The sequence below is a fragment of the Chelonia mydas genome, chromosome 5, assembly GCF_015237465.2.
Source record: "Chelonia mydas isolate rCheMyd1 chromosome 5, rCheMyd1.pri.v2, whole genome shotgun sequence".
NCBI lineage: Eukaryota > Metazoa > Chordata > Testudines > Cheloniidae > Chelonia > Chelonia mydas.
Window position 1 is genome coordinate 118,515,759 of NC_051245.2, and position 144,179 is coordinate 118,659,937.

The 144,179-nt window shown below is 42.8% G+C and overlaps 2 protein-coding genes and 1 long non-coding RNA gene across 20 annotated transcripts in view; 1 reads left to right on the forward strand and 2 right to left on the reverse strand.

Annotated features, from left to right (window-relative positions):
* The first annotated feature begins 866 nt into the window (after positions 1 to 866).
* On the forward strand, positions 867 to 119,010 carry KIAA1958 (KIAA1958 ortholog). Of its 11 annotated transcripts, XM_007062312.4 has the most exons (8): positions 3,722 to 4,408; positions 9,364 to 9,408; positions 16,151 to 16,284; positions 49,761 to 50,958; positions 81,247 to 81,321; positions 93,817 to 93,825; positions 108,437 to 108,609; positions 110,691 to 114,969. In XM_007062312.4, the coding sequence occupies exons 4-8, from the start codon at positions 49,785 to 49,787 to the stop codon at positions 111,501 to 111,503; spliced, it is 2,244 nt and encodes a 747-aa protein (XP_007062374.2). In that variant the 5' UTR covers positions 3,722 to 4,408; positions 9,364 to 9,408; positions 16,151 to 16,284; positions 49,761 to 49,784; the 3' UTR covers positions 111,504 to 114,969. The 11 variants fall into 11 exon arrangements, with proteins under 11 accessions (XP_043402646.1, XP_043402642.1, XP_043402640.1 ...); XM_043546710.1 differs by lacking the exons at positions 3,722 to 4,408; positions 81,247 to 81,321; positions 93,817 to 93,825 and adding an exon at positions 906 to 1,181; XM_043546711.1 differs by lacking the exons at positions 3,722 to 4,408; positions 9,364 to 9,408; positions 81,247 to 81,321; positions 93,817 to 93,825 and adding an exon at positions 867 to 1,181.
* A 12,644-nt stretch (positions 119,011 to 131,654) lies between these two features.
* LOC122465923 lies at positions 131,655 to 134,833 on the reverse strand. Its single transcript, XR_006291066.1, has 2 exons — positions 134,075 to 134,833; positions 131,655 to 133,594 (listed from the first exon to the last, which is right to left on the reverse strand). It is a non-coding gene; the product is annotated as an uncharacterized LOC122465923 (long non-coding RNA).
* Positions 134,834 to 142,381: 7,548 nt separating this feature from the next.
* LOC102938547 (INTS3 and NABP interacting protein) overlaps positions 142,382 to 144,179 on the reverse strand; it is a 17,206-nt gene continuing 15,408 nt past the window's right edge. For all 8 annotated transcript variants that reach the window (XM_027824729.3, XM_007062311.4, XM_027824727.3 and 5 more), the window contains one exon: positions 142,382 to 143,372. In XM_027824729.3, coding sequence (XP_027680530.1) covers positions 143,277 to 143,372 — 96 coding nt within the window. In that variant the 3' untranslated portion in view covers positions 142,382 to 143,276. The remainder of the gene's footprint in view (positions 143,373 to 144,179) is intronic.

A 144,179-nucleotide genomic window follows, 5' to 3' on the forward strand; every position in this document is an offset into this window, starting at 1 on the left:
TAAATTAGGGACACATATCGCATGATTCAATATTTACAATATAAATCTAAAATAACATTAAATGGTAGCTCATTGGGGATGGGGGTTGGAGTTCCTACCTGGACCCTGTGCACGGTGTCTGGCTCCGACTGAGGGGTGGGGGATTTTTGCATTTCAGTGAAATTCACAATTTCGGAGAGCGCGTCTTAAAATCTCCTTCAGACCAATTGTCCTATACAAACTGTGTGTGTGTGTCCTAAACCGTGCGTGTGTGTGTAATATAAAATCTGTGTCGATATACACGTACACACAGACGCTACATGAGTGTGTACACTATATATTTATGTGTGTGTGTGTGTGTGTATAGGTGGTATATAACACATTGTGTGTCTAGATCCTGGATATGCGTATCTATACACACATACTATATGTGCGTTTAGTGTGGGGGTCTATACACGCTGTTATACAATGCAGAAGGTGTTATATTATGTGCAGGATACATATGTGTGTCTATAAACACACTTCTAAGATCTATGCGTGTATGCCCACGTACAGTGTGTCTACACTGCGTATACACAGTGACACATGCAATAGGGTGTGCACTGTAATCTACAGTGCGCACAGGTGGGCTGTCTGGGGGCCATAGCGGCATCCAATGCGGATTTCTAGCTCGCACCTTTCTGGATGGTCAGCCCCCCAGGAGCTGTAGATACACAGACTATTATACTGCTGAGGCTTTCCTGTTATCCACCCCACCCCCTTCTGCAGGCAGAGTCCGGGCTGGCAGCTGGGGGGGGGGGGGAGGGCGAGGGCAGGGCTGTGTGTGTGTGAGTGTGTGTGTGTGTGTTATTGCACACTTCCTGTGGTATATTTATGACCAGGGCTTCGATTTCCGGTAGCTGATACGAGCTCTCTCTGTGTCTCAGTGTCTCTCTCCCTGAGCATTGAATATCAGCGGGCGGAGGCGGGGGGGGGGGGGCCTGGCGCGCGCGCGCACGCACAGACAGACACACAGACACAGACCCACACAGTGTGTGGGGGGTGGCGGAGGACAGAGGGAGAAGCCAGTGACCGGGGGATGGGAGACACCTTCCCCTCCCCACTGCCACCCCCTCACCATATCCTCCTGCCAGCCCCAGCCAATACAGGGGATAGACCACAGCCTCCCCCCCGCCCGCATTCCTATGGACAGACACCTGCAGGTAGGTGGCTGCTGGAGGGGGGGGGGGGGGACAGCAGGGTGTGGGACACTCAGTGTCTCTCTTTGTGTGCAGGGGAAGGGGGGCGCTTCTGAAACCGGCGTGGCTCTGTACTCAGTGTCCCTCTCTTTGTGTAGGGGGCAGTTAGGAAGTGTGTGTGTGTGTGTGTGATGGAGATCCGTGCGTGCGCGTATGCACACAGAGTGTCTCTCTTGCGTTTGAGGGCGAGGGGGGCGATAGGATGGTTATTGAATGGCGGAGAGAGGTTTAGGTGAGAGAAGTTATGTACAGTGTGTGTGTGTGTCTGTGTGTGTCTGTGTTGGGGGTAAGTGGAGGAGGGTCAGGAGAGCATCAACCAAACGATTCAAATAAGCCAACACTAGACAACTTATTAGCTATCAGTTCTTCCTCTTCGCTTTTTTTTTTTTTTTTTTACAAAGTTTTTAGGGCATAAATCAATCAGCTGACCCCACCTTTTCTCTTCTTATCCCCTAGTTCTTGTGCCCCTGTTTGGATGGCAGTGTGTTATGTGGGGGGAGCTCTTGGGCTGTGAGGTGTGTATTGGGAGGGGGTTGGCTGTGTACAGAGGTGTGTGTATGTCTTGGGGAGGAACGGTCGAGTGGAAAGGGGGGTGTGTTGAGAGGGTGGTATGGGGTTGTGAGGAGAAGAGACTGTATTGGGGAGGGTGGTTGGGTGTGTGTCTGTGGTATGGCTTGTGGGGGAAAAGGACTATATTGGGGAGGAATGGTTGTGTGGAGAGAGGTGTGTGTGCGTTAGGGAGGAATGGTTGTGTGGAGAGGGGTGGTGTGTGTCGGGGAGGAATGGTTGTGTGGAGAGAGGGGTGTGTGTGTGTCGGGGAGGAATGGTTGTGTGGAGAGAGGGGTGTGTGTGTGTCGGGGAGGAATGGTTGTGTGGAGAGAGGGGTGTGTGTGTGTGTATTGGGGAGGAATGGTTGTGTGGAGGGATGTGTATGGGGGAGAAATGGTTGTGTGGAGGGATGTGTATGGGGAAGAATGGTTGTGTGGAGAGGGGTGGTGTGTGTCGGGGAGGAATGGTTGTGTGGAGAGGGGTGGTGTGTGTGTGTGTGTTGGGGAGGAATGGTTGTGTGGAGGGATGTGTATGGGGGAGGAGTGGTTGTGTGGAGAGGGGTCGTGTGTGTCGGAGAGGAATGGTTGTGTGGAGAGAAGGGTGTGTGTGTGTGTGTGTTGGGGAGGAATGGTTGTGTGGAGGGATGTGTATGGGGGAGGAATGGTTGTGTGGAGAGAGGGGTGCGTGTGTGTGTGTGTGTTGGGGAGGAATGGTTGTGTGGAGGGATGTGTATGTGGGAGGAATGATTGTGGGGAGAGAGGGGTGCGTGTGTGTGTGTTGGGGAGGAATGGTTGTGTGGAGGGATGTGTACGGGGGAGGAATGGTTGTGTGGAGAGAGGGGTGTGTGTGTGTGTGTGTGTGTTGGGGAGGAATGGTTGTGTGGAGGGATGTGTACGGGGGAGGAATGGTTGTGTGGAGAGAGGGGTGGTGTGTGTCGGGGAGGAATGGTTGTGTGGAGAGAGGGGTGTGTGTGTGTCGGGGAGGAATGGTTGTGTGGAGAGAGGGGTGTGTGTGTGTGTATTGGGGAGGAATGGTTGTGTGGAGGGATGTGTATGGGGGAGAAATGGTTGTGTGGAGGGATGTGTATGGGGAAGAATGGTTGTGTGGAGAGGGGTGGTGTGTGTCGGGGAGGAATGGTTGTGTGGAGAGGGGTGGTGTGTGTGTGTGTGTTGGGGAGGAATGGTTGTGTGGAGGGATGTGTATGGGGGAGGAGTGGTTGTGTGGAGAGGGGTCGTGTGTGTCGGAGAGGAATGGTTGTGTGGAGAGAAGGGTGTGTGTGTGTGTGTGTTGGGGAGGAATGGTTGTGTGGAGGGATGTGTATGGGGGAGGAATGGTTGTGTGGAGAGAGGGGTGCGTGTGTGTGTGTGTGTTGGGGAGGAATGGTTGTGTGGAGGGATGTGTATGTGGGAGGAATGATTGTGGGGAGAGAGGGGTGCGTGTGTGTGTGTTGGGGAGGAATGGTTGTGTGGAGGGATGTGTACGGGGGAGGAATGGTTGTGTGGAGAGAGGGGTGTGTGTGTGTGTGTGTGTGTTGGGGAGGAATGGTTGTGTGGAGGGATGTGTACGGGGAGGAATGGTTGTGTGGAGAGAGGGGTGTGTGTGTGTGTGTGTTGGGGAGGAATGGTTGTGTGGAGGGATTTGTATGGGGAAGGAATGGTTGTGTGGAGAGGGGTGGTGTGTGTCGGGGAGGAATGGTTGTGTGGAGAGAGGGGTGTGTGTGTGTGTGTGTTGGGGAGGAATGGTTGTGTGGAGAGAGGGGTGTGTGTGTGTGTGTGTGTTGGGGAGGAATGGTTGTGTGGAGGGATGTGTATGGGGGAGGAATGGTTGTGTGGAGAGAGGGGTGTGTGTGTGTGTGTTGGGGAGGAATGGTTGTGTAGTGGGGGGACAGACACTCTCTGTGTGAGAGATCAGGTCATGCAGAGGGAGAGAATGGGCTGATTTCCCTTTTTACTTCTACTTCTTCCTGCAGAGACGAACCGCTCTCTTTGACCCCCGGCCCCCATCGAGGCGAGGGGGAGAGTCACCCCCCAGCTCCGAGTTTCCCACGTCCCCAGTGGCGCGTGCTGCAGGGCAGAGCCGGGCGCTGGGGAAGGGGCCCGCTCGCTCTTCCTCCTCTTCGCTGCGCGCTGGCCGGCTCCCCGCGCGGTGTGTTATTTATTGTTTCTAACGGGGGAGGAGGAGGAGGTGTCTCTGTCTGCGAGGCTGCGCACAGGGGCTGGTGTTTGGTGTCAAGGAAGAAACCCACCCAGGGGTGGGTTTGGCTGGGAGAACTGGCGAGAGGCTGCAGGAGTTGAGCTGTGTAGGTTATTTCAGAGCTCAGATTCCAGAGGAGGGGGGAGGTGGCTTTGCTTTTGGATGGCTTGGATCGATTTTATTTCTTTGTATTTGACGCGCTCCTTCTGGAAGCAAAAGTTCTGCATTTTTTTTTTTTTTGCCATTGCTTTTAGGATTTGGGATGTAAAATAACCCCCCTCTCCCCACCTGACACCTTTACACAAGTGGCTTATTGAAGCGAAAGTTTAGCGAAGTGTTGTCTGTACATCTTTAGAGACAGAGGCTGAGGTATCTGCGTAGGAGGGAAACGTCTGGACGTGTTTTTATAGGGCAAACAGAGTTTCTCTCTAGAGATGTAGTGCGTTTAGGTAAACAGCTTGATACTGATTGTGGTACCTTGAACATATGCAGAAACGATTAGAGGATGAACTGGATTTAGCTGTTGTTTTGCAGACGCTGATCAACCCTCCATCCCCTTTTAGTATAGCTTTGTGGTTGCAAGTATGGTTGTGTGGACGCAACCTTTAAATAGCTTGATTTCCCCCTCCCCCCCTTATTGAGAAGCAGAATCTTTTATAATCAATGCTCTTTTTGTAGTAAGTCTTGTATATCAAACGTTGGAAGCGTCTCTTGTGAATGATTGCAATGGCGTTGTTGCAGGAAATGCAAAAGATCCAATTGTTGGTAGTGAACAAGCTGTAGAAGCGTTTAAAACCATAACCCATCTTGAACCTGGCTTGTCAGAAAGACAAATCAGGAGTGACAGAGGAAACCAGAGTATTGTAAAGCAAGTACAGAAAGACACTCAAGCAAAGGAAAACAAAGAAACATTTTGTAGTGGAAAGATATATGGAGCCTTCTATGGTTTAATTTCGGCAGTTAAAAAAAGCAGAATCTCTTTCCATCAGAAAGGACTAGTTAGTATATGTTAAAACTCACCTTCCTCCCTGGTGTTAGTGGTTATAAATATCACTTGTACTCAGCTGGATATTAAATAACACTAAATGAAAATTAATATTATTTCCTAAAAAAATCAAGCTGAGTTATTAGTGACAATAGGCAATTCAATGGGTAAAAATATAGGTTGGATTTCAATAGTAGAATTTTTATTATAGATGCTTGCTTCTCTTCCTCCCCTCCCCCCAGTTATATTATCAGCATTAGTTGTGCTGTAGAATTGTAAAAACAAGAGGAGGACTTGTGGCACCTTAGAGACTAACAAATTTATTAGAGCATAAGCTTTCATGAGCTACAGCCCACTTCATCGGATGCACTGATAAAGTGAGCTGTAGCTCATGAAAGCTTATGCTCTAATAAATTTGTTAGTCTCTAAGGTGCCACAAGTCCTCCTGTTGTTTTTGCAGATACAGACTAACACGGCTGCTACTCTGAAACCAGTTAGAATTGTAGATAGTCAGGGTTTGAGCTTGCATCATTAAGCTTAATTGGATTTTTTCTATTGATCTTAATGGGAGCAGGAGCAAGCCCTTAGAGTGTACTTGCTAATATATACAAGAATGTGCAAAAATAATTGCGTCCCTTTGACATTCATTGTGCTTAGAGGTTTTTTTTTATATTTAAAACAAAAATATCTTGAAAATGTTGACTGGGTGTAAGATCTGTTGGTTTTTTTTTTTTGGTTTTTTTTTAAATATATAATAATCTAAATCCTTCTTTTTCCTAACTTTACAGTTACTCTAAAGCCAAAAGTACAACTATTCTTATGACTTCCTCAGGCCCCTACAATGAATCTGCCACTCATCTTGGATTAAAACCCAGAGCATTGGCCTGCTAAACCCAGGGTTGTGAGTTCAATCCTTGAGGGGCCATTTAGGGATCTGGGGCAAAAATTGGGGATTGGTCCTGCTTTGAGCAGGGGATGGGACTAGATGACCTCCTGAGGTCCCTTCCAACCCTGATATTCTATGACTGCCTCTTTCTTATTTTTGACTTTAAGCAAAATATATTTTTCAATATTGTGCTAAAGTTTATCAGCCCTTTGAAGTATTATAAAAAGTAAACTAACAAATTGAGTTAGTTGTTTACATACTTTACACCCTGCCACCAATAGAGATAAGACTTAACAAAGAGATATTGTATAAACTAAATATTAATGGAAAGTGTTCAGGTGGATAATGGATTGTGCTAAATTATGTGCAGTTTAAGGCTCTTCTGAGATATGTAGTGTAGTTCTTCTTTGTAACAGTGACAGAAAACCAGTTCTCAGCTAAACAGCATTACATAGACGTTGTTTTCTGTTTAGAATAGCTGAATTTCTGCAAGTTAAACAAAATTTTGTTGAAAAACAGTAACACCTTTCTAGCATCTTTAACATTTTTTGTTTGGTTACTATTGATAGGCTGATTTTTACTGAGCAGATATATAGATAACGGTCTCTCTTTTAATCTTCTCCTGTATGCTCTTACAATTAATGCATTCTACGTTAGTACTGTAACTTCCAATGTGCATACACTAAGAAGTTCCCTGTATTTGAGTTCTTGGGAGGATATACTGTATATATGATGTATACTTTTTTGTACAGTTGCAAAATAATGGCTCACTGTGGCTGCGTTTGCAGAGCGCTAAAATTCAGTTTACTTTGTTAGCCTTTCACATTTGACAGTTATCAAATATACTGTACCTTCATTAAAGTGTGCCTTAAATCTCATCTTGATGTTAGTTTAGTTGAATGTTTTAAATGAGTAGTGTTGTGACTAATTTTAGCTGAATGGAAAACCAGAGAGTTTCAGCAATATGATTGTCTGGCATGTCCAATATACCTCTTAACCTTGCAGCATGCTCATTAGCTTTGCTCTAGATTGTTGTCTGTGGTCTGATGCTTTGAACACACCAAGGGGAACCAGGAAGATTCTAATACAGTTTTGGCACTGATTCTCTTTTACCCTTTGGGCGAGTCACTCAGTTTCCTGCATCTGTGAAATGGGGATAATAATACTTATTTACCCAATTCACAAGGGCGTTGTGAAGATTAACTAGTGTTTGTAAAATACTTCAAAGAAATATATATGGAAATTAATCCTCTCTAGGATTATTATACATCTGATAATTCAAGTGATAATTCAAGATGAGTGCAAGGCTTTGCTTTCAAATGCTATCACTTAGAGATGTTTTTTGCAAAACAAAGTAGAGGGAGGTGAATATGGAAGAAAAGGTAAATGAGCATGAATTCTAAACAGTTTTACACAGTTCACGTTTGTAATGAAAAATATTTTAAATAAAACAAAAACTGAAGTTAAATGTTTTCTTAATGTATCTGCATAGTAGCCCAAAGCAACTTGAAAGAGTTCTGTCTTTTTAAAAGACCCATGGAGAATGACTGCTTCATCTTAAATTATTTGACCTTGGTGCTGATTGGTTGATTTATGAACTTTATTTACCCACAGGACTGGAGAATTCTGTTGCAAGACAGAAATTACAGTGTACCAGTGCTCTAGTTCGTTTCCTAGGTAACAAATATACGGCACAGATTCCATAATGACGCCCTTGGTTGGCTAGTTATTGTGTACATTTCTTGTTTAGTAAATCTGAGTCCTGAAATAAATAAAAAAGTCTTGTTTATAAGACTGTTCCAAACACAAAGTATCAAAAGCAAAATGGAAATGGAAGGCTTCTACGCTGTGGGAATTTATTCCATTCTATCTAAAGTAATACATAGATATAAAGGAAAGTTTCAATATAAATGAATGTTACAGTTATACACTGGTCCTATTTGAAAAGTCTTTGGTGAAAAGAATAAATCTAAAAACTGTACTGCATTTTACTCAAGCTTGTATACCTCTCTCAAGTCTGACATTACATTTGCAAGGCAATAAGTTATTTAGTATCTTCACTGTGCTGTACTCATTGGCTATAGTAAATGGTTCCTCATTTCCCAGTCCACCAGTTATCAAAATTCCATGCTGTTCGCATTGCTGAACAGTTCCTTCCTTTATCCAGTCCCCTTTTCTGTTACTTTTCCCTCAGTCTGTTGTCTGGTGCCTTTCCAGTGGAAACCTTTTAATGAGCAAAGGTTCTCATGTGAATAAGAATTTGCAGGATTGGGGCCAACAATATTTTAGGTTTCATTCTGTGATCTTTCCCAATAGGAAATATTCACTCATTCCTTTTTCTTTCCTATGATATGAACTGAAGAGTTATTATCATCTTAAAAATCACACTGTCTGATATTTATAACAGTAGGTAAAAAAACACCGCCTAAAATAACTGAAAGAAATTAGAGGGGGGGAAAACAGTCTCTCTCCCTCTCTCTCTCTCTCTCTGCTACCTCCTCCCCCACAGTTAGTTTATGTCCTGCATTTGTCAGCTCTTTTTATGTACTCAGTTCATTGTTTCCCCTTTCTTATAGCAACAGGTGAGAGAAAAATATTTTTAAAAATAGGAACAATTGACTGTAAATCCACAAAAATGGGCAAGTCTAGTACCTGAAACCACTTTACAACTCCTCTTTTAAAACTGACTAGATCTCAAGTTGATGATATCCTCTTCAATGATCAATACCATATATCAAAAGCCTTAATTATTTTCTACTCTCCCACTTTCCAGGTCCAACTTTAACCAGTAACTTCTTAGCAAAAGGCTGGGGCAACAGAAATCTACCAAAAAACTGACTTTTGTGGTGGTCTGATTCAAAATCTATGGAATTTCTGCAGCAATTTTTGTTGATTTTTATTTTACTTGGATATGTTCTTATACTCTAATGCCAAGGAGAAGTAGAGTCAATGAGAAAATATTTATTAGTCAACTAAACTGAAATGCTTTCTCTGCTGCTGTACACCACCTGTTCCAAGAGCAGTTTTGAATTAGAGCTGATGTGATTAACTGAATATTTTCAGTGTTGGATTAAAATGGTAGGGCAATTAAAAAGAAAAAGCAACAACTTTGATCATGTAACAAATTTAAAAATCTAAGATGGCATCACAACTAAAAATGAAAAAGTAATAAAAAAACCTGTTTCAATTTGTAGCTCCATAATGACTTCCACCTTCATCTTAAACTTGGTATCATTTTAAAGCACCAATCCCACATGGTTTAGGGCTTGTTGGCATGTAAACAAACAGTAGTAATTTTTAAAAAAAGATGATTATAATGTCAGGTACTGTAAATTTGACCATAGATTTAGGATGTTATTCTTTAAAAGGTCTGCAAATGCTAAAATTCATAGGCTGACCACATAGGCTACCACAACTGACCACCGCTTGGCTAAGAATTGTACATGCTGCTAGTCAGTGCAACAAATATAATACAATATTTCAGTACAATCTTCCAACTTTTCTCTCCCACCTCTTTTTGTTTTGTTTTTCAGGCCCTGATTCTGCTAAGACCTATGCACATGCTTAACTTTATGAACGTGAGTAATCCCAATAATTTCAATATGGCTATTCACATGTGTAAAATTAAGCATGGATGTTAATCTTTGCAAGATCAGGGACTTCGATTGTAAGCTCTTTTGAGTAGCATTTGTCATTTATTATATATAGGTATATAGTGTGTATATATACATATATATATGGCCCATCCTGGTTGATGCCTCCAGGAACTACTGTAAATAATAACAAATATTGTCAGGAAATGGATTTTTTAAATGTCCATAACCATTTTAAAAAGCTTTGTTTTATGATACATAAGGAAAAGATTTTGTCACTGAGGTCACAGAAGTCATGGATTCCATGACTGTCAGAGACCTCTGTGACATTTTCTATATCTTCAGCCCTGAGCCGGGAGTGGTGGGGTCCCTGGAGCTCCAATTTGCCATGGGTGATGGGGGCCTTGGAGCTCTGAGCTTCCACAGGGGGCTGTAGCGCTGTCATTCTCTCCTTCCTACTCCCTTTCAGCCCTTCTTTATTTTTAGTAAAAGTCACAGACAGATCACGGGCTTCTGTGAATTTTTGTTTATTGCCCGCGACCTGTCTGTGACTTTTACTAAAAATAATGGAGACAAAATCTTAACCTTAATGATGTACTTTTATGGATTTAAACATGCTCGTGCACTGTCTGAAACCCAAATACTTGTATCTGAGGCCTGGTCTACACTGGGAGGGGGGGGGGGGGATCGATCTAAGTTACGCAACTTCAGCTATGTGAATGATGTAGCTGAAGTCGATGTACATAGACCTACTCACCGCAGTGTCTTCACTGCGGTGAGTCGACTGCTGCTGCTCCCCCGTTGACTCTGCCTGTGGCTCTTGCGCTGGAGTCGATGGGAGAGCGCTCGGGGGTCGATTTATCGCGTCTACACTAGATGCGATAAATCGACCCCCCCACTGGATCGATCGCTGCCCGCCGATCCGACGGGTCGTATAGACATTCCCTTAGACTCTTGCTAATACATGAGAAATAGCATTGAAACTGACTAGATACAGTGTGAAAAAGCCAACCTGATTACTCAATTTTGTCCAAACTGAGTCAAAGAAACGAAGTATTCAAGCAGCATAAATAGTGAAAATTAAATAGTTATTAAAAGTAGGAGAATTTTAAATGATCTCAGGAATTGTATTTCCAGAGGAGTGTGATTTAGTGGGTAGAGTAGCTAACTATGGCTCAAGAGTCTGAATTGTATAAGTGATTTTGCCACTGACTCGCGTGTGACCTTGGACAAGACACTGAATGTATGTCCTCAGTGGAGAGTAATCTCTAGTTACCTACACTCAAGTTGCTCCTCGCAAGTTAGCCTAGCTCATGTGAGAGGGGCTACACTGAAAAATAACACTCAAGTTGCTGTATCTATGGCTTGCACTGTATGCTTTCATGTGTGTTACTAAGGGTACAACTACACTTTGAGCTCAGGTGTGATTGCCAGCTGGAGGAGACATACTCGGGTGAGCTCAGACCAAGCTAGCGTGCTAAAAATAGATGAGTAGCCACGGGGGTGCACATGGCGGAGGGGCTAGCTGCCCAAGTACGTACCTAGGGTCTCCGAGGGAACCCTCCTCTGGGCAGTTAGCTCCTCCTCCTGCTCATGCCACAGTGGCTAGACCTCTATTTTTATTGCACTAGCTCACTCAAATCGAGCACAGGTATGTCTCCTTGAGCTGGAAATTACATCTCCAGCTCAAAGTGTAGGTGTACCCTAAGGCTTTTGGGGTTGCATTGCAGTAAGCTGAGCTGCTCTATGAATACTTTCCCTTTCTGGGCACATGGAGGAAATTGTGAGACAGCGTTGGAGGACTAGCAGCACCTGAGTGGAGCTAGTCTGTATCCACACTGCAGGGTTGGTAACAGCTTATGAGATGTGCTAACTCCAGTTTTAACCTATATCAGGGTAATCAATTGTTTTTTGCCAAGGTCCAAATTTCTTGGTCAGGGTATAGTCAAGGTCCAGACTCCAGAGAAAATTAATACAAAAATAATAATAAGGATACTAATAAGTAAAAGATGTCATGGTCTGTTCAAAAGCATCTGGTGGTCTGGATTTGGCCTCAGTTCACCTGTTGACTGCCCTGGTATATCCTTTGACAGGCCAGCCAACTTGAATTAAAAGCACCAATGCACTTGGGTTAAGACCGTTTGTATAGGACAGGACCCAACTTAAAGGCAAACTCTAGTTAGCGTTGCAGGGATGACAAGCTCCAACTATCTGACCCTAGCTGTAAAACAGAATAGCCCTTGTCTATTTCTCAGGGATATTGTGAGGAGTAATCCATTAATGTCTGTAAAGTGCTTGGAGTTCTGTGGAAGAGCAGTGCTATAGAAGTGCAGAGGAAATTAATTTTTATAATGTAACTTCTGTTAACCTAACTATGTCCCTTTAATAAATGGAAACAGAGGTGCTGGGCTGGGAAGCCAAAAGTGGCTGTAAAAGTTATGGGAAAGCACAACATTATTTTGCTGAAAATTATTTATACTCCTGTTCTTTAAATCCTTTGCTATTGCAACAGATATATAAATAGCATGTCTGCATTTGTGTTCTCTGCCTGCTCTCTCATTGGTGGCCTGGGTTGTTTTTTCTTGGACATGTCTTCAGCTTTATCCTTCTCATATATACCACTGATACTAGCCCCCCTCCAAAGATGGTCTCCGGGGGCCAATTCAGGAAAGTATGTAGGCAGTGGTTAAGTCCATCCTTATTCAGAACAGTACTTAAGCACATGTTTAAAGCTAACCACATGTGCAAAGTTAACCATGCTAAAGTGATGTCTACGGGACTTAAGAATGTGCTTAAGTGCTGTTCTGAATAGGGAGGTTTAGATGAAATGACTATAAGCTAGGTGCATAGATAGTCTCACTCTTGGACCAAAGGTGAGACTAAGTGTGGCAAATTTCAGCCCAAAAGGCAAATGTTTTGGGATGAAATGTGAAAAAAGTGAAATTTTGGGATGAAATGTGAAATTGGTACTCTTTTATAACCTTACCTATAGCAGTTGTAGCCTGTACCTGCTTTACATCTTGGCATCTTTTCCCCATAAATCTTCCAAGTTTTCACTGGATTTAATTTATTTGCACTAACAGTTTGAAGGGACACTATTTAACTCTTTGTTCTAATTTCATATTGTCCCAGTATAAAATGCACTTGCACGCCGTGTGCTTCCTCATGCTGGTCTGAAATTTAACATACAGACTGGATTAGAAAAATTCCACTTGAACTTGTGCAGTTTTAGAGACAGCTATGAGGTGTCCATGACATGGAATGATTCTGTGCTGTAGCCAGACATTTTTCTGTAGACTTCCTTTACGCTCACTTTGCTGAAATGGGTAATGTCACTGTAACTGGACAGGAATTTGAATTGGACTTATTATAGGGTAAAATGGAAGGTGAGCCAGCTTTTCCCCATAGAGCCAAACCCTGGGTCTGCCTATGCTAGAGTGGGAAGGTGTAAATTCCAGCTTGAGGAGACATGTCAGCACTAGCTCTGATTGAGCGAGTGCACTAAAAATAGAAATGTAGCCATAGAGGCAGGGATTAGCTGCCCTGAGTATGATCCCATCTGAGTATGGCTAGCTGTCCTAACTATGATCCCCTCCTGCCACTTGTGCTCTCATGGCTACACTTCTATTTTAATGCGCTAGCTTGATCTGAGCTAGTGTGGGTGAGTCTCCTCCATCTGGAATTTACACCTTCCATGTAGACATGTCTGATGTCAGTGTAGACATGTCTGATGGAGCTAGAGACTGCCACAAGTTGCTTCCCTACCAATGGTTGGCTACCTGAAATGAAGCTGGCTCCATTCATTGGCATCTAATGTAATCTTTTGCCACAAGGAGAGACAGCTCAATAGCATGAGAAGCATCAGTGCCTAGTGGACTGAGCACAAGGGGCTCTTCTGTTTTAATTCCAGCTCTGACACTTACTTCCTTTGTGGCATTGGTCAAATCACTTATGTTTTGTGACTTAATTTCCTTATCTGTAAAATGGAGGAGATGATGATGATGATGATTATAATGCACACTTATTATACCCACCCAACAGGGATTTTGTGTTGGTGAATCAGATAACGTTTCCAAAATGCAATATAAAAATTAGTTTTGCCAACACATGAAGACTGGGGAAGACATAGGAGAGAGATGTGAAAACAAAAGTGGCAGAAAAATGGCACTCTGGAGCAAAGAACACGTAAAATAGAAGGGGGATAGACAATGTAATTGGTACACTTTTTCTTCCAAGAGACCTGCATGCAAGTTTGTCCCAGGATGGTAGAGAAATATGTTAGTGAAAATTAGCTGACACACCTCTAATCAGGAACTTTTCATAGTTGTTACATGCAGTGTGTTTTTTTGGATCCAGGACTGACTATTGAGCATTCTATACCTCAGACCTGTATGTTTTGGGGGCAGTGGAATTCTAAATTTGGTGGTGGAAGGCAAGAAGCAAAATGGGGGAGAAAACATTTCTTTGCACACTTATATTACATAGTTCTGATTGATTGCTGTTGAACTTGCTTGAATGCAAGTAATTTTACCAGGTGACCTGTATTCAGCGTAGGGAAATACGGTCACCCTAAATACAGCAGAATCTCCTCAGGTTTCTCTTATCTGCATAGGGCATGAATGTCTTTAACGTCTTCTTTTGACTCTATATGGCAGCTTTACATGAACAAAATCTCCCATTTGAAACTTTTGAGGTTTATCCTCTGGCTTACAATCTGCATCCTGTTTGTATTTCTCTTGTTTGTTCTTAACACATTCATGAATAGTTTCATTGGAAGGTTTGGTTGAAAAAGGAGAACATGTAAGCCCTTGACAGGTAGTAAGTTGTGCATTGGCCTTGCATCCTCTTACACAGTTCAGAGGATGATACTCTTGTTGTTGAGTGTGTAGTGGTCCTGTAAGCAAACGGTGTTTTGCGTAAAGCTTTCTATGGTTTGTTCATTCTCTTGACTAGACCATTGGCTCTCAATGGTATAAAGAAATGGTTTGTGCTCGATACCATTGCTATTGAGGTAGTGTTGCTTTTCAGCAAAGGTCAATTGCATTCCATTGTCCGATACCAATTCCTTGGGAAATCCTTCTTGAGTGAAGACCAATGACAGGAACTTTATCATTAATTCAGTGGTAACCTTTACAGTGAATGTAACTTCCTACCACTTTGAATGATCATCTACCATTACTATGACAAACCTTTGCATAACAGACTGATCTTCTTCAAATGATCCCATTATATTGAGAACCGTTTTCTTTCATGGACAATTGGGATTGTCAACTGGTGTGAGAGGGATACTGAAGGTTTTCCGTGACTTATAACTACTTGCACAAGCCATGCAATTCTTTATTATTTCCTCAACCTGCTTGTCCATCCCTGGCCATTAGAAGTCTTGTCACAGTTGTCTTTCAGTTAGACTCCTCCTGAGATGTCCTTCTTGTGCCAGGTGGATCAATCATTCTCTCAGACGTGTAGGCACAACAAAATGGCCAATTCTCAAAATGCATTCATTTACAAGGGACAGTTCTTGTGATACGTGTCTATATGGTTGCAAGTGTTCTGGCATCCTCATCTTATAAGGCCACCCATCGACTATATAAGGCTTTAGGTCCTGAAGTACCTTGTCTTCTCTCATGGCTGTTGCTCGCTCTGATTCTGTGATCACTCCTTGAGTTGCAGCAGAGATTTGTGCAAAGACAGTGTCTTCATCATTGTTCACAATTGCACCCTCATGATAAGATATGGGCAGGCCAAGCAGACAATCATCAGTGGTGTTCTTGGCACCTGCAAGATACTGTCTGGAAATCTAAGTCCATTACTTTGGTGGCCCATTTGGCAACTCTTGGTGCTGCTAATCCAGAGCCTTGTGTGGTAAAGAAAACTGAAAGAGGTTTGTGATCAGATCTTAAGATAAATCTCCTATCCCACGGGTAGGTTCTGAACGTTCTTACTGCCCAGAAACATGCCAGAGCTTCTTTCTCAATGACAGAATAGGAATTTTCTGGATGAGTCAGGGTTCTGGAGGCAAATGCAATAGTGACTTCTTGTCCATTTTTTAGCTGAGTCAAGACAGCAGCATACTCTCAAGCATCTGTTGTGACAATTGTGTGCTTCTCAGAATCAAAAGGGCTAAGAGCTGGGCTGGTGGAAATTGCATGTTTTATCTCATTAAAGCTGTTCTTGCACACTTCATCTCATTCAATCCTCACATCCTTTTTAGGTGATGACTCAAAGGAACTACTTTTATAGTAAATTGCTGTAAAAACATAGAATAGCGTTCACACAATCCCAAGAAGGATTGAAATTAGTCCTTGTTGTCAGGCTCTGGTGAATCATGAATGGCTTTCACTAGGTCTTCTTTTGGTTGTATGCTATTCTGAGAGAATGTGTGTACTAGATGTGTCAGATTGCACAGAATTGCCATTTCTTGTTGCTGTTGGTAAGTCCTTGTGGCCAAAGCCTTTCTAGAACCTATTTTAGGATGACATCATGTTTGGATACATCTTTGTCATACACTAGAATGACAAGGTGGCTGAGGTAATATCCAGCTTTTCTTTTCTTGGTCTGAGGAAGCTCGAAAGCTTGTCTCTTGCACCAACAGAAGTTGGACCAATAACAGATATTACCTCACCCACCTTGTCTCTCTAATATCCTGGGACCAACAGAGCTACAGCAACACTGCATATAAACTAGAATGTCATCTTGAAAGTAAGTAACGCCCCTTGTCTCTCCAAAGATCCCATGCATCATTCTCTGGAATACGGATGCTGCAGAGACTAACCCAAATGGCATCCACTTGAATTGGAACAAACCTTCTGGAGTGATGAAAGCTGTGTACTTGCGGGATTCTTCCATTAAGGTGATCTGGAGGTAAGCGGTGGATCAATCAAGGGTGGTAAAGACTCTTGCCTCCTTCAAGGTGAGCAGCATTTTGTTGATGTTGGGTAGAGGATGACAATCCACAACACGTTGGAGTTTAGCACGCTCAAGTACACACACATGCAGACAGCACGATTAGCCTTCCTGGCAACAATGTCAAGAGAAACCCATTCTGATTAATCAACTGGTTCAATGATCTCTGCTTTGCACAGTTTCAGAATCTCCTCTTTGAGTGGTTGTCTCAATGCAATTGGTATGTTTCGCACTTTATGTTATACAGGCACCACTTTGTTTTTTAGCTGGATCTTGTGCTTTGAACTTTTTTGTAACACCTGTGGTATCGGTGAAAACTTCTGGAAAGCTGGAGACAATTCCTGTTTATAGCCTATCCTCAGTTTGCAGGACAGGTTCTGTACTATTCAGATCTAATATCTGAAGATCCCTTTGATTCTTTCCTAAACTAGAAATTGCCTTTTGGACTACATAGATTTCCCCTCGGGTATTATGGCTTTTGTACTTGAGAGCAGCTGCAAAAAAGACCATTGGTGGGGTTGGGAGATACCCAGGGTATGGTGTTCTTGTCTGGAGGATACAACTCAGTTGGGAGCTGGAAAATAGCACAGTTTAGAGGTGGCTGGGAATTATAGTGTAAGCAGAACCAGAATCCACTAATGTCCTCCTCTCAGGGCCATTGACTCACACTTGGTGGTGTGGTGATCTCCTCTCACATTCCAAACACCATCAGGATTCAGTTCACCATCATCCTCATGAGTGAAGACTCCAGATACAACACTGCTGGCAGACTTACAGACTTTTGCAAAATATCCTTTTTTGTTGCAGTTCTTCCATACTGATTTCTTGGCAGGGCATCCTTGAAAGTCTGCCTTATGACCTGTGCACTGCATCTGTAGCTTTGGTAGCAATGTGGTGTGTGGGAGGCAATGTGGATGTAGACTTGGGAACATTGCAGGTTGCAGTCTTGTACTGGACTGCATTAACCTCTGCAGGCTGGAAGACATCTGGTGTCATGGAAAGTGACTTAGAACAATGGATGGTACTTTCCATTCATCAGGTGGTTTCTCCAAGGTAAGTCCTTTTGTCATGAGGAGTCATTCACAAATCTGAAAACTGGTCGTCCTCATGACAATTTGATTTCTGATCATTTCATCTGGGAAACTGGCAAATTCACAGATTGCACTCAGCACACATAATATAGCTACGTAGTGATTGATGGCATCTGTGCATCGGAATAGAATTTGGAGTGTTTGGCAACAGCATTTAATAGAGAAATAAAATAACTATCCGGGCTCGGAAAGCAGCACCATACAGATCTTGCCATATCTTATGGCAAGTCAGTAATGGGAGGCAGATGCTTGAAGATTCACTGCCCTTCAGGACCAAGGCAATGGAACAGTAAGGCTTTCCACTTTTCTGGAGTGTAAGTAGAAGGTTCTATAGCAAGCGTACAGTTGCTGACGTAACACTTCTGTGGGAAGTTGTTCCCGTGGGAGTAGAGCAGTGGTGGGCAAACTTTTTTGGCCTGAGGGCTGCATCGGATTTCTGAAATTGAATGGAGAGCCGGTTAGGGGAGGCTGTGCCTCCCCAAACAGCCAGGCATGGCCCGTCCCCCGCCCCCTACCTGACACCCCCTGCTTCTCACCCCCTGACAGCCCCCCGGGGACCCCTGCCCCATCCCACACCCTGCTGCTCTGGGTCCCCTGACCGCCCCCGGACCTCCCACCCCTAACTGCCCCCCCTGCTGCCCCATCCAACCCCCGCTCTGTCCTGACTGCCCTCTGGGACCCCTGCCCCATCCAACCACCCCTTCTCCCTGACCGCCCCTGGACCCCTCGCCCCTAACTGCCCCCCCAGCCCATCCAACCCTCCCTTCTCCTTCCTGACTGCCCCCTCCGGGACCCCTGCCCCCTGTTCCCCACCTCTGACTGCCCCGACCCCTATCCACGCCCCTGACCACCCCCCAAACTCCCCTGCCCTCACTGCCTGGAGCACCGGAGGCTGGCAGCGCGGCTGCCCAGGACAGGCAGCTGCGCCACACAGAGCACAGGGACAGGCCAGGCTCTGCAGCCCCGCCGCCCAGAGCATTGCGCTGGCAGCGAGGTGAAACTGCGGGGGAGAGGGGACAGCAGGGGAGGGGCCAGGGTCTAGCCTCCCGGGCCAGGAGCTCAGGGGCCAGGCAGGGTGGGCCAGGCAGGGTGGTTCTGCGGGCTGGATGTGGCCCATGGGCCGTAGTTTGCCCACCTCTGGAGTAGAGGATCACCTGGAGCAGGCATGAAGAACAGTGAAGGCGGAACTTCTGCCATAGTAATAAGTGTGGAAGCAAGTTGGGGTACTCAGAACTGCAGAGGAATGTGCTGGCTGGGAAAAGGGAGCCCTATATAGGCACGGCCCCTTTAAATTTCTCTTCTCAGCAAGCACTATTTGCAGATAGCAGCAGCTTTAGACCTGTGGAGTTTTCCTGGGCGCAGCAACAGGAGATCACAGCAACAGGAGATCACAGCAACAGGAATCATGAGGCACTTGGTTAAGTTGGATTTCTGTTTCTCTGTGGTTCTTTTGTGCTTGTTGCCAGTTAGTTCTGTACCTGAACCCCTTTTGAGGAAGACTTGGGAAGCTTTGTAATAGCAAAGGGCAAAGTTTATTCTCCCCTCACTCTTTCACAGAGCTCATATTCTTTCTTTCCTTCTCCTCTCTCTCCTCCTCCTTCCCCAGTGCATCCTGGGAATTCTTCTGTCGACCTAGCTACCACCTCTTAGCCCTGGTCTACACTGTGTGTGGGCGTGGGTGGGATCGATCTAAGTTACGCAACTTCAGCTACGTGAATAACGTCGCTGAAGTTGACGTACTTCGACGGACTTTCCGTGGTGTCTTCACTGCGGTGAGTCAACTGCTGCTGCTCCCCTGCTGACTCTGCCTGCGCCTCTTGCGGTGCTGGAGTACAGGAGTCGACGGGAGAGCGCTCGGGGGTCGATTTATCGTGTCTAGACTAGACGTGATAAATCGACCCCCGCTGGATCGATCGCTGCCCGCCGATCCGGCGGGTAGTGTAGACGTACCCTGGGTGAGGTGAATTACTTTCATCAACAGGAAAATGCCTCCCTTGGGCATAGGTAGTGTCTACTGAAGCTGCAGCACTGCAGCTGTACTGTTTGTCGTGGTTTAAGTGTGGACATGCTCTACGTTGCTGGATGAATTCTTCCATCAGCCTGGCTGCTTCCTCTCGAGGGAGTGAATTTACTTCAGTGACGGAAGAACCTCTTCTATCCCAGTAGCAAGTGTCTACACTATAGCCTTACAGCTGCATAGCTGCAGTGCCACCGCTGTGCCATTGTAGTGCTTGTAGTGTAGACAGACCCTAACTCTCCATGTAGACACCGTTATGGCGTGCCGAAAGTCGCAGAGTGCAGCAAGCTAGTGTGCTGTAGATTCACTTGGCTCGCCACACACTAACTCGCTGCACAGCCAAGCCTTCAGTGTCAATTAACTTAATACAGGCTCTGGTGACAAATTCAACTCTAAGACTGACAGACACAAATTCAAACATGCTAGAACCTCATGCAGCTCTCTCATTTAATTGTATAAAAATATTGGTAATTTTTTATTCTGCCAGACCCCCCCATTCACACAACTTCCCTTCATGGAGTAATAGTCCTAAGAATTTTATTAATGGTACATTTTCAGATTTTACTACCTTTTGAAATTTATACTATGCATTTAATAACATATATATATATATGGTGTTGGATATATTTTGGGGATATCGATTTAACAACCAAACAGGGTGGTTAAAGTTTTGTTGAACGGGTTGTGTAAATCTATTGGGATGATAATGACAGACTAAAGATTATATGCCTGTGAGGAATTGGCTGGATACCTTAGCTTTATGAATATTGACATTCTTGATTTCCAGTGTAAAAGCACTTCTTAGATGTATTCTGTATATTCTTTTGTTTTCCCTCCCATCTCTACCCCATAAATCAGTTTCACTGACTTGGCTATCTGTCAGTGCACTATGGGTTCAATCCTACATTGTGCTGAGCACGCTGGCTCCAATCCAGCAAAGCACTTAAGGACATGCTTAACTTTAAGTGTGTGAGTAGTCCTACTGAAGTCAGTAGTGTGTATGTGGTAGAACTGGTCAAACAATATTAGTGAACAATGTTACCAGGGAATTATTTTTCCTGTCAATTGCCAAATAATCTGGGAATATATACACTTTTATTCATTTTTCTCTTTACTCCTGTGTCTATCTAATCTGTTCTGAAATGCAGAGCGCTCTGATCATGCTCTGGGGGAGTCAGGCAGGCCTTGGGAGTGGTGCAGTCACAAAAAGCTATCGGACACACACAGAATAGACTTGACTTTACAGTTCTTTTGAAATGCGGGAATATTCATTACATTGAGCCTTGCAATGAAGCTGCTATACATGATAGTAGAGCATTGTTGGAATATAGAAACAGACAATTTTGTATGGAAGATGGTTATTCAACGGGGCATTAATTTACAAGAAACATTCCACACTTTAATTGAGCACTTTTAAATACACTGCATCTGCTTTAATAGACTGCTCTCACTGTATGCATATGTACAATCTCATAAAGATGGATAAAAATTGTTTCAGTCTATCTGGAAACCAAGGAGAAATAGCAGCTTAGAGCCATATAGCTATGCATTATTAAACATTGGAAATTTTTGTTTTTGTGTAAACATCCAATACTTCCCTGTTGGCTAGTTAACCCCATAAAGCTAAGTGACCTGGTTTTCAATCAGACACTGAAAACTATTTTTCTCGTGTATACTGTCCTCCTAGCTACTAATTAAATTGTGCTGCTTAGTTAGATTAGCTCTTGGTTTTTACAGGCCATTTAACTCTTGAAAAAGTATTTAAATAGGGTATTACAATGAGGATTAAAATGAGAGAAATAAAAACAAGGTATGATTGCTGATTGTTTGCTGATTGATTGTTACAGATTCTACCAGAATTCTTTGCTTTCTATTTATTTAAAAAATGTAAAATGTTTTATAAGGACACAGAACTTGTCCTACTGGATCAGCCAATTTATTCATCTACTCACGCTCCCTGCCTGAAGCAGAAGCCAACACCCAATGCTTCAGTGGAAGCTTCTCTCCTCACTCTAGTATTTTGCTTATGGCCAAATCCCGATGCTAGTTCCCTGCCCATGTATCCGAACTGGGCACTGGGTAGATGTACAGGGCAAGCCGACTTATTATTTAGATTTGTGGAGGTTTGGCTATGGATTTTATTATGTTAGTATTAATTATTGTTATTGCCGTGCCTTTATGTGCATTAAAAAGTTGCAAAGGTGAATACAGCACTTATACAAGAAAAATCTAGCTGCACCATGTCTTTGAGTAGCCTGTAAAATGTGTAATTTCCGCAGGTTGACAGTATTGTACACTGCTTATAGCAGGGTTTTCTTTTATTTGTTCTGAATGTGCTAAACTCTTGTTCTTGTGTTGTGGGGCAGAGTGAGTTGCAGGGCTGATGTATTTTCACTGTTCTGTTTAACACTTTTTGACCACTTTAGTCAAATCCTCTCTAAATCTTCTAGGCTAAATAGCCATAGGGTTTTGCCATTCCTCTAACCATCTTTGTTCCTGCCCTTTGGGTCTCTTTAGTTTCCTAGGTATTTCTTTAAAGCAAATATTGTGGGTTTTTTTTCTGTTTTTGTTTTTTAAGTAAAACTTTCCATTCTCATGACGTGAGATGCATCTTGGCTCAATTTAATATGATTATATTTCCTACCTCTTTCTTTTAGTGCCTTTTCTTAACTTCTGATGTGCACTGAGCAGACGGCTTCACTGAGCCTATCTAAGTTAGCCCTCCAGACTTTTTCTGTAGAGGATCCTGCATGTTGAGATGACCAACTTGCATTCCTCTTCCAAGTCGTTAATCAGTATGGAGCCAATCATATGATGAGAGCATGAAGGGGGCCATTTACTAGTGAGTCACGTGCCTCCTGTGCGGAAAGGGGCGTCAGCTCTCTCTGCAGCAGAGTTCCTCTTTGTCCCTAGGCCTATTGAGGAGGGAAGGGGCTTGTGGCACATGCACCATCCTAACTCCAATGCTATAGAGAATTTCCCCATACAGGGAATACAGTCCTAGCCTGTATTAACTTTCTGTGCCCTTCCCCACTCCCAGTAAGGGAGTGACCTCTGAGGAGAGTGCCTGGGGCAGCCTCGAGATGTGTGGGGAAGCCCTGGCAATACAGAGAGCACAGGGCTTCCATGTGGATGAAACTGGCTTCCTGCTGTTCCTCCAGAATTTGTGGAAATTATGGGCCAGCCCTATGGTAGTGGGGATGTGGGTGGGGGAGGAGGAAACTCTGCTCCATGATACAATGGTTGGGGAGAAATCTTTTGAGAGAGACCTTGTGAGATGAGCGCTTGGGGCCTAAATACCCAATACCATCCAGGGACTTTCTACTATTAACGTGCACATGTCTCCCAGTGCTGAGGAGGAGTTGTTCACCTTTACCCTTTGGGTCTGTCTGTGATAACCACACCATAAAACCATGCACTAGGAGCTTCCACATTCTTACATGGCTCTTTATCTGCTACTGTTATGGATGGGAAAACATGGTTGTGGAACTGCGTTTTAGCCTAGGTTAAGCTCGGGTCTGTAATGTACTTCTAGAAATGTTTTCTCCATGCACCCTGGACATAAGAGAAGAGTTAGAACTCACTCACTCCTAACTAGTGGAGAGCATCATATGCTAGCGTTGTCCTTCTTATAATGTGGACAGGTCCTCTGTTCCCATCACTTAAATAATTTTAATTCATAAAGTTGAACCTTTTCTGTATGGTTATTTATTTTCCTTCATAATATTTTATAAGGTATCTTATTAAAAGCTAAAAGACCAAGTGGCTAACCCGCATCCATTTTATCCACCTTTAGCTACGTTTATTAACTGTTTCTAAGAACTCATTAGAGACTAACAACTTTCCCTTTCACAAGCCACACAGGTTTGACCTTATCAGGTTATATTTGTTCAAGTGTTCCACTATTCTGTCCTTAATTACCCTCTCAGTCAGTGGAATAATATACCGCATATTTGAAAGCTAATATGTGTATATCACTTTCTCTGTGTTTACAGTTATACTGTAAGGAGTTTAGTAGGATGTCAGCGTAAGATTTCTGCTGATATGACATCTTATTTGAACAACGACGACTTGTTTTGGTAGGTTTCTGGGGACTGACAAAAGAAAACAACCTTACAATTTTTCACATGGCTTGACCCACTCGGTTGTTTAGTGGAAAGTATTTGAGTAGGCGGCAAATGAAATTGCTTTTACATTTTCAAGACACATAAGATAGAAAATAGAAAAGACAGCACTAGATAAACATGCTGCATATATAATAATATTACTGCCAAGGAAATTTAATTCAGTCTTCAGTGATGGGTTTGGGCAGATGTGTTGCACTGAGTTAGAGATAAGGTAATGCATGTGGTGCGGTCTCAAGTAACTAGGAACGGAATGAAATTGATATTTTGCATTAGTCGTGTATTATTTATTGTATCTGATATAAGCGTACAGCAGATACCTGATACTGCCACCATCTGCATGATATCAGATACTCCCTGTCTATATGGCAGGGAGGAATGGGGGCTATTTTAACTTCCTGCAATAGCTGATGCAGATAAAATTAAATTGACTTAAAAACTTCTACTGTTGGGTTAGTGCATGTTTGGATCAGCTATTGTTTCGCTGAGAAATGCTATAATTTAAAATCAGCGTTTCTACTTGGAGTTAAAAAGTTAGTCCCTAGTAAACACAGTGCTGTCCTTCAGGGGTTGGTGGTATTAAAAAAATCAGCAATTATGATTAACCCTACAATAACAAACCAGAATTCATGTACTAAGAAAGGAGGAAAATATCTGCAAGAAGATGTTTCAATTTCAGGCTATTTTTGAAGTTATGATAAACTGGGAAGGGGGAGAGATTTTAACAGTTAAGATATATACTTTGACTGTATCCTATGAATCGATAAATGTCAATCATATCCTTAGAGGGATGATGAGAGAAGACAGAAATCGTAACTCATGAAACAGCAGGGAAGTTCTCAAACTCTTCAGGAGACAATAAGTTAATGTTAGAGGTTGTGACTTAGTAAAGACATCCTTACAGGCACATGCTTCCCGGCTTTATCTAATGGTGGTGTGGGCCTAAAATTCCAGAGAGCATACCTCAAAAGCACAAACAGAAGTGGGCATTTGAAGAAAGAGCTACTGCACCTGGACTTAAATCTCTCTTGTGCCCAAAAAAAAAAAAAAAAAAAAAAATTGAAGCAGATTCTCATAGTCAAAATACTAGCATTTCCTGCTAAATTATTTAAGGCATAATTATCTAACTAGGTTCTTACATGTCTTCCATCATTTATAGTATAGGCATGCATCACATATATTAATGTGTTTGTCCTCACAATACTCTTTGTGGCACAGAAATATTTCCCCTATTTTATAGATGGGGACCAGAGGCACAGAGAGACAAAGTGACTTGCCCAAAGTCAAACATGGCAGAGTGGGGAATTGGATCCTGGTTTCGCAACTGCAAGGCAAGCGCTGTAACCAAGAGACTGCCCTTCCTTTCTACCTGTCAGATGATAAGTACTATAGGATAACAGAAGGAATCTAGGTGGTTCTGTAACATGGTTTTCTAGACCTGTGCAATCCCTTCCAAGTTCACACATTCTGAAATGTGAAAATGTTTGCATTTTAATAAATGTTTTTCCTGTGGCCGAGTCTCACTGTTGAATGCAAAGGCAAAGCCTGGGTTTGACTTGCTAGTTTTCTGATTCACTGATGGAACAGAACTCTGATTCAAGGAAAAGAGATTTCCCCTTGTAAAACTGGGCTAGAATTATTACATGAACCAAAATATAAATTAATAATGAGATGGTTCCCTATAAATGGGGAATTGCAGAAGGGGCAATGTTATAGGCCAGTCAGACAGACATGAAGGTGAGAGAAAATGAGTTTCCTCTAGCTCTTCCACCTGGATCAGAGAGCACAACTAAATTGCATCTGATCTCTGTAATTACCAGAAAATGACTTCTGAAGAGCTAGGCTGACACTCCCAATCACGTGGGATAGGCCCAGCCAATGACAGACACAGGAAAAATATATGTGACTTGTCCCATGTGATCTATTGCAGTCAGCCAGGCTCAAATTCAAAATGCATGACATACTGTAGCCCTGCTGAAACCTGTGCATCTCCAGATGGAGCAAAAAAGTTTGGAAAAAACTTCTACAAACGGTTCAGGCTGATTTTCAGGTCAAGCCTGTCAATCCATCATGAGGGAGGCTCCAGTGACAACAAAAAATGGTGAGAAACCTTAAACCAACTGCCAAGAACCAAGCGGTACAAAAATATAACAAAAACATTTTATGTGAACAACTGAACGGCGGTGCCCTGGCTGTCTAGTGGCAACTTGTCATGTGTGAATCCACACTCCTTCCCTGGTGCTTAGGAAAGCTAGGAGTGTTGTGGAAGCAGAACACACAGCAGACAGGACAAAGAGAGTAACCTCATTAGCGACTCTTTCTGGTGAAAGTATGGAGCAGCATTCACAGACTCCTGGGGGCCGTGCACAGCTGTTTCTTTGGAGAAGAGGTCTCTAGGAAGCTACACCTTTAAGACGAAGGGGTATGTGTGGTGGTTTTGGGGCAAAACCAGAGGAAACATGACACATCAAGTTGGAGAGAAGGAAGAGAAAGGGATTAATTTTAAATGCATGGGACACGCTCGTATATTACATTGAGGCAGACCATACAGTAACCCTGCCTTTGTGAAGGAAGGAAAATGGTTAAATTAGATTACGCGCCCTATTTTACCCTTACTTGCCTAGCATGTCCATCAGGGACTCTACTGAACAAGTAGGGGATGAAGTGGGCTGAGAGAATGTTGCAGGCAGTTGTGGGTTGACAGGTTCTCAGGATGTGGAACTGGCTGCTAGGAGTGAAAATCCAGACCCTGTCGTGGTGCCAGATTATTCCCCATAGTTAAGGCTACGTTTATGTCACGGAGATCATGGAAGTCACAGAATCCATGGCTTCCAGAGACCTCCGTGACCTTCTCTGCTTCAGCCCCAGGGGCTGCAGGACTCTGGAGCTGACAGCCAGTGGGGCCCTGGCAGGGTTCCAGTGAGAGGCAAGAGCAGCGACAGGGGGCCCCCTGCAAAATTCCAGCGACAGGTGACAGATTCCTGAGGGGGCTCTCCTCAGGGGTCCAGCGACGGGCAACAGCCTCGTGCAGGGATGGGGACGCCTCGGGCGAGCGGCTGGGGGAGTCCCATTTTCTCTTTTTGGGAAATATGGTCACCCTGCAGCTCCCAGCCGCCGTGGGCAGAGGGGGAACCCCACAGCTCCCAGCCAAGTCGGTGGCGGGAGAAACCATGGAGCCACAACAGCAAAAGTCACAGACAGGTAACGGCTTCCGGGAATTTTTGTTTATTGCCCGTGACCTGTCCATGACTTACTAAAAATAACGATGACAAAATCTTAACCTTACCCATAGTGAATGGAGAAATTCAGCTAGAAACTATCATAAAGGGTAATCCTTATTTTGTGTGATAAGGCATCTATGATAAATTCTGCAAGCATTACAAAGGTCGTCCTAAGTATGTCTGTGTGCACACAGCTCACATTCTACTGTATGAAGTGAGTAGTACTGGCAAGTCCAGTTCATGTTTTGAGCCAAATTCTATCCTGACTTACAGTCTGTGCCATCATTCAAATGATGTGATGTGCAGAATTGGTTATGATGGGCTATAAATTAACACAGAATTTGGCCCAGTGTGTAGTAGGTGTTGCAAGGGCTCTCATTGCCAGGGAAGCAAGTGTGACTAAATAAGCAAATCTATTGTACGCCACTCAAAAATGTTACATCTGTATGCTCACATGGGAGCTTCCACTGATGTGAGGCTCACTTGTGCCATGCATGGCATGAAACTAAGCGACTGAGCTGCAGATCTCCGTGGACCACCAGTTACTCTCGTAAGGAGAAATCCTGTCTCTCTTCCTCCATGGGTGTGGAGGAACCTTTGGCAGTGGAATCAATATGGTTCTGCTGTGATTGTGTGGGGCTTGAGTTGTGTACCACCTGTGTGTCATGAGACCCCATCTGCAGGACTTTGAGTGACCTTACACTGGGAGAACTGGAGGAGGGGCCAAGTTTCCACTAACCTCCCTCCTCCCTTCACCCCGGGGGACTGTTAGAACCAGAGCAGCCTCAGCACAGTGGCTCCAGTCTCACTATGGTCTGTGATGGACAGTTCCTTCCTTTTTGCGCCTTTAACCACCCCCAGGTTAGAGTAAAGGACTCTACGATTGTTTTACAAAAAGAAGGACGGGTGACCTTGTGATTAAAGCATTGGACTGGGACAGAGGCGATCTGGTTTCATTCCTGCCTCTGCCACAGGTCTTTTGTGTCATCTTGGGCGAGTCGCTTAATCTCTCCGTGCCTTCCCCATCCATGAGTAGGAATGATAAAATCAATAATACTTTGAAGCACTCAGATACTGTGGGGAAGGGGGCCATAGAGGTACTTAGAAATTCTTAGTAGGCATGAGCATCACTAAAAGCTGATTAATGAGTTTTCACGTTAAAGAGGATTCTGATTTTTGTCAGTGTGCTAATTGTTGAAATGTTCTCTAACTTTTTTCCATATGCTTCATATATATATTTAGTCATATATAGAGTGTGCAAAGAAAAATCTTACAATTAAGACAAATGATCCCATCCTCTGTCTTCATTGAAAAGAGCTGAGCACATGGCATCAATGTTGTTTTCTCGATTGATGTAATTTATTAAATTTGGGGCCTTTTTGCTAACATTCCTTCCTTAATTTTGATTTGCCTGACGTTTTTTCAGTTTGTAGTACAGCCTTAATTTGTGACTTCAGTTTCTACAGGTTGAACCTCTCTAGTCCGACACCCTCGGGACCTGACCGGTGCCAAACCAGAGAATTTGCCGAACCACAGGAGGTCAATGCAGAGTGCCAGCAGGTCCCAATAGGCGTGGAAAGTAGGGGTGCAGGGGATGCTCCAGCACCCCCAGGCTTTGTGCCCAGCGCAGGCTCCGATGCCTGCCCCAGGTCCCAGCCACCGGCCCCTCGCATGGGGTCCCAGCCGCCGGCCCCAGGTTCTCCCCTTCCCTCCCGGGGCTTAAAAGCCGCGAATCAGCTGTTCGCAGCGCTCTGGAAGCGCTGGGAGGGAGGAGGAAGAGTTGGTAAGTGCAGGGCCGCTGGTGCAAGAGAGGCGTGGGGGGCAGAGGGGAGAGCTTGGTGCCAGTGGATACTCCGCACCCGCTAATTTTTCCCCGTGGGTGCTCCAGTGCCTATGCCTGACCACGGATGTTCCTGGACCAGGGAGTGCCGGATTACAGAGGTTCAACCTGTATTAAATTCCTTGGCAAGAGGAAACAATCGGATTGGTATTTAAGCATGTAAATTGCACAGTAATAAAAAAACCAAATTGACACGCTCGTTTAGCCCAGCACCTAAAGCTGCACATCTGAGATGTGACTGTGATTTGTGGTTGCATAGCTTTCCTTTGGCAGGCAGGCAGGTTCTGTGTTTGTTCTGAATTACGTGGGCAAGGAAGACAAGGTGGGTCCTTCTAAATTGGTTCAATAAAAGATATTACCTCACCCACCTTGTTTCTCTAATTTTCTGGGACCGACACAGCTTCAACAACACTGCACACATCAGTTAAGGAAGTCCATTTTAAAAGTCACCATGTGATTGGAACCGGATAGCAGTTTGTCAACATGATACTCCACTCTGTGAATGTGAAACTGGGTGTCCATATGACTTGATAGCATCTCATTCCACCAGGTTGACCTAAAAAACAACAACAAAAAAACCTTGGTGGGATTAAATTAGGGATTAGCAAAACTTGCTTTTCCTGCTGTAACCTTATCTCGTGCTTTTGGATCCGGACTCCGTCTGTTAAATTACAGCTCCAACCTCTGGCCAGCAGTAGCTCTGACTGTGCTGGACTCACGAACAATGGGCCAAATTTTCTGCTGGTGTAAATGGGTGCTGCTCCACTAATTTCAGTGGAGTCCAGGAGTTCCAGGGGAAGGCAGATGAGAGTGGTCTTTGAGACTGTGAGATTCGATCGCATCCTCACCTTTGGGACAATGTCCAAAATAATGCTGTTTGCCAGAAAATGTTTGCCCCAAACACTCCTTTTACCTCCCCCCATTTATTTGTTTTGCATATTGAAGACACTGAAAACCAACATCTAGACGTCTTGCCTGTGTTTTTGTTTGTTGAGCATGCTGTTCTTAGCGATGAAGTTTTTAACTTGCACAGCTGTGTGGCAGAGAGAGGGTCTTTCTAACTGTCATTATTGCTATCTAGCATCTTTTAAAAGTAATCAGACAAGAGTTTTTAATTTGTTGCCTTTTTGGTTTTGGCAGAATTAATCTTCAGCTCAACAGTTATTCTAAACACAAGCCTTATAAAATGCTCTACGTGGCTTTATTTTCGTATGTGTCCATTTTAGAACTATTTCTCAGACAGTGTGTTCCAATCTGGCACCTATTAAGCAGGCTAAATTTTCATTGACTTCAGTGGGAGGGGTGCTTGCTTTGCAGACTTCAGAATGAGGCTCCAGCGAAGTATGTCATGGCCAAGGTGTTGGTCTAAATCAGATTTTTAACATGGTTTGCTTCACCATGTTAGGCCAAACTAAAGTGGGTCATAACCTGGACCACAACAGAATTTAAGCCCAGCAAACCTCATAGTCTAAGAAACTATGCTGGGGACAGAATGGTCTAACTACTTGTTGGGGAGTGTGAAATGAAAGTACCCTCCAACAGAGTATGAATGATCAATTGCAAGATATTCAGAGAATTGTTTGACCCTGAAATATGTAGAAAGGGCCACATGGGCAGTGAGACGGTTGATCTGATTCTAATTTCCCTTACAGACATGTAAATCAGGAGAAGCTTCATGGAAATCAGTGGAGTTTTACTGCAGGAAAACAAGTGAGAGTGATACTGAAGAGAGATCCACTTTCTTCATATTGGGAATGCAGAACACTGCATGGCTGAGTTAGCTCATCATGGTTTGCCGAAAGCTCTGAGTTTTACAGGGATCTATCTGGTGGATGGTAAAAACCTCTCCCTACATTTGTGTCATTTTAGCAAGAGTGATTGAGAATGGTTTTTTCAACAGTGTAAGAATAAGACACAGAAACAGCTCTCAGAGATCAGATTCCACTTTGGGACCAAAAACCAGGACCCAAACTGTCTGAGGAAAAAATAGTTTGAATGCAAAATGAATATCTACCGGAGATCAATCAATATGCAAAATCAATATCTACCAGAGATAGAAAATCCAGCATGGGAGTGATTACTCCTCCGTACCAAAAACACACTGGGGTTAACACTGGCCAAAAACTGAGCAGCAATGGCTGGGAAAGGGACAAGGCCTCTTATTCCCACTTCAGCCTGCATTAGCACGGCTCTATAGGAACCCCCAACAGGACTTCAGTTTGTTTTCTCCCTCCCCAACCTTTTTGGAAGCCCTGAGAGGGGCAAGTGGGGTACTAAGAAGTGCCCTTCTTTAGTAGAATGCCCCCTGAAGTGCAATAGGCCGGACTGGCACATAGAAATGTGCCATGTATGTCCCTGTGCCAGCATTAGTGAGTCTGGCCCCTTGTTTGAACACTTCTACAGAAAGAATTTTAATAATTTTAGGCATAATCTATTTTATCCCTTAATTTAAAGTTTAGGACTTTCAAGGCTGATGATGAGCTTAGTGCTTTCTCTATGAGGGAAATAAGTAAAGAGTTATTAATGGAATATAAAAGACAGTGGCATGGTGTGATTTAAAAGTATTTTTTATCCATTAGGCCTTGATTACAGTATGTTACCCAATATTTCTAACTGGCTTTAAATTTGGATGCAAATTTTTTCATATCCTGGCTCATCTCTAGGAGAGCTTTCATGTTACTATTTTTTCATATAACTTCAAAGTCTTGTCTAGGAACTATTTTAGGGACTTAACTGCATATGATCTATTATGCAAAGTTGCATACCAGCCTGTTCAAAGATTAGTCTTCTGTCTATTTCTCGTATTTTTGCAAGTCTGTACTCTTTTGCAATTTTTAAAGAATCTTTTCCAGCTTGGCATTTGAAAGAGAGAGCCTTGTATGTAAACTAGAGAGCATGACCTGCATGGTTCTGCTAGTATTCTAAAATTCCTGACCATTATTCATAATCTGCAAGGTTGCAAGGTTTAAAAGACAGCTTAGAATGTCACTTTTATTGAGAACTGAGTCTTTACAAATTCTCTTGCTCGGCTCAAAATCATCTGTGAATAAAAGTATAACAATAGCTATTTAAAAAAATCTAAATTCTAGTGTAGAGCAGTTTCCTCTTCATGCAGAAAAGTTGTGAGTTCCTGCAATAGTTTTCATTTTCTGTAAAAGATTAACTCTATATTTAGTGTAATAGCTGCTAAATTGCAGTCTGTGACCATTCTGATGACACTTAAGCTGAGCCAGCGGTGTAGCCCGGACGGGACACTTGGATGGGCCCTGATTTCAGGTGGGTGGTCAATGCTGGGGAGGGGGAGGCAAGAGGGATGGGGAAAGAGGGATCAGGGCTAGCTGGACAGGGTGAGGTGAGGCAGCCTTGCAGGAGGCGATGGACACTCTAGTCAAGACCGCCTCCGGCCCCAGGCGCGCAGCCAGGGAGTGGGGTCAGGGACTCATCCTTCTCCGCCCACCCGGCTCTCCAGATGGGGAGCAGGGTTGGGGCACAGGGGTTTACCCCACTCCACCTGCCCGGCATTCCAGCTGGGGAGTGGGCAAGCCCCCGTGCCCCGACCCTGCTCCCTGGCAGGAGCATGGGGCCTGCAGAGCAGGGCAAGTGCTAGGGCTGGAGTAGAGCCTGGGCTGGGGGTGTGGGCCTGGATGCTAAGTGCGTGGGCTGCGGCCCACCTGTGCCTATGCCCCTGAGCTGAACATTTGTCTATATTAAGAAAATTTACACTGGTTACCCTTGTGCCAATTTCCTTATTGTAGACAATTGCATTGTAGTCAGAGAAATCCTACAGTCAAAAAGACAAACCAACACTGAAAAAGTAAAATTTCTCTGGACGAAATGGTGCTCTCACTTATGCATGAGCGACTGCACTGGCTTTGCATACTTCAGATAGCCTAGTAAAAGAACTAACAGCATCAGCGTTCCATAGTATTTTGTGTGTATATCGATAATATTCTTTTACATTTTCACAGACTAAGTATGGACTTTCTCTTTAGAGGCAAATGTTCTGGAAAAAAGAAAGAGAAGAGAAACATCTCACTTTCAGGCTCTGAATTTGATCCCTCTTATTACATTCACATGAAACTAGAGATGACATACACTGATGATTGTGGACTCAGAAAATTATAAAATTTTAAAATCTTTCAAGTCTGTCACATTTTCATCATTTGGGGATGGCCATTAAGCACAGGCTATGGCAAACTTTGACAGTTTTGATACAGTAAACAGATAATATGTGACTTTATGTTCAGATCACACTGAAAAATTGTATAAAAAAGAGACCATTCAGGAGCAGATTAAAAAGAAAGGTTTGGTCCACAAAACCCCTTTTTGCTAGTTACATTTTTTTAGAATGTTTAAGATATTAAATTTATTTGCAACATACTGTTCAGTGATGATTTTACAGATCACATTATCTTCATCTAAAATGCCCATAGGGTGAACTTGGAACTAATGAAAATGAAAGATTAATAGGAATGATTTGAGGTTACCACAGAGTTTTTTACCCACCTTGGCAACATGCCTCCATGCTGACATACAACACCATTGCTATTTCAGTCCTGACACTCCCTTGCCTGTGACTGTCAGCTGCATTATACTATACGTTGGTTTCTCCATTGTATTTGCAAAAACCCAAGCTATTTTATGCAGGGTTGATAACCATCTGTCAGAGATGATGCTGGCCTTGAACCGGCTGACTGAGTCCCATCAACGAAACCTGTAAGATTATTATACAGAGGTTTTATCCAAACATTCACTCGGCTGCCTTTGATATGTCTGATAGAGTTGCCAGATCTTTAGCATCCGGAGTGCTGTTAGAGTATGTCTACACAGCAGCTGGGAGGGTGTTTCCCAGCCTGGGTAGAAAGATACACGCTAGCTCCGCTTGAGTTAGTGCACTAAAAATAGCAGTGCAGTCATCACAGCACAAACTTCCTGGCTTTTCGTTCTCTGCATGTGTCATGACAAGCTCCCATGCTCTGGTAATGCTTGCACGTCTCAAACTCATAGACTTTAAGGCCAGAAGGGACCATCACGATCATCTAATCTGACCTCCTGCACGTTGCAGGCCACAGAACCTCTCCCACCACTCCCACTGCCTAACCTCTGGCTGAGTTACTGAAGTCCTCAAATCATGACTTAAAGACTTCAAGTTACAGAGAATCCACCATTTACACTAGTTTAAACCTGCAAGTGATCTTTGCCCCATGCTGCAGAGGAAGGCGAAACACCTTCTTCCCCCTGGGTGTCTGCCAATCTGGCCCAGGGGGAAATTTCTTCCCGACTCTGAATATGGCAATTAGTTAGACCCTGTGCATGTAGGCGAGACCCACCAGCCATACACCTGGGAAGGAATTCTCTGTAGTAACTCAGAGCCCTCCCCATCTAGGGTCCTATCACTGGCCATTGGAGATATTTGCTGCTAGCAGTCACAGGTTGGCTAACATGCCATTGTAGGCAGTCTTCTCATATAATCCCCTCCATAAATTTTTCATGCTCAGTCTTGAAGCCAGTTAGGTATTTTTGCCCCCACTGCTCCCCTTGGAAGGCTATTGCAGAACTTCACTCTGATGGTTAGAAACCTTCACCTAAATGCAAGCCTGAACTTGTTGATGGCCAATTTATATCCATTTGTTCTTGTGTCCACATTGACACTTAACTTAAATAATTCCTCTCCCTCTCTGGTATTTATCCCTCTGATGTATTTATAGAGGGCAATCATATCTCTACTCAGCCTTCTTTTGGTTAAGCTAAACAAGCCAAGCTCTTTGAGTCTCCTCTCATAAGGCAGGTTTTCCATTTCTCGGATCATCCTAGTAGCCCTTCTCTGCACCTGTTCCAGTTTGAATTCATCTTCCTTAAACATGGGATACCAGAATTGCACACAGTATTCTAAATGAGGTCTCACCAGTGCCTTGTATAATGGTACTAACACTTCCCTGTCTCTACTGGAAATACCTCTCCTGTTGCATCACACAACTGCATTAGTCTTTTTCACAGTCACATCATTGGAGTTCATAGTCCTCCTGTGATCAGCCAATACACCCAGGTCTTTCTCCTGCTCTGTCACTTCCAATTGATGTCCCCAGTGTACAGCAAAGATTCTTGTTGTTGGTCCCTAAATGCATGACCTTGTGCTTTGCTCTATTAAATTTCATCACATTTCTATTACTCCAGTTTTCAAGGTCATCCAGATCTTCTAGTATGCTATTCCAGTCCTCCTCCATATTGGCAATACCTCCCAATTTTGTGTCATCTGCAAATTTTATTAGCACGCTTTTTCTGCATGGACCATTAATAAAAATGTTAAATAAGATTGGTCCCAAGACCGATCCCTGAGGAACTCCACTAGTAACCTCTCTCAAGCCTGACAGCTCACCTTTCTGCTTGACCTGTTGTAGTTTCCCCTTTGACCAGTTCCTTATGCACCTTTCAATTCTCAGATTAATCCCCATCTTCTCCAATTCAACTAATAATTTCCCATTTGGAACTGTATCAAATGCCTTACTGTAGTCCAGCTAGATTAGATCTACTGCATTTCTTTTGTCTAAAAAATCAGTTATTTTCTCTTTCAATTGGTCAGTTCTTTCCTTGATCTTTCTCTAGTGCTGACAGTATTTTCTTCCCCACCACCCTGCCATCTTTTTTACATCACACACATCTTGGACAGGTTTTGCACTGTTTTTAAAAGTGGCCAAGATCAGTTTTTCCCTTTGTATAGCAAAGCCCAGGTGTCCCGTTGCAAATGAGACACCAGATGCTCTAACAACGTCTACCCCACTTTCTGGGATTCCATATTTATTTTAGACTCTTACAGAACAAAATATGAAAAAAGCAAGCAAGCAAACAAACCAAAACCCCCAAATTCCAAAACACCCTTCCTTGGGTGCTCTACCTCATCTCTGAGGTCAGATGCTTCTGTTATAGTCTTTAACAGCAGCAGTTTTAAGACACCCCCTCCAAAAATGTAGATAATCCAAAGTATAGAATTATCACTTCTCACAATTATCTGAGCTAGGATCCTTATTGTGAGCTCAGTGGTTGGTCTGTGAGCTCACAGGCCCTCTTCCCAAGGAAGATAAATGTTTCCTGGCAGGTTAATTGGCAGCATTATGAGGGTCTCCTGCCAAACAAGCCAACTTGTTGAACCCCTTGTTGGCCCTAGATAACCCCCTGCAATAGAGCCTGAAGCAGTGGGATTTCTTTCCAGGGAGTTTCTTCTAGTTTAGAATGGGTTTTTTTTCTGCCCAGAAGGGTCGTTTTCTTGCACCATGACACGCCCCTAAAGCTAGTCTCACCAGACTGCATTTTCACAGACTGCTTAGAAAGCTCTGAAAAGGTTTGAAATGTGAAGAAAAGGTGACAGCCGTATCTAGCGAACAGACACCATTTTTCAGAGTGGTGTTATATGCACATGCTAAATTCTTCAGTAAAGTGTAATTGAAGATGGACCTCAATAAACCATCAGTGTGTTTCTCCTATTCTTGTCTAGACTTTGGGGCAAACAGGTTCCGCTTCCTACATGGAATGGATGAATTCCTTTAGAAATATCATTATTTATTTATTATTGTGGGTGACCCCCCAAGAAGTCACTGTGTTTCCTTGAAAACTATGCCAGGGCGGGTATTTAAATGAATATTTTCTGGTCTATCAAAGAACGTGGCTAAAGTTCATTCAATCGGACAAGTTACAGGAGCAGACAGCAGTAATCAGCCTGGCCCCAGTACATAGGTTGAGATTTGTGAGTTAGCCATTTGGGGCCTGATCCAAAAAGACCAGTAATGGAAAGACTCCTGTTGTCCTCAGTGGGCTTTGGATCAGGGCCCAGATGCAAAGTAGGAGCCTAACTACCTTTGGGCATCTGGGCCCAGGAACCTTAGAGATTATGCCAGTGAACTTTACTTCTGGTAATTCAGCTAGGTCCCAACAGCTGTTTGTAACTGACTATCTAATTACCACCCTTTCAGTCTGTAGAGTGAATATTTAACACAAAAGGCTCTACTCTATCTCACAAAGACTGAGCCATGCTGAAGGAGACATTCAAAAACAAACAGATTAGACTGCAGTAGCTGGGGGCACTTGGCCTCATTCTGACTGATCTCACAGCACCACGAAACTCCATTGACTTCAGTGGAATGAGAACTGGTTTACAAAGGATCAGATTAATCTGTTTTGTAATGACATTGGCTTCCATGGACTTACACAAGGGATGGATTTTGTCCCTTCCCTTCAGAGACACTAGCAGGAGCAAGATGAACAGCTACACCTCTGCTGGTTCTCACACATATACAGGGAGAGTGGTGCCATGGCAAAGGGGGAGCCAGTCATATGGGCTGTCCTTGTTCTGGTTTGGTTTCAGATTGTATGGGAAGGCTGGGAGGGGAAAGTAATTTAAAGTGAATAGCTGGCAAATTAATATTCCTTTCAGAACTATGGAGCTTACGTTGTTTTGATGGCTAAACGCAGAAGTTCAAGTCTCAACTGTTTTAGTGGAAACACAAAACTCTGAAGACAGTGGATTGTAAGTGGAGGAAGAAATTATTTCCATAATAGGTCCCTCTTCCTCCTCTCATCTTTGCCTGTGCATCATAGTTACACAAAGGGGTCACCTGGCCCCTTCTGGTAACAGTCCCTTAGGCAGAACATCTTGAATAGAGGGCCATTAGCTCTGGAAAGCAGCTGGTAGTCATCAGGGCTTGGTGCAAAGTCCATCTCTGTTCTGAAGATTGCAGTGGGAAATGTCTATCTTGAGGAAGCCCATTATGTTATGTAAATGCACCTAGAGGATGCTTGATGGGCACATTCAATAAATATAATGTGAAATAATGAGCAATTTTGGGTTTGCTTTAAAATTCATTTGGTTATATTTTCCAGTCTACACTTATGTTTTGTTAATGATTTGAGAGTTCAGTGTTTTAAAAAATTAATCTTAAAATCTTGCAGTTTTACTCTAAACATTCCTTATAATTCAAAAATTAGCATTAGCTTTTATACTATCGCCTGGATCTTGCCAGCCTTTACGTCATGCGCCACAAGGAGCACAAAGGTTTTGTGCCTTAGCATGAGGCATCAGGGAGGGCACATGTAGGTGACAGTATAGCTAAGCACTGTGGGTTTGATTTCTAGAGAATCTCCAGACATTGAAATCAATAGGAGCTGTGGGTGCTCAGCAGCTCGGTGAATCAGTTCATAATTACAGTCTCCCAAACTGAGCAGTAGAAAGTCCAAAGATCCTTTCATGTCTGGTCCCTTGGGGCAGATTCTGCCACCATTACAGTAAGTAGTTACTGAGCATTCCTGCTCATTTCAATAGCCCTGCTTGAGGAGAGAGGTCATGCTCAGCATGAGGAAGGGTGTCAGAATCTGATCTACACTGCTGGGAACACAATGGAAGGAACTGGCCTATACTCTTGGGTTGGGAACACAAAAGCAAAGGTGAGCAGGGCATATGTGGAGAATGGGCGTGTGTGAGGAGTCGTGGGCTTATGTGTGAACCTTGACAGACAAATAAGGGAGGAGTCCTTGTGGCATCTTAGAGACTAACAAATTTATTTGGGCATAAGCTTTTGTGGGCGAAAACCCACTTCATCAGATGCATTGGAGAATGCCTTCTTGTTATTTTTGCTGATACAGACTAACACGGCTACCACTCTGAAATAAGGGAGGGATTCTCTCACCTAGTAGGGTCCAGCTGGGGAAGAATTCCCCTGAGGCAGCCTTTGTGAGGGACAGCTGTTCACTACGCTAGTCAGGACCCCTTGCAAACCCTTACTTGAAACCAAGTTAGTTCCCCTTCACCTTGCACTGAGCCTTTCAATGCCATGCCTCTGGAAGACGTAGCATACAATGTCAGCCAAGGTGTTTAGCTTATGCTCCCCCTTGGCCTCAATTCCACTCCTAGGTGGGAGTAAATTATCATCTCCACAGCATTGTTCTCATTCGTGCCGGCTTGGTTCCTCTGCACTTCCTGAACTGCTCACTCTCTCTTTTTACCTTGCACTTACAACACAACACACTGCTGCAATCTTGCCGCTGCACCGAGCAGGTTCAAGGCCTACGTAGCTGACATTTGTTTCAGTGTGAACAGAGTAAAGTGATGATAGCCACTTAGAAATAAATACAAGCAGTAACAACATTGTTGTTAATTGGGGGGGAATTCTCCAGGCAGTTAGTGGTTTGTAGAGGGTTTAATTTTGTGAAAAATACCAAATGCTTTTGGGCTAATAACCTGATGCTATTCTTTAAAGTCAAAATAAATCATCTTCTTCCTCAGCTGGCTAAAGGAATCTCCTCAGCCAAACTGTTTGCTGCCTGTTAAGCACTTGTTGTGCTGGCAGCGGTAGTTGAAACCATGCCATACTTGGCAGTGAAAGAATCTTCCCTGAAGACATGCCATCAGCTGAGGATTAGCTCTAGGCCAATGGAAAGGGTGTGGCAGAGTGCCATGATATTTTAATGAATGGAAAACTATATTGTCCATTAAGATGTTCCACGTTCTGGAAAAGAAGAATTCTTAGCACATTTATTATATCAGATACTGGTATTATTTTTTTGTTATGGGTGAAATTCTGATCCCACTGGAGTCAACTCCCATTGACTTCAGTGGGGCGAGGATTTTATCCTATATGTTTAGACACATGTAAAAATGAAAACACTTGCTACCCAAAGTGATTTGATAGACACACACAATCGGGCCCACTTGGAAATGGTTTTTTTCTTTTTTTTTTTAATCATTGTGTGCTTCTAAATAACTTCTTGTGGCACTGTTTAAAAACATTAACAAATAATATAGGATCCCAAAATGTGTAGCTGCTATACGGGTTGATTATGGAGAGTTGCCACTTTCTATTTCTAGGCTGCTGGTTGGAATCCACACCAGGCTGCTAGGGAATACTGACTAATTATTAGGGTTGAGGGAATCTCTTGTAGTTCCAGGGCTCAGAAACTTGTCAAACTATTTTTGAGATTTGCAAAACTAGCTGAATCTGTGATCCCTTTCCCTGTACTTTATATCTTTTATTTCCCCAAGAGATAGTTACTTTAAAAATGTTTTTTGGGTTGAAAAGAATCATTGCTATTTATTAGGGGTGGGAAATTGCCGTTTACTCACCCAGTAGCATGGCACAATTGGGTGTCTTACACATGGTCTATTATAGTGCAACTATTTTAAAAAAGTTTTTCTCTCTCCTTTCTGCGCCTCTCTTCATAGTCTCTCTCTTAAGCAGAATGTAAATGCAATAATATTTGAGTCTGAATTCAACTTTCAAACCCCTAATGTCTGAGTGGGTTTGAAATTAGAGAAAATTAGTTCACCCAACCCTAGTCATTACTATCTGATGACTGACTGGTGGCCTGTGTGAAATGACTGAATCGTTGTCAATCTCGGTCCTAAGGGTTCATATCACAAGTGACAACTCTGTGGCAACTTCAGCAAAGAGGTCAAAAATTGGTGGGCCAGAGACTGAACTCTCACTGCTAGTGGTGGTTGCTTCAGGATGTGGGCTGAGACAGCAGCAGGACGCTGTGGGGAAGTTTGCACAGCTGCTGCCCTATTTGCAGATAAACAGAAGAGGGCTTGTCAATTTCTGTAGTTCTACAAGCATTACACATTTCACTTAAGAAAATAAACAAGCTGGTAAAATAATATATAATTGCCCAATGGCCAAAACTTTTAATCAGCTACAAGTTTATATAACATCAATAAAACTGCTAGTGTAAAAGTTGTGAGCCTTGTGGGTTAAGGGCTCAGATTTCTCTCTTTATAAGTATAAAAATAAAGAAACTTGCAAATGAAACTTCCTCTTCCCTTCTCGTTGGTGATGGAATAACATCCCAGTGGCAGCCACAGCGTTTGCTCATATGGAGGAGTCGTATTAAGGAAGTATGTATGTATTTCAAGCTGCTGCTTAGTGTGATTTAGCAGCTGGAAATGAGGAGTGCCAGCACGATGTGACCAACCAACAAGTGGTCAGCAGTGGTTTGAGACCCACTGGTGTAGGAGTTAATACCAAATTGCCAGTCCCAGTGTTAAAAAAAATCACGAGTCAGGCCCCAAATATCATGAGATTGGCTTAAAAATCAAGAACTTTTTTGAAAAACAAGAAATTTGAGGGGTCTTCTCATTTGCCTTCTGGTGTTGGAGCCATTAGGGTTCACATTTTCAAGCTTTTTACTGCAACCAGGAGGGTTAGAAATTTACTTTGTTTATTTTAATGAAAGCTTGGTTTTTGAGTAATAACATGGTTCCAGGAACTTGGACTTTAAGCAAAACACTAAATATCGTAAGTCTCATGATAAATTTGTGTGAGATGGGAACAGTGTTGATAGAAATGGGTCATACTGTTTGCTTTGGCGCAAATCCATGGCAGAAGGCACTGTAGTCCAAAAAGATATGCCAGCAGTGCTAACGAATGCTGTTGTGACGTACAGGCTGTTCAGCATGCCATCAAAGGAAATCCATTCTTATCTTATGTGGCTTTGTGAGGGCAAAGTGTTGCATACTTCTGCAGTTTCCTATCTCTTTGGAACCATTTCCCCAGGTCATGCTTCAGGCATATACATGGTGTGGAGGGCACTGGTGGTGCTGTATGGCATAATACCACATAGCTGCACTTCACCTCATATATTCACAGATCTGTCCAGTTCTGTGTATAGTCCCTGGGCCTCTTTACTGCCTCCTGTTCCTTGCCAGCATGTCTCCAATGGAGCCGGGACCCTCGGTTTCCTTGCTGCCTGCAGAACCCATTCATGGGGTGATTTCAGAGCAAGGAAGGGGAACCTTGCCTAAGCCAACACTGACCTAGTCAGCATTACTAGAGACAGAAAAAAGTCAGATGTTGCTGGTCCCCCATCACTATCCTCTCCACTCTGGCCGACTCACTCCTCACTTGTCAACCCATCACTGGGAGAGCTTATAGAGAGCCAAGAGGAAGGGGAAACGATGCAATGTAGGTGGCGCCCTCTCTTCCCCTCCCCTCTCTTTACCACTCCCTTTCTGAGGTATTCCATTCTTCCATCTATGCAAGCAGCCAGAGGAGACACCTTGGTATATGGCTGTCACCTTTGTCAAATTCATTCCATGGTGTAGGTTAGTGAGGGAGGAATTCAAGTCAGACTGGTTACTGATACTGGGGCTTGGTAATGGACAGTGTTTACGCTGGTGTATCATCTAGGAGAGAGCACTTTGGGGCTGCTTCCTGCCATCCTTTGGGCTGTCAGAACTCACCAGGAGTTTCACTTGCGTGAGGTGGCCTGACATGCTCCTGTGTTATAATGGGAAAGAGGGATTATAAGAGATCCCTCTGCTATTATTTAAAATAGTTTGGTCATTAAATATGTACCATGAAAAGAGAAGTTCTGGGTTACAGCCAATCAAAGGATGACTTATTGAATGTCCTCCTTTGCCTTGAGGGAAGGGGGTTGCAACCTTAAGACAGGCTAGTGGAGGCTTGTGGTGTGTACTAAAATGAAAGTTTGCAGTAATCACCATAGCAGCTGGTAGTAAATGAGGTTAAAAAACTAAATATGTCAAGGCATGCTGAGATCAAGTCTGATTCTTAATTTAGGGTCCAGATTACTGTATTGAATTTTCAGCACCTATAGATGATTCACACAGGATTAGACATTGCTGGGCTCTAACCAGCAGAAAATCCCTCTAGAATAATAAGGCTTTGCGGTTTTTAATGCAGTTAAAATACCAGCATTATTCACATTGGAGACTTAGCTCAGTTTTGCCAGCTACTGTATGATTTCCGAGTACTCATGTAAGTAGGCTGTAAAGCATGAGTCATCTTATTGAATCCTGCCAGTTAGATAGAAAGACTTAAACAACCTTCACGATGTGATTTAGCAAGTAAGACTGGACTGCCAGCCAGCAAAGAGCGTTTGAATGAATGGAAAAACTACCCCTTTGGGAGGCCAATTCTTTTTACCTTTTTTTTTCTGACAACTGAATATAATTTTCCCCCTCTTCTATGAAGTTTCCAAAATAAGCTTCTAGGGTCAAATCATTTCCCTTTGCTAAGAGAGGGGTTTGGCACAGGGTGGTAGGGGAAGCAATTTCTCTTTACACTACTGCAATGTCAGGATTGCAATAGTCCCTATTGCTTCTGCACCTTCGGTTTGCAGGAGGCTGTGGCCAGTGGGTCTGAAACCTGGTGGTTTCACCGGATTCATCCTTAATCTTTTCTAGTGTGGTTCTACTCTGCAAAAGTGGCATTATGGGGTCCCATGTTTATTTTCCCTGTAATAACTTCTGTATCAAATGTACTCCATTTACGAGTAAAAAGATGTTGTTTTCTTCAGACTTCCAGCCCTTCAGACTCAACCTGAGCTCCCAGGGTCAAGCTGGGTTCTTTCCATCTTCTGCATTGTCACTCGCAATAAAGGTTCTGCCAGCCAAAATGGGCCTCCAACCGCATCTGTGCAACAGCACTGCCCTCCAGTTATGCCCATAGCTACACCTGTGGAAGCCCGGGCTTGTCCGAGGATCTGCATAGGTGTAGCTGATTGGAACGTAGTGAACAGTCCTCCTGATGACGTACAAACAGAATCCGCAGCTCATTCCGCCTTCCCTGTCCGCAGTGCTAACAGGAGCCAAAGGTAGCATCTGCTCATTTCTATCAATGAAGTGAGCAGACAGAATTCTGAGAATGGTTGAGTAAGAAGGTGCCACGTTTACAGAATTGCTTTTCAAACAACACTATATGGGGAAGAGCAGGGAGCCCTTGTGGGACTGGTCTCCCCCGTATGCAGCTGTGGTGAAGCACTGGTTCCACTGCACCTGGGGACCTCAGGAACCAGGGAGGTGGGCACAGGTCCTGTTTGCTGGTGTGAAAAAAGGGAGGAGAGAGTCGGAAGAGCAATCTAGAATGGGCCTGTCTGACGTCCTGAACTGTACTTTTACTAGGCTGTCTTTGCCCCTTTTTAGATACATTTTAATTCAACTTTCTCCAGAAGACCATTTTCTGCTACTGTGCCAGTGAAACGTAGCTGACCTGAAATGTCAAGAACGTGCATGTACACTCTAATGGAAATACCAAAAACTTCACCTTTAAAAAAAAAAAAAAAGCACAGATGTGAAATGTATGTTACAAATTCTTAGTCCTGAGCATGGGATTTACTAGCTTGAATAGTGCCACTGAAAACAATGAGGTTACTCAATAAATTTGTTAGTCTCTAAGGTGCCACAAGTACTCCTTTTCTTTTTGCGGATACAGACTAACACGGCTGCTACTCTGAAACCTGTCAAGTGAATATGCCCGGCAGGTTTTTCATGATCAGGCCTTTAATTGTATTTGTTATTCTGTATGTAGGTCCCAATCCTGCAATGACCTCTGGGTAGGCACTGGGAAGCAGGTTTAAAACAAAAGGAAGTATTTTTTCACACAACACACAGTCAACCTGTGGAACTCCTTGCTAGAGGATGTTATGAAGACTAAAACTATAACAGCGTTCAAAAAAGAACTAGATAAGTTCATGGGAGGATAGGTCCATCAATGGTTATTAGCCAGGATGGGCAGGGATGGTGTCCCTAGCCTCTGTTTGCCAGAAGCTGGGAATGGGCGACAGGGAATGGATCACTTGATGATTACCTGCTCTGTTCATTCCCTCTGAACTTGGCATTGGCCACGGTTGGAAGACAGGATACTGGGCTAGAAGAACCTTTGGTCTGACCTCATATGGCCGTTCTTATGTTCTTTATATGCACAAAGCTCATTGTGGCATCAGGGCCACAGTTTGCAAAGCGTGTTGGGAATAAAAGATGCTGTATTATAAAAATGGGATTCTCTATGGTATGGTTTGAGCTGTTAAATTGGAGCCAGCCTTTTCCTAATGATAAAACGTACTTGACATTTACATCATGTTTTAGTTATTTTTTTAGCTTTGAGACACACACAGAGTAGCCAAGTATTCACCTGTTGATGTTACCAGGTTAAATGTCTGTTGGATGCATTATCAAGGGAAGATCAGTAACAATATACTTGTCTTTGAGCAATATTATTATTATTTTTGCCTCTAAAATATTTGTGTGGGGATGGGTGGAGGTATGGGACATGAGGTGCGAGTGAGCTCCGTATCAAATTGGTTTTAGGAAACTACATAGGGCCTGATTTTCAAACATGCAAAACACCCATACGCCAACTAAAGTCAGCAGGTGCTCAGCATCTCTCAGAAGTCAGGTCCATAGGGTTCAGAAATCACCATAAGGAAAAAGTAAGGGCATGCCTCCCTGCCAGTCTGTAAAGACTGAGCCCATCAGAGGGACCTGGTTATATTTAATTGGCCCAGGAAGTCAACGGAGTTACACCAGGTGTAAATGAGAAGCAAAATCAGGCCCCATATATCTCTTCTTCTATAGTGTCATAATTTCATGGGTATATTCTGATTAAGTGACCTGTGGGGAGGTAGCGGATGGCAAGTCAGAGAATACAGTGATATACTCCGGAGAACATAAACTGAATCTCTGTTACCTTAGAAGAAGAAGAAGAACTGCCTGTTAGTTTGACATCTGTAGTATGCAAGGTCTTGGAAAAAATTTTGAAGGAGAAGGTAGTTAAGGACATTGAAGTCAATGGTAAATGGGACAAAATACAACATGGTTTTACAAAAGGTAGATCGTGCCAAACCAACCTGATCTCCTTCTTTGAGAAAGTAACAGATTTTTTAGATAAAGGAAACGCAGTGGATCTAATTTACTTAGATTTTAGTAAGGCGTTTGATACAGTGCCACATGGGGAATTATTAGTTAAATTGGATAAGATGGGCATCAATAGGAATATTGAAAGGTGGGTAGGGAATTGGTTAAAGGGGAGACTACAACGGGTCCTACTGAAAGGTGAACTGTCAAGTTGGAGGGAGGTTACCAGTGGAGTTCCTCAGGGATCGGTTTTGGGACCAATCTTATTTAATCTTTTTATTACTGACCTGGGCACAAAAAGTGGGAGTGTGCTAATAAAGTTTGCAGATGATACAAAGCTGGGAGGTATTGCTAATTTAGAGAAGGACAGGGATACCCTACAGGAGGATCTGGATGACCTTGTAAACTGGAGTAATAGGAATAGGATGAAATTTAATAGTGAGAAGTGTAAGGTCATGCATTTAGGGATTAATAACAAGAATTTTAGTTATAAGCTAGGGACGCATCAACTAGAAGTAACGGAGGAGGAAAAGGACCTTGGAGTATTGGTTGATCATAGGATGACTATGAGCTGCCAATGTGATATGGCTGTGAAAAAAGCTAATGTCATCTTGGGATGCATCAGGAGAGGTATTTCCAGTAGGGATAAGGAGGTTTTAGTACCGTTATATAAGGCACTGGTGAGACCTCACTTGGAGTACTGTGTGCAGTTCTGGTCTCCCATGTTTAAGAAGGATGAATTCAAACTGGAACAGGTACAGAGAAGGGCTACTAGGATGATCCGAGGAATGGAAAACTTGTCTTATGAAAGGAGACTCAGGGAGCTTGGCTTGTTTAGCCTAACTAAAAGAAGGCTGAGGGGAGATATGATTGCTCTCTATAAATATATCAGAGGGATAAATACCAGAGAGGGAGAGGAATTATTTAAACTCAGTACCAATGTGGACACAAGAACAAATGGATATAAACTGGCCACTAGGAAATTTAGATTAGAAATTAGACGAAGGTTTCTAACCATCAGAGGAGTGAAGTTTTGGAATAGCCTTCCGAGGGAAGTAGTGGGGGCAAAAGATCTATCTTGCTTTAAGATTAAACTCGATAAGTTTATGGAGGAGATGGTATGATGGGATAACATGGTTTTGGTAATTAAATATTCATGGTAAATAGGCCCAATGGCCTGTGATGGGTTTTAGATGGGGTAAGATCCAAGTTACCTGGGAAAGAATTTTCTGTAGTATCTGGCTGATGAATCTTGCCCATATGCTCAGGGTTTAGCTGATCGCCATATTTGGGGTCGGGAAGGAATTTTCCTCCAGGGCAGATTGGAAGAGGCCCTGGAGGTTTTTCGCCTTCCTCTGTAGCATGGGGCACGGGTCACTTGCTGGAGGATTCTCTGCTCCTTGAGGTCTTTAAACTACAATTTGAGGACTTCAATAGCACAGATATAGGTGTGAGGTTTTTTTGTAGGAGTGGTGGGTGAAATTCTGTGGCCTGCGTTGTGCAGGAGGTCAGACTAGATGATCATAATGGTCCCTTCTGACCTAAATATCTATGAATCTATGAATCTATGAACTGAGGACATTTAAATTCAATGTTGTGCCAAATAAAGGTGAAATTTCAAGTTATGTGCATTCCTTCTTCGTAAACCTTTCTTGCAATTGAAATAGCCTTTAGTAAAAAGACTGTAAAAAGGGATACTGTCAAGTGAGCGTTTTAAGGATTTAAATTTTTTAGAAAGTGTTTTCAAACTTACATACTTCTTTTCAGAGTTTTTGCTTCAGAGAATGTTCTAAGTATCCCCGCGGTTTGGCTAGATTTGCCATATGACTGCCCTTATTAAAGAGGCATTGTGGTAGCCGTGTCAGTCCCAAGATATGAGAGAGAGAAGGTGGGTGAGATCCAGGGCTTTGGAGCTGTGCTCCAGCTCCACTCCCGCTGCACGCAAAAACCTGCAGCTCCACTGCTCCGGAGCTGCTCCACGCTCCAGCGCCAGGCTCTGATCCAAAGCCCTGGATTGGTCCAATAAAAGATATCACCTCACCCATCGTGTCACTCTAATACTTAAGGCAGGGCAATGGGAAAAAGGCTCCTTGGTTCCTATAACTCTTGCTGTTTGGAGTCGAAAAACTGCCGTGCTAAAAGAGCTGACGTACTCATTATTTTCCATCTGGTTAAAACGATAGGCTGGGACAGCAGAGTTCTGAGTTCAATTCCTGGCTCTGCTCTAGATTTCTGGTGTGAATTTAGGCAAGTCACTTAAGGTGAAATCCTGACCATAATTGAGGTCAAAGGGAGTTTTGCCACTGACTTAACTGAGATGAGGATTTCACCCACAGTCTCGCTGAAACTGAGATGGGAATAATAGTACTTTCCCACCTCATAGACGTAGTACGAGGCTAAATATATTAACAATTATGATGGGCTCAGATATTACAGTAGGTAGATGAGTTCATTTGACTCTATCTAGGTTCTCATATAGATTCTATCTTGAAATGACAGCTGTTGGTTTTTTATTTGGGGTTTTTTTTGTCATTAATCTAGAGTTGTATTGAACATTTTACTAACTGGACCTTATTTCCATCTCTGGCCAAAGGAGATTTTTGTTGCTTAATTAAAAGTGAAAAGATTTGCATAGCAAGATAATGAACATTGACTATAGATTATACAGTCCAAAATAGTGTTCACAAACACTGCAACTACCACAACAAATGACTTTTCATTTTTATTTTTGAGTGAATTTGCTTTCAGTGTTTTTGCTAATTGTAAACATTCTGGTGAACAAGTTTACTGGCAAAAATGCAAAGGTGTTTTCTGGAACAGTAAACTTTATGCCAACATTGGATGCTAGCTGGAAATGCATATTTTGAATTAGTAAAAATGAGCATTCACATTGAAATCTTGATTCTAAATATTATATTAATCCAGCCAGAGAACAGAAACATACTATACCATATCTAATTGTATAATGAAAAACAAACTCCTGGAGCTTCAGTATCAAAATACTTTCAACAAACTGCTCAGAAAAATATCTACAGTACAAAAACTATATATAGAAATTACTTGTGAACAATTTCTATGCTTCTAACTCAGTTATGTTCCATTTCTTTGCTTTTCTTTAACATATCTATGCCAGCATTGTATGGCTCTGGATTTTCCCACTCCCTTATTGAATCTTTCTGTTTGCTTAAGTGAATGAAGCATCTATCCCATCTCAGATTGTCTCTTTTATGGCTGCACGTGATTGAAGGGGCTGAGAAACCATTATAAAATCTATTAGATAGTTTAATGCTCACTTGGCCAGGTGTAAACTTGCTGCACTCCTCAGCAGTCAATTGGGCTTGATCCTTAAAGGTGCTTAGCAGCCTCGATTCCCGCTGAAATCAATTGGAGTTGAAGGTTCTCACCAGTGGGATGAGATTTTGTCTTCAGGCTAACTTTATTTGAAAGATGGAACATGAGCAGGACATGCAATCTGGGGCAAGTAAAAGATTGAAAATTCAACAATTTCTTGTCCTCTGTGTGGAGTGCCAGAAATGATATTTTTCCAGTATTTATTAACTTGGCCCGAGATTTCAGTGCCTCTTGTTATGGGTTCCTAGATAGACATTTTTGAGAAGGGAACAAATGCTGTGTTTTGCTATTGATGCCAATGGAATCAAAATTTGGCTCTATGAACTTGGAAGGTTTGATAAAGCAACAGAAGTTTTAATTGTCAATATTCAGTAGAATCACTCTTCTAGACAAGCTTGAAGCTAGTAGAAAGCAGGAATTTCTCTTAGCCACTGGACACTTAGCCGTTACAATAGCCAGGTGGAAGATAACAAAGAACCAATCACACAGTTACTTTGGTTTTAATTCAAGGAAAGATTATCAGTTTTAGGCCCTCAAGTGGGTTTCTTTGCATTTCCTTTAAAAAGGAAGATGCATTTCAAATAGTTCAAGAATTACATTAAATCTGATCAATGCGTGCGGAAGATTGAACTCAGTGCCTGTAATGCTAGTTTCAGATTCAGGCTAAAAATTATAGTTAGCGTTTTTTTTATTTTTTTTATTAAGTCTATCAGATATAAAGATTTGTACATGCACTTGTTTTAGATTTGAGTGTCAACAGGTCGAATTAGATTGTCAATAGTAGCGAACTTGCCTGTTTAAAAAGCTGTTTTATCTCAATGTAGATTTGAGGTGCATAGAGAGCTTTTTTTTTGCCCTATTGTTTAAGACAGCATTTTATAGATAGAGTGAGAAGAGAGAAGGTGCTTAAAAATTAATGCTATGTTGACAAGCGTCTTTTAGAGCCTATTATATGATAACAAGATGGTTTACCTATAATTTGTGTATGGTTATTTGCCTTTGTAAACATTTTTGTATAAGGAATATATAGAAGTAGGTCTCCACTCCTTTGTTTGCAGAAAAAGAATATGTGTTATGTTTTTATTTAACAGTACACAGTTACAACTGTTGAAAACATGTAACCTAAAAATTGCCTTTAATTTTCTTTTCTTTAGGAAAGGAGTTATTGATCCTATAACATGGAGGATTGCCTTCATACCTCTTCTGAAAACCTTTCCAAACTGGTCAGTTGGGCCCACAGCCATGGGACCATCTGCAGCCTCATTCCAAATCTAAAGCACTTGCTTTCTGAAGGTTCCCATGGCAACCTGACAGCTATGTGGGGCTGTAGCGCAGGCCATGCGTATCATTGGCCACTGACTGCTACCTGCAGGGCTGGGTCCCAGGAAAGAGTATGTTTCCAGGACAACAGAAGCTTCAACTCGGACAGTCCCAGCATCATAGGTGTGCCCTCGGAGACACAGACTAGCCCAGTAGAGAGGTACCCTGGGAGACCAGTGAAAGCAAAGTTGGATTGTAACAGAACCAGGGACTCCTGTGATTTCTCTTACTGCAGTGAGCCTTCAGAGCTAGATGAAGCCGTGGAAGAATACGAAGATGAGGCTACCCTCTTTGACATGGTTTGCGAGTCCTCAGTGACAGATGAGGATAGTGACTTTGAACCTCATACCCAAAGATCTCAAACCATTTCCCGCAAAAGGCCTGGTGCGGGCCAATCCTCATCATCTCTTTCAGGCTCCCAGTCTCAGGTCATTGATGAAAGCTGTAACAATGTGATCGTCAAAAAGATTAAGCAAGAAATCCCTGAAGATTATTATATTGTGGCTAATGCAGAACTTACCGGGGGCATTGATGGACCTGCATTATCGCTGACGCAGATGTCAAAGCCCAAGCCTCAGACTCATGCTGGACCTTCCTGTGTTGGCCCCTCTAAGCCCACCCCCGCTGTAGCGCCTTCTCTCAGTGCTGAGTTAGACTTACAAAACGTGTCTGTTTCTCCCCCTGTCATATCGAGGCCTGCGGTTCAGAAGCCGGCAAGAGTAACTCTGGCTTCCCCAAACAGAGGACCAGCTAGCACCCCTACAGCCAACCAACAGGTCACGCTCCAGATGCCAGTCAGTACTTCCAATACCAGCAAACAGATTAGCATTCCTTTATCAGCCCTGCAGCTCCCTGGACAAGAAGAGCAAGCTGCTTCAGAAGACCTTCTCCAACCCGTGCCAAATCAGGGTCCAGCCGGCGAAGTAGCATTATCTCCTTCAATTAGCGCAGAGCCGGAAGTCAGCTCTAGTCAGCAACAACCTAACACTGCGCCTATCATCACCGCTGAGGCAACAGTACAGTCAATACCAGGTATGAAACTATGGGAAGCTCATACTGTCATGCAGGGAATTCAGTGTCGTTCTAAAGGACACATTTCTAAAACAAGAATTGCAGTTGAGAAAGTGAAATATTGATCATGGTCACCATGGGTTACAGGAAGGTATTACTAGATAAATCAGTAGCTAAGCACCCTCCATTGGAAGGGTGTTTGGAAAGCTTTCATTTAATAGAGCCCATAAGCACTTGATGTAGGATCATGTTAATCCAGGGATACTTCATAAAGGAACCAGCAGACTTTTTCTCTAAAACAGATAGATCTCAAAGTAGGTTACATTTGACAGCCACATAGTTCTGTAGTGCAATATCTATATGGGACGGTATGCAGCTGTCTAGTTATACAAAGGAGTTTTGAGACAGAAAAGCAGACTGTTCGATTCATTTGCTACATCAGAAAGATAAAATCTTAGTAAAAGCAATCTACAGTAGTGGTCAGTGCTTTCCTCTCCTTTCCTTATTCCTATCAAGAGAGCTGACATTTGAAATGCAGAAGCAGGGGAGAGGTGTAACAGTAATGGCTGGAGAGAAGTTTGTCCTATTATAAATCTTTATTACATTTTTTCACCAATTCATAAATCACAGCAGCCTGGAGAGAATGGAGAGAGAGGCATATACCTTTAAACCTTAAAGTAAGAGTGCTTATGCTTTAAATGAAGCAAAAGAGATCCTTTCCCATTTTTAGTGAACATTTTCTTTTCAGCGTATCCTTGTATTTCTTTGTGCCTCCCCCTGCCCTCAATGCAATGATGATAAGTCTAACCAAATAAGTATTATGAAAACATAAATTTCTCAAAACAACACATTTCTGTTGATTAATCTTTTCATGCCAGCAATTCTGGAGGGAAATCAAATGCTTTGCATGGGGAAATCTGGTTCTCGGCACCAGGTTATTGAACAGTTAGATACTACCTGTTACACTGTGATCTTTACTGTTGTTGTCAAACAAAATGTTAGCTGTATGTAAAATTTCCAATGTTATTCAATAAAACCCAGCAAAGCACCATAAGATAGAAAATGCAGAAGTTAGTGTTTTTCATTTTGCAACTAATGACTCTCATTTCTATCCATTAGACACTTCCTCACAGCAGTCCTGTCAGGTGTAAATTATTTGATGGGGATCCTTCTATAAAACCCCAGCTAAATTCAGATCTGATTCTGTAGGTTAAGTCCTAGGGAGATGGATTGGTGGGCAGAGGTCAGATGTGGTAGTCAAAGGTTCATGGAAAATTCGTTTATCACATAGTTCTTTAATTCCTCAAATAGCTATCACCTTCACATATGTTAGCAAGCCAGGTTCTGCAGTCAGTGATATCTGTGGAATTTCAACTTGCTGAGTCACAAACTTCAGTGGGTGCACTGGTATAACCCAGGGCAGAATTGTACTCTGATAAGTGTTATCTCTGAGATTCCTTTGATTTCTACAGGGTAGTAAAAATAATTTCAGTCTGCTGTAGCCAGCACTTAACAGAGGAATGACCTGCAGCTGTACATTGGCAATGTTTTCATCAGCTCTTAGAAACTAAGCAACGTCAGGCCTGGTTATTACTTGGAATGGAGACTGCTAATGAAAATCTGAATGCTGCCCCTGAAGTGGTGCTGGTTAGGTTGACCTCTTCCTTGTGAATCAGTTCTCAACTAGTGTCCTAGGGAGATAGAGGTTTTCTCTAAGATAAGATGCAAAATCAAGGCTTTCACTAAAGATGTCACAGCACTTTTTCCAAAGGCAGTGATGTTTTCTTAGCTTCCTAGTAGTTTTAGCTAACTAAAGTATTGTATACTTCCTGTCTTAACTCTTATGTAGTATTCCTTTATGCTGTTAAGCAGCTTCCGTGTTCCACCCCAGAGATTACTGCATTTCAGCAAAGGGTAAAGGGATTGCTGTGTAGGTAAGGCTTGATCCTGCAGTCTTTAGTCATGCCATAAACACATTGAATTCAATGGGGACTTCTCATGTGGGAAAGGAATAACTGAACTAATAAATGTTTGTTTGAACCACAAATTTGTATTAATAAGTGTTTGTAACAAAAACCCCCCCACAATTCTGCAAAGATGATCGAGCTGCTAAAATGTGAGACATGATTTTAAAACCGAGTGGGGTTAATTGAAAAGTGAAAGAGATTCCGCACCTATCATAAATTTTTTAGGCTGTCTCCGGGCTGGATTTCTTATCAGACAGTAATTCACTACAAGTGGTGAATGATTTCACATGGAATTTGAATTCCACTAAATCGTGAGAGGAGGATTGTCCATCCTACATGACACTTTTCTATCTGAGCTCCCTATAAACCAGGAGCAATATAACTTTTTACTCAGTAGGGAGAATGAACTGGATTTGAAAACAGGAACCTTTGCCATTGGTTTATAGACTCAGTTATAGTGATCGTTTCTTAACAAAAATACTACTGAAAATAAACATGGAGTTTAAATTCTGTCTTTTCCCCAACAACTGCTTTCTTATTTCCAAAGTAACACCTAAGGCCCTGATCCTGCTAAGATTGGTGCACATGCTTAACTTTGTGCACTGCTGATGTCAGTGGGGCTAACTCAGTGTGTAAAGCAAAACACATGGGTGGATCTTTGCAGGATCAGGGTCCACACTGGTTAGTTGTGATTACTAGCTGCAGCCACCACAGTGAAGACATATTGTTTAACATATTCCTGTAACAGGGGATGCACTCTTGAGCAATTTTTTCCAAAGATTATAGTACATGCTTTGCAATGTAAAAAGGTTGATAATGGTATGTTTGGTATTGGACTGGATTCGGATCAGGCTCCAAAATGCGTGGTCATACTGTTTTTACAATTCTTCCTCTCTATACCATCCATCCAGCCTGACTGCCTGCTTCAGACCTGTGAAAGGGCAGAGGATTGAAGAAATTTATACTTGTACAAGATTCTTGTCCATTGCACTTCCCTGCTTGCTCATAAAAAGCTGGGTAGACAGAGTAGGGGGGCCTGTAAAAATGCAAACTTGGCCAGGAATCACAATAAAAAACCTTTTCCGGCTCCCACTGAATTCAATGATAAAACTCCCATTGATTTTATTGGTATCAGGGTACTGCTTGTGTCTTGTAGATGGAGTGATGCAACTGGGATTCAACTCTTAGGTCTTGAAAGCCCTCAAACTTGTCTCTGCTTTAACTAAGGTTGTGTTTTTGAACAGATTTAGTTAAATCAGCTCAACCCCGGGTCGTGAACTCTTATATCAGTTTTAAACTGGCTTAAATCAATTTAGCTTAATTCAGTAAGAGATCGGCTTAAGTTGCATCGATATAAGCCATCTTGAAATCAGTTTGAATGTCCACACTGGGGTTTTGCACTGGTTTAACTTAATCTAATTTTAAAGTGATTTTAGTTAAACTGGTATAACTTTGTATATAGACAGAGGACCAGATTTACAAAGATATTTAGGCCCCGAAAAATGCAATTAGACAGTTACTGGGATTTATAAAAGCACTAGGTGCTAACTTGGAATGAGTTCAGGGCTCAGTCTGAGGATGGTGGCTTATGTTGAATTAATTTCTTAAATTGTATAGTTTATTTTTCGAGCATAACAAATAGGAACTCCTCTGTGTTTACAAGTTGATTACTGTACAAGTTGAAAAACTGATTACTGTAACCTGCTATACTAATTAACTCTGGACAATTCCCCATCTCATGCCATGCAAGAAATGGCTAATATCTAGGCTTTTTGTGTGGAGCGACTGAGGGAGCTGTGTCCGAGAAGCCTGTGCTCCCAGAAAGATCTTTGTCACCTTTCCTGTTGCCAATTCCTGACGAGTCCTTCAGGCCAGGAATCGGCAAGGGGAAGGTCTGTTGCACTGCTGAAGCTGTAATGTGAACAGGAAGCATCAGGCTTTCAGAGGCCAAGGTGTGACTGGGCGGGAAGCCCTCTGAGACGGTATCGTTACATGTGGAAAAGACCTTGTTTACTTGCTGGAGGGCAGGGAGGGAGCTGTAGCTCTGAGGGAGATGTAGGGAGGTAGCATTGCTAAAGTACTTAAGAGGAATGACTAGTCTTCAGCACTGTGTTGCAGAACGCTGAGGGTGGGTGTGTCCTAGGAGTCCACAATGTCGTAATTTATCTCTTTGGTCAGACACTGTCCCAGCAACATGAACACAGCAGAAGAGGGTTCCCTTAGGATCCATTGAGAGGGTTTCACATTCAAATATACTAACTGGGAAAAGGACACCAAGAATTACTGGATGAGGTTCTCTGGCCTGTGTTATGCAGTATGTCAGACTAGCAGCTGCTCATAGAGGTCCCACCTGGCCTTGCGATCTTCGAAATGTGAAACATATGTAATAGAGTAAAACCTCTGAACGGTAAGTGTGATCATGAGATTTGTCAGCTCCATGGCAAATCCTATCCATCCTTCACCAGCATGATGGTGGTTACAAAGTTGGGTGCTGCTTTTCCATGAAGGTAGAGTCAGGACAAGAAACGGGACCCCTTTAGCCACCATCCCTCCCTCCCTCCCTCTGGCAGAAGCCTCAAACATCCTTCCTCCCCACGTGGTTACCAGAAATTAGCTATACACTAAACATGAGGCCAGATTATGCGAGGGCCTATGCTGGATCTGTGCACAGCTGCACTGGCCCTTAGGGAGCTTTGGGAGGCATCATGCAAGGGGCGTTGGCATGCTGCACCATCCTTTAAAAGGATGAAGGATGCTGCTTGTTGTGCATTTGGCTAATCTTGCTGTCCCGTGTGGGTGTACCACCTTCTCCTCATCCCAGGGGGTGCTAGCCGGGATTCCTGGATTCTGTATAGGCTCTTTATATCCTTCCCTTGCCGTGCACAGCTTATGCTGTTAGGTCCCCCCCAAAATCATGAGATTTATAAGAATATAATACATTTTTGGTTCTTTTTATTTGCCTTCTGTTTTTTTGAGCTTTTCAGGGACACATTTTCAAATTTTTCACTGCAACCAGAAGGACTAGAAACATCCTTTTTATATTAAATGAAAGCACATAATCATATGACTCCTGGATCTGGAACTTTCAGAGAAACACGAAATTATTACAAGACTTATGATAAAATCACAGGAGCTGGCAACAATATGACAAGGTCTAGCCGCAGACTGGCACTAAACTAAATCATAGGTTCCCCTTACACTGTAAGTACTATTTTATCAGGCTATTTTAAGGATATTCTCCTAATAAGCAGAGAAGCCTCCTCCTTGCATGGGTAAGTATATATGCATATGTATAGCTCTTTGGAAGACAGAGGGTCAAATTCATCCGTGATGTAACTCAGCTGAAGTTAGTGGAATTATGCCAGCGGTACATGTAGCACAGAGTGATCAATCATGTGAAAGTTACAAAACCCAATTTAAAATCTTTCCTAAATACTAAAAAAAAACCCTGCTAATAGATCCCTGTAATTATAATTTTACATGGCAGAATTGATGACTTTTGGCTAAATCAGTTGCTGAAGGCTGCCTCTGGGGTCATATATTGCTGAAAGTGGTCAAATGAACAATTAAACCACTGTTGTAGATGTGTGAGACAGTTTTTCTCTTAGCCTTAGAGTAAAGAGATCAGAGGCCACTGGCAACTCATTCAACATCATAATTTATTTTGATTCTAGCTCCATAGCTGAACTAAAAATAACTTGAGCAGAGATAAATCATATAAAAATATATGCCCCTATGTTTGTAAAAGCTGCAAAGACCTTGCTTACATGGAAGAATAAAATGAAATAATTATCCTTGAATCATCAGAAAATCCAATAAGTTAAATTAACCTCTCCTATATTACTACTGGCCTCTGATCTACCAACATTGGTTTCACTGCTTGAGTCCCACCCATAGCAAGAATACACCTATGAAGATTACATATAATATTGCTCAGCAGAATATCAGGCTCCGTATTTTTATAAGCACCCCCTATGTTTATGTCCCAAAGCAGTCAAATGATAAATTAATGTTTTGGGGCCTTAAATCTGGAAGCTCTGCTTCTCAGGCTAACATTTGAATTTGTCAGATATTGTGAAGGGAGGACCAATCTGAAAACCAAACAGGAACATATTAAAGAAAATGTATTTCACCCTTGAATAGTTGTACTGATATATTGTTTATGTTCACAGTATCTACAACATAGCAATGGAAGTTTAATAATAATAATAGTAGTAGTAACAATAATACAAAATTATGCATTATTATGTGCTTCCTGCTGTAGGTTTTTATGACGTCATCAATGTTTGCAAGAGAATCCTGAACTCCGCTCTCAGCAAGCATTATGAAATCTTTTAGTTTACTTTATAAATGTATGTATTTCAATTTTTAAGGTTCCATACGTATTTTCTTTGGTCAAAATTCACCCCAGGTATGGAAGGCTCATATAAAACCCTCTGCAATGCTGACAATCAGCCGTGGGGTGCCCATGCAAAGGGTGTCATGAATGATACATGGAATCACAGCATACCTTAAACAGGAAGCATTTATTAAAAAAAAGCAACTGCAAACTACAGATGCAAAAAATAGGTTTCTACACTGCTTGAGTTCTGCCTTTGTCTCCTTTGTTTACCATAGGCCACACCCTGTCTGGAACTCTGAACAGCAGAGACATCTAGTGGCTATATAATATTTTGCAACATATAAACAGAGTGGTGTCTTCACACCCTGCTCAGAACTCGAGTAGGCTGGCATGTAAGCAAGGGGAAACAGCAGCTTGGAGATGTGCTGGGACCACGGAATCTGCAATTACACAGAACCAGAGGCCAAGAATTCTGATGTAATATCAGCAGCTACTATTATAGCTTATGAGGGTTCTCTGCCTGGAAGGGGGAAGGGAGTTGAATCTGTGCCCCTACACCCTCATAGAATTCCCTGCATTATGTGTGGTCTTCAGCAGTTTTTGCATTTATTTTCTTAAAATATATTTTCAGTTCAACTTCAAAATGGTGACTGTCTGCTGGGGAATGGTTCTTTGGGTTCTAAGGAGAATTGTTTTAAACACAGATCATACTGCTGAGAATCTTTTAAATGAATTTTTAAATAGAGGTTTTCAGATGAAAAAACAACAGTACAAAATATCAAATGAGACGGTGTGAGAATGTATGAAAGAAAAATGGACCATTTCAATAAATTTTTTAGCAATGCCACCTAATGTAAACTCAAAAAATACCCCCTCTCCTGCACAAATGAAAAAAGAAAGGGAATAAAAGTGGAGAAGAGGTGTAGTAGAAAACAACCATTTCTGCAGAACCCATATAAACCAATTTGTGCACTCTCTCTCTCTCTCACTCTGCCAGCTCTGCAAAAGGTTATCTAACAAATGTTATTGCTAGGAACATGCCAAGTCTTTAACGATACTGATACACGCAGGAAGACAAGACTCATATAAATTCCAGCTCCATTGAAAACACAGGAGAAAACACGGGCAAGAGCCAGCATGTCTGGGCTGGACATTTATTTATTTGTTTTGTGGGGTGAGAGGTCACTTTCTCTTCAATGTGATGCTCTTGGATAGCGCTCAGTGTTTGCTGTTGTTCCACTTAATACTGGGGCTACCCTGGTCTTATAAATTGTGGTGCCCAAAGCTAGAGAGAGGATGGGAGGGATCTGGTTGTGAGGTTCGCGGTCAGTGGAGCAGATGGGGTGGACAAGACAAGTGAGGCAACAAGACTGTTTAGTAGTCACTTGCTTTCCTGGTCTACTTAAGGCTGGCCCCATCTGCCTTGAAATAGGAACTGCAAATAGGGCCTGACCCAAAGCCCATTAACATCAATGGAAGGACTCGCACTGATGTCTGTGGGTTTTGGATCAGGCCCATACTTTGGTAAAGGTGAGTATCAGAGAGTTGTCTGGTTTTGTTGAATCCTAACACTTTCAACAGCAACGGTGTCCCAGGAGGCTATGAGTCCACCTATCTGCGTGACGAGAGAATGCCACTTTTACAAGGGCTGTTCTACAAAGCCAGGGCATGGTGACCTTCAAGTACTTCGGTTTCCCTTTTATATTCATTACTTCGCTTGTTAGGAAGCTTGCTCTATCTCGTCTCCCTGTTTGTGCCCTTGCAATGTGCCCTGTTTGTGCCCTTGCAAAATCCACGTATAAAATAAAATGGAATTCTACCCATTGCCAAGAGTACATTGTTTTCTAGTTGTAGATACTAACAAGAGAGAGATTTGCTGAAGAGAGAAAATATGTTTTTAAAATTAGTTTGGGAACACACAACCCGCCCCAGAAACCTGGTAGCAGATTTCTTTTATCACCTCTGGTGCAATCCAGTGTATTGTTTATTGAGGCCCCAATTCAGCAAAGCATTTAAGCACATGCGTAAGTCCATCCTTGTTCAACAAAGCATGCGTAATGTTAAGCACGTGCTTAAGAGTATTTCTGAATAGAGATGAGCTGTTGTCTGGAGCATTACAGGTGAGCTGCAAGGCAGAAACAAATTGAAGTGTTTGTTTCCTTAATTGCGCCATTATAAAATCAGACTTGTGAACTCTTTTCACCAAATCTTTTGGTTTCTCCTGCTTGTTCTGTCAGATGCCACCTCTTTTCTCCTTTATGAGGAGGGAGAGCTGCAGCTCAGGTTATGGCCTTGTGACATCCCTATTCAGGTCCCCAAAAGATCTTGCCGAGACCCTTCAGAAAAGAGCAAGATGTGAGAACCTGACCATTCAAATGAACAAAACCAAGCAGAAAATAGGTATGAAGATGCTTACAAACATCACAATGGGTCAGTAAAAGGGCAAAACCAATTTCTTTTTGTTGTTGCTTTGCAGTTCATCTGTACGTTGAGAGACATGGGTAGCTGAGATAGCCTCATAAATAAGCATTAACATCCGCCTGTTTTACAGTATGATGTCTTGAAATGTTAAGATTAAGTGTAAAATCCTGACCATATTGAACTCAGTGGCAAATTTACTATTGACTTCAGTGCAGCTAGGATTTCACCTGCCACTGAAGGTGTATTATTTTTTAGCTTGGGTAGATGTACATGCACTAGCTTTGATTGAGCTATCGCATTAAAAATAGCAATGTAGCCACAGCACCATGGGCAGCCACTCAGGCTAGGCAACCAAGCACGATTTCTTCCAAAATCCTGAGTACACTAGTGTTCTGTTCACCAGAAATTAACCTTTGTGGCTGATGGCTCATGGAAACTCCATTAGTTTGTTAGTTACAGAGGTGGTTCCCTTTTTATTTCAAGGGGTAGGGGTTAAGAACATAAGAACGGCCGCACTGGGTCAGACCAAAGGTCCATCTAGCCCAGTATCCTGTGTTCTGACAGTGGCCAATGCCAGGTGCCCCAGAGGGAATGAACAGAACAGGTTATCATCAGGTGATCCATCCCCTGTCGCCCATTCCCAGCTTCTGGCAAACAGAGGCGAGGGACACCATCCCTGCCCATCCTGGCTACTAGCCATTGATTTTCCTATCCTCCATGAACGTATCTAGTTATTTCTGCAACAGTAGTGGCTGCCTAGTGCCTAAATTGACATGACATGGATAACTAGCACTACTTCCTTTCAGGACATGAAATTTGCCATGTGTTTATAAAAATTGGCTCAAAAAGTGATCTCACATTGATTACAGTCAGTTTGTCCCCTCCTGGAGAAAGGAGTCTTCCCTGATTTTTAAAAAGTTAGGTATGTAATTGTACATGCACAACTTAGCAAATAATTGTGCACCTGCTATGCACATGCAAGATTGCACCAATGTCCCATAATATTAAATGGGATTTACATGACACAGCTCATTTGCTTTTAACATTTATCTTGAAATATTTGCTGTCTTCTCTAATGAATATCACAAAAACATTATGTTCAAATATTCTTTCTATTCTTGAAAAGAACAGACACTGTTTTCTTATTTCCTTTGTGTGGCTACTGGAGTCTCAAATGCCATATGTAAAATTACTCTGGTACCTTACATTAATTAGTAGCAATTTTCTAAGATACGATTCTATCATATCTTTTGGCCTACTTACAGAAAGTAGCATCTCCGTACCCATTAGGGTTATTACTTTCTCGATAGATGGTAATGAATGTTAAGCTTTGCATGTAGGGCCTAATTTATTAGCGTGTATGTCTCCATTTCTTTGCAATGTATCATGTGTTCATTTTTATATCTTACATCTTTGTTTGGAAGCTGCCCTTGATTGGTAAGAGTTGCCGCACAATGCCATTCAAGCCACAGAGGAGAGTATGTATATTTATTAGAGGACACTGTCAATTTAAAGCCACAGGGGGAAATAATCAAATTAGACCATGCAGGTGAGATCCTTCCTCTGGCCTCTTTATGCTGGATAATAGGACTATAGCTGCAGAAAGGGGCAATAAAAGCCCTATTTCTGGCCAGGGGAGGGATTCTTCCAGTGCAGACACTGCAGAGAAGACAACCATATGGCTATCCTTTGTATACACCCACCCTGCGACAAGCCAGAGGCAAGACTGGTGTCCGGAGAGGTGTGTCAGAGCAGGGATCCAGCCCCAGGGCTGTCTAAGTTATACTGGGGGCCTCTCCAGCCCCTGAAACTGCCAGCAATAGAGCAAATGCAAAGGTGGCTTATAGCTTTTCTCCTGGGCTGCAAGTGAGAGGCCCAGCACAGAATCTCACCTTGCATCTCCCATAGGAAGGTATGGGACAGTAGTTAGTCGCCTTAGAGTGACAGTATTTTATCTTCATGTTTTGATAAATAAGATACCCATTTTACGTCAAATCCTGGTCCAATTGAAATCAGCGGGTGTTTTGCCATTGGCTTTGGAAAGACCAAGATTTGGCTATTTATATTTAACCCTGGTAGGTCACCAACCTCCTAGTTCAGGAAAGCACTTAAATACATGCTTAAATCCACCCTGTTTAGGAAGGAATGGATCTTAAATACATGCTTAAAGTTGAACATGTGCTCAAGTGCTTTCCTGTATAGGGATGCTCACCTGAATCTGGGACTAAGGGTTTGTCTATGCTTGAAATGTTACAATGGCATAAAAAGTTGGATCCAAAGTGGCATGGTTTAAATCTAAATGCAAAGCACATTTTGAGTAACATATTCTTATTGCGACAGTTTTGTTGAACATTTACTCTCTTTTTTTCTATTTGTTCCAATTTTACAGAAATGGTTGAAGTAAAAATTATTTTCCCTACAAACTACACTATGACCATATTGAAATATTTTAATCATTCTAGATTTTTAAAATTAACTATATTGTAATAGAACATTCTATTCATTTTTGAGGAAAATATACAGCAAACCTTTCAAAATTACATGATGCTATTTACACAGGATATATAATAGAGATAATTACCAGTGAAAATTTAACTCAAAAGTCATAGAATCATAGAATATCAGGGTTGGAAGGGACCTCAGGAGGTCATCTAGTCCAACCCCCTCCTCAAAGCAGGACCAATCCCCAATTAAATCAAGTCCACTTGGAACATTCTGCAAGGGTCAGGCTTCTGGGTCTGATGGGAGCAGCTAAGTGGAGTTTGCAGGGGACAACTGTCCAAATCGGCTCAAAACTATGCTCACAAGATTTTCGAGAGCAGGGACTGAGGTTTGCAAATGGTGCGGACTTTGAGCTCATGACTCTGCTCAAATGGATTTGAGCTTCAGGTCTATTGCCTAAACCACCAAACAGCTGATCTACAGATAATGACTTTTGATAACTAATAAACTGGGCTGGATTAGAACCACTGACCTGCAGGTAAAAGATTTTGTGTTTAATCAGATTTAGGCCAGTAAGTGTGTTGGCTACATTTTGCTCTCAGCATGTACCTATGACTCCCATTAACATTAATAACAGTAGGGCACATGCAATGAGAGAAGTATATATGCCTCCACACTGAATAAACTTACTATAGGCTGTAGATTAACAATAACCCTGTATTCTGCTATTGTTTTTCAGTAACTACATATGCATGATGAAAACAACCTTTCAAGCTAAACATATAACCATTGGGGTAATACTTAACCATTAATTTGCTAAAATATCTATGTACGTGTGTAATTATTTTGTTCTGTGTTTGTACAGCTCTTCGCACAGGGAGATCCTGGTCCATGACTGAAACTCTTAGGTGCTACAGTAATACAAATTAATAATAATATTGTGATGACTAAAGCACCATAGGCATGCATGGCACTTCAAAGAATGAATAAAGACTTGACAGGAGGAGATAACGGCATAGAACTGGGGATAGAGAAGAGGAGGGAGAAAGCAAGAATATGGAATTATGCAGTCACTAAGGAAGCCAGGGTGGGACTTTCAGAAGTGCTTAGTGATGGCCTAACTCTTCTTCAGTGGGAATTTTGCTGTTGACTGCAGAGTTATGCCAGTGCTGAGAACTTTTGCAAATCCCACCCTAGTGTCCTATGTCTAGGTGGGTACACTTTTTACAAAGTGAATATTGTTTGGATTTGATGTAATGAAGCCGTGAACACATCTGTATTTTCTATTAGGACTGTCAAGCGATTAAAAAATACAGTAACTCCTCACTTAAAGTCATCCTGGTTAACATTGTTACGTTGCTGATCAATTAGAGAACATGCTCGTTTAAAGTTGTGCAATGCTTCGTTTGGCAGCCGCCTGCTTTGTCCACTGCTTGCAGGAAGAGCAGCCCATTGCAGCAAGCTGGTGGGGGCTTGGAACCAGGGTGGACCGGCAACCCCCCTATCAGCTCCTTGCTTCCCTAAGTTCCCTGTGCAGCAGCTGCCCAGCAGGCTATTAATTGCCGGCAGTTCAGCTGTCCCTCCCCCCACAGCCATGTGCTGCTCCTGCCCTCTGCCTTGGAGCTGCTCTCCAGAGCCTCCTGCTTGCTGTACGGGGGATGGGGGGAAAAGGGAGGCTAATGTCAGGGTGTCCCCCTGCTCCTGCACCCCACTTACCCCATCTTCCATAGAGCAGGGGGGATACAAGACAGGGCTCAGGACGGAGGGAGCTTCCTGGCGGCAGCTGCAGTCTCAGCTTGCTGATCTACTTAACAAAGCAGTGTACTTAAAGGTGGGGTCAGCATACTTAAAGGAGCAATGTGCATCTCTCTCTCACACACAGGGTGTGTATCTCTGTCTTTGTCTGCCATGTTTTCTCCCCTCCCTCCATTCGTGCTGCCTTATAGAGTGTGAGGCTACATTAACAACAATGAGTTAACCCTTGAGGGCTCAGCCAATTGCTAGTTCATCATTTAGCAGTAAGGCATTCCCTGGGAAATATCCCACCTCTGACTTCACCACCTCAACCAAGCTTCACAATCATCATTGCTGTGTACAGTATTAAATTGTTTGTTTAAAAATTATACTGTGTGTGTGTGTGTGTATATGTATATATATATATATATATATAAAAATATAGTCTTCTGTCTGGTAAAGAAAAATTTCCCTGGAACCTAACCCCCCTATTTACATTAATTCTTATGGGGAAATTGGATTAGCTGAACATCGTTTCGCTTAAAGTCGCATTTTTCAGGAACATAACTACAGAGAAGTGAGGAGTTACTGTAATAGAATACCATTTATTTAAATATTTTTGGATGTTTTCTACATTTTCAAATATATTGATTTCAATTATAATACAGAATACAAAGTGTACCGTGCTCACTTTATATTTATTTTTGATTACAAATATTTGCACTGTAAAAAACAAAAGAAATAGTATTTTTCAATTCACCTAATACAAGTACTGTAGTGCAATCTCTTTATCATGAATGTTGAACTTAAAAATGTAGAATTATGTACAAAAAATAATTGCATTCAAAAATAAAACAATGTAAAACTTTAGAGCCTACAAGTCCACTCAGTCCTATTTCTTGTTCAGTCAGTCACTCAGACAAACAAGTTTGTTTACATTTGCAGGAGACAATGCTGCCTGCTTCTTGTACATAATGTCACCTGAAACTGAGAACAGGCATTCTCATGGCACTGTTGCAGCTGGCGTCGGAAGATATTTACGTGCCAGATGCACTAAAGATTCATATGTCCCTTCATGTGTCAGCCACCATTCCAGAGGACATGCGTCCATGCTGATGACAGATTTTGCTTGATAATGATCCAAAGCAGTACGGACCGACACATGTTCATTTTCATCATCTGAGTCAGATGCCACCAGCAGAAGATTGATTTTTTTTTTTTTTTTTTTGGTGGTTCGGGTTCTGTAGTTTCTGCATCAGAGTGTTTCTCTTTTAAGACTTCTGAAAGCATGCTCCACGCCTCATCCCTCTCAGATTTTGGAAGATGCTTCAGATTCTTAAACCTTGGGATGAGTGCTGTAGCTATCTTCAGAAATCTCACATTGGTGCCTTCTTTGCATTTTGTCAAATCTGCAGCAAAAGTGTTCTTAAAATGAACAACATATGCTGAGTCATCTGAGACTACTGTAACATGAAATATATGGTAGAATGTGGGTAAAACAGAGCTGGAGACATACGATTCTCCCCCAAAGAGTTCTGTCACAAATTTACGCATTATTTTTTTAACAAGCATCATCAGCATGGAAGCATGTCCTTGGGAATGATGGCTAAAGCATGAACAGGCATACGAATGTTTAGCGTATCTGGCACGTAAATACCTTGCAATGCCAGCTACAAAAGTCCCATGCAAATGCCTGTTCTCACTTTCTGGTGACATTGTAAATAAGAAGCGGGCAGCATTATCTCCAGTAAATGTAAACAAACTTGTTTGTCTTAGCCGTTGGCTGAACAAGAAGTAGGACTGAGTGGACTTATAGGCTCTAAAGTTTTGCATTGGTTTGTTTTTGAGTGCAGTTATGTAACAAAAAAAATCTACATTTGTAAGTTGCATTTTCATGATAAAGAGATTGCACTACAGGACTTGTATGAGGTGAACTGAAAAAATACTATTTCTTTTGTTTATCATTTTTACAGTGCAAATATTTGTAATAAAAAATAATATAAAATGGACACTGTACACTTTGTATTCTGTGTTGTAACTGAAATCAATATATTTGAAAATGTAGAAAAACATCCAAAATATTTAATACATTTCAATTGGTATTCTATTGATTAACAGTGCGATTAAAACTGCGATTAATCGCGATGAATTTTTTTTAGTTAATCGCATGAGTTAACTGCGATTAATCAACAGCCTATTTCTAATGCTAATTTATAAACTGTAATCTTTTGATAGACCTCAGGGGTGAAACAGAGGTCATCTGAGTCATTGATTGGATAGAAGCACTCAAGGGAAAACCCAGGTGCTGCAGGAGGCAGAGTTGGCAAATGAGTAGGGTGTTCTTCTGCTGAGGTACTGCACCGATGCCATATCTTGTGGCTTGGCAACTGTGCTGTCCCACTGTTACTACATCAGTAGAACTGCAACAGTGGGAAAATTGAAGGAAAAGCTCAGTGCAGACACAGCTGTAAGGTGCAAAACGAAGGTCCCTTGTGAATATAAGACACTAAGAATGGTGGTATTAGCCTCCGAGACCTAGCCAAATTCCCATGTAAGTTGTTTATTTTATTCCTGCCTAAATTCAGCCTGCAGTTTCAGCTGGATACTTGGCTTCTTGTTGCAAACCTGTCAGGCCCTGATCCAAGCAAAAGACAAACGGAATCACATGAATAGTCCCAGTTGATTTCAGTGGGACTTAAGCATATGTTTAAAGTTAAACACACACTTAAGTACTTTGCTGGAGTGAGGTGTGTTACATGTGCTGAAGTGCTGAGCTGAAAAGGGAAGGGATTACTGGAGCTGTTTTGCTACAGAGGGATGGAATTATGCATGTGCTTTGCTGAATTGAGACCTTAAATTCTGAAGTGAAAGTGCACTCTGAAAACTGCAGGGTTTCTATCCACACTTCTCCTTCGAGCTGCAGACGTATTATCCATTCTGGCTTTTTGTAGAGAAGGAAGGAAGAAGAGATAGGGAAAGAGAATACCCAGTTTTTCAGTTGGATTTTACCAGAAAGTTCAGAGAAAGGAAAAAAGGGGGCTGCTGCCTTGTTTGGAGCTTGAGGTAGGGGGAAGGGGAAACTTGGCTAAAAATATGTTTGTGTTCAGAAACATTCGGAGATGGGAAAAGTCCACTGCATATCTGTTCTAAACTAGATCACCCATCTGTAATGTAAATCTTAATTTGGTTTTGTGCCAAACATTACACTCAGGGTGCGATGGTATCAATAGATCTAACCTTTGAAAAATCTGGATGTACTTGTGTCCCAATGATCTTTGCCCTAGGTTGTTTTATTCTTTTTCTTATCCAAGGCCCTCACCGAATCTATTTATCTATTTACTGCCCTCATATTGTGGCCAGTAACACCCGATAGATGGAGAAACTACATAAATTAGGACATTTTCTTATGTGAATTGGTGTAATTTTCTCTCCTATCCACTAATCTGGGCAATCTTCCCCTAAGTGTAGTGTGTTCATTCATATATGTGCCCCCTATGGGTCTTTTCTCTTCTCACTGATTCTTCTGAAATGCAAATGTACACTCCGCATTCATCCTGCCAATTCTTTGAGACTTGCCCTGTGTTGCTGACTAGACCTCAGGAAACAAATTAAGGGACAGGAAAATTATTTTTAGCATTCCAACTCCAGTTGTTCAGCCATATGCTGTTGTCTGTTTTGCTTTTCACTAATTTTCTCTCTCTGTATCGCTTTTTACTGCCTCCCTCTTCCAGTCTCTTGGTTTCTGCTAGCTGTCAAATGAAGGGATGTCACATGTTGACAAATAACGTGCCCAACACACCACGCACTAATGTGATTCTTAAATAAATCTGAATAATTTACATTAGCACAAAGTGGGATAGTCATAAATGTATACATAATCCATGTATCCATAATTATGTACATAAAACTGTTGCCCATCTTAGCCCTTGCAGGAATTAGTCAATGTCGTGTTTGCTCTGAATTAATTCAGTATCAGTGGTACAGATTATTCAGATGCTTTTGGGGAATAACAAATTATTTTGATGGAAATAACAAAACAAAACAAACAGCAAAAACTCCACTGTATAATTATGGCAGAGAGATAACAATATCCTGAGCTCCATGGGCATACACATACACTACTACAGAGGAAAAGATCTGAAAATCCTGAACGTATTTAAACACTCTATAGCAAACTGGAAACTTCAGCTTAATGTGAAACCAATGCAGCTAAAATAAAGTGGGTTTAAATGTGAATCTAAAGATGGAAAGAAAAAATGAACCTTTGAAAATTATTTGCTGTGTTAAGTGTAATATTTTACTCTTTGTAAAGATTTTCTACCCAACAAGAATCTTGTAAACAGCTGGATGCTAGACATAATTAAAGGGCATGTGGGTATGTAACCTGACAGAAACAAGGGAAATTCAGTTGTTAAAATGTCCGTTAAAAATAGTCCCACTGCATTGTAAAATGTGAAGCCTTTGGATATTGCGTTCTTGTTCTGCATAATTTGCTCCATTCATATGGGATAATATACAGCCAGGAAAGGAAAAGTAAATTGTTTAAGGCAGTCACTCTGCCCAGCTAGAATCTCAGAAATAAAAGCACAGATTCTTTAACAAAGCTGTGTTAGGTCTATTACTACACTAAATCAAAGGGGGAAAGAGTGTTAAAACGAGACTCTCTAGGAACCGTGGCACCATGTTTTGTGTTATCAGAGAGTGATGGCCATAGCTCACTACACATGTTATGTATTACACCTGCAGCAGATAGTTCAGACAGATCAGAAAAGGGTACGTTTGATTCACTACCATTGGCAGTATAATAAAACGGGGTGTATGTGGCTGGGGGTTGGTGGGATGTCTGCAGTCTCTAATAAGCAATATATCAACTAAGCACTGTCAGGTTTTTGTAGAAAGTTCCCCAGCATGATTTATTGCATTAATTACAGTCATGTGGGCTTCATGCTCCTAAGCCTGAAATTGCAATCATATTCTAAAGTTGATTTAAGAATATGCTTTGGCCAAGACTAACGTGCAGCTTATTATGATTAATGTAATAAACTATTTATTACATACTTCTTTTTCTTTTCTTTGTTTCTGTTTGCTGCCCTAGTTAGTGTCTCATTCCAAAGCTGTGACATACAATTAGATTTCAAATTACAAGGATCCTCATCTGTTTTTCATCTACTTCTTCATTGTTTCCCTCATTTTTACATCCTTTTTGTTCATTTTCTCTCTGCATTTTCTAACTCTGTTTCTTATCTGCTGTCTGGAGTGCATTTAAATCAAGAGCAGGCAAATTGTGCTCTGTGAACGTGTAGCTGTGGCTCTCCCCTTTGAGACCAAGTGCATTGTTATTGGCAATGTGCTCGTTAAAATAAAGGCATCTACGCTCCCTAGTACAACACTGTGGCCCTTCTGTGGGGCAACCACATTAAAAAAATAATAATTGGGGGGCCAATCATGGGAATGTGTTAATCCTCTACCAGTATTGAGTGGGAACTAGAGCTCAGTCAGCCTAACTTCGATTCCTGGAACAAATTATTAAACAATCAGGAATAATAGGGTGATAGGTAATAGCTAACGTGGATTTATCAAGAATAAATCCTGCCAAACCAACCTACTTTCCTTCTTTGAAAGGGTTACTGGCCTAGTAGATGGGGGTAGGGGAAGCAGTAGATGTGATACATCTTGACTTTAGTAAGGATTTTGATACAGTCCAACATGACATTCTTATTAACAAACTAGGAAAAAATGGTCTAGATTATATTACTATAAGGTGGGTGCACAACTGGTTGAAAGATTGTACTTAAAGAGCAGTAATCAAGGTTTGCTGTCAAACTGGCAGGATGTATCTAGTTGGGTCTCCCAAAGTTCCATTATTCAATATTTTCATTAATGACGTGGATACTGGAATGGAGACTATGCTCATAAAATTTGCAGATGACACCAAGCTGGGAGGGTTGCCAGCACTTTGTAGGGGAGGATTAGGATTCAAAATGTCCATGACAAATTGGAGAATTGGTCTGAAATCAACTGAATAAAATTTCATAAAGACAAATGCAAAGGTACTTCACTAAGGAAGGAAAAATCAAATGCCCAATTATAAAATGGGGAATTACTGGCTAGGCAGTAGTATGGCAGAAAAGGATCGGAGGGTTAAAGTGGATCACAAATTGAAGATGAGCTAACAATGTGATGCAGTTGCAAACAAGGCTAATATCATCCTGAAGTGTATTAACAGCAGTGTCATATGTAAGACATGGGAGGTAATTGTCCTGCTTTACTCAGCACTGGTGAGGCCTCAGCTGGAGAACTGGGTCCAGTTCTGGGCGCTGCACTTTAAGAAAGATATAGACACATTGGAGCAAGAATAATGAGAAAGGGTTTAGAGAACCTGATTAGTGAGGAAAGGTTAAAAAAGTTGGGCATGTTTAGTCTTGACAAAAAGATGACTGAGGGGGGACTGATTACAGTCTTCAAAGGGCTGCTATAAGAGATGGAGATCCATAGTTCTCCATGTCCACTGACAGTAAGACAAAAAGTAATGGGCTTAATCTGCAGCAAGAGAGATTTTGGTTAGATGTTGGGACGCATTTTTAACTATAAGGATAGTTAAGCACTAGAATAGGCTTCCAAGGGAGGTTGTGGAATCCCCATTATTGGAGGTTTTTAAGAGCAGATGAGAGAAACACCTGTCAGGGGTGGGCTAGGTTTATGTGGTCCTGCTTCAGTGCAGGGGACTGGATTAGATGGCTTCGTGAGGTCCCTTCCCGCCCTACATTTCTATGATTCTATAAAGCGGAGACTAAACAGTTAGGGGGTGGGTACATGTTCCTCCTGTTCTCTGCCCCTTTACTCCTCGCCTCTGAGGGGAATAAATGCTGTGTATTATTTATCTCATATGATCCATAGCAAACCAGGCACCCAAAAAGGCATCTTCGGTCATTCTAACCTTAGTCAGTATGATCACAACATACTATATTATCATTATCATCATTGTGGTAATACCTAGAGGGCACAAACTGGGATTAAGGTTCCTTTTTGTATTTTAGACATCTTTTATGTGTATTTGGCTACCGTATGTTATCATCCTGGTTTCTAAGAATAACAGTAGTGTTGTATTGCATCTTTCCAGACAATATTTTATGTGTTGTATCTAACTTCTCTGTTTGTATGCTGTGAAATATAGATCCATGTTCATAGATCTTAGATGGTCTAAAGATTCTCATAGATCATAAAGGGGTCCAAGTATTTCTATGAACTACCGCCAAGAATCCTGCAGGTGTTAATAACTAGGCACAGTAAGCATTCATACAGAGCATATAAACCTCACAAGGGCTCCTGTGGTGGTTTGCTCCATGTGAATATCTTACAAATGCGGAAATAATGCATTCCATCTTCCGAGGCCAGCGATGCACACCAATACATCACACAGCAGTTGATGTTTAAAAAAAAATTAGCCAGACAAAGACTTCATGACAGTAAGCTAAGGCTCTAAATCGCTTACAGTAGCTTAAATGGGAAACACTGTAAAATAACCTTGTAGTTAAGAAACACCAACCCAAACACACAAACAGCCTCCAAATCAGCCAGCCAGAAGTGTCAATGTTAAGGTTACACTTAAAATAAAATAAAAACCACCAAAAACGTTGAAAGTACATTTCAGGCCCTGCATTCCGAGGTTGCTACTAAAGTATTGCAAACGTTGAAAAGGAAAAGCATGAATCTCCTAAATAAATAAAAGAAGGGTGGGTCAAGAAGGGGGGAGAGGAAAGTGTCCTTTTAATTTTAATTTGACGTAGGTTGTTTTCTTCTAAATAACTGAACAGCCAGGGCCAGATCCTCAGTTTGTGTATATCTGCAAAGCTCCACAGAAGCCAAAGGAACCCTGCCAATTTAAACCAGCTGAGGATGTGACCAGTTATGTATCAGTTGCATCTACTGTTTATGGGCCTGATCCTGTAAGGTTCTGAGGGAGTTCAGAGAACTCAGAGCCTTGTAGAGTCGGGCTTCAGATTTTGTAGCATTCATGTGTGAAATCCTGGCCCCATTCAAGTCAATGGCAGGTTTGCCATTGATTTCAATGCGCCAGGATTTTATCCCATGTCTTTAAAGGGTATGTTGGTCAGGTCTGGATTTAGGGGCAAGTGACCCAGGTAACCGCTGGGAGTGCCTGGCTTGGAAGGTGCCGGGTTCGGGGTGTTGTGCATGAATAAATATAGATTTACAGTTCCTAGCGTGCAAATTATTCGTCTATATGACAGGGATAAATCATGCATGCAAATTGTGCATCAAAGTTGTGAAATGGGCTACAAATGCACTAAAAAATAAGGTATTCAAAAATTTAACAAACTGTGTGGGGCAGGGGTGCGCCGAAGATGCTCCTCGCCTGGGGTGGCATCTGGTCTAGGGCCAGCCCTGATTGTGGTAAAAGTGGGAGAAAAGAATACGTGCTGAAAAACCAAACTACAACTAGAGTCTGCCTTAACATCTGTTCAGATGTACATACTGTAACAAATGAACAGACGACTAATGTTTATTTTAGAAACTCTTACTTTATTGAGATATCAGGTTACAAATATTCTTGTGCTCATTTACTTGGACTCGGCATTCACTTTTCTTCAAGGAAATCTGAATATGTCTTAATTTGGACTCATGGAAATATTTCACTTGTAATTTTGGGGAAGTTAATTGATCATAAATGTAATTTGTGTTGACCAGAAAACCTTAAGAGCCTGTGCAAATGGGTTTTAATTAAGAAATATTAGCAATCTTAGAGATTTTACATGCCATTGAAAGCACTTGATAAAAACATAAAAATATAGAGTTTTTGGCCTAAGCATTGTGGTGTTTAGAGGAGGGAATGTTAACTGATAGGGAGAATTCCATGGCAATATAAATGACTATGGTAAAAATTCAAGCAAAATGTCTGGTGTGGGGTTTTTTTTTCCTTGAAAGTGATTGTTAGCCACTGTGTTATTCCTTTGATACTGCACGGTTCAGAAGCTGTTATATGTCAAAACTGATAAATATATATTTTGCGACTGAAGCCCTTCTGCACTTTTTGTATGTATGTGTATATGGGCGGAGGAGAAGCTGCCAAGCAAAGTCAATTCTTAACAGATAGTGAGGGAATAAAAATGCCAGAAATATCATTCTACAAGTGCTGTGCTGTCTGTTATTAAAGGATGTCTTACTCTTGGAGTGGTTCTGCATAGTCTCAGGCACGATTTATCAACGAGACCTCTTAGTCTGGGAAGGGGTGGTTTCCCATCTTTACAACACTGAGAAGAGAGATTGACTTTCCAATGTTCTTTCTAGGACAGAATGAAGAGCCAGATAGCTGTCTTCTGAATTCCGTGATCATAAAGGTTGCTTGTATTCTGGGTATGGCCTTGCCTGTAAATGTGACATTAGCATTTACTGTGAGCAAGTCTCTAGAATAACTGTATTGTAGTGCTAGGCACGAAACCTGCAAGGTGCTGTGTGTTGTGTTTTCAGCACGGAGTTGTGAACACTTAGCACCACAAGGCATGTTTTTGACAGCAGGGCACGTTTTTGTTCACTTGTATTAGAATATTTTTTAGGCAGTAGGTTTGCACTTAAGAATCTATTCTAATCAGAGAGAGAATTGGCCAGTGCACAAACTCTGGGTATGTGTATGCTGCAAATGAATGTGTAATTGCAATGCGGGCAGGCATACCCACGCTAGCTTTAACCTAGCTAGCCAAGGTAACAGTAGTAGTGTAGACGTAGTGGCATAGGCTTCAGCACAGCTAACAACTTGACTACGTACCCTGGCTATCCGGTGGGCTTGTACTTTGGTTGCTAGTCTGTGCTGAAGCCCGTCCCACCACATCTTCACAACTGTAGCTTAAAGCGATCACAGGGATCATAGAATCATAGAATATCAGGGTTGGAAGGGACCTCAGGAGGTCATCTAGTCCAACCCCCTGCTCAAAGCAGGACCAATCCCCAATTTTTGCCCCAAATGGCCCCCTCAAGGATTGAACTCAGAACCCTGGGTTTAGCAGGCCAGTGCTCAGCCTGTGCTGCAATCTAGGGTGACCAGATAGCAAGTGTGAAAATCTGGGACAGGGTGTGGGTGGTAATAGGCATCTATATAAGACAAAGCCCCAAAGATCAGGGCTGTCCCTATAAAATCAGGATATCTGGTCACCCTACTGCAATCAGGCCTTCCCTTGCAGTATAGACATTCCCTTTGACTGGTGACATGTGCAGCTTATAAGAAAACCACATCACAACTAGCATCATATTTCTGCCAAGATCTAACTGTCTATAGGTTCAAAGTTAAACTGAATTTGAGACTACCTGTAGTAGCTCCATCTGGTGACTGTCAGTAATGTTATAAACCATTTGCTTTTGAACCTTAAAGAAACCAGCATCAGAGTCGAACTAAAACAAATATTTGTCTCCTTTGTGTATAACTACAGAAGAGTTTAAATGCAGCTGTCTTACTCAGTGTTACCCGATGACTTTTCATGCTGAAATAAAAACAACCCTCAATTTGTAATTCAGTTGTTAGTGTTAGACCTTATGCATACTGCAATCAGAATAGAAAAAAATCCAAACCATGCTAGTTACATCTGAGTTAAACACAGCTGTAGTTTAGTGAGGAAGGATGATCTGGTTGTTAAAGTGCTAGTCTGGGACTCAGAAGATCTGTGTTCAGTTCCTCTCCACCACAGACTTTCTGTGTGACTATGGGCAAGTCACTTAGGCCCAGATCCACAAAGGTAGTTAGGTGCCTAAATACCTTTCAGGATCTGTCCCTTAATCTCTTTGTGCCTCAGTTTCCCTTCTGCAAATGGGGGATAATAGTATTTTCCCACCTTGAGGGGTGTTGTGAGCACAAATACATTAAACAACATGAGATGCTTCAATACTACAGTAAAGTGGGGCTGCATAGATCAGCATGGACATCAGTATGTTTCAAAGCTATTTTATTAACTAATGCTGCCAGCAAACCCAGTCAAGTACAGTTTGAGTAGCCTAGGTTCTCAGGAAAAAACTGGTCAGAGATCTGTTCTGAATGGAACCCAGCAGTATTTCAGGTTGTTACGAGCAGGGTTCTGTCCTGAGAATACACAAGATTGTATCAATGCTATATATGTTTTTAATTTTTTTTTTCTTTCTAACAAGCAGCAAAATAATTTGTTAGGACTTCAGAAAAACCCGGCTCCGCAGAGCGCATAATGCAAATTCACATGACACAGCAAGGGCGGGATATGGACAGGAAAAGGGGAAAAGCAAGACAAAGGTGACTATGACAGGCTCAGTTAAGAGTAACATTAGGCCTCGGAATCAGTGGATATTGACCGCTCTCCTGGGACAGGGATGTGGACCTTTGTTCCTCTGACCGAGATCATATGGCTGAGACCAGGAAATGAACTCCAGTTCCTTAGCAGCACTCCTAAGTGTCAGATCCTTATTATATAAGGCCTGTACACTTCTTTGTGGCTACATTAACCTTTTTTTTTTAAACCTTTCCTTCTTCCTCATTTCCTATAGGTGAAATGCGGGGAGTTAAGATTTTAATGAGGCCAGGGAGAATAGAAACAGAGTTATTTGCCCCCTTCCAACTCCTGTAGAATACAGGTTGCTGTTTGAAATCTCTGTTGGGTAGACATTGGTTGTGTCAGAATTATATTTCTCTGGCATGATTCTGCACGGCATTACCCTTGGCTTCTGCCAATGGAGGAGTGACATTTTAACGTAATCGGCCTGATTCGCCACAGTTACATCGGCATAAAATCAGAGTAACACAGTGGCGAATCAGGCCCATTACGCCAGACTCTCAGCTGGTGTAAATGGCTGTAGGTCTGCTGATTCCCATGAAGCTCTGCTGATTTACACCAGTGGAGCACCTGCCCCATTATGTTTAAAAGTCCCTACCTCCCACGCAAAGTGACACGCCAGACCACTGAAATAACTAATCAGAAGATAGTGATAGTAGAGAGGTTACATTGGATATGGTTGCCAAAGGCGCTGATTTGTTAATAGGAACTACCAGGCATCTTTAAAGCACAGAGGATTTATAACAGCTTACTTGCAGATATGAAATTTATCTTCACAAGTTCAGAAAAGATGAGTGACTGTATGATGCTCCTGTGTTGTGACAAGCCATCCTTTAACAAGTGATGATTTATGGCATATTTAAGAGGAAGCTGTTGTATGTGCTGTGTATACAGAAGCAGTATTTTAAAAGTGTGTATGGCGGTGGAAAAGTGGACTGCCAGTCAAAATTAACAATTAACTTAGGCTTGAATAGAGACTGGGAGTGGCTAAGTCATTATGCAAGGTAACCTATTTCCCCTTGTTTTTTCCTACCCACCCCCCTCCTTAGACGTTCTTGTTAAACCCTGGATTTGTGCTGGAAATGGCCTACCTTGATTATCATACACATTGTAAGGAGAGTGGTCACTTTAGATAAGCTATTACCAGCAGGAGAGTGGGTTTGTGTGTGTGGGGGGGGGGGAGGTGAGAAAACCTGGATTTGTGCTGGAAATGGCCCAACTTGATTATCATACACATTGTAAGGAGAGTGATCACTTTAGATAAGCTATTACCAGCAGGAGAGTGGGGTGGGAGGAGGTATTTTTTCATGCTTTGTGTGTATATAAAAAGATCTTCTACACTTTCCACAGTATGCATACGATGAAGTGAGCTGTAGCTCACGAAAGCTTATGCTCAAATAAATCGGTTAGTCTCTAAGGTGCCACAAGTACTCCTTTTCTTTTTGCGAATACAGACTAACACGGCTGTTACTCTGAAACCAGTCAAAATACTGATGACTTATAAATGGTGGTTGATGTACTGAAGTAAATGTTTGTTCCCATGCTTTAAACAGCACCAGCTCTTTATTTCAACACTGTACCCTACCAGAATAAAAGGATTTCTCCCAGGCATTGACCCATGTTAGTCTCCATTGTGGTATACTGGGGTTCTTTTATCTCAACATCAATATTGTGGTTAGTCTTCAAAACAGAGCTGTTACTTTTTATTCACATGTTCACTGCAGAAACCTGATTGAGCAGTGTTCTTTTGACAGCTGGCATGTGCTTCAAAGGGGATGTATACAGTCCTTGACCCTTACAATTCCACTTATCCTGCATGGGGATCAACGTCCCATGGGTGGGTTCCACTGAATGCATGGCCTTGTGGTTGAGAAGCAAGACTGGGACCAGGAGATCTGATATGGGCTCTGTTCCTGGCCCTCCTGTATGACTTTGGGCAAGTCACTATCCATAAAATGGGGCTGCTAATACTAGTTGTCTACTCTGGAGGAATGCACCTTCCCAATCTTGGGTTGCTCTGGGGGCTGGAGAGGCCCCCAGGATAATTTAGGCAGCCCTGTCTGAAATCTCTGCAGCCCCATCTTTCCTTGACACAGCCTTCTGGTCCCAGATGCACCCTGGCACACCCCCTACTCTGCAGCTTTTGATGGGGGTCCTCGGAGAGTAGCCTTATGTCTGTGTTCTCCAGTGCCTGTCCTGGGGGAATCTTCTCCCGGCTGGAGCCAGGGCTTTTAGGGCCCTTTTACGCTGCGCTGGCCTAGTGTATAGGGGCCAGAGCAGGAATGAGGCTCTCATTCCAGGACAGAATTAAGCAGCAGCACTCAAGTTGATCAGGGACTGAACCTACAAGATACCGAGCACCTCCTATGTGGGTCTGATCTCTCTCTGCTCCCCCCGGAGTTAATGAGAACACTCAGTGCCTCTCAGGAGGTACTCAAGGGAGATGATCTTCAGACATAGGCAAAAGGTGGTTTTGCCCTATGCTGAGGCTCTATACAGTAGCGATGACCTATTTCAGTTACACAGGAAGAAAGAAAAGGAGGACTTATAGCACCTTAGACACTAACAAATTTATTTGTGCATAAGCTTTCGTGAGCTCCAGCTTACTTCATCGGATGCATTCAGTGGACAATACAGTGGGGAGATTTATTTATACAGAGAACATGAAACAATGGGCGTTACCGTACACACTGTAACCAGAGTGATCACTTAAGGTGAGCTATTACCGGGGGACGGGGGTGGGTGGGGGACACGGCCTTTTGTAGTGATAATCAAGGTGGGCCATTTCCAGCAGTTGACAAGAACGTCTGAGGAACAGTAGGGGGTAGCGGGGGATAAACATGGGGAAATAGTTTTACTTTGTGTAATGACCCATCTGCTCCCAGTCTCTATTCAAGCCTAAGTTAATTGTATCATTCTGCTCTTAGGCCCTGATTCAGCAAAGCACTGAAGCACACGAGTCAGTGGGATCCTCGTGTACTTTGTTGAATCAAGGCTTTAATACCCTAATAAGGCTATACTGTACATACACAGAAATGGAAGGATAGGATAACATAACCCTTTACAGTGACAGCAAGAGCAGGATTTTAGCCTTGTGTCTCTTCCAAATCATGTCTGTTTAGTTCCCTGACCTCCCTCTGCCCCACCCTCCAAAAAAAAGTTTTACTAATGCTAATAGTGCAGAAATAATGCAGCTGTTGAAAAACAGTTCATTTTTATTCATCATCAGCAGAAGTGCCAGCTGATTTCTGATTCCAGATCCTTATTGTTGGTGATGATGAGATTGAAAGCAGATAGAATGCAGTTGGATTTTCAGATACTAAAGTCATCATGTTTTGCTGGCTATTAGGGAAAAAAACCATAGTTACTTAAAAACTAAGCAATTTTCAATATGGAAGTAATTAACGGAAAATAAATATGGAACAGCATTTTTACAGAACTTCTGTTTTGATCCTAATTACACTCTTGGAAACATGCATCATATGATATACAGTATGGTGACTGTATTATGCTTTTTTCTTTGTCTTGATAAGTGAATATAGGACAATATAACTCCTATGTTTATCTGAACAATAGATGAAATACTGGAGTTGAATAGCTATCTCAAGATGCATCCATGTTGAGTCCTTGGAGACTCACTAGTTCTTTTGAATTATGTGTATATTAGAAACATTTCATCTTTGTCACAATGATCAAAGGAAAAATGTAAATATGACAACTTGTCAGACTTAAACATCTGACATCCAAATTACATACCTGTCAACATTTCAGGAAGAAAATGAAAGTGATAAATAGCGATCAAAGAGGGTGGGCATCCAGTACATTGTTCTGCCTTTGGTCCTGTCTCCTCTTTAAATTTCACAGATTTCCTCTTCCTCCTGCAATTCACTACAATGAGCAGGGGATCTGGGGTGATTGGAGAGCAGCCCTGAATATCATGGTTATGGTGTATCACAGTGCCGTCAGGGGAGGAGTAAGCTCTGCAGCACCTGGGCTCCATACAGGGCTTCTTTCCCTTCTGCAGGCAGGGCTGAGAGTGAGAACCATTCACAGGGGTAACAAGATGGGGGGCTGGAAGTGCTGGGAGTGCTTTTCATGAGAGAACGGACTCTTCTAATCTAATCTGGGAAAGTGGCCAGTTCCGGCTCCTCCTAGTGCCCAGAATTGAGGTCCAGACAATATGTAACTTCAGACCAACCGAAAAATCTGGCTTATCCTCCAAAACACTTTAAAATGTGGATGATGCCAGTGTTTGAGGGCTAGCAGAAGAAAGATTGAATTTGTGAGCATCACCCACTAAACACTGGTGAGTTAACTGGCCTGATGTTATTTTGGCCTGATTTAAACAGGCCAAAGTGTTTAAACAGGAAGAGTGGGTAGTGCACATTGTCTTGTACCACATTTGTAAGTGCTATGTAAATTGGATAAATCCAGCTGTTTGCTAGGTGTTACTGTGTTCTCACTGAAATGCAAATGCCAGTACCTATCTGCGGTTATAAATAAGGACACTCTTAAAGGCGACCTGCAAAGGGCAAAACAAAATGAAATTGTATCTAATGTTGTTTTTTAATTACGTATAAAAAAGGCGTAAATCATTTCTGCTTGTTAATTGGGAAAATGTCAGAACCGAGTTCCTTTAACTACAACAGAGCATAGCTAATTCTTTGTGCTTGTCACTGAAATTTTCCTTCTTTGTGTTTGTTGTTTATCATTTTCTAATACCATTAAGCATTGTCATATACCTGAAGAGACCATTCCATCTTTGTGCTTCTAAATTACATCCTTGTATAGATGGGTAATTTGCACATGTAAAGAAAATAGTCTTTCAATATCACATGTAATTTAAATGTAAGGACCATTTTCCTTTTTGTGCTTTTCATGCCATGATCAGCAAGAAAATTAGTATCTCAACAAAAGTTACCTTTAGCGATGGCTTGAACTCTGATTAACAATTGTGGTTTGATATGTCACTGATCACAAAGACCTATAAAAATATCCTTGTAGACCAGCATAAAATTGTTTTCAGATTTTGATTTTCTGCCAAGGTTTCCAGCATGAAAGAAAGGTCAGTTCCTCAAGGAGAAATGGTTCCACTCTCAAGAAGAAACCTGATTGTGTAGGTGATCTTAAGTCTAAGTGAATTTGTGGAGTGCTGTCTTGGTAGCTACTGATGTTTTTCTTCTCTGTCCCCTAAAGATGAAATATTCTCCATCTTTCATATCTGTACACTTGTAAACAGGGGCGGATTTAGGGGCAGGTGATCCAGGCGACTGCCTGGGGTGCTGAGCTCAGGGTCCTGTGCATGAATAAATACAGATTTACAGATCCTAGTGTGCAAATTTATCGTCTTATATGACTGGGAAAAATCATGCATGCAAATTATGCATCAAAGTTGTGAAATGGGATACAAATGCAATAAAAAATAAGGTATTCAGAAGTTTAACAAATGGGAGGAGGGGTGCCAAAGATGGGCCTCGCCTGGGGTGCCATTTGGTCTAGGGCCGGCCCTGCTTGTAAACTATGGATTGCACTGTAGTATGGTTATTTGCAAACCCTTTGTGTTTGGGTGTGCTGTGTTATAACGTTCTGTACATTTCTGTCTATATTTATTTAGTACTTGAAAACACATCTCATTAAAGATACTTTTTAATGGAATAAATATGATGCTTTAGTTTTTGTTTTGTTTTTTAATTGGAACCAGTACAACCTCTGGTTTCACAAATGAAGCAATTCAGAATGGGTTTAGCTACTCGAATTGGGCCCCTGCGCACAGCAGTGGAATCAATCTACAAGTTTTCTATCTCACATTTGTTCGAAAATGCAGACTTGCCTCTAGTCCCAGACTTGTCCACAAATCTCCATGCGCCCAAGTGTGCGCCAGTGACAGGAGGAGCTCATTTTGATTGTTTTTTTGCCATACTCTAGTAACATCATTTGTGAAACTGAAGTTGGCTTTTCAAACATGAGACAGGTATGTAATAATGTTTTCCAATGATCTTTGTGAAATTGATTTTTTTTTCCTTTCTTAAGGAAATTATTTTGGGGGCAAACATGTCGCACAAACTCATTGTTCCCTTGTCTATTCTTTTCCCTCTGTCAGACCAGGATGAGAGATCAGCGGAACTCAGCAGAGAGCAGAATGAGAAAACCATTCGCAGCACTCAGACGGCTCTCCGTAACTTCAGAGAGTTTCTCATCTCCAAATATCCCTCAGAAACCCGGGAAATCTATGTCATCCCTTGCAAAGAGCTCGACGCCTACCTAGCCTCCTTCTTTGTGGATGCCAGACAGAAGGATGGCTCAGAATATGAGCCAAACAGCTTGGCCAACTATCAGTGCGGGCTGGAGCGCTATCTCAAAGAACACAGGTATGGATACAGTATTACAAGGGATAAAGAGTTCAAGAGATCTCAAGAAGCTTTGAAGCAAAAGCAGATAGAGCTGAGGTGTAAAGGCAAAGGAAACAAGCCACACAAATCCATGAAGCTGACCTTTGCTGATGAGCTTATCCTACGCAAAAGAGGCTTGTTGAGTCGATATAATCCCGAGGGGCTGCTGAACCTTGTCTGGCTAAATAATACTAAGGCGTTTGGACACTGCACAGGTTTTCATGGGTCCACCCTCAAATGGGGGGATATCAGGCTCCGGGTGACAGAAACAGGCTTGGAATATTTGGAGTGGATGGGGCAAGAGACTGGTGATATGAATGCCAAAACCAAGAGAGGAGGGACTGATTCCAGAGTCTATGCCACCCAGCATGCTCCACAGACCTGCCCAGTGCAAGACTACAAGGAGTATGCTCAAAGACGGCCCCCTGCAATGCGATACGAAGATGCTCCTTTCTACCTGTCCATCAAGCCGGTTGTCAATTTGGCTGCACTTCATTGGTACAACTGTCAAGCCCTGGGGAAGAACAAGCTTGCAAAGATGGTAAAGACGATGTGCGAGAAGGGCAACATCCCTGGCAGAAAGACCAACTTCAGCGTCTACCAGAGCTGCAGCACCCTGTCCGAAGCACAGAGTAACCAGCTGGTGCTAATCTGTAACAATTTAAGTCAACAAGCTGCCCAGTCTATGGCAAGCCACTCCAGTTCTGGCAACTTCATAGTGTCGGCTTCTTATGACTCTTCCTCCGACACAGCTTGAAAGGTGGATTTCAATTGAACAGTTTTTTGTTAAGCGTTGAATTTATGCCCAATAATACACATCAACTGTGATTGTACACTACTTCCCCACACCTTCCCAGTGTTAATTCACTTTATAAAAAATATAAATATATAATATATTTTTCTTTTTACAAATAAGTCGATAGAAATAGTTTAGTATTACTAACATAGTATTTATAGTGTTTAATACAAAAATGAAAGCTACTTATGGGTTATAATATAATTGCAGATTTTACAAGGGCAAAATGGTTCTCAGGCAACACAAGAGAGACTGGAAATAGTTTTTAACATGCATGCAAACAATGAGTGTAAATCCCCATGGAGGCTTACATCTTAAATCTGTTTTAAATCATCTTTGTAAAGCTTCTTATTTTGATCTCCAAGGTAGAGGGAGACAAACTTAGACAAACTGGCTGCTGCTTCTTACCTGAAAGCTTGTTCTAGTTCAGCCAGACCAGGAAATAAGAGGTGTATCCGTGTAAGCTTGTGAAATCATTTAGAGCAGATTTTGTTTTCTTATTATTGTGGTTCCTGAGGCTCATTTATGCCAGCTGGAAAAATATATAATATTCCTAAACAAAGTCCACTGAAGACTATTTTTTAACTATTTTTTGTTGTTGATTTTCTGTGATCAAAAATGTCGCTGGTCTTTAGACTATGAAATATTGTTTTGAACAATATGCAAAGGTGTAATGGCAAAAAGACTGTTATACAAATAATCTTTACTGTTTCAAACTAAGCATTGGTCATTAGTATTTTGTTTTATGTTATCCATGGAAATGCAACGTGAGCTTCTACTAAATTAGAATTTCAGCCACTCTTTCAATTTTCCAGGGAATGCAACAGTGCTGAAAAATCAGAAATCTCTTCCCAGGCCATAAAAATAGAATACAGATAAATCAAATGTGTCTTAAATTGTCATTCAACATCCATAGGAGGCATAATAGACAATTTAAATGATTTTTATATTTAATATGTGAGGGGGTAAATTAAATTCTTAAAATACTAGAAAACACAGTGAGCTAAATTCAGCTATTAACACACAGTTCCCACCGAAGACAATAAGTGTGAATATGAAAGCAGAATTTGGCTCTTAAAGACTAAATAATGACTGTTATCTTTCCAGCTGATTTACTTTGCAGTATAATTGTTCATTAAGCACAGGGAGGACACTAACAAATTAAACATTTCAGTTGGAACCTTTACATTATAATCCCTAACCTTTAAAATTAAGTATGATCATTTTGATGGTAATTGAACTGAGTTTATGCTGCATTACATATGAAAATGCTTTGCTAAGGTACCCTAGCACTGCAAAGATGAGACTTTAAACAAAACCACTAACAAGCTGATCTGATGGCCATTGAAGTTAGTGGGAGTCCATCCATTGACTTCAACGGGTGCTCGATCAGGTCATAGGTGAGCAAGCTGCCTGTTTCTTCGTTTACATTCTTTAGATCTGCAACTCTGTAGTGAGTGACATTTAAACCAGTGGAGAATAAAGGGAGGGTGAGAATAAGGGTAGCAAAAAGAAATAGAAACTGACCAACCCAATGAATATATTTTAACGGGTGCGAGGGTAAAATTTTCTCCTATGCAGAGGATTAGCACAAGGTTCTATGCATCACTTCAGCCTTATTCTGAGGTCTTCAGTGGAATGTTAGTAGCACGTCGACCTTGTGTTGACCCTCTGCACAAGCATGAATTTCACCCCAACGAATCTCTCTCCCACCTGACCTTGTAACACATATCAACTCTAAAGCAACTTGTGTGTGGCACAATCTGCTTTTGAACTCCCAGTGATACCTACATATCAGTGCACCTTTGGCACTACAGGGCTTTGATTTCTTGTGTGCTTGCTAAACCAGAGTTTTGGACAAGAGGGTAAAATCACCAAGAGCTACTACTCTACCCATCTTTCCGGCCCCTGAGTTACTAACAGATACAGTACCCTTTCTTCCCCACTGTTGAGGACTTTGGGGTAGACATTGGTTTGGCTGGAGTCAGGTCAAGATAGCTGATAGCTCATACTGCAAGTTCTTACTGGCTCTACAAGAGGCATTGGTCTTGATTTTGAACATTGCATTTGAGGCCAAAACTTACGCCCATGGGCATTAGCGTCAGGTGTGCCACTGAGTTCAGTGGATCAGGATACTTGGCCCTTTAGGGTGTGTCTACACGGGAGTTGGAGCTGTGATTGGAGAACAGATTGGCGTACCCATGCTAGCTTCAACCTCTCTCGCACATGTAAAAACAGCAGTGCCAGTGGGGCGGCCTGGGCTAGCAATGTGAGTATGTGCCCAGGCTCACTGATGTGTTCGTGCGGCCTGGGCTGAACTAGCTTGGGTATCCCACCTGTGCTGGAGTCAGACCTCCAATTGCAGTACAGACATAACCTGAGTGAAAGAGGAGGGAAAATAATGGACAGTAGGTGCTGGCGATGGGCCTCCTAGGGCTTTTAGATGGTGCCTGCAAATAAATGTGCCAATGCCACACACCATTTGGATATCCAAATGCCATTCCTGTGACTCTCACACACGCCCTGTCCTAACATGCTTCCTTGGAGAGACATGTGGTGGCGACTATCTCTGTGATGTTCAAGGTGCTGTAGAATCCCCTTGTTTGGCCTCTCTGCTCCCACAGAACAGAACTGCAGTGTCTTTAGGGCATCTGGCTCCTCCCGCGGCTGAGCAGGAGACACAGGGCACCCGTTGAACCGAGTGGCAACACCACCATGAGAGATAGTAATGCATCCCTCTCGCGGGTCTGGTCAGTATTATGGAACCCGTGTAAGTAGGACCCGGAATTGTTAGCTGAGATGAAATGGTTTGCGGTGTGATTTCTGCCTTTTCATATTTTCTGATCAAGCTTTGTCTCCCTGATTGGCCCCATACAGCATAAAAAGAAATACATTTCTCCACCAAACACTTGAAACGCTGCTTTGTGCATGCGAGGGTTGTGTTTTAGGGTATGTGTCCACGCAGCAGCTGCAGTAGAATGGGTGGCGGCTTGCTCTAGCCAGCCAAGTACTTACCCAAAGGGTCAGGTGAAATTGTACTCGGGTAGGTTGCCGGAGCTGCTGCTCATATTGCTATTTTTAGCATGCTAGCTTCTGCAGAGCTAGCACCTGTCTGTCTACCCATGCTGGGAATTACACCTCCCAGCTGCAGTGTAGTCATCCCCTTAGACTTACCAGAGCCTTTTACTCTGTCTGGCTGGAGGCAAGTCTAATCAGAGTAGATCATTAAGGAAGAAAAGGCACTAAGATTGCTGAATGCACTTGGGGAGCAAAAGCAGTTCCATTGCTTTTTGCTTCTCAATCCATATTTCCCATACCCTTCCTGCCAACTCCCATTTCCACAGTGTTTGTCTGTTTGGCATTTACAAGTTTGAGTTCGGGTTCACGTCATAGGCAGGGCATTAATCTAGATATAACCATGAAAGATAGCAGCTCTGCTAGTTCCCATGCTTAGGAATCATTGTGTATTTTGGAGATTGGGAGGGAGGGGCATGTTTATTGCATTTATTTTATTTTTAAATACATGTTTGTGTATTTAGCCTTTTCTTTTGTACTTTATGACAGCCCTAACGAGTAACTCAGGGTTACAATAGACTGAACTTGCCATACCAGTGGCAGAATGCTGGAAAGCTTTGCTAGGAATGGTCAGCGCAATACAGAGCTCTCTAGTTAGACTCTTTGTTGAGGTAGCTTTGAACACATAGGGCCAGAATCTGATATCTGTATAGTATGGTTGCCACTGGCTATGCCCCCACTGCCAGCCTGACCCTCCTCCCCCCAGCAGCCTGCCCCCACACCCATCCTGCCCTAGGAGCCGTGGCATGTTACACACACTCAGAGCAAGACCAGGGCATCGGCTGGACTTCAGCGTGTTGTCCCCCAGCTGCAACTCACATGGCCAGCAGCAAATAAAACCTGACATGCCACATCCGCTGACCAGGAACAAGCAAGGCAGCAGAAAAACTGGCCTGGCCAGGTGGCAACCCTACTGAGTAGCACCATACTCCAACAGTAGACCCATTGGCGTCAAAGGGCACTTGGACGAAGGTGCTATTCAGTCTTAGTAATGGTATCAGAATCTGGACCATAAAGGAGGTGCTATATACGTCTTTATTAATATGCCTGCTGTACGTTTTAATTTAACCTGTCAAAATAGAGCTTTGAGAAGTGAGTTCAAGTACTTCTCTCTTTTTTAACTTTGGGAAAAATGAGTGTAATGACTCTTCCTGTGCGATATTTGCTTGTTGAATTAGCTGGAAGTGGGAATGTTATTGTCTCCGCAGTGTGAAGCTTTCCTGTTAGTAAAGCCACAACAGTGCAGCCAGGACATAGTTCCGTAAATTGCCACAAGCCTTTTAACCCTTTATTTCTACAGAAACCAGGGGCTAGATTCTGTCACCCTTACTCCATGATCACTCCCACTGAAATCAAAGGGACTAGTCGTGAAATAAGGTATTACTCATAGCCAATGACCTGAGCCATGTGAAATGATGGAGGAGTTGGGAAACTTGTAAAAATGCCTTGAGAGTCTTTGTCTGTGCTATTGACTGACTCCTGTCCTAATGTAAACACTGGCATGGGCTCTGTGCATTTTAAACGAAGTTAAGAAAAGTAGCACCGTTTAAAAGTGTTTAGTATGGTTCGCATCAATATGACGGCCCTCATTTACGCCTAAGCAAACCCACTGGCTTGAGTGGGGTAACTTGGGCATAACTGAGTACAAAATTTGGTCCTCTAATTTATTTTAAAGTTTAATACAGCTACACAAACCCTGAGCAGGAGAGAGATTTCAGAGCCACTGTTTTTGTTGTGCAAAGTAGGCTTTGCTGAGGTTACTGCTTGACCACATTGTCAGTTCTTGCAAAACAACTCGCAGTAAAAAGCATGACACTAACAAGTGTAGTAAATGTAAGTCAAACCGTCTGTTTAAAAAGCCAAGAAACAAACCTGGACGTGTGTTATGATCACCCATTAAAATAGACACAGGTGAGTTCATCTGAAAGTGGTCCTTCAAATACATGCATATGAGTCTATTTGAATGACTGGACATTCAGATATGTGTGCCTATGGATACTAGAACTGAATGCTTATGCCTTGTTTTAATAATCACTGGTGTCTATCTCTGGGGTTATTTCATGTTTGCACAAAACACCTGTTTCACTATGTGATACTCCATGCTTGAGATGGGTGAACTCTGGAGTTTTGTGAACCTTACAGTCTATTATTTGTGTCTGAAAAGGCTTGCACAACTAGTTCAAGTATATGAATCTTACCTGGGTTACACAAACTTCCACGTAGCTATGCTTTTACATACAGGCAGTTAGCATAAAAAGCCTACAGGTTAACTGTAATTACATTGCAATGTGCATAAAAACCCCTCTTCAGTTATTTTATGTAATAATTCTACAATAATAGTGTACAAGCAATGTAACCTTGGACAAAATAACAGTGCAGGACAGCTGTACTTGTCACACAGGTCTGTTTCTTGAAGGACACCAACATTGTGGAACTATTTCATATTAATATGCATTTCTCAGAAGCTACAGAGCATTGATATTTAATCTATCGTGTACTTACAGCTTTGTTTTGGCATATGAGGTGTTTTACAGGTTACATTAATACACACACTTTGCTCAAGTATTTGATTAGAAGGAAAATCACATTTTATTACGCTGCTGGTATAGCTGATGTGCAGCACAAAACAGCATTGCCTAGTAGGAGGTGGCTTTGTGCTTTCACACTGCCTGGATTCTGGGCTGGACAAGGGGCCAGAATGGCCCTAATGTAAATTAAAATCCCCATAGCACCATGTACTATCCCTATTCTATTCAGATTCCTATATGTCCCTCATTGCCATAGTATCTGAGTATGTTCCAAACGTGCATTAAATTACATGACTAGCATCTGTTATGTATGGTTCTTCCTTTCTCTCTTCCCCTCCCCAAGGACAATTTGTAGAAGTTTGTGATGGGGTCCTGACCCCTGCCATCCTTGATCCACCCCCTCCTTTCCTGATCCTGATATGTCCCCTACACCAGTGGTTGTGAGAAGGCAGCTCACTTTCCCTGTACCAGGAAAATCCTTCCTCTGTCTATGGTGGCACATTCATGGCACCTGCACACTGGAGCGGGGGACAGAGTCTTTCCCCCTGAGTGTGCCTATTTCTACTCCTAACAGACACACCTGTGGTCCCTGGAGCACGGGCCCTAGCATTCTGGTAATTGCAGGCTTAGATTTCGTAGTATGCGATCACTGAAAGGAACACCAGTGTGTCTATTTGAATGACCACACAAGCCTAGAGATGCATCTCATTGACTTATCTCATACCTGAAATCATTTAACACATGTCATTGCAGGAGATCTTTCCCACCCTGCCATGCAGGTGAGCATAGGTGAAATTCACCTTTGCACAAGGTCTATGCACCATTCAAGTCTAACAAAAGTCCTCAAAATAGGATTCAAATGGGACCTAGTGTCACTTGGCACAGGGGGTTCATTTCATCCTATAAATAGTGCCAGATATCAGGAAATAGTATCTTGTCCCATAACTCCTTGCGTTCCTCAGGGGGTTAAGGGAGCTGTGAAATCATGCTAATTTAACACAGATATATGGTATAATCTGTCCTAAGTTAAATTAAACCATTTGTTACCTTTGTGCTCATCTGGACCAGGTTTAAGATGTACAGTACATCGTTAAACATGACTGGAAACAGATACGCGTTTTGCTACACGAGATGCTACTTCTGTTGTCACATAAAAAGGCCATTCTGTTCTGACTCAGGCCATTCTGTTCTAACTCACCCAGGGACAATGAATTTTCTTTTTGCGCTTTCATGTATGTACTGGAATCTATTCTCCTCCCATTAAGGGGGAATAGTACATAGAGAAAAGATCCCAAAACATAGATTTATTCATGGAGAGTAAACTCAAACTGTAACTTAGAACTATTTTTTAAAGTTCTGATTCTGAACCCTTTTGATTAAAAACCTTTGGTTGAAATACACCCATCAGAGTAGGAGCCAGGGAAGCCCCCCAAAACAATTAAACCACTGGGATTCTGCTACCATGCAGGCAGGAAGCAAAGTAGACACATGAGGCTACTACATAGCTCCTTCTTGTTCTAGGAATCCCAAGTGTTTTATGAAACAGTGTGTTACCATAGACACTGCGTGCCGGCTTTTCCAAACTGTTCCAGCAGTTTTATGGTGGTGTATCTCCACCGTAGCTGATAGAGTTACCCCAGTGGAAAATCAGTCTGTGATAGTAAAGTGACTGCAGAGGTCAATATGGCAGCCATTATCAACTCAGCAACAGAGCCTTAGTTCTAGTGTATCATATGTGTCTGTGTATAAGTAGTAGCTTTTCTTTTGATTGTACAGGACAAGAGTGTCAGAACACAGCCGGCCATTCTGATGCGAACTGCAGCTTTCTCTACCCTATTTTTCTTAACGCCTCTCAGCTGTGCAGTATCCCCAGCACATCTCTGCCCATGATAGAAACGATAAGAGTGCTAGCATAGACGAGCCGCCATGCCAGTACTTTCATCACCCTGTCATCTCGATGGGATCAGAACGGGGTTACGTGAAGCATTGCTAAGGCACTACAATAGTGCCCCCACCATTCCTGGCACCAGCCCAGCTGCACCAGTTGGGGTCCAACCCTGGGAGATTGAAAGAAAATTGCCAGAGTAAATACAGGTAGCTAGTTATGCGTTTGTGGCTTGCAGTCTCAGGAAGGAAACAGCGAGTTTGTTATTCTTGATAATAAGCATTCATGTTAGGGAAATGGTCAAACCGACAGTGACATGTGGAGTCCTAGTTCCTCCTGATGAAGAAACGTCCGTTTAGTACAAAATTGGCTTGTAACATGGAAGTAACATTTTTCATACAATACAGTTTCCCTATTGGTGTGAGAAATTTCTTTCCCATCTTCTGTTTTCTCACTGAATCTATTAATATTAGGGGGTAATAGATACAAAATTCTATTAGTTTGATTGTGCAAATGATTTATTTGCTGCTAAATGAGTTCTCTTTGTATCGATAATGGACCTACAGTTGAAAAGGGATTAGGAGGTTAGTTCATTACAGAGCAAAGTGAAGTATTTTTAACAGTCATCTGTTTTGCAGTTTAATTTGGATCTTCAGTAATGAATGGACACTACATCCATTATGGTTGGGACTTTCAGTAGCCTAAGGGAGTTAGGTGCTCAGTCTCAATGAAATTCAATGGGATTTGGGTGCCTAAAGCTGGTACGCCCCTTTGAAAATCCCACTTTATATCCATTGCATTAATGGGTTATGTGTTTTTTTCCCATTGTTATTTTCTACTGTCTGTAAATCTCATGTAAGTAACTGAGTTGCCAACTGAGGTGAAAAATTAACAAAACACAAGTTTTTATTTGGCATAAAAAACCTGATTATTTGATGCTGAAAGAAAATAGACCTTTTAATTCAGTTTCAGAGATATTATCCTTGCTATTTTTTAATAGTCTACTTGTTATAAAAAGACAGTCTGACACTTCCTACGCCTGGAATTTGACCTGCTTTACAATAGCTATAATCTTGTGGAAAATGTCCTGCACATCCTCAGGGCAGTCGTCTCAGCTTGCGTAAATTGGTGTGTAGCTCCGTTGACTTTCATGGAGTTAGGCCAGCTTAACCCAGCAGAGAATCCAACCCAGAGTATTTATTGGATTTGGGTATTTTTATTGAAATCCACCTCTCCTTCATCAAGAAATTTAAAACACCTCAGGCAATAACCATGGCTTTTATAGGGCCTAGATTTTTTTAAAAAGTTTTGTGCTCTGCTTATGCAGCTACATCAGAAAGAATGCAAAAAAAACCCCACATCTAAAACCCTAATGAATTCTAGAGATGAGTTTATACCCTCTGTGATGTAAGTGCTCAAAAAAGTGATATTTAGTGCTATTTTAACTAATAGAAATTTTTCACAGGAGACTAGAAGATTTGAAGGGTGCAGGTCATCAGAAAGGGAGCCTTTCCCTTGTAGGTCATTGGTTTAAATCAGGTCCATGTTGACAGTGACTACAGTTCATTCTGTCTCATAGTTATTTGGCTAGTTACCATATATGAGACGACTTGGTGGTCTCGATGTAATGCCTAATGGAGATGATTGATTAATGTGTCTGTATCACTAAAAACGTCACTGTTGTTTACAGCAGCCGGAATACTTGGTGGTAGTTTCAGTAAAGGCTAAATGAGATGAGGAATTTTAGAGGGCAGCATGAGGAACTTGCACTGTGACAGCTGCAACTTCATAGAATCATAGAAGTCTAGGACTGGGAGGGACCTTGAGAGGTCATCTAGTCCAGTCCCCTGCATTCAAGGCAGGACTATGTAATAAATAGCCCATTCCTGACAGATGTTTGACTAACCGGTTCTTAAAAACTTCCAGTGATTGAGATTCCACAACCTCCTTTCATGTATGTTAGCAGGAATAGAGCTCAGGAGCTTTGATTCTAAATGGTATGCTTGTGGTAGAAGCACTCTTACCTTCTGTGGGCCAACATGTAGGGCATGTCTACACTTACCTCTGGAGCAATCGATCCAGCAGGGGTCGATTTATCGCGTCTAGCGAAGACGCAATAAATCAACCGCCAAGTGCTCTCCCATCGACTCCGGTACTCCACTGGAGCAAGAGGCGCAGGCGGAGTCGACGGGGGAGCGTCAGCAGTTGACTTACCGCAGTGAAGACATGTATTTATTATTCATGTAGCTGAAGTTGTGTAACTTAGATCGATCCCCCCCGCAGTGTAGACCAGACCGTAGAGGACAACATAATCACATACACTTAACCAGCATTGCACTTCGACCCACAAGCATTGACATCCTTTTTTTCCTCTTGAGTTATGCTTTCAATATCAGTCTTGAGAAAACCCAAAGTGAAAAGAAATCAAAACAACTGATTTTCCCCCCGATTTCACATCAAAACTACACAAAACTTTCACTCAGTTTCAACAGGAAACCATAAATCAGCCCAAGTTGGTTTGAAATTGGGGCTAACTTTGCATCGCGCAACCCAAAACAGAACCTGCAACCCAGTAACAATTTTGCAATGATTTCAGATTTTATTGTGCGTCCTGCTCTCATGGCAGCCATCTAGCTTTGTGTTACAACAGAAAGCTTTGTAAAGGAGATAGAAGGGGTTTAGATGTTTTTATTTAATATGTTGACAGGCTTTACTAGTTTCCCTTGTCTTAGTGTTTGGTTACGGGATAGTGTAATGTATATATATGGCTTCTAGAATCTTTCTGGTCAAATTAGACTGTGAAATGACTATGCGACTTTCACTCTGGGGTAATCCCCAGTTTGCTCTGCATTGCTGCTGATCGGATTCCCCATCTGTGGTTAAAAGTATTTAATGTTTTTACTTCTCACCTAAGGAACATCAGGCTTGAGAACAGACCAGTTAAAGAAATCGTTTCCTAGGATTTAAGGCTCGAGAAATAAAAGCAAAGTTTAGAAGAAAAGGGAAAACAAGGAGCGATACTGGGCTTCTATACGATTTTGAATAACTTCATTCAGGAAGACAAATATGCTCATAGCAAAGAAGAGAGAGCAGCCAATGAGTTACGATTGTGGTAGTAATTTTCTTATGAGTTAATTTTTTTCCCTGTGTGCCAGTCATAGGTCCAAATCTTACAAGCTCTGACTAAAATGGGAATTTTGTGCATAAAGTACTTGCAAGATTGGATCCTAAATGTAACTCATATATATGTATATATATATATGTGCGTGTGACTTATACTGCGTCTCTATACATAATATATATACTGTACATTTATATAGATACAGAAAGTATTAGAGCATATACAGAAAAAATCTTACTCATTTGTTCATTAATTTTATTTCAGAATTGTTTTCTGAATATCTGTTCTTCCTGTGACCTATATAATATATTTTTGGGACTTATTCTGCCTTCTTTACTCAGGAAGAATCAGGCTCACTTTAGGGAATATTTTAGCTGAAAAATGAGATCTTAATAGATTATAAAATCATTCCATAGAGATTCTTGCCAATTTCATAGCACGAGATGAAGGAAGGAAAGAAAATGCTTTCTAAATAAACATGCTTCCTGCCCATTTTATCCATACTCACAGCTTCCATGTACTAGAGGAGGAGTTTTAGAGGCTTGATTGACTAAACTCTTTGAGGGTTGCATGGGGTTTAAGTGAGGGCAGAACTTGGTCCCAAATGTATAAATTTTAGCCAAACTCCAACTGTTCTCTGCAGAATAGAAAGGAGGGATTTCACTAGGTAGGGGGCATAAGACTGCCAAGTGACATAAGCTACTACAGAAATAAATTTGGTGCTGTACACACTCACTTCATTTCACTTCTGAACTCTTTTTGCCATTACACAGGGATGGAGGTGTCCACAGTTGTTCGGCACTCCTTCAGGTCTCTGGCATGTATTCGTAGGTCTTGGAGTTCCAGTCCTTTTCTCTTCAAACTTCTCTTGACCAGAGTCTTTCCGTCATATCCTGTCTTGCTGTCCTCTTCCTCCCATGCTTTCTTTGCTTGGTTGTTCTTTTCCAAGTCTTCTCCAGTCCGCCTCAAACATGTGGTCTCCAGCTATCTGTCATTGAGAGCTAGGGTGACCGGATGTCCTGATTTTATAGGGACAGTCCCTATATTTGGGGCTTTTTCTTACATAGGCTCCTAATACCCCCCACCCCCATCCCGATATTTCACACTTGCTATCTGGTCACCCTATTGAGAGCCCCAAGTTCATCTTCCCCCAATCTCTTCCATGTGCATCCTGTCTACTTTCTGCTTGCCTGCCATCTTCCTCAGTATGTTGTTTTCTACTGCCTGTTTCTTCTTTTCTTCCAGCTATGTAAAACACACCATATATCAGGCAGGGACAAACTCATACAGCATGCACTTTTCCTTTCAGTTTGTTACTTAACTGCCAGTCCCACAGGTCACCTTTTCTACTGCCACTCATGCACATTGGGTGCTGTGTACACTCAGCTGAAATACAAAGTACATAATTGTCAAGCCTGGCTACCAGCTCTCCTTTTTGGTTCTCAGTGGGCACTGACAAGCCCAAATTTAGTCTTTGGGTTTCTGACATGCTAGTTTGAGAGCTTAGGTGTGGAACTGGCTGACCTCACTTGGGCACCCAAGTGTGTGATTTGGGCCCTACACTTCCAAAGATAAGGACCTATTCTCTTTGTCCTCTAGGACTTTGCACAGAACTCACATTGAAACGAGGGTGAATCTCATACATAGAACAAAGAGTCATTATGGCTTTTAGAAATACAATCCATATTGTCTTTTACTGTAGGTTTAAAAATTAAATAAATACGGCATTTTATCTTATTCTTGATATTTCAGGACATTTATTCAGTCTCCACCATCTACACTGCTGAAATCTGAGAATCCCTACATTTGGTAATAAAAATAGCAACAGAGACTAACACAGAATCTGGAATGTCCTGCAGAGAGATTCAGATCTTTAGCATGTGAGATAATAATGTTTCTGTTTTGGGGCTTAATTCTGCTCTCAGTTACTGTCATGGAACCCTACTGGCAGGGCCTGCTCCAGGCACCAGCTTTCCAAGCAGGTGCTTGGAGCGGCATTCAGAATGGGGCAGCAGTCCGTGTCCCACGGCCGCAATTTGGCGGCAGCTCCACCGCTCTTCCGGGGGCGGCGGCAATTCGGTGGCGACTGCTTGGGGCGGCAAAATTGGTAGAGCCGCCCCTGCTACTGGGATAACTTCAGTGGCATTACACCACTATAGACTAGAGCAGAATCTGGCTTTCTGATAGGACCCAATTCAACAAGGAATTTACATAAGCAGTGGGACTTAAGCACGTGCCTTATGCCCTGATCCAGCAAAGCTGCTATGCATGTACTTTAAGCATGTGAATAGATACTGACTTCACTGAGATGACCCATATGTTTAAAGCTAAGCACATGCCTAGGTGCTTTGCTGGATCAGTACCTTTGTATCTATATTATTTCTTGTCTTGGTGAACAATACCCGTGCAATGTAGCGTTCGTGAGCTGTCATAATCTACCCGGTCATGGCAAGGTAAAAGAGAAAGAGATTGGATTACCAAGAAGAATGTAAGTAAAATGTTGATGAAGATAATTGAATGGCACAGAGAAAGAGAGGGAGTTTTGCAAACACAATAGAACTCTTTGTCTTTTTTCTAAAGAATGCAAACATAATCTTGGTCTTTGACCAGCCTTTTAATGTCCTGTTTTGTTTTACACGGGAATTAAAAAATATTTTCCATTTGTTTTAATTATCTACTCACTTTAACTTTGACCTTTGAAAAGTGTTTTGCTATGACATCCATTGGTCTCATGGTGAGCAGTGCTAGGACAACAGCAGCAAAAATAAATCTTTTAATTTATTTTACCTACTATGTTTAATCCCTTTAATCTGTTAATAATTTGTGTTTTCTTCCTTTTTGCAAAACAGCAGGTTTAGCACTGTTAAGCATGATTTTCGGGGACATATGTTGTTTCACTATAACAAAATTTTCACTGAACAATTTTCCTAAGTGATCAATCCATTTTCAGTATGAAAACTTACTCTAAAACCAACTTTATCTTACTGACTTTTTCTAACTGTGCCCTCATTATAGTTAAAATTCAACTTTTTAACAGCATTTTTTAAAAGGTAGATTTTGTTATTTTTCTTTTGTTTTATAAACAGTGTTTGTTAAAAAAGATTACTGTCTTGCCAAAAAAAGATGATGATTTCTATGCATTGGGTGATTCAGTGATGTTGAGATTTTGCATGTCTTGTAGGTTCTCTTACATATGTACATTTGTGATATCTGTAGAAATGTTAACCATGTCAATCAATGGCTATTAGCCAGGATGGGCAGGGATGCAAAACCATGCTCTGAAGTGTCCCTAGCCTGTGTTTGCCAGAAGCTGGGAATGGGTGACGGGGGATGGATCACTTGATGATTACCTGTTCTGTTCATTCCCTCTGGGGCACCTGGCACTGGCCACTGTCAGAAGACAGGATACTGGGCTAGATGGACCTTTGGTCTGACCCAGTGTGGCCGTTCTTATGTTCTTATGTATTGCTGCTATAACCACTTATTGTAGTTAACTGAAAAATCTGTACTAAGAGGCTGTGCCAGTTAATAGTTTTATGTATGACATGATAAACTGTGTACTCTGCTGTTTGTTTAATGTTGTGAGCCAGTATTTAGTGCCTTCTGTAGAAGGAAACAATATGTTGTGGTAGACAGGAGGTGCCAAATTTACAATATCCTGTTCCACACAAGTGACCACACACCAGGCTAAAAAAAATCATCTCCAGCTTTTAAAAAAAAAAAAATTCTAAAAGTGACTGGAAAATGTCATGGATTTTTTCTTGTTTATTAATGTATTATTTACTAAATCAGATACATGTGAAGACACAGAGCGATTGGTAAGAAGGGACATGTTGCTGGACAGCATTTTTTTATTTTATTTTTTTAATGTTTGGTCTGCATGTGTTGCAGAAAAACGGGAGAAGAGTTTGATATCTGAAATGGTGATTTTAGTATTAAATCAAATCATTAGGAAAACCTTTTAAATTCCTAATGGAACAGTCTTAAAAACTGTATTGACCTGAAACTGAAGTGATACAGGAATTATGCGTTCCGGTGTTGGCTTTCCAAGTGGTCCTGATTCTGATCTCCCTTACACCCAGTGTAACTGAGAAGTAACTCCTCCAAGCTCTATTGAAATCAATGGAATTACGCTGCTGTAAAACTACTGTGAGATCAGAGTCAAGCCCAATAGTTTTGGCCTCCCTCTTTTCAGGTATCTTCATGCCAGACCCGTTGTATCATAATTCTGACATTTCATTTTCAAAAAGCCACTTTTCTCCTCTCACTGAAGAAGCTGAAAATATGAATGTAAAAAACAAAGTAGATGAATTCATCTTGATTTTGATCTGAGTTTTAACAGGGTGAAATCTGTAGATTCCTTTTTTAAGTGGAAAACCAAATAACATGAGTTTACTGGAAGGGTTTAGGATGGAGAAGGATGATCTACTGAAAAACTTGGGAAGACTTTTGAAACCAAAATACCAAGTTGCCAGAAAAGCAATGTTACTTGAAAAATATCAGTGATTAAAATTCATCCCTTGACTAACTGTATTAAAGTCAAGTCTATACCCCAGGAATGAATTTGACCTCAAAAAATCTTAAAAGCACTTGTAATTGCAACCTTCCTCCAAAAAGACTGCTAAGCCAAGATTTTCAAAAGTGACTACTGGGTGCATCACTTTTCGGGTGTCCAACTTGTGACCCCTTAAAAGACCTGATTTTCTGAAGGTGGGTGCTCAGCACTTTCTGAAAATCATGGCTCTATGTCTCCCAAAAATCAAGGCAAGCAAAATCACTAGTCACTTCTGAAAATATTATCCACATTTAAATGTATAAAGTCTAGTTATGACTCTTTGGTGTGTTCCAACCTCCTACATAGTGCTTTTCAGCAGTTGACCTCAAAGCACTTCACAAGCTTTTTAATATATTACTCCTTACAACACCCCTGGGAGGTAGGGCAGTGCTATTATCCCCATTTTACAGATGGGGAACTGAAGTTCAGAGTGGCTAAGTGATTTTCCCAAGATCACAGAGGAAGTCTGTGGCGGAGAAGGGAATTGAATCTGTGTCCCCCATGTCCAAGGCTAATGCCATAACCCTTTCCAGAGATCTTGGGCCTGATTCTCAGCTGGTGTAAATTGGTGTAGCTTCATTGTCTTCAGTTTGGCTCCTTTGTTGCTGAGATGACTACATTTTTAACATTTGCTACTTTTAAAGTCAACTTTGACCAACTGCAAGTTGATTCTCCACGGCTTTGTCTGTCTGGTAGCCATTGACACATGAACAAAACGCATGTAAAATGCCACCACTGGCATGAGTGCAGAATTCTGATTTGGGAGAGTTTACACCCAGTCGGTACAGATGTTAAATGGCTACCCGAAGTGTGAAGCGGTGGAGGACCACGCCCTTCCTCTGTGCTCCTATGCCAGTCACTGCCGTATCCTGCTCTTGAGTCTGTCACGCATCAGAGTCACTGCTTCGGAGGGTTAATGGCTGCACAGCGTTTATTCAGCATTTTTCTATCCAACACACCAGTTTGCCAAAAATTACACTGGGTCCCTCCAGTACAAAAGCTGTTTTTTCATGGCTCCCATGCCTTTGTCGCTCATGGCGGAAGCTGGATGTGTTCTTGCCAAACTAGATCGCCGTAGTGATTGACGTTATTTCGTTAGTGCACTGCAATCTGGGAAGGTGATCATAATTACCAGCATAAACCTGGGACAAGGAATGGACTGCTGCCCTCTGAGTGTAAAAGGCTCTGCTGGTACTTGTTCGTCTCCTACCACTGCTTATGGAGCGCCCAGCTCTGGGAAAGCTACTCATTTGGTTGTGCTAATACTGTGGTGGACTGAATACTGCTTTCCACTTGCTTGAGTCCTTCTACTCACTTACTCAGTTATGAATTATGCATCCTTGGGGTCGCCTCTTTTACAATCACTGATGTGTCTGGGGAAACCTTATATAAGTTTAACCACATTACAGGAAAAGGTACTTTTAGAAAATATTTTAATGTTCTGGGCTGGGATTCTGAAAGGCGCCTAAGGGAGTTATATATCCAAATTCCACTGAAATTCAGATGCCTAATTCTCTTAGGCTCCTTTGAAAATCCCAGTCCTAAATGTAACCAGTTATTTTAAAACAAAGATCTCCGTATGGAAAAGTAATCTATTTTTAGTATTAAAATAGGGTTCTGTGTAAAAATGGCATCCTCTTCCTCAGCAAATCTGCTCCCTCTGTGTATTCTGAGTCTAATTTGTTTATTTTAGTGGGGAAAAGGTAAGATTTCGATGTATTTTAATATTTCAGAACCAGTACATCTCTGGGAAAGTTATTTGGATTCTTTTCTAATTTGTGCATCATCAACAAAACTGTTAACTAAGATCCATTCAGCCCCAGTGCCTTCAAATTATGCCCTCAGTGGAGGAAATAAGGTTGCACCAGTGTAACAGAGTGGGAAATATGAGGGAAATGAGGCTGAACAATGGTAACTGAAGACATAATCTTGGTCACTTGATCTTTGTTATTGGTGGTGGGTGAGTCATAAAGAACCCATCTTGGGACTCAGATCCTAGGCTAAGATTGCCACTTGTTATCTTTGCACATTTGATTTGGACTCAGCAAAGAGCAATAAGTGTGGAACCCCACAATGCCATTTCTACCAAGTAACTTTTTAGAGTAGAACTGCATGAAGTGTTGGATCTTTGGCTGGTGTCAACCACTGAAATCAATGAAGTTACTGCTTTTTGCACCAGCTGAGGATCTGGCCCTTATGTACATTAGGTGTGATTAAAATAGTCTACTTTTCTATAAGGTCTATTTACCTCTCCACAAAGACAGATGTCACCTTTTGTTCTCATATGTCTGACCCTCAGATTTTAACTGGGATGGAATAAACACTTTATGCCATACATCTACTTCCCGGTAATTTATTTCAGAGCTCTCCTGGAACAGTGCTGCTGTTACACACTTTGCAAAAGAAACAGGGAAACACTGAATAGGTAAGGAGAAGAAAGTGAAAACAAGAATTTCATACAGTGGCTGTGTTCCTGCCTTTTCTCACCTCTCAGATCATTTTAAGTATTTAAAAAGAACAAGTTTAGTTGCTTATTAACTGGAGTAGATCATTAACTTTTGTCTTGCCATTGACTGATCTTCAAATTGCTAAGCGAGTCTGATGTTTTAGCATTTCAGCTCATTGTTTATTTCCCCCCATGAGTACATTTTAAAAGTCTAGTTTTTCTGAACAACAGATTGATTTCATGGTATGTACAATGTTTGCTACTATTGTAGTGTGACTTTATTGTTTTTAAATATTTGTTTTGGTACAGCCTTAAACTTCTAGAACTAAGAAGAGCATTTCAAAATTAAGCAACCGATAACGTCATTGATGTCTGTGATAAGTGCATGCTTTATTCACAGTATTTTGTCTGTAATGGGGTATGGTGACCAATTCTCATTTATGTAATAAACTGTTTTCTGCAAAGGTGGCTACTTTCTTTAATCACATGAAACCAATGTACTTTAAAATTTGAAGCACATTATAGAAAAGAACCCAACCCACTCACAAGCCTTTCAGGTATGGATATCAACACAGCTGTGAAATTCTTGTGAGCCAGTAAAACATTCAGCAAACAAGCCCATGAAAAACTAGTTCCTGCCCAGCCTTGTATAAATTCATTGACTTCACCCAGGCCTCGATTCAGGAAAGCATTAGGCACGTACTTAAGTCCATCCTTATTCAGGAACACGCTTAAAAATGTGCTTTAGTTACAGTGACGTCAATGGGATTGAACCCCAGGCTTCAAGTGCCCTTCCTGAATAAGGACGTTTTCCCGAATCGGGGCCCGAGGTTGGATTCAGTGAAGATGGGGGGATATTTTGGCTCTAAGTGTCCCATTTTGCTTTTAGAATTTCCATAACTGGGACTGCCCGTCTCACAAGAGAGCAACATTTTCAATTGAAATGGGGTTTTCCAAGCCCAAGGCAGTGTCTGTGTTTTGTCCAACTAGCCAGTGTGGTGACATGCTTTCCTAATGGCTAATCTGTGCACGTGCGTGTATGTGTGTGAGCAATTTTAAAAGTTCTTTAGGTAGTCAACAGAAATTACTTAAGGAAAGGTTTTGACTTAAACCTACAATAGAAGTAGACTCAGATCCAAGGCTGTGAACCTGGGATGACAGTCTCTTCCCAAGCCTGAACTTTCACTGTTCTAGAATACGGTATTAATATGTAAGACAAATCTGAGTCACAAACACTATTATTTTAACGATGCCAATAAAGCAAAATATCCCAAATTAAAAATCTGGCAGCTGTAAGAGAAGCCCCCAAAGCAGCTGCTTGTATGATGACAGCAGTGTTGAAGGAAGAGATTATCAGACAATCTCAAGTGCTTACGATAGGGGCATGACAAAAAGATAGACATAAAACAACCAATGATAACTGTTAACTAAGCAAAGGCAGCATGTTCCAGGTTTGCTTGGGGAGAATAGGGCAGGCAAATGTGAGATGATTAAGCGGGGGGCAGGGGAAGAGCTAGGAGTTGTTTTCTCCTTTTGTCTCAGCTTTGGATCTTCATAAATTGACAAACTCTGCTAAATGGGGAACCATGTCGCTGAGCAGTGGCAGTTTGTGGGGTCATTGTGATGCTCCTTTGTCCAAGCCCATGAAATCTCTTCTGAATGTCTGGTGATCTTGGGATGCATTGAAGAACTGATTTGAAGTTAGTTTTAATGCTGGTTAGCTTTAAAGCCTCTTCAGTGACTCCAGCAGTAGGCAGAAAGAGGGACCAGGACAATTTGTATCATATCTCCATACTCAGAACATCTCTGCTTCTGCAAACAGTGGAATGAGTGCAGGTTCCTTCCTCCCCCTGCACTTGGCTGACCATCCCTGGGACAGATCAGCGTGAACTGCAGCCAGTGTACTTGGCCTTCTGGGACTTAGACATGCCATGCAGCTGTGTAAATGCTGATCAGGACCGGGCCTTAAATGTTTGAGGAAGAAATATTGGCCAGAAACTAATCTTGTAAGCTTTGCTCTATCTTTCAGCTGTGCAACTAACACGTATCACTGTCATGCTTTTATTGAAATTTCATAATCCAGACATTGTTTACAAATGACATGTTAATTGATGTAGAAGTAGCTCAGGGATATTATGGCACGATGCCTATGCAGATGTATTTAAGAGACAAGAGTTCACATATTAGTGAGCTAGGGTTTGAAATTAGTTTATAATTTATTCCAAAAACAAGTGGAACTTGGCAGCTGTCCCTGGAAAGACATGTGAGATATCTCTTTAGAATAAACCAGCATTTTTGTGTGTTATGACGCTAGCTTTTGGCAATGTGAGTCATCTTGCAGCAGTTTGGGAGAATATTTTGAAAAAAAATGAGAGAGAGCTATGAAGTTACCTCCTTTTTTATGTAAACATTCTCTGTTTGTAGATCCAAATCCTGGTAGGCACCTAATGGAAAATCTGCAGGTAGGAGTTGAAATGTGGAGCAGAAACTGACCGTCGCTATGCCTCAAAAACCTATGGAGAAACCACACCAAAGTCCCTTCGTGAGATGAGCAAAGACTCAAATAGTGGTAGCTCGAGGTTAGAATTGTAGATGGGGCATTGTAACTCACCTCAGCGCTACATGTTCGTTAAGAATACTTGTTTTGACCTAGACTTCTCGCTTTGTTTTCCATTCAAAACAACTCATAAGACACATGGTATTGAGGAAGATTCAGTGTTACTCATTAGCATTTGGAAGGAGATTCTGGAATATAGGAAGCATGGAGCTCTCGTCTAAGAGCACTTTTGGAAGCATCTCTCAGTGCTGGGTTGTGTTTGGGGAGCTGCATATGTCTGTTCTCCAGGAGAGAATAATGGAAAGGGTGTCGTTGTTTGTTCAGATAAGGTTGCCCTGGACAGTAATTTCAGATTACAGGATCAGCTACCACTCTTGCTCTGTGCACAGAGCTCCCTTTTATGTCAGGGAGCAGCAAACACACTGATCAATAAGTGGCTCATAGTATCTTGCAGGTCTCCTTTTGGAGGAAAACTACATTTTTAGGAAGTGGGAATGATGCTGAGATATTAAAATAAATCACATTTTCAGCCTCTCAATTTTGATGGTGTCTCATTAACCCTCCTTGCAAATTTCTATGTCCTTGCTCACCTTAAACACAAAAAATATAACCCCTGCCTCAAGGATAGTGCGGAGAGTATAGAGCTATCGGACGCATAGGGACACTTAAAGTTCTGGTATACGGTAAACACACTACAGCGCTTGTTGGACAGGCTTGGAGCATGTACATATTTTTGACAGGGAGGAAATAATATCACTAGTTGTTTTTATCATCATCTTAATTGCAGAAGGCTCATGAGCAGATTTTGCACCGGGTACATTTTCGCTATGATTTTGCAACATGCTTTAAAAAATATTGACATTGCGGGAGCACCTTAGAGAGTCAAACAAAAAGGGACCACTTTCAAATGAGTCTGCCGCTTGCCTCAGGCTCCACAGTGCTTTTGAAAATGGAACTTAGGCAAGCACCTCAGCGACCTGAAAATGTAACCCGAAAAGTCTAACTTACAGCTGACATCCACACAATGAGTTGTGTCTAGATACTGTCGTGACTCCTGTCGGTGCACAAAGCTATCCTTCATGTGCGCTACAATGCGTTCATACATCATTTTAAACAGTTAGAACTTGACTCTCTGTAGACTGATGACTAGGCATGATATATTTTTGCAAGTGTATAAATACCTGAAGTTAAGGGGATTTTGGGATGATAAAAGCAAGGGGGATTTGTCACACGCTACACAGACGAAAAATGCAAATGACTGTCTCCTGGCAGCCTTGGGCATCTCTGATTTAGGCCCGGTTCTAAAAAGCACTTAAGCACATGCTTAATTGTAATGATTCATTGGGATTTAAGCATGTGCTTAAAATTAAAAACATGCTTAAGTGTCTTGGGGCTTGCTCCAAAGCCATGGAAATCAATGGAAATCTTTCCATTGACTTTAATGGGCTTTGGATAGGCTCGTGATGAACAGGGATGGAACGCTCACGTACTTAAAATGAAGTCCGTGTTTGAGTGTGGTGTCTTTTCCAGTGCTGCCTTGCTGTGTTAGATAGTACTGATTGCTAGAATTAGTGGAGTAAACTGCTTTCTCCTGCAACACAGGAGATTAGAATGCAAATGTAGAATATATTTACCACAAAAACGATCTGTTCCCCAGATAACTGAATATTCGGTGGCTCCTGTTCCCATGCTTATCTGACACACTGATCCAGATGGCAACCTGCCTTCCTCGGTGCCATCTTATTACTTCAGTTTTGTTTTGTTAAAAACAATCTCTTTTTCTGTGTATACCTGAACTACCCACGGTGATGATGATAACTATCAATTTGTGAATCAGCTAGTTCGGTTCTCAAGCTTTAATAACAACGTAAGCTGAGTTATGTGGGATCTTCAATCGAAAGAAAAAGCCGGGGGAGAGCGGGGAGTTGTGTGTAGAATAAAAGTTATGAGGATTTTATTTGATATTAGTAACATCTTACAAGTATATTGAGTGTTTCGTCCGAAGTATTGCAAAACAGCTGTCTTTCTGTTATGAGCTTTTTCAGCGCCTAGCACAGTGGGGGCTGACTGGGGCTCTTAGTTGCTACCGCAATACAAATAAATAATAATAAAATATTAGAGATGAGCCTGAACCAAACCTCGATGTCTTGAACATCCTGGAACTTTGGAAAAGTTTGGGCCCAGTGTTTAACCACCTGTCAGATTATATCCTGTACCTCAGAGACGTCTGCCTTCTGCTGGGACTCAAGGAAGCTGCACCGGTGATGCTGTGTCTCAAAAATGTAGTCCACAATTTTCAAATCTGTGCGTCTAAAGTTAGGCTCCTATGTGGATAATTTTAAAAGCACCTGCGGCTATTAGGAGCACAAGTCCCACTGATTTTAAGTGACAGTGGTGCTCCTAAATCCCTTGGGCACTTTTGAAACTCTTCCCCCTAAATCTCATATTTAGGCTAATAACAAGAAGTGGGCCTGGTTTTCCAAAGGACTGAGTGGTTGCTGCTCCCAGTGATAGCCCTTGGACCAGCTGGCAGTGTGACCGAATCCTAGAAATGTAGGACTGGTAGGCACCTTGAGGGGTCGTCAAGTCCAGCCAGAGGATGTCTTCACAGATGGCGCTCTGGGAAAGCAGAGGGGGGCAGGTGGCTTGTACAGAAATTTGGCACGAAGTGGATACTGTTGATTAAGTGTGCTCAGCAATTGCCTCAGGCAAGCAGAAGGCATCAAATACAGGGAAAGGGCTTGCCTGAGGGTTGCCAGAAGAAGGGGGCACAAAGTACCGAGGGATCTTTGCCTACTGTAGTCACTGAAAGGTGAGCTAAAGCAATGGGGGACTCATCCAAGAGGACTCACTGGAAGAGTGCATCTGTGATGCCTGCAGTTCCCTTCCGTGCTTGACCCGAGACATGATCAATGCAGCTGAGGGGAGGGGCCACAAAGGGGCCTGGGGCTGCTCTGACAAGTGTTCTAATTTGCATTGACAGTGCAGTGGGTGTGAGAGATGCCCCGGGCATGCTCTCCACACCAGCACTGGGATGGCATAGGAGCTACTGCTGTGGTTCTAGATGCTACTCAGTGATCCCCCTGCACTGGGAGGGGAGGCTCGAGGAGCTGGATCTCCTGACTGTAGGGAGCAGTGCAGAGCAGAGCCAACATGCCGGGGCGTCAAGTCCTAGATCTGCACCCGCTAGAAACGAACCAGTGTGGACGGTATCAAGCCTTGCTTGGAGATGAGCCAATCATAGCAGTACTGGCAATGCTTGTGCCGCATTCGGAAGGCCTCAGTGTGTGAACGCCGAGGGTTTACAAGGCAAGCAGGTGTCTCCTCAATGGGCAGTGGCCACAGCTTAGTTCAGTACTGCAGGCAGACTTTCAAAGAGAAGAGTGCTAGCCACCCATAACATTTCCTGCAGTAGCCTGGATTTTTTTCGCTATCTCCTATCCAGTTACTTACCAGGGCCAGCCCACCTCACCTTGTGATATCGTAACCCAGGGCGGCCAATGCTCCTGGCTATTGCCAGATGTTCTTCTGCAGGAATGTCACATGCAATAGTGAGCAAGTAACTAGGCAGCCAAACCTTGCAAAAATTTGATTGCAAACAGAGGAACATGGGAACCTCATGCCTTCTGAATTGTTTGACGTGAACATTTTTGCTGATAGTGAATCCTATGCTGCCTGAAAATTGCCTTTCCGATCAAAAGGAGAATAGCCAGCTGTTTTCAGAAGTCCTTTGTATGTTTATTTAATAGCTGTAGTATATAGAAAGAGGATAGCATCCCTTTAAATAGTTTGTAAGTCCTCTAGGGGCACTGACCATGCTCTCTGTGTTCTAGAAGCTGCTAGAAACCAAGCTGAGCAACAGCACGTATATGTAGGTAGGCCTTGTTTATAGTCAGTAAACACTGTTATTCGTTCCCGGGTGGTTCCGTCATATCTTGTGCAAGAGTAAAAGTCACAATATTCTTACCCATAAAAACCCTCCAAACGCTAACTGCTTGTATAAAGGGTTTGAGGCTGGGTCGTCAATTTTTGAGATCTTTCTAAGGGTACGTCTACCTTGCAATAAAAGACCTGCGGCGGTGAGTCTCAGAGCCCAACTGGTCAATTAACGTGGGTGTCAGGGCTAAAAATAGCAGTGTAGACATCCGGGCTCATGCTGGAGGCCTGGCATGAAACCCCCTGACGGGGAGGGTCTCAACACAGCTCTTTTTAACCCTGTGAGCGCGAGTCGATCCAGGCACTGAGATGCGCTGGAACGGGTCTTTTATTGGAGTGCAGACATTCCCGAAGCAGCTACAGACACTGCATATTTTGCATTGCCTAACGACTGGGGCAAACCTTTGACTTGAATGGGAGCGGGGGTCGGCCAGCACTGGATGCTTTTGAAAATCCCATGCCAAGGGCATGAAGAGTGTTCTAAGGCCTAGCCTTGGTCCCAACAGTGTGCAAGCCAGATGCTTAGATGGAGCCTGTGGGTTGGAGGGGGCACCACACTTCTACCTCCCTGCATAAAGCTTACATGGCCCCCACCCCAACTACACTCCATTCCCAGGAGCGGACTCACAGCACAGTTGCCATGTACAGTCATCAGGCACTGGGAAATGATGGCGGGGAGGCCCTGGGCATCCAGCATCCCTTTAGAGCCAGGATCCTTCCTGGCTGACTTATAGCTGGGGAGAAAATGCATGGGGCATTGTGGAAGCAGAGACGCGGGCTCTCAAGCTGCCCCATGAGAACTGGAGGGGAAAGCCCCTTAGCGACACCCCCTCTCGTCCATATGACAATCTCATTGTCATTTAAAGAGGCTGGGAACCTTCTCCCCCCTTCCCTGCTGGGGATGTGCAGTGATTACCAGAACCCTAGAGCTGCAGTAACTTCTGAACCCTCTGTGGCGGCAGTGTTGGGGCCAGGGGAGCTGGGGAGGTATATCGGGCTGCTTCTGAGGGGAGCCCCTTTCCACGAGTTCTCACAATTCTGGGATGTGGCTCCCCTCCCCTTCATCTGCCACCCCGGCTGGCAAACCTGCCGAGCAGCCAACTGGGTGCACAGGTGACTTTAGCAGCCCGTTGGGGCTTAAGTTGGCCTTGGCTCCACATAAACTGGCTTCGGGCCCATAAAAAGTACACTTAAATATAGTGGATGTAATAAAATGATAGTGGTATCATAAAAACGTATTACTCTTTTCATAAGAGATAGTAAAGGCTTAAATACCGACAATAGGGTCCTTCATCAATCCGCTCCATTCAGTTCCCGTCTGTGCTGCTGAGGAGAATTTAAGAAACGAGCTCCGAGTGTCTTCCCTGTAATCCTAGCCTCACATCAGCTGACGCCATCTCTGACAGCTGCCTCTGTTGGCTCCACTACGTCTCTGGGCCTGATCCGGCACTGTTTGCACTGAGTGCAATGGGGGTAGAAAGCCCCATGGTGGGAGAGAGTGGAGAATTCCGGCTGAGTAGCGTTTCACACCCAGTTTGCACAGGTATGCCTGACTGCCCAGTATGCCAGGCAGTGGAGAATCAGGACCAATGTGCAATGGAGCATTTCTTTTTAACAGCTAAGATAGTTCATTAAGGCAAATCCTTGATGTTTCTTCCCACTGTTTTTTCCCCTCATTGCACCTGTCCCCCCACCCCCCGCGGCAAAAGGTTCTGCATCGCCCCATCTGTATCATTTACTATATATAGCAAAACAAATTTAATTCTGGGGCAACCTCAAGATGACCCCGTATTGATCCCATATTGGAAACACTATTCCACATTCTAGAGTTCCAATAAAAGTGCTTGAATAGCTTCATGGGACTTTCGCCGTTTTCGTGACTTCATTTCTCAATATTTCTACTCGGGCCCATGTAAACAATTCCAAGTTGCTCCAAACCTGATTAACTAAAGAGTCCAGCAAAGTTACGTTGTTTTGATCCCTGCCTTTGTTTGTTTTCTAGCATACTCGACTAAGCTCAACAAATTTCCTGTCTTTAATTTCGACGATGACCTAAAGTATCTGTGTATCAGTGCTGTAAGCCCAAACACTACAAAGGCTACTCTGTATGCTCTGAATGTGTGGAGATACTGGTGCATGACAAAAGGACTTAAAGACTACCTGGACATCACTAAGGTAAGCACTGTTAAATCACTGAGACCGCTCCTCTGGTCAAGTCAAGCTGACCCACGAATGGGAGAGACACGGCTGGGTAAAGGTGAGGATTTAAACCTTCTTTATGCTCCCATTGATCCCAATATTAGCCAGGGACCAACCCAGTCCCCAGAATAAGTCTGTAGTCTTCTCTAATTTGCACCTTCTTGCCTCCTGCCCCGTGGGGCTGTTCCATCAGCCAGGGACAGCCTAGGTACAGGGGAGTTCTGGCCACACCCACATTTTGCCCAACCACGGCCCCTGCGCTGGCAGCCCAGAAATGGCAGGATATTCATGTCCTTGCCCAAAGAACACACTTTTTATCTAAGGGGCCTTATTTCTCTCTAGGGGTCAGGTACTAAAGCCCCAGTCCAGCAAGCACTTAAGCATGTGCTTAACTTTAAGTCTGTAGTTCTACTTAAAAAGAAAAGGAGTACTTGTGGCACCTTAGAGACTAACCATTTATTTGAGCATAAGCTTAGATGTTTCAAGTTAAGCATGTACTCTGCTACAGTGGAGCCTAAGAATTTGTCTTGTCTGAAGTAATATAGGAAAAAAAATAAAAATAACCCTGCAACAGTGATAAAAATCTACTCTATGACCAAAGCAGTAACAGGGACGTTAGATACCAGCACTCAGCACACAAGGGTGCAGAGTCGAGACATCCTTACAACTGATGCAATAGAGATCCTAGACGCTGTGTGCATCAGGAAGCCTGCTGGTTAAGGGAAGGGTTTCTTGTGTTAGTGAGATTAACAACAGTGCATGCTGGGCATCTAAGGAATGTCGGTCGAGTCCCAAGGATGTGATACAACATTAGAACACCAAGGACTGCTTGTCCCACGACGACCTGTAATGTCAGGAAATATTTTTGTTTTCAGTTTTGAAGGTGTCCATTTTAAGAAGGCTGTTGCCACTTGGACTTGCATCTGTTTGCATAATTTACAGATGTGTTTGTAATCCAGAAGCAGAAAAGAGAGCGCCAAAATAAACCTATGCAGGTTAACAAAGTCTGTTTGCAGGGCAAGTATGACATACAAATGGCCCAGATAAGTGCTTGTGATTACAGACAAAGGGTCCCTGAATGCTTTTTAATTCTCAGACTCTAGGAATCAAAGGCGATATTGTCCTCCATCCCTCCTGTTATCGCAAGCATCTCATTATAACCAGCTTAATGCTTTCCTTTAATTATGAGATTTATAGAGGCTGTAAGAATATCTCAGTGAAAAGGAGGAACGGAAAGTTTCCCTGGCTAGAGCTTAAAAGGGAAAAGTACAGAATATAAGGCATGCACTGTACTCCATGCATCAGACTATATTCATACTAGGTGAAATCCTGATTCCAGTGAAGTCAACGGCAAAACTCCCATTGACTTCAGTGGGGCCAGGATTTCACCCTCCATTTCTTAAAATGTGGGGGTTAGTGTTGTGGTGGACAGGGCCCCACCCTAAGCATCAGAATGTGTCATCTCTCTCACCTTTCATTAATCCTGGTCCCCTAATACCAGTGCGGTCCTCGTCTCTGCAAAGCAGTGTCCTAGCAGAGGAGTGCTCAACCCTTTTATTCCAGGCTGCCTTTTTTTCTCCATACAGCTATATTTCCCATTCCTGTCAGTACAGCAGCCATATACATTGCATTCTCTTTGTAGTTACACAAATATGCACCCTTCTTCCAAACCTGCAAGGCTTTTTGGGAAGACGGGAGCATGTTGCATCTTGCACCTTTCCTCTGTGCAGAGCGTGAAGATCTGGAACTTGGGTCTTCCCACTTAGTAGCATCTTTCACCATCCACAAGCAGGCTGACCTATGACAGCGGTAGAATAGAAATGGACCCAAGCCACAGCCCTGGATCTGAAAAGTGCTACATTTTGGAGAAATTTGAAACCGAAGTTCACTGCTGCTCAGTATCTGTCATGGGACAGACCTAAGCCCTAGATGTGAACATCACTGCAGTTTGGGAAAATTTGGACCTAAATCCAAACTTGTCAGTGCAGGCTTGTCACTAATAAAGAATTTTATCCCTGCATGTAGTAACGCTGACATTTGCATTTCTCTTGTTCCAGATTCCAGCCTCAAAGCTGAATGAACTCCTTGAGGACTTCTACATTACGGTGAAGAAAACGGATGGTTCGGACTTCCTAGCCACGTCCTTGCATGCTATCCGCCGAGGCCTGGACCGGATTCTGAAGAACGCTGGGGTGGGATTTTCCATCACCAGCAGCACCTTCACATCCTCCACCAAAAAGTTGAAGGAGAAACTCCGGGTGCTCAGCAAGGCTGGGATGTCTGGTGCTCGCTCTCGAAACATTGTCTATTTTTCCCTGTCTGATGAAGAAGAGATGTGGAAAACAGGATGCTTGGGTGACGAGAGTCCGGTAGCCCTACTGTCCACAGTGGTGAAATATAACAGCCAGTACCTCAACATGAGGACTTTGCAGGAGCATGCAGACTTAATGTACGGGGACATTGAATTACTCAAAGATTCACAAAACAGGCCCTTTTTTGCCCGAACGGACAGCGTGAAACGAGAACACAGGGTGAGCTCTAACAAAGTGTGTTATGGCCAGATATACCATGAGCACTCCAAAGGTCACAAGCTGTGTCCCTACTGCCTCCTTTATAAGTACATGTACATCCACCGGCCCCCAACCCAGATGGAAGCAAAGTCTCCTTTCTATCTGACTGCACGGAAGGAGATTAGCGGCATGGGAAATGTGTGGTACGAGGAACAAAGAATGGGTCTCCGCTCCCTGAGGGGAGTCGTCCCAAAGCTGGCTAAAAAAGTCAAACTTGACCACTGTGAAAACTTCACTTTTGTTTCATTCACTCAGGCTTCCAGAAAGTTTGGCTCTCTTAACTCCTATCAACAAGTCTGACATCCATGTTCTAACACCATCCATGTGTTCAGTCAGTTGTACACGAAGGGGGCATTGAACTAAAGGAGCTTATTTCAGTAGCCAGACCTCTATAGACAAGCAGAAAGATGATGGCCTGCTGATGACTCGCTTTGATCCTTATCGAAGCAGCTGCTACTGAGAAAAATTGAGCTCTTTTCCAAATGTGTGTTAATTATATTCTATTATTGAGACAATATATTGCTGCATATACAAGAATGCTACAGGAGTGAGGAAATCAGTTAATTACAGTGCCTTTTAGCACAGGTTTTTCTCAACAACTACCACATTAAACTGGTCCAGACATAAAATTCCCAGTAGGTCAGTAGCTTTAATACATTGTGAAGAAAGTAAGTTGCTATTAAATAATAATTTAAAAAGTGGAAAGAGTGAGAAATTAAATGTTTCCTGGGGAAAAATTGCACTTGACACTTTTCTGTTTGCTTGATGGATAATCTACTTTTGAAAAGCAAGCAGCATCACTTGATGGAAGATCCTGCAGCTTTCTTCTGTTACAATGTTTGGAAAGCATGAACTTGGGTTATGGAAGCTCTCTGTAGTGGTTGTCACCTGCTTTCCATTGTCCATTGCTTTCCATTCCATTGGGGCAATTTTATGAAACCAGATTCATGTACACACATGTTTTTAAGAACTATATTTCCTACGCAATGGATGACCTGTGCTATCATGGATTTTTCTCCTTAACAAGTATGGCTTGGATTAAGGGAGCTATTATCAAAGACTGGTAACTCTTGAAGCAGAAGTGCCTATGTTTTCTTTCATAGTTATCATACAAAGGTTATTTTCTTGTGAACCATTATTAGATTTTTCCCATCTGGGTGGTATATAATGAATATAGATATTTTTCCAATATACAATAATTTACACTGGATCTGTAGATACTACTAGAGGTAATTCCTGGATTTACCAAACAAACAAACAAACATGGTTACAGCATCCTCGAGGGACAGCTTTTTGAATCATTAATTTATAAAAGTTAAGTCCAAATATTTCAAAAAGGCCAACTAGTGATTTTGGGTGCCCTGCTTTTGAGACACCCTAAAGGGACCTGATTTCAGCATTGTCTGAAAGTCAGATCTCTTTACAATGTCACAAGTTTGGCACCCAAACACTGAGGCTCTCAAAATCACTAGTCACTTTTGTAAAATCTTGGTCTACACTCTTAGGGTTCAATCCAGTGCCATTCAAGTCAATGGGAAGACCCCTATTGACTGAAATGGGAGGTGTATCGAGCCCTTAAGTCACAAGAAGATGTGTTATAGAAGACCTTGCACCTATTTTAGGAAGTAGGAGTTTTACCATGCGTGGCTCATTGTTCTAGTACAAATGACCAGGCTGTCATCTTCCAATGTATCACGAAGCTGTGACATCATTATGGAATCTGGGGACACATCAAGCAATCATTTGTATACCAAGATTGTTTTACACCTTTAAATCATAGCTCAAGACCCATAGTTATGTGAATACAGATATATAGAAATAAAATCAGGCTTTATTTTTTGGACGCTTCATGCACACGTTGCTCGTATACTTCTAGCAAGAACTCGATTTCTAGTATCTATTTATTACCCATGAGTTCTAAAATATAGTTTTACTTCTGTCTTTTAAATGTGTGTGCACAGCATTAAATGTTAGTTTAGTTTTAAGAAAGTCATTCACTGGACCGGGAAAGACAGAGCAGCATTAGCAAGGGAAATATCCACCATAAGCTACCGACTAGACCCTTGTGCAGGCTGTGTCGCTTATTTTCCTCCTTCTGTTTGTTTCCTTACTAAGGACCTGATCCTGTAGGGTCTGAGTACCCTCCACTCCCCTTTGACGGCAGGGCGAATTGACGATGCTCATGCATATATATGATCAGACTGTGTCCTAGTAAATGTGGTGTGAAAGCTGTGGGGTTAGGAACTTTGGTTAAGCTGTATTTCTTTCAGAGAACTGTACAATGTAGCTTGATGTATATTTCTGATATTGTTGGTGCTGATGTCTGAAAGAAAACATACATTTCTCTGAACACTTTACCTCTTCTTGGTTTACATCATTTTCCTTTATTTGACTGACTCTGGTAAAGGGAATATCCTGAAACAATGTTTTGTCAGTTCTCTGAGGTTGATCTTCATGTAGGAGACTGGCAGGTAGGAGACTGTATGTGCGGTGCACTGTAGCATCACAAAGGCATTCCAGCAAATAACTGGACATTACTGACAGAAAAGCAAAAGCTATATTTACATAGTATAGTTAGTTTTCCTTTTAAAGAGATTATTTATTTCGGCTCTCACGTCTGCCTTGCACCTTTGTGCAGTCATGTGCACCTCTGCAAAGTCAGTGCAAAATGCTGACAGATTAGTAGCATTTGTTGGTTAGTAGTATACTTCTGCCCAGGTATAAATGGCAGCCCAAGCGGCAGGGCTGTGAAGAATTTAGTCTTGGACGTGTCAATTTTAATGACAAAAATTTCCAAACCCAGATGCATAAAGTCAGGCTTTTAAATCCACAGTTGGCACCTAAATATGTGGCCTAATCTTCAGAGATCCTGAACTTCAGCAGCTCCCTTGGGACTTGATATTGCTCAGCAATTTCCAGGATCAGGCATTGGGAGAGGGCATCACTATTAAAAGTATTAGGGGAGAGATTTCCAAATGCACAAAGGGGCACTAGGCACGAAGCTAAATGTGACTGCTTATAGCAGAATTTGGCTAAAATTTCGTTAATTCCCTTCTGAACTCTATTCGGACAGAACAATTGCATTTCATTATTGTGTTCCAGAACTCTCTCTACAAGGAGAAACTAATTCACAAGTATTATCTGATAAAATAGTATACAGTGAGGAAAAATCCTACTTCTTTGCTTTAAGAAGTGATTAGTGCAAATAAGATTTTTTTTTTAGTACTAGTATAGATTCCCTCCCACGCCCCAAAATTTTTTTCATGGTATTAATAGCCATAATTTGAATTAAATGGTGCCCTGCTGTCCTAACATGTGAATCTATATTATCCAAGGAAAGCATTTATCCTATTCCTGATCTGCTAGCAGTGAAGATGAGCTTTCCATGTTTTGCAAACATTTGTATTATCTGCATTTGAAAAGCAAATAGAGCACCGAAGGGCAGCAGATGCCAGACAAGCTCAGACAGGCATAGAATCAGACAGCTTGTTATCCTGCATTTGGCCTATCAATCTGATACCTGATACTTCACAGGATACCCATAATGCACCCTGTGTACCACAAAGCTTTTTCTAGGGATTGGGTGAGAAGACGCTACCCTATGAACTGAAAAAAATAACACCTAATGCTTTTGTGAAGGAAAGTCTGTCTTGATCCTGTTTAACAATGTCTTTTTTTTAAACTGTTCTTAAGTTCGATAATTTGGTGGCTCTGTTCTGATTTATAATCAGTGTTTGCTCTGAAATAAAAGCAATATTCATCTTTGTAAAATGTGAGATGGGACTAAATATTTCAGAATCTAATTTTTTTTTGAAGTAGAGAACAACATTTGATCGTTTAATGATCAATTTTTTAAAAAATTATTTGTTTATTCCCTAAACTTTCTCTGTGGTACAGTCAGTAAAAGATCTTCATTTTGTCTTTTAACTTTTAGAATTAATGATACTGGAGCCATTGTTACTTATCTGAGTAAATTGGATTTTTAAAAGCATCAAAGATAGGCTCAGGTTATTGTTTTTGCATTATACTGGTATCTAGAGGCCTCATCTGAGATCAGGGCCACATTGTGCTGGGCAGCACCCATACACAATCCATGTTGCAAATGGCTTACAATTGAAATAGACAAGAAATGAGAAATTAAAAAGGCACAAAGATCTGAACAGACTTCCCCAGGGTCACACAGCAGGTTGGGGGGAATAGCATCCAGGTCTCCTGAATCCAAGTCTACTGCCCTATCCCCTGGGCTATGCAATCAATCTTGCATTCACCAAGTTACACTTCTGAACAGAACTTCACTGGGAGTCCTCTGAGTGTAGCAGGAAGGCCGCATCATAGAGTATCAGGGTTGGAAGGGACCTCAGGAGGTCATCTAGTCCAAGCCCCTACTCAAACCAGGGCCAATCCCCAATTTTTGCTCCAGATCCCTAAATGGCCCCCTCAAGGATTGAACTCACAACCCTGGGTTTAGCAGGCCAACGCACAAACTACTGAGCTATCCCTCCCCGCATCATTCTAGACCATAAGCATTAATGAACTGGAAAGCACTGGGATGTTACCAGAGGAGATTGCATCTGTTTATTTAACTGTGTGGCCGAGCTATGGTGACAAGCTGCATTTATGCATCATCTGTTTGGGAGTTTTGCCAGAGCAAGGACTGCAGAGCAGGCCATGAGGGGAATTACCGCCCAAAAGCCCCATTATTTTGAGATGGTGGCGCTGGTCCTGAGCTGCTGCTGAGGAGCGCTTGGTGCAACTGGATTGGAACGAAGCCGGCTTGACACCATCTTTTTGCACTCCTGCCTTCCTGAGGCTGCCTGGATGCCGCTCCAGTCCCTGGCACTAATTATGATGGCCTGAAGCTGCTCCAATTTATATTTCCTGCCAAGAGCCCCAACTGGCCCTTCCAGCAGCCATCATGGGGCACAGTGGGGAATCAGACCCTGTGTTTTATGTTTCCAAAGGGCTTGTTCACTTCCATCTTGGGTTCTGCTCTATCCCTGTCCAGAACACTGGTAGTGCAGACACCCTTCGGAAAAAGTGAGGTATAAATTCTTTAAATGTATATTTCTTGTGGTTCCACATAGAGGGGTTCCATTCAAATTCCTCTTATATCACTGTATTGTGATACTTGGCAAAGGCTGACTTTTGAACGATGGCCACTGCACTATTTACGATGTTGTGCTTTAAAAATGGAAATTTTCAGAGATCTCCCCCTTACTCCCCCTGCATTTTCCCTCTCCCAAATCAATTGTCTTCATTACCTAAGGATCGTATCTTTATCTTGCTGTGCTGCGCACCATGGTCAAGGTTTTCAAAGGTCATTAGCAGGACCCTACCAAATTCACAGCCGTGAAAAAGGCGTCGTGGACCACGAAATCTGGTCTCCCATGTGAAATCTGGTCTTTTTTGTACTTTTACCCTATACTATACAGATTGTATGGGGGAGACCAGCGTTTCCCAAACTGGGGGGTTTGTGGGGGGTTGCAAGGTTACTGGTGGCGGGGGTGGGGTCACGGTATTACCACCCTTGCTTCTGGGCTGCCTTCAGAGCTGGGCAGCTGGAGAGTGGCGCCCGGCCACCCTCAATTCTCCACTGCGGCTGGCAGGGGCGCTGGCTTCAGAGCTGGGCTCCCAGCCAGCTGCCGCTGTTCTTTGGCCACCCAGCTCTGAAGACAGTGCCACCCTCAGTAGCAGTTCAGAAGTGAGGGTAGCAATACCGAGTCCCCCCCTACAGTAACCTTGTGACCCCCCCCCCTCCCATTTCGGGTCAGGACCCCTACAGATACAACACCGTGACATTTCAGATTTAAATATCTAAAAATCATGAAATTTACTATTTTAAAATTCTTATGACTGTGAAATTGACCAAAATGGACTGTGAATTTCATAGGGCCCTGGTCATGAGTGACTAGTGAGAGGGCTGGGTTTTGGGGGATCATCTTGACACACCCACAGGGGCCTGATTTTCAGAGGGTGGGTATTCAGGGCCCTTTCAAATGTCTCAAGTTGGGCCCTCCAATGCGGAGGTATCCAAACTCACTATTTACTTTTTTAAATCTTGCCAAGTCTGGGAATTACTCCCATTTGTACACTTATTAATCGCCTTGTAAAGGTGGGACTATAGATCTCAGTGCTTTATAGTAAACAGAGCTGGGTTTATTAGCTTAACTTCCTTTCCAACACCGTGTTCTGGAAATCCTGAATCCTGATGACAAAGTACATCATCCTTAATGCAGGGACTCTTAAACTCCTCAATGCCAAGGCATTAGGCCAGCATTTATGTTACACAGATCAGAGCACTACCTCTATTCCAAATGTGTGTTTGTCTCTTTGCAGTGTTTTCATTTTGAAGAGTGTCCTTTTGATGGTTGGACGTGCAGGGGCATGATGCCAGGAAAGCATCTGGTCCAGTGTAGTGAATCCCAGGATAGGAGATGCGTTGATCCCAGGATAGGAGAGAGACAAGGTGGGTGAGGTAATATCTTTCATTGGCCCAATTTCTGTTGGTGAACAGGACAACCTTTCAAGCTTCACAGAGCACTCTGGATACCTTCTCCAGATCTGAAGAAAAGCTCTAGGAAGCTCAAAAGCTTGTCCCTTCCACCAAGAGATGTTGGTCAAATAAAAGATATTACCTGACCCACTCTGCCTCTATTATTATTAAGTAAGATTCTCTGAAAAACACCGTGCTGTTAGACGCTTCAAATCCTTCCATGTGGCAATGAGTCTCATATAAGCTATTAACAATATACCAACGCCCTAGCCATGTGGAAATGTGCGTGCAGTGGGCACATTCACTCACACGTACGTACATACGTATGTATCACCAGGAACCAGAAGTAACAACTTCTAAATTCATTGTATGCAATCAGTATAATGGAGTAAATGCTGTTCTGTGTAAACGGAACAAAGTGAATTTGGAGCAGGTTGGGAGTATAGCAAGTGTGGGGAAGGAGATGATTGGCTGAATCTCTTTGTCAATCACAGCTCCAGAGGGGGTCAGTTTGCAAAATATTCTATATGAACTACATCTTTCAAATATTCATGTCCAGGAGTCCTGGCCTTATCCGCTGATTGCAAATTAAAGTAACAGGAAGAGTTTAACATACTTTTTATTTTCAGTAGCACTCAACCGTTTCCTTTTAATCTAGTAATAAAACACTGAGTAGTTTATATTTTTCTTTCTGGAGCACATTTGTCCTCTTTTTTCAGAGGTATTCCATGATGTAAGGAAGAATTTCCATGCACAAATCCCCCCAGCCCCTGGTACTTGCTTTCTGTGTGATTCATTCTCTCTCTCTCTCACTCAAAAGAATGTAAGAGCCAAAGTGATAGGTGGCCTCAAATATTATAGTTATTAAGAATGATTTTGTTAAGGAATTTTGTTAAGGAATAAATATGTTTAATAAAGGGAGGTTTTTTCTCTTAAACAGCCCCAGCATATTGACCAAGAATATTCTAATGCTTTTATTTACTCTGCATGTATTTTACAAAATAATGTAGAAAGTGACATAGTCATTGCTTTCCTTTTTAATGCACGGGAAATCTTCCCAGTACTACTTCAGAGTGCAACAGGCAATCAATTAACATCCAGAGTGATTTCCTTGTATTGCTTTGATCTTTCTCCTCTGCACATATACTGACTTCTGATGTGTGTATGAATGTATCATCATATCTGCAACCTATTTCTGCACAGTCTCTAGGTAAGCGGGTTTGCAAGAAGGTATGTTTCAGTTCTGGTAAATGATACTTAATCGCTTTATCCAGCTTGGTGAAAAATAAAACAATAAAAAGCTTTTTAAATGGACTTATGGTGGAGGCATCATCCAAGCTATTGAGTTAAAAGCGTGGGTCACTGCACGTCTGTCAGTACGAGGACTGTGAACCAGATTTTGCCTTTGGATTTGTCCATGGGGGTGTTCTATTTGAGCGTGCCAAGGTAAAACTTAGCTCTGCAGACACATAAGAATACATATTTCCAAGTTAAATCCAGCTCTCGCTATAAATTAATAAATGATGAATCAGTGTATTAATAAATGATTAATCAATTGTTATAGAGCCCAACAGGTCGATAGGTGGCTTATTACAATGGCATATAGCCATTTACTACATCTTCTACTGATACGCTTATAACAATCTAGAATACATATTGTCATGTCTTTAACACTCCTAAAACATCTATTAATCATATGTAATAACTTTTTGTAAACAGAACCTTAATATAAAGTGACCAAAATCCAAGTTCTGTCAAAAACTTGTTTATCCTCACATTTCTGAAGCATGTTTTGAAACAGACATCTGCCTCCCTTGGCTGGAGCACACACTATAACATGGGTTAAGGGAAGGTTTAATGTCTCGTTAACTTTTCTCTTTTGAAATAAACGTCTGATATAAAATCAGGACTCTCAGTCGCCTCTCCAGTGACTTCCAAACCTTCCTTCCAAAGCAAAAGTGAATCATACCAGAGGTAAGTGTTTTAAAAGGAACGCCAGAGTGGTGTTAAAAGGACTGAAGTCACTGGGCCAGATTCAGCTCACTCATTTTGTTTGTAATAATCTTTTCCTTATTTTTTCCCCATGCAAAACAACTAAAACACACCTGGTGAGAAAAAAACAAGCAAAGGGAAAATGAAGGATCTATTTCACCACTGCGGTGTAGCCCCGCTGATTTCACTTCCATCGATGGGGGATTGACCTCAGGAGAATGGACCCCTTAGTGTGGAAAGCAGTAAAAGAACGTGCTATCAAGCACTATGGTTCTGACCAGCCTTATCTTTATCTGACGTACTGGAAGTACAGCAACGGCTAGCGAGAAGCTGAGCCAGATTGAACTAGGTTTGTCTCAGGATGGACTGGAGTCAAGTCTAATTCTGGGCATCTAAAACAGCCAGAGGAAATCAAAGCAGGCTCTGACTAAAGGAGAGGAGCTCGACCTAACTATGTCAGGTGGGAAAGTGTGAGAGTGTGGGGCTGTCAGGAGAGGAGGCCTGCCTGCCCACAGGCCAGCCTCCATCACCAGACACTCACCCCTTCTGGAGGGGAAGGGGAGAAGAGGTGAAGTAGGACAACACAATATGATTTGGGGTTTGAAGAATCCTTATGTAGGTTCCAGGTCTCTCTCAGTTCCCCCCATCACTGATACTAACACAAACTGAAAGATGCTAGGGATACTACGTGGTGTAATTTAATGGTTCTATGCGGTTTTGGATAAATCTGTTGCTTTAAACCATTCACAGGTTATCTGTGTATTCCCAGAGTGCCTAAGGGGGAAAAGTCAGCCTTTGGGGGGTAATTAGAGACAGAATTCTGCTCTTGCGGAAAGGCAGTCAAGAGTTTTAACCACTAGGATTCTCCTGTATCACTGTACAAAACCTACACACCCATCCTCTGTTTCCCCACACTTTACACCTCAACCCTTAGGCCCTTCTTTGAGCCTGCTGTCCTTCTGATGGAGGAGGGCTAGGCTCGAAAGTCAGTCAGAGCTTTGTTGATGCACAGCATTCCCTTTCCTTGTGGGCTGCATGAGCTGCAGATATATAAAGAGAGACCTTTGCTGATGGCTTAGTCAGTGAGTGGGTTCGCTGCAGTTCTTTTCCTGTTGAGCTACACCCGACACCAACTCCAGAGTCCGCTCTTTGATGTTATCATCTGTGTTGCTACAGTGTACTGCGGTGCATCGATATAGGATTAAACGTAACCTGGCTTGGGTACAGGGGCATCCGGCTCTGAGCCGGGGAGGTCAGGTTGATGAATGGGCACTGCTGCCCTGTATCACAAATATTCTCTGGGTTTCTACGCCTGATTCGTGCTCACACAGATGGCTGTGCCGTGGATTAGGGATGCCGTACCACCATTGTTTGGGGATATGTTGGCTGATAGCCAATGGTCATTGACTTCTGACAGGGAGGGAGCCAAGCAATGGGAGGTGGGGGGATGTGGCTGGAAGATGAAAAGGGGCAGGGGAAGGTGTCTGGAGCAGGGCCTGAAGTAGCAGGAAGGAAGGGGTGTACGGGCTCCGGGGCCAGGATGGCAGGAAGGAGAATCAGCCGGTGAGAACGGGTGGAGGGGAATCTGGAGCCGAGGTTGTGACAGAGGGAGAGAAGAGACGGGAGTGGTGAGAGCGATGAGGCAGGCATTGGTGGCAAGAATACAGCCTCCGACAGGGCCGTTCCTAGCCATTTTGGTGCTCTACACAGCCCCCCCGTGGGGCGGCGGGCTGGCCCCAGGCCTCCGTGGAGGGGGAGGGCAGGAGCAGGCTTGGGGGGCTGGGGGGAAACCGCCCCCCAGCACGAGACAGCAGAGCGGAGCGGGCTGGGGCCAGGTCACCCCACTTCTCGCCGCCCAGTGAGCACAGAGCAGGCCCAACCCCGACTGCAGTCCTCAGGGGAAGGGGGTAGAGTGGGGGGGCAGGACTGGGGCGGAGCAGAGGCGGGGACCATATGGAAGAGCTGGAGCAGGGGCTGGAGCAGCTCACAGCTGCGTAGGGCACCAGGACATTTGGTGCCCCAAATTCCCTGGTGCCCTTTGCACTTGCGTACTTTGCGTATGGGTAAGGACGGCCCTGGCCTCCGAGATAGGCTATCAGTAGTGCAAGTCTTAGAGCTGAGGTTGGGGGAAAGTTGCACGTAGGACAGCCAGCAGGGGCTGGCAGGATTTGGGTGATACTTTGAATGACTGCTGCCATGTCGTGTCAGCCATTTTAACTGTGGGTTGAATTGGGCCAGCTGACACTGAGTTGGCAAACCAGTGCTTTTCCCTTGGTGCTTCAGCTTGTGCTCCAGAATTTGTTTGCACTTTAGAAAAAGCTAGTCTCTAGCTCTTACGGTTGCAAAGAGTGCCAAACAAAGCAGCTATGGCTGCCTGAGTCTGCAGAGAGCCTGAAAGAGTAGCTCTGAAAGGCATGAACTGATAGTATTCATCTGAGTAGGATGTTGATTCTGAAGCTGAATGATAAGTTAACTATTTTGCTGCTGATTAAAACATACTGAAAAGCAGAGGGGTGCTCCCATTATGAAGAGCTGGACAATTTACTGTGAGTTGCAACTTGCTCTGGCACTGCGTGTGAGTAGACCAGTGGGTTATCATCAAAATTCAGAAAAGTATCCCACCCTTTCCCTTTTTTTTCCTTTTCCCCAATCCCTGACCTTTCAGGAGGGACAAAACTGAACCAAAACCTCAGATCCAAACCCTGGGGAAGCTTGCACCCAGCTCTAAACTTCTGTGGCTTGGGTCCGTGCAATGCTTAATTTGTAATTTGCAACGAGGTGCCGGGGCTCAAGCAATTTTTTTTTTTTTAAACTTTCAGAACTGGCAAGCCCAGCCAGACGTGCCGGGGCTCTGAACTGCCAAGTCTAGAGCTGCTGGAGCTCAGCCCTGGCACAAATTAAACACTGGGTCTGTGACCATCTGTCACGCCAGAATCCAACGTGCAACCTTTTTCGATACGAGGACGTGCTTTGAAAGAAATCAAATCAGAGAGAGACATTCATTGTGGCCTCAAGACAAATGGTGAGTCCAGGTCATGTCCCATACTAAAGTTATGTTGCTACCGTTAACAAAAAAATCCATGCTACTTACCCCAAAACAGAAACACTGCTGAGTAATAGTAGCTGGCAGAAAATGAATGACAGAGCATGTAAGCGGCCTTAGTATTTGCTTATTAATCAAATGTCAAGGGAGATTTTTCTCCAGTAAAGGAATCGGGGGGGGGGGGGGGGGCGGGGGGGAATGGTGAATAATTCCTGTTATTGGAAGCTGGCATCTCTTTCACTTCTCAGAAGCAAGGATTTACTGGAAAAGAATGCTCAGAGGTGTAATACAGGTCTTCATTTCCTGGCCCCCGTCACATGATATGTTTGTTCTTTAGCAGCTAATAGCATCTCCGAAATCTACACAGGGAGCTGCATTCCTCACACTGCTGTGTGTCACCTAGGCCTTGTCTACACTAGCCTTCTTTCCCTAATGTCTCTTGCCAATAGCAGCCGCAGTGGGAGCACTGGTATAGATCCAATGTTAGCAGCCATGGGTGTTCTAACCACACGGCTGGTCTTGACCTGCTCTGAGCAGCTTTACATGACACAATGGGTAAATTGCCCCCAGCACCTTGTCTACACTAGAGCTCAGTTGGTAACAATGATGGGAAACTTTAGGGAGAGGAAAGTTTAGTGTAGACATGGTCCTGTGGTAGCAGACACTGTCACCTTCTTCTCTCACTTCTTAACAGATGAGCGCAGGAGGAACTGCGGTCCAGATACTTTGCTTCGACATATATATAGCTCTAAATGCTGGGTTGATGTACGTGGCCTGTTAATTCTTCAGGCACATGAACTGGCCGAGCCGGCAGTCACTGTTCCCTAACCAGGGCTTGCTAGGGGAATGCTTTCTGCCCATTCGGAGATGTCATACAGCAGATAGACCAACATTTTCCAAACGCTTTTTCTGACAGTCAGCAGCAGACATCCTGTCTTCTCCTAAAGTCAAGTCTGAGTGATTGCTTCTGCTCCACTCGGAGAGCCCGTGTGGGGTCAGCGACCCTGATAACATCTGCCATCTGGAACGAGGACTTGTGGCTGTATCATTCTGGTTGCTGAGGCAGTCCCAGGGCTGCCTGTTCCTGCACTTTCTTCTTCCTCAGCTTTGGGAGACCTTTCGGTTTGTGCTCGAGAATTCACGCCGCTTGCTCGCGCCTGTGAAAAGCAGTCGGGATTCTGCTGCACACACAAACCTGCTCCACAGAGCCACCTTCCCAGCTCCATGCAGAACTAACTGGAGTGGGTGAGACGTCGCTGTTTCCCGCTTGCAGCAAAATGATTTGCCCTCTTGGTTGCAGGGAGAAGCGGTGGAACAGCGTGTTCGTGGCCATCAGAATGAGTGGCAGCAGAATCCTAGGAAGCAGAAGACGGATTTGCAGCAGCACTAAGAATGGAGATGAGCTCTGGCAGAAGCCAGGAAGCCAGCAGGCCCTCCCAGGCTACATTGACAGGTAGCGGGATCAGGCCCCATTTGTTGCATATTTAATAAGCTAAACAGGAAGAATTTCTCCAAATCTATAACAAGCCTCAACACAGGGAACTGCTAAAAAGCCTTCTCCTGACCTGTAGGTGGCGGTATTGGTGCATCACAGATGGTGACAAGGAAGATTACCCCATACCTTGAGCCATGCAGAAAATCCATGGCAAATACTAGGGAAATGGGCATGCAATGAAGAGAGATGAGAATAGGCTTGTTCAGGACCGGCTCTAGGGACCGGCAAAGCAAGCACGGGCTTGGAGCGGCACAATTCCAGGGCGGTATTCCGGCCACGCTTTTTTTTTTTTTTTTTTCTGCTTGAGCGGTTGCGCTCTCAGAGCTTGGGGCGGCAAAAAACCTAGAGCCGGCCCTGGGTTTGTTAGTCTCTAGAGGGATTATGCTCTCCCTCGACCACCCCCTGCACTCACTGATTTATGAGTCTGCATTTGCAGTGGCTGAAGAGGCAGCCAGATGCCTGCATTCCAAGCTAAGGGGCAAGGCACAAGCTCAGCAGCTGCAGACAGATGCTCTTCTTGGCCCTAAGCCCATTTTACATTTAAAATGGCACGTGTGAAAATCCACAGGTTCGCTTGAGTCAACCTTATCCCCAGCCACTGCAGTTCAGAGGCGGAGCTCTTGGCCTGAGCTGTTGTTTGTGGCACAGGGAGTGATGAGTTCTGTAACTCAGAGGAAAGCACCAATAAATAAGAAGAAGAAAATCATCCCTCCATCTCCTCACTCTGGCAGGTTTACAGTGCTATATATGAGAGCACACTCAGTGGCAGAGGGGCTTTCATGCTGGAACGTTCAATTTTCCAGCCAGCAAGCAGAAACACCTTGTTACTTGCTTGAAATTTCAGCTCCTTCAGGGCCAAGGGCTTGATCCTGCATTCCTAGCACACCCTCATCATCTCCCACTGACTTCACTGGGGTATTTAGATGAGGTGGGGAATTAGATGCAGGATTAGGTCCCAAGTGAGAGTAGCGAAAAGGTGCTGTTAATATTTGCAATTGGATGTGCAGTGAAGGGACAGGTTGTTGAATGCTGCAATAAAACACTATGGCTACCCCAATGGCAAATGCTGCAGCTTTTTAATAGATCTATCAAAGAAGGAGATTTATTTCAAATAACGTGGTCCAGATTTGTAAGAGGGCTTCGATCCATTTTGTGCGGGTATGTCTCTAAGATTTTTTTTAATGGAGATCTAAAATTAATTAGGCACCTAAATAAGCACCAGCAGCTTCAGTACAGTGTTCGGATAGAACTACAAAATCTCTGAATATGGCCTGAAATAGCTTTTCTACACCTAAAAAGTCACATCCTTAAACCCTCTTACGTAATGGCCTTTCAGGGCTAGAGGTTGGCTAAATGTTTTAGGACATGGAAACTATTAGCAACTTCAGGTCAAATTCACAAATAGTTTCGCCAGAAACAAACATTTTCATTTTGGCCATTTTCATTTCAAAAGGGTATTTTGTTTCAAAATGTAGCTATGTAAAAAAAAACCCAAAAGCGCTTGAGCATTTGCAGAACACTAAGAACATGACTGGTCCCGCTGCTTGCAACGAGACTACTTCTGGGCTTAAACCAGAATGAAACCAGTGAGAACGGAGAGTGCTTAGCACTTTGAAGGAGTCTCAAAGCAAGGAAGGAGCCCTTACAGATCTCAAGTGTCCATGCTTCCTCTTCTTGCTCACAATGATATATAGCACAATTGTGGGCCATTTGAGGCTCAGCCTTCTCTGACTGTTAATGACAGTGAAATATTACATTTTGATTTACGTGGAATGGGAATAGGTAAATCACAAAATCATGGCTCGTGTCTCGTCTGAGTTTTGACTTCTTTTTAACTTTCAAATCCTTTACCTGGATCTGAATACAAAAGATTTAAAGACACAGTTACAATCCCGTATGTGAAACACCACTATAATATGATACAGAAAAGTTAATGTTAGCAGTTAAATAATGTATTATAGTCCAGACAGGGAAGATCCAACGGGGGCTCACATTGTTGGCTTTGTTCCTCACAAAAACGGTCTCGGTTTTGAAAAACTGACCTATTTACTGTGGGACTGTAGGATGCCTTTTGTAACTCACAGTAATTATTATTTACCGAGATATTTCTGAAGTTGGTGTGCCTGTCAGATTAAGGACTACAATTTACACTACACTGCATGCATTAGGAAATCCCTGAGGTATATTACCTTCTGCTACTTGAAAGCAATACAGCAGGAAATAGATCACAGGAAATAAGTTTTTAAAAAAATATCAGGGGGAAAGAAGGATGGGGGATAGGCTTCCATTGTTAAGGTTATTTAAGAAAAGAGAGAGAGATGATATTCCCCTTAGTGTTTGTATCCTAGTGATGGATCTTTATAAGGACGAATAAGCAGTGTATACTGAATAGACACAGAGGAAGTGGCATATAGTGAACTATGATATAATGCAACTCTGCTTCTTGTGCAGGGGGGTTGAAAGTCCTGAATTGGGTCCATGCTTAGCAATACTCACTTGGCAATTTGCAGGTGAAATTCACCGCTCCTTGCGCAGAGCTGGTGTTATCAGGCTTTGTGTGGGGCATACTGTGGGGTAAGAGGGCTGAAGTTTACAACCCTTCCGGGCGATGGGATGGGGATGCCCTTATGTTGCCTAGTTCAGCCTATGAGATAGAGGAGCAGTGCTGCCTCTGCCATCCCACCTCGCACCCTGTGGGCTCACTGGATCTGTGTAAGCCTGGATCCTGCGGCCACTAGCCCACTTTACCCCTGGCTCTGCCCAAGTTGTCCATTCGATGCAGTGGCACACCAGGGGAAGGACAAGAGTGGGGCCAGTGGACCCATTAGTACATGAGTCCACTGTCAATTGCCTTCCACTGAGTTGGGGAAGGGGAATGAGTCATAATAGCTACTGGGGCACCAGGGTTGCAGTAGGCCCCAGGGAACAACTTCTCCATGGCCTGTGGGGAAGGATTCCTCCCCACAACCAGCACAGAATTCTATGCGCCAAGCCCAATAACTCATGCTCTGTGTAGGGGAAAAGGGAGGGCTTGGGATCACGATGCATACAATAACTGTTCCTACAAGATACCATGCCTTAGTAATGACCGGAAGCGTTGTAGCGTTGATTCTGATTTATGGGAGTCTTTCCACTGACTTCAGTGGTCTTTGGATCAGGCTCGATAAGAACCAGTCTGCATCTCCTTTTTCCTTGCTTTGCCAGGGTTTAGACACTCAAATATAAAAACCTAACTGTTCATGCTGAGCACTGGCAAAGACTAAATCTTCATCGGCAGCACAGCTAAGTGCATTAAGAATCTGGTGAGTTACCTTCCTGATTGTGTCATGAAACATTTCTGTAGCTGATCGTACTTTAAATGTTCCCAGAAGGAAATTTCCTCTCCTCTCTGATCCTTGTCTTCACTATATCTCCTGAAATATATATGTGATCTCATTTATTGCTGTAATAGATCTTGTTTAATGCTCCTGGCATTTGTCACTAGTGTCACAAACCAGCAAAAGTGGGAGTAATAAAAGAGCGAGACCAAGGTGAGAATGAAGAAGTGGAATTGAAAGAGAAATAAAGACCCACCTCTACAGCTCCTGCCTGAAGCTGAGCCCGTTAAGGTCTGTCAAGGTCTCCAGCTCCAAAGCAGAGCAGCGTTAATAAAATGTGCATGAAATTGCTGCACTAGGAAGTTGTACCCCGGAAAGCTTGGAGAATGGGCTAAAAATAGACTATAAAATTAGAGAGCTAAAAGTACATGAGAAATAGGTTAGCTAGGAGGGGGAAGGGAAATAGACACATCACATTTGTAAGGGAGGGCTGAGCAATGAACTCATGCAAGACTGAGAAACAGGTCAAGAGAAATTTTTGTTTCCATTAAGACCCCAATTCAGCAGTGCATCCATAGCTGGGAAAGTGCATAAGCACATACTTAGGTGCTTTGCTAAATAAGGACTGACACAAGCATGTGAAGCTTTGCTGAATTGGGGCCCGAGTGAATGACCAAGAAGTCATTAGACATGAGATCTCCCATTTTCATATGGATTAATTCTTTGTGCTGTCCTAAACCTATGTGAATAGATTATAGGGTCATGTGTTTTGTCCCATTTCCCAAACCTGTGATGAATAGACTGTTCCTTGTCTGGGTTCTGAAACTCTGGCTAACTAATGCCAATCTTCTTGTAAGGTAGTTTAGAGGGGAAATTCTGCTCTGAAGTGATTGATTACTTAATTCGCTCTCTGAACTGCTGTGTTTAGGAGCCTTCTGCAGATCCAAATTCTGTCAGACACAAGCCCAGACACTTTCTCTATAGCGTCTTGTTCGTCTGAACTACAAAGTCCATCTTCCTCGCCTTTTCTCAGATGAAATGGAACATGCCTAGTGGGACTGTACCACAGCCAGCCAATGGAGCTGAATACTGAGCTCCTCTGAAAACCAGGCCCCCTTTTAGCTTAGATGCTTTGTAGTGGTGCAGGTGGCCCACTCCAGCAGGGGGTGTGGCAGAAGCAGCCAGGGAGGCTGTAGAAACCTGCAGCTAATTAGGGCGAGGCTTGTTAGGAGCCAGACGGGAGGCAGCTGCTGGGGCAGCCCAGATTTAAGGACAAGCCAGGGAGGAGGACTGGCTCCCAGGGATAGCACCTGGGATAGAGCAGTACTGGGCAGGCGCAGGGTGAGCTCTGGCCTGTTGCCTGCTAGGCTGCAGGCCCCTGCCAGAAAGAACCAAGAAGGTGCAAGGGGAAGTGGCCCAGGGACGATAGGCAGACAAATGGAGAGAAGGAGGGCAAGGAGGCTGCTGCTAGAGTAGTGGGCAGGCCTGGGTCCCCCGCTTCCCCCTTGCACTGCACCTGGCCGTGGAGAAGCATGGCCAATACAGACTGCAATGTGCCCCTGAAGTGAGGGGCTAGACTCTGGGTTGTGGTTGGTCCCTGCGGCGGGTGCAAGCCAAAGGATTGCCATGACCTCCGGAAGCGGGGTGAGAAAGAAGTAGTGGGCACTGCCGGAGGGCAGTGTCCTGAGGAGGACACCGCCGAGCAGGGGAGCAACGTGGGTCTGAAACAGCGGAGTAGAGCAGACAATGGGCAAGACACCACCTGCAGAGGGCACTCTGGCGCTGGACAGAGCAACTCCTGGAGCAACCAGCAGGAGGCGCCAGCGGTGGTGAGTCCTCGCCATTACAATGATCATGTGTTTTGTTCCATTTCCCAAACCTATGATGAATAGACTGTTCCTTGTCTGGGTACTGAAACTCTGGCTAACTAATGCTAATCTTCTTGTAATGTAGTTTAGAGGGGAAATTCTGAAGTGATTGAAATCTATTACTTAATTCGCTCTCTGAACTGCTGTGTTTAGGAGTCTTCTGCAGATCCAAATTCTGTCAGACACAGGCCCAGACACTTTCTCTATAGCGTCTTGTTCGTCTGAACTACATAATCCATCTTCCTCTCCTTTTCTCAGATGAAATGGAACATGCCTAGGGGGAACTGTACCACAGCCAGCCAATGGAGCTGAATGCTGAGCTCCTCTGAAAACCAGGCCCCCTTTTAGCTTAGGCACTTGCGCGGGGTGCCTAACTTTAGGCACCTTAACTTTGAACATTTTGCCTTCTTTTGACTTGCCTCAGGTTGCACAGTGAGTCAGTGATGGAGGCAATAGGGAAATGGAACCCAGGAGTCCTGACTCTCAGCTCCATTCTCCAAATGTTAGACAAACACTCCCCTTATAATTGGAAGGGAGAACAAGATACAAACACTCTCAACCCAAACTGAACACAGCTGAGCGATCCTGGAGGCCTGTTCTCGATCTCTATTGTTTGTCTCTATTGCAGTAGAGACAGGAGCCCCGTCACAGGAGGCACTGCGCACGCATAACAAAACCAGGGTCTCGATCCTGAAGAGCCTGCCATCCAAGTACAAAACACAGAGATGGAGGGAGCACAAGGTAGCAGTGAGACGTTCATGATCAGTGTCCTTAAAATCTCTGCCAAGGCTCCATGAGATCTCATTTGGTGACAAACACTAATACATAAGTCAGGCTAGAGGCATTACTTATTATTATTATCATTATCTTATTATTAATAATTGGTATTGCTGTAATGATGGCGGTCCCCATTATGCTCGGTATCATGCAACTACAGAACCAAATGATGATTCCTGCCCCAATGAGCTCAGGAATTATACTTCAGTACAGCCAGGTTCCAGGCTTTAAATGGACAGTCAGTTAGAACTGCAGCAGTGCCAAAAAGATAGGGGGAAGTGAGTGGGGCAATGCCCAGTGGGACTGCAGAGCATTGAAAAGCGAGTCTGAAGAGAGCAGGGACATGGTTGATGTCCCTCGTTGTTGTATGTGGAGATGTTCCGCTGAAAGCCAGAACCGGACAATATGTCTTAATTTGGATAAGATGACAACCACCTGGTGCTTGCAGAGGATGCCAAGAGCTCTTAATTCAGCAACATGCGTCAGCCGGTTGTGCACAGTTCAGACAATGGCCATTCTGGTTCCCTGGGGCTGACAAACCATCTGTGAGGGCAGAATTTGAGACCTGTTTCCCTAACTGCATCCGCTTCATATGGACTGTGATGATCCATGGCGGCAAACCCACAGGCCCTACATTCCCCAGCTGGTTGATTATGGCTCCCACTGGCATGTGGAACAGAAGGCAGCTCTGACTACCCAGGCTCTGACCCACCTAGTAGTCGCTCTAGCTGTTCACCCCCAAGTGGCCACCTACGGACAGTGTACTGAAGGTCTGACATGATCCAACCAAGAGAGGGCACCAGTGTGCTGATGCCTAATACATTACAAGCCAGGCAGACAAAACTATGCAGCTAGATCATCTCAGCTGTGCTGGTGTTACAGGGGTATCTTCATGCAGACTTCCCCTCCCCCCCCCCATGCTAGCATGGGTGGGGTATCTGTGGCACTATCCTCCCTAGCCCATACCTCAACCATAAGAGTCCCAGGCTCTGCTCCCTGTTTTCTGGCCTTCAGCAACCTGGGCAAAAATGTGACCACTCCAGAGGCAAGTGAGCAACTCCTGGAAACAGAGTTAAGAAGCAGAGAAATCAAAGAACCCTCAAGTTTTCTAGCTTGTAGGGGGAAGGTGACGCCTTGAACATAAAATGGAATGGAAGGAAGAGCTAGAGGATGAGGGATGCTGAGATTTCATAGCCCATATAGAGAGATGGGAACCAGCAGCTCCTGGGTTCTAATCCTGTCTCTGCTACTGACTTGCTGTGATCTTGCAGATGCCACTTGATCTCTCTGACTTTGCTTCCTTTTTTTGTAAAATGGGGATAAGAGAGTTACTTACATGCCTCACATAGTTGTAATGAGATTCTCTGAAGATGCTACATACATGACAGGTATTATATTTATTATTATATTCGTTATTAATGATGGCAAAGCATTTCTGTGGTATGAATGAGTCCCTCTCTCCATTGGCCACTAACCCATACGCACGCTCAATGGTCTTTAATTTACACTTATTAAAATAAATTAATATAACCCGTGGATGAGATCAGGCAGGCTTCGAACAACTGATTTTTACATATAAAGCTGGAGTCTACAAAAACTCCATGCCAACAGCAGCATCTGCTGTCACAAAAGCATCCAGATTACTGAGTTTAATGATAATAGAGAGAACTCCATGTCGCTGCCTTGCATAATTCAATGCCTGAATGAGCTTGGCTAGGAGGAGTAACTGGTGAGGGAGGGTAGAATCAGTGGTTGATCAGCAGCCTGGCATCGTATCTCGGACTCCCACTGTAGCAATGATTTTTCACCCCAGAGTGGCTGAAGCTCTTTCCCCTGCTCTCATTCACACTCCCTGCATTAAAGGAAAGAGTAGAAATCATTTCCCCAGGGGAAAATTGTCATCTGCTGGAAGGGGCCTCCTTAACCGACAGTAGGAACAAGGTACTGAGGACAAAGTGCCATCCACAGTAGGCTGTAGTAGGCTGTGTAAATCCAGCAATGGTGCAGACTCTCATTGTAGGGGGCTTATTTCCTGGCCGTGTGTGAAATCTGCTTAGCCTAGTAGTCTTCAAATTGCCTTTGCTGGTTGTTACAGAAAGCTCTGTAAAGTACACTTCTGCCCCGAGAAGGATTTCCCATTGCCTACATGAGTGTTTCACAGCTTATTAGTCAGCCAAGTTACAGACATGATGGGTTTACTAGCAGTGTTGACAGGATTTTCAGCCAGTCTTTAGTGGAACATATATCTGGCAAGTTGACTTATTCTGAGCTCTGGATGACTGAGATTTTCCAGCTGGGTGAGGGCATTCCTCATTTCAATGTCCCCAAATTAGGAGCACCTCTGTGGCCACCAGGCCATCACAGTGACAAAGGGGTGGGGTTGCCTGTCCCTCATTTAGCTTTTGCCCCAATGATCCATGGACCCACTCCGTTTCTGCATCCATACTGGGATAAGGGCATTATCTTCAGCAGAGGTGGAGCTACCCGCTCAGTGAGCATGCCCAAGCGACTGCCCTCCGGGAAGCACTATGGGAAAGCTGGTTGAGGAGCAATTATAAGGTCCATGACCTTGGCCTTCAGTGCTTCCAGCTGCTTGTCTTGTGTGGCCTTATTCCTCATGGGATATCTCTGGAGAATGCAGATTCTATCCCCTGTCTCCACCACTCTCAATATAGGCCCTGTGAAGTATCTGGCACAGTCCCAACAGTACTGTGAATGGCAGAAGTAGTGCGCTGAACACTCTGAAAGGTACTGTTGGAGACAACAGGTGCCACCCAGCCTCCCCAACGTCTCAGCCTTTGATAGGGTCACCAATGCCCTCTGGGTTTTTTTTTTTAAGGGGATGCAGCATTTGCCAATGAGGAAGAACATCTTGTGGGCATGAAAGCTAATTTTAGCAAGTGGTTCTTGCTGGGTGGGAATGTCACAGCTGGGTACAGCTAGCAGAAATGAGTGGAGCACAGCCAGGGTTCCACGGCCTCTGTTGCTGCCCTGTGGCTCCATGTTTCACTATTCTAGAGTGACTGGCCTTTCCTGAGTAATTGCCTTTGGTGCCGGATATGGTGCAGAAGCCAAGGAAAGCAAGGACCCAGAAAGCTGGGCTTTGTCTGCGATTAGGCATTCCAAGACACCCCTACTTGTGCAAGCTTTTCCATAAGTGCTGACTCAGTTTCCTCTAGCATCTGGTCTACTGTCAATATCCTCCTTATCTTTGTTCTTTTAAGTCAGGGGGTTAAATCCTGGCCTCACTGAAGTCAATGGTAAAGCTAACCTCAGTAGAGGCAGGATTTCAAGCATGGTGCTGAGTGGTCCATGGGATATTTGCCTCATACATTGGAATTGTATTGTTTCAACCTAAGCCACAGGCAGGGGATCCAGATACTATTCTGCATGATCAACAAAGCGCCTGTAATAAATAAAAACGAAAGAATAAATATTGGGATTAAAATACCGGAGCAATCCCCATGAGATTGCTCCATTCTGTTGAGCCTCTATATTAGGTGGGAGACCAATGACTTTAGTATAGAAATGTATATTAAAAATAATTAAGGAATGAGAGGAGGAAAATCAAGCAAAGGATCTAGACCTGGAAAAGGACTTGAGGAAAAAGAGAGCACTGGTAAGGGGAAAGGTGCTGTTGTGATTAATGCAGTGGGCTTGGACTCAGGAGTGCTAGGTTCAGTTCCTGCCTCTGCCACAGCCTAACTGTGGAACTCTGGGTAAGTCACTTAGCACCAAATTTTGAAAAGTATTTAGATACCTAAAGAAGCTGTGGGATATTCAAAAGCAATTGGGTGCCTAACTCCCATTGATTTAAATAGGAGTTAGGCACCTTGGTCTGAAAACCCCTCTAACTGGCTATCTGCATCTTCAAGTGGCTACATACCTTCAAAAATCTGACTCTTGGTTTCTCTCTCTTTCAGTTCCTCACCTGTAAAATGAGTACAATATCTGTTCCCACCTTTCGTCTACCCTGTCTGTTTAGTTTGCAAGCTTTCAGTGCAGGGATTGTCTCTCTTTTCATGTGTATGGACAGCCCCCAGCACAAAGGGGCCCTGATCCAAGATGGAGCCTTGAGGTACTGCCATAGTAAAAATAATAAATGTTAGAGTAGAGAAAATGCCTTTTGGGAAAAATGGGGTGGATCACACTAATTTTATAGGAGGTCAAACTGCACTTGTAAACCTCCTGTAGGGGGCAGCAGATGAAAATGTTGAAAGCACTCAAGCCGCCCAATCATGTTGACTTGACGTAATTTAGGCAGAAAATGCTGCAATCCGAAAGCGTATATAGGTAACTGGTCAAAGCATTTGTATGTGCTTCATCTTCGGAAACGCAGCCAGGGATCTACTCAAATGGAATAGGTTCAGCACGTGTATCCGTACACTTCGGAAATTTTTCTTCAGCTGCAAGTGTTCATTCAGATGACGGGCTAATAGTTTTGAGCCACAACTAGACGTGTTACTGCCAAATCTCTAATGCTTTCCCACGGTTTTCAGCTTTTAAATTGTAGCGTATGGATCTGTTGTACCCAAGAAAATTATCTGGCATTTAGTTTGTTCGTTCCACCACCAATATATTGTCCTTGAGGAAATAGTCGGTGTGGGAAGTGAACCACAGAAAATATCATATCATGGATGGCAGGCTGTGTATACGATAAAGAGCATGTCTCCATATTCCATTAAAACATCAATAGTATAAAGAATGTTAGGGTTGCACAGTTAAGAACTCAATATCAGGAAATGCAGGGTTAAGGCTGCACCTGCATAAAAGGCCATGGGATTTAGTTTAGCCGTGGCACGATAGTCTTTGTGGAACTCCTCTGTGGCCCGAAGAACGGGATTCATCCACTAGCTCTTCGGGAAGGCACGCACTAGCAGTACTAACTTCAAACTGATCCTGCTCTCAGGAATACCACATGAATGGCCTTGCTGCTCCATGGAGAAGGCTCCATGCACCTTCTTTCCCCTTTTTGTATCCCCATGCAACCAAGGGCACCACTAAGAATTAAGATATTGGAGGGCTGGTTTAAGTGCAATGCCTTGAGATGCTATGTATGGTAGGATACATTTTAAAAAAGGTTAAAGCTTTCCTATGCTTGTATCTGGATTATTACAATATCCAGTGCCAGAGAGGTGAACAGCCACCTACTGTGAAATATTGATTATTGGAGCTGGGACCACACCAAAAGGGATCAAAGAGCCCTTGGCCCTGGAAAAGTTCAGACAAACTCTGAACCTCAAGCCCACCATGACTGATTGATTATCTCCCCCCACTTCCCTTAAGCATGTGGCCTCTGAGGAACTGATTTTTCAGAAGGATGGTGAAGTAATTACAGTAGATGGGAGAAAGTCAGAGGCAGGGTGCAGCCAGAGAGTCACCCAGGCCCTGCCTACAGCACACCTGCTTGGTCAAACAGCTCTTCTTTTGCATTCAAAGCACTGCTCCAGTGTGAGTGCTGCAGTAGGGATGGGAGTGAGCTCAGCACTCAAACCTTTAACAAATGCTCTTCAGGGAACTCTTTTATATCACGAGGCCAGTACCACTGCAGCAGCACTGGGGAGCAGCACTGTCAATAGAAAAGCATTTGGAAGGACTTTCCATGAAAAGTCAGACTACCTCCTAGCAAGGACAGCTGAATGCTTCAGAAGAAACCACTCCTGGCCTCAATGCCCTGGGTTTATGTTGTCACACCCTCCCCTGAGATAATACGCAAATATGACCCTTTGGAACGAGTCATGAGGAAATTGTCAAGGCTTCACACAAGAAACCACTTCATGATGACATCAAAGGGAACAGAATGGCTCAGAGCCAGGACTGGGTAGGTGGCCCCGCACTCGAATGGTTTGGCAAGGCTTCGTCAACCTTATTTGTGCTCTGAGCACCATAAAGCCAGTTAAACCTAAACATGAAAATAAATCTAGGCCTCCCTGGGAAGAATAGATAATGACTTTTCCCCACACAACATTTCCCTTTGAGGAAGGGTCACCCGGTATTACTTACCTATAGTCGTGTTGGACTTGATAAGACTGCGTTTCTGAAGAGAAGCAAGAAGGTGGCTTTAGGAAGCTCTTTTCTGCATATCCCATCAGGATGAATGGGAGGGGTTGTTTTGTTTTGGTATAAACATTTCTACTCCAGAGCTGCATTGAGCAAGCAGTAGAGCCAGATCTTCAGCTGGGCGAGGTCAACATAGCTCTATTGACTTTGATGGAGATTTATCAATGTACACGGAGACTCTGGCCCTGAGAGAGGCAAACCTATCTGAGCAGCTTCTGGCCACGCTGCCAAGGCACTGTGAGGGAAGAAAGTGATGCTGCTGCATGAAGTATATCTTTCTGACTCCAGAATAACAGGTGACAAAACACGGGTACGGAAAATATATAATAGCCAAATTATAGAAGATCCCCCCAATGTAGACGGTCTAGAAGTTGCAGCAACCCTCTTGTAACTTTTTATTAGCAACTTTTGAGAGTCTCTAATTATGATGAATTTTTGTCCAACGATCTTAATTGACTAGTGTCTGAAGAAAAGGAAGCATCAGAAAAAAGGGAGAGATTTGATTGAATTGTGAGAGGATGGAAAACAAACCAGCTAAGAGAATTTAAGGTTAAGGCTGACATTGTCCTCGAACTCTGATTCCCAAACTTTTTAGCACTGCGACACCCTTACAGGTATTTTAAAACTTGGCGGTTTTCCCCAACCACTTCTTTTTTTTTTAACCAACTGAGGACACTAGATACAACACACACACAGTGCAGATGATTTTGTGGCTTTATTCAACTAAATACAGTTTAATTATATAATCCAATCAAATATGGGTTTTTAAAACTGAAATCTGAAAATATGGATTTTTGGTGTGCTCAGAAACAGTGTGCAATTTTAGTGAGGATGGGTCTGTTCCGAACTCCATAGTCATGCAGTGTTTAGTTGAATCTCTGATAGCACCAGCGGTAAGGCATTTTCAAAATTCAAACAATTTCTGTTTAATTTTTTCACATTGCTGAAAACCCAGACTCCCAGAACTAACAGGAAGCAAACAGAAGCTGCATTTTCATAGCTTTACCACTGAGTTCTTCATGCTCTCCTTTAGCTATGAAAACTGTCTTCAGCATATGATCACTTGACAACTCTGAGATTTTCTTGAGCTGAGATGCAATGGACTCAACTGCTACTGAGAAAGCCTTCAAATCTAATCAGTATCATCAACTTCAGCTGAACACTTCAGACATAGGCTTAGCACTTGGTAAAAATCATTCAATTACAAAGCTAATATGTACTTGTCTCTCCCTCACCCATTCCCCCATCTGCTGGTGCTATTAGCCCTGGGAGTATTTCTTTGCTCTTCACTCCAGCAGGGGACTTTCAGCCAAAGAACTTCCTACTGAATGTTTCCCCCATCGGGGAACCTCTCTGCTGAAGGCCCCCTGGGGCAGGACTAGATTTAAACCAACGTGAGACACTCAGTCAGATTTGGCTAAGACTCACCTTGAACGTTTTGTGTGCTTAGCAATTCTGCCCACTGTGTAGATGGCTCTTGAATGTCCAACTTTTTTTTTGGCCCCTTAGAGACTAACAAATTTATTTGAGCATAAGCTTTCATGGGCTAAAAGCCACTTCATTGGATGCATGCAGTGGAAAATACAGTAGGAAGATAGATAGATATATACACACACACAGAGAACATGGAAAAAATGTGTGTTGCCATACCCACTATAACGAGAGTGATCAGTTAAGGTGAGCTATTATCAGCAGGATCAAAAAACCCTTTTGGAGTGATCATCAGGATGGCCCATTTCCAACAGTTGACAAGAAGGTGTGAGTAACAGTAGGGGGAAAAATAAGCACGGGGAAATAGTTTTAGTTTGTGTAATGACCCATCCACTCCAGTCCTTATTCAAACCTAACTGAATGGTGTCCAGTTTGCAAATTAATTCCAACAAGCCATTACCCTCTGATCCCACTGAGGGTTACCAAAAGAAACTACACCATCTGTTCAAGAAACTCCCTGAAAAAGCACAAGAACAAATCTGCACAGACACACCCCTAGAACCCCGACCAGGGGTATTTGATCTGCTACGCAAGATCCATAAACCTTGAAATCCTGGACGCCCCATCATCTCAGGCACTGGCACCCTGACAGCAGGATTGTCTGTCTACGTAGACTCCCTCCTCAGGCCCTACGCTACCAGCACTCCCAGCTATCTTCGAGACACCACTGACTTCCTGAGGAAACTACAATCCATCGGTGATCTTCCTGAAAACACCATCCTGGCCACTGTGGATGTAGAAGCCCTCTACACCAACATTCCACACAAGGATGGACTACAAGCCTTCAGAAACAGTATCCCCGATAATGTCACGGCAAACCTGGTGGCTGAACTTTGTGACTTTGTCCTCACCCCTATTTCACATTTGGGGACAATGTATACCTTCAAATCAGCGGCACTGCTATGGGTACCCACATGGCCCCACAGTATGCCAACATTTTTATGGCTGACTTAGAACAACACTTCCTCAGCTCTCCTCCCCTAATGCCCCTACTCTACTTGCACTATATTGATAACATCTTCATCATCTGGACCCATGGAAAAGAAGCCCTTGAGGAATTCCACCATGATTTCAACAATTTCCATCCCACCATCAACCTCAGCCTGGACCAGTCCACACAAGAGATCCACTTCCTGGACACTACGGTGCTAATAAGCAATGGTCACATAAACACCACCCTATACCAGAACCCTACTGACCGCTATTCCTACCCACGTGCCTCCAGCTTTCATCCAGACCACACCACACGATCCATTGTCTACAGCCAAGCTCTACGATACAACCGCATTTGCTCCAACCCCTCAGACAGAGACAAACACCTACAAGATCTCTATCAAGCATTCTTACAACTACAATACCCACCTGCTGAAGTGAAGAAACAGATTGACAGAGCCAGAAGAGTACCCAGAAGTCACCTACTACAGGATAGGCCCAACAAAGAAAATAAGAGAACGCCACTAACCATCACCTTCAGCCCCCAACAAAAACCTCTCCAGCACATCATCAAGGATCTACAACCTATCCTGAAGGACAATCCCTCACTCTCACAGATCTTGGGAAACAGGTCAGTTCTTGCTTACAGACAGCCCCCTAACCTGAAGCAAATACTCACCAGCAACCACACAACAGAACCACTAACCCAGGAACCTATCCTTGCAACAAAGCCCGTGGCCAACTCTGTCCACATCTATTCAGGGGACACCATCATAGGACCTAATCACATCAGCCACACTATCAGAGGCTCGATCACCTGCACAGCTACCAATGTGATATATGCCAGCAATGCCCCTCTGCCATGTACATTGGCCAAACCGGACAGTCTCTACATAAAAGAATAAATGGACACAAATCAGACCTCAAGAATTAACATTCAAAAACCAGTCGGAGAACACTTCAGCCTGCCTGGTCACTCGATTACAGACCTAAAGGTGGCAATACTACAACAAAAAAACTTCAATGAGAGACGGCTGAATTGGAATTAATGTAAAAACTGGACACCATTCAATTAGGTTTGAATAAAGACTGGGAGTGGATGGGTCATTACACAAAGTAAAACTATTTCCCCATGCTTATTTTCCCCCCTACTGTTACTCTCACCTTCTTGTCAAGTGTTAGAAATGGGCCATCCTGATTATCACTACAAAAGGTTTTTTCTCTCCTGCTGGTAATAGCTCACCTTAACTGAACACTCTCGTCATAGTGTATATGGCAACACCCATTTTTTCATGTTCTCTCTCTCTCTCTGTCTGGTGTGTGTATTTATATATCTTCCTACTGTATTTTCCACTGCATGCATCTGATGAAGTGGGTTTTAGCCCACGAAAGCTTATGCTCTAATAAATTTGTCAGTCTCTAAGGTGCCACAAGGACTCCCTGTTCTTTTTGCTGATACAGAACATGGCTACCACCCTACAATTTTTTTTTGGTCACAATAGGGGAATTTTGTGTAGAAGTCACTCAGACAGGAGATGCATATGTTTTTTTAAATGATGGATCACCTGACCAGACATTGGGACTACTCCTTTCCCCCATTTTGATAGACACTATGGCCTAGAGTCTGATCTAGAGTGAATCTGAAGTAATGCTATTGACTTACTCTCCATGTATACCCCCATAAGGTCAGAATCTGTCCTGGGCATACAGGGGGGCAGTTGGTATTGTAGAGATTTGATGAACATGGTTCTTGTGTAAATGTCATTGTTCCAGGTATGTTTAAATACAGAGGCACATAATAGATGAAAAACATGGCTCGTATTCATGAGTACATAGGTGATCACAGTGAAGGATAGCAGCAGAAGTCTGACCACTAGATTTTCCTCATGTATAGAGGCACCTTATGAAGAAACCCAAGCATGTAATGTTGGTTGGGGTGATTACAATTGTTAATCATTTGAACATACAATTTCAGGAGGAGAGACTGCTGCTTAGATGACTGTATAGGTGATATATGAATTAGTTTAATGCTGATTAATAGTGGAAAAGAAAAGGTAAGTGTGGTAAGACAAATTGAGGCATATGACACTAATTACTAGACTCTGGTTTCACAGACAGAAGCTTCCACATACACTATTTGTATCGCTGACAGTTAATTATACCTAGATGTATTACCAAGTCCCTTGCAATTACACAGAACAGTTATAAGCATTATAACTTAAAAATACCCTTCCAGCTGCTCCACGTTGTGAGTATTTTTAAAATTCTTCCATCTCTGAATCTAGGTCCTCTTCCTCCTATTGTAAATCCTTCTGTAACTAGCTGAATGCAGTGTTATCCCTCAACATGTTGGGCCTGACCCCAGCTAGTGTAAACGGGCACAGTTCCATCTACTTCACTGGCTCTATGCTGATTTAGACAAGGTCAGGGTCGTGCCTGTTTTGGTGCTTGTACCACTTATCTGCAGCCTGCGTGAGACCCCTGAACAGTTATCTTCCCATTCTTTTCTATTGAGAAGCTGGCAGCTGGGGCAGGCCAACCCTTCCCCTCCTCCACAAAACCCCACTCAACTATAAAGCTAAAATCCACCTCCTTGTTTTACATTCCTGGATATGTGTGTGGTAGTTGCCATTTAAATAAGATTCCACATTTTGAGCAATTTGTGGTGAAATTTCTGCTCTTCTGTAAACTGAGATTCACGCATGTCAACTTTTTCAAAATACCCACAGCCATTTGGCTCACGTCATAGAACAGGAGCTGGAAGTTTCAATTTGTAAAGTAAAGCAAGCTTTAAAGATAGTCACATAATAGCCATCACCAGGAATGAGAAGTGTGTGTGAGAGGAGAATGGTGGGATATTCTAAGTTTTGCCCTCAAAATAAGCCCCACACATGAGAGTCATCAAAGTGAGACTCATAGTAGATTGTGCAGCTAGTCAAAATATGACTGTACAGCAGAGTGCCACTGGGCTCCTTGAGCATGGCTTCACTTTGCTGGGATTCAATATGCCCACTGTTTGTTAGGTTCCTTGGCTAGGCTCCTTCATGGAGATAAATGAAAAATGGTATTTCTTAGACACCACCTTCTTGTGGCACCAGTTCGAGGCGGCACTCACTGCAAACTGTGCAGATCGGTAACTCTCCCTCTTTTTCATACATGAAAAATGAAACTTAACATTGAAATTTAAATCATCATCACTGGGGCACCTGAGTTAACCCCCCATGGGGATGAATGGGGCAGTTCTAACCTATTGGTCCTGGCTCTCTACACACTCACCTCTGCATCACTTATACTCAGTTCATGTTTTTGAAGTAGTCTTTACAACCACAATAGCTCATGACTTTCGTTAAAAAAAAAAAAAGTAAGCTGAGATTTCGGAGCATAAGATAGGTACCAGTATAGCGTATGGGAGTGCACCAGCAGATTCCAAACCCAGATCTTCACTACTTTCTCTTACTTTTTTAGCTACTTGGCACCAATATCCCAGGGTTGGTCTACATGGGAAAACTGACCAGCAGAATTTTAAGGGAGTATAACTAAACCAATAAAGCTATACCAGTATTGTGCAGACTATTCCAAAATAAGGGACTTTATTCTGGTATTATTACTCTGCTTCCAAAATAACTTATCCAATCAATAGACTTTGTAGGCCAAGCTTCAGCCTGGTGCTGAAGTGGGATGCCAGAACTGAAATGAGCCTGGAAAAGGATTTACAGAGACAGAATCAAAACTTTTAATTGAGCAGTACAAACACTTTAAAAGGCACTGAAATAATAATAAAACCCTGAAAGTGTGACACACTGAATTGGGCAGATTTTGAACTTATGGGTAACATTTTCAAAAGTGCCTAAAACTTATGATCCTAAGTTTCATGGGACTTAAATGCTTTGGGAATTTTTATCCCACGTCACTAGAAAAGATGAGGATAATTGGATACAAGATTATTTGTTGGCAAGGTTAATACTTAAGTTTTATATATTCTATAACAGATAGAGATACTGTGTGCCATTGTCTCAAACTACCTGGGAAACCAGGACACTGTTACAAAGACTAAACATAAAAACCATTAGGGTGCACTAATGTTCCTGCACAGTGTGAATGCAAGTGACTGTATCTACTGAATCCATGTCTGTCTTAGGATAGACAAAGATGACTTTGCTTTCATTAAGGCCAGGTACAGTACATAGATACTATGACAGATACTTTAGAAATGCAGATTAGAACAAGCATCTATTAAATTCTGGATGTGGCATCCTTCCTTCCGACTAAAGGAAATCGGAAAAATAAAATGTATGTGCGATATGTCAGGCAAACAGTCTTACTCTGAGTTGACAAAAGAAATTAAAGAAGAATACTGTCGGTTCCATAATAATCCAAAGCACCTCTTCTCAGGTGAAGCCAGACTCAACCATGGAAGACAAGCATATGAGTCCAGAATGAAACAGGCTTTGTAAAAATAAGTCAAATATTTAAAAAAAAAAAAACTCAGTTTTTTAAACAGCTCACATAATCTGTTTTCACAAATCATGTAAAGTAGTTGTGAAAGATGGCAGCTTCAACAATGGGCAAAATATCATCTCCTTCATTCTGGGAAATAACCGCCCTCATTCCGACTCTAGTCGAGGCAAGACAGGAAGAATAAGATTTCCAAATGCAGAGTCTTGGGTTATGAAATATCCTGAAGAATGTGCATGTGCATGCTGGAAAGAGAAACACTTGTTTAAATCATTAACCCCCACAGCTCCAAAATAATTCAGGATTTAAACTTCATGGTTTGCATTTATTTTACATTTGTCTGAGCCTGCTCATAAGCTTTGGTAATCAAAACTTCCAAACAGATGAATGAGAGAGTCTGCTTCTAATAGCCCACTGGGATTCCAATTAGGGGCCCACTCCCGCTTCCATTGATTTGGAACCTCTATTGGTCTCATTGTGTATGTGAGGTTTCACTCCACAATCTTTATGAAAATATGCTTATGATATGAATGACATAACTGAGATGTACTTTACGCAAGATGGGTCTTGTAAGTTATCATTGGAAAGGTTATAATTTACTGAATGTGATGATCCAATGGGTATGCCTGTACCATTTCTGGGTTGGAAGTTAGGAATATTGACTATGTATCTATTTCAACTATGCTACTTTCAGTGATGCCCCCTGCTAACACTTCAGGTGCAACAATGGAAAAGCCAGACAGGGATAACGGCCCATCAGCAAGGACAATGGACTGTGTGAAGGCTTGGCCTTCCTGCGGACACTCCCTACTGCCACTGACTCATGGATGCTGCGATACTACAGTGTCAGATGTTCTTATCACCTGATACTAAACATTACCTGGGACTTCTTGTAACTTTCCACTGGAAGAGAAGGGGGTTAAGTTTGAGAAACAAAGGAATCCCACCTTATGTAAATCCTATTTAAGGGTGGGGAGGAAGGCAAGTGGGGGGGGGGGGGGGGGGGGGGGGAGGGAGACTCCTCTCCATGGCCTGTCTGCGCAAGAAAGACC

Bases quoted from the DNA above. Each gene is read 5' to 3' on its own strand.
- KIAA1958 (XM_007062312.4), top strand. From the start codon at position 49,785: ATGGAGGATTGCCTTCATACCTCTTCTGAAAACCTTTCCAAACTGGTC. The intron at 50,959-81,246 runs GTATGAAACTAT...TCCCTCTGTCAG, and splicing joins AACAGTACAGTCAATACCAG to ACCAGGATGAGAGATCAGCG. The intron at 108,610-110,690 runs GTAAGCACTGTT...CTCTTGTTCCAG, and splicing joins ACTACCTGGACATCACTAAG to ATTCCAGCCTCAAAGCTGAA.